Below are 144179 nucleotides of genomic sequence, written 5' to 3' on the forward strand. Positions count from 1 at the left end.
TTGTAAGTAAAGGGTAATCAGCGTTTGATCCTGAGCCCTTCTTCGGGAATAGTAAAAGCACAATGTTGGAGAAACTCAGCAGGTCTACAGTGTACCCTATATAATAAAGATAAAGAATTCAAACAACAACGGTTTGTCCTTGCAAAATTGGTAGATATACCTGAATAAAAATGTTGGGGATGAAGGGGGTGCGAAAGTGAAGGAGCACAGTCTAAAATTTAAATGGACTCAGGTGGAAGGTTGAATACAAAGAAACTGAGAAGTAATAGGAAGAGTGGTCCGAAGGAGTATAACTCTGATAGAATGAAGGGAAGGGGAAGGGGAGTTTGAGGAAAAGAGGGTTCGGGAAATAAAGAGATGGGTTCGGTGGCGTAATTGGAGATTGGAAAATATTTATTGATGCCACCTGATTGGTGATTGCCGAGGTGGATTCTGAAGTGTTGTTCCTCCATTTTCCAGGAGGTCTTGATTTGGGAGTACACGAAGCTATGGTCTGACATAATGGTCTGTTACAATTTGTGTGGAATTGAAATGGTTGTCGACTGGGAAGGTCTTGCTGTCGAAGCACTAAAGCAGTTCAGTTAAACAATTTCTCAGTCTGCTTCATGTCTCCCTGATAAGAGGAGGCTGCATTGGGAGCATCGGATAGAATAAATGACACTTTCAACTTTACTGTAAGTGCTGTTTGAGGTCCCGGATAGTCGTGGAGATGGAGGTTTAAGCGCAAGGTGGCATGTCTTGCAATCACAAGGATGGCACCCAAGGAGGCAATTGTGAAGTGAGGACTGGATGAATGAATCACGTGTCTGTCTTTTAATATGTTGGTAGTTGATCCAAGACAGAGGTAAATATAGATGAAATCAATGGAGAACAGTGCTTTTGTGCAATGGTCTGAGCGGTATTCATAGCACTTTGAAGTTTCTTGCGGTTTTGAACGCCGTGGTTCCAGAGCACACAGTAATGCATCCTGATACATACTGACAACTGCACATATGTAGACGTTATTGGGGGATGAAAGGCACATCCCAAATTTCTTCATGCCTCTGAAGAAGTGGCGGTGCTGCTGTGCTTTCTTATTCAAGTTTAGAGAATATAGAGGTGACTATAATCTGCACAGGTTATGAGAAGCATTTAGAAGCAAAATATAAAGATTCATATTCATATAGAGATACAGCACAGCAGTGCCATTCACGAACTACGTGCAGTAATCTAACGGTAATCCCATATTTTATTCTCCTCACTTTCTCAACAATATCACTTCCTTACCCGTCCAAATTCTCCTGCTCACTTGCTCACTCGGGGCAATTTGTAGTAGAATATTAGTAATCCAATATGAATTGAGTTTACAACCTTCTGCAGCTTCATTCAATCGTGGGCAGAGTATTTCCTTTTCCATGCAGTTATGTGCCCTGACATTATAATTTCAATAGTGCAACTGTAGAAGTTGGTAAGTGGGGCAGGTGATATGCCAAATTTCCTCATGCTATTTAAGAAATGGAGGTGCGGATGTATCAGCAAACTTCAGAGGAATTATTTACTCCAATGGGTTTACCGATGTCTATTATTCAGTGGATGATCGTGTAATGCAGACTGAAGTGTCTTCAAACCCTTCTATCGACGTCTTTTGATCAGCTATTTAATTTTATTGACATCATACTAGAGGTGGTTTTGCTCGTACCAAGTCAGTTGTACATCTATCTCCGGTATGTTTCCCGACCCGTCAGTGTTAGACGTTTGCAATTTGCTATTGTAAGTATATTAGACTGATTCTTTGGCGTTGCATCGCAAATACAGCACATGTTTGATCGTGACAAGACAATTTGTGATTGAAACAATTGGACATCTTCTCTTTTCATACGACGTTTATGTCCAGCCTTATCTTTATATCATCCAAACTCTTCCTCTCCTGCTCAGGCTCTCAAAACATGCCAACAGTGTGCACACTCATCTATGTTGTATTTAATTCTTATTTCATTCATTTTAACATATTCAGATGGTTAAAATCGTTCAATTGCTTGAACCATTTTCTATTAATTTCACTACCTCCAGCCCGAAAATATATGGGTGCTCTTACTTTTACTTGGAGTAAAACATTAAAGGTTCCAGACGCTGTGATCGTAGAACAAAAACAAATAAATGCTGGAGTGAAACAATAGGTCTTGCACTTCCATCGGATATCAAACCGAATTTTCGGGCCTGAGTTGAGTTCCTCCAGTATTTTTGTCTTTTTTTTTGTTATGCTTCATTTTTCCTTTGTAAACCTCACTGCAGTACGTCTGATTCCACTTGAATTATTTTGCCTGCTGCCACGCTGGTTTTATGAACACTTACTGTATATAACTCAATAGGCAAGTGAAATTATTGTAAAACTTATTTATTTTTTTCTATCTGAGGTGGCTGTCCAATTAGTATCCTGTTATAAATACTTCGTTCCTTTGTTCCATTGTTAGAATTTCCCACCGCCCACCCTTAACCAAATTCTTTTGTTTCACTAGTTCTTATTGTTATCTCAGTTTTTAAACTTATCTCAAACCTGCTTCAATCCTATTGGCCCTTTAGCAACGAAGTGAGCAAGATCCACAGAGGAATTCAGTTTAAGGACGGAGGGATTAGTGAAATTAAAATAGTGGCTAGTGTTCGGATGTGTGTGTGTGTGTGTGTGTGTGTGTGTGTGTGTGTGTGTGTGTGTGCATGTTTTATATGAATATGTATAATTTTATATGACCGTTCTACCATTTCGAGTTTCTTTATGTGGTGTTATTTCAACATAGTATATATCTCCATCTATTGAGTTATCAGGAGCTACTCTTTGGGTCTGCAGCGGAACGTTATATTGAGTTTCTAAATCGCAGGAATTACTGCGTTATTTTGATGATAATTCTTGATCTGCTGCGCTAGTTTGCATTTTCCATGCCCCGTCGGTATGCCATAAAGATTGGAAATGTTTCATGAGTTAAAATTGGTGTATTTTACACGTTAATCACTCATTCTAACGCGTGGCTTCATTGTGAAGACTTTAATGTAATTTTTATTTTTAGATATTTTGTAGGTCTGATTTAATGTTCCATTTAAACGTGTATTGTAATTATGACTCATTGAATTGGTGACCTGCTGCTTTATATTGGGATGATGCTGTAGGATATTTGAATTATATCCTTCTTTAAGGTGCCTTCTAAATCTCAGATAAAATATTGTTCACAACTTCTGCTGGGACTGGCAATTGAGTTTCTCGACTTCGTCAATAGATATTCCAATAATACACCAAACGGTATTAACGTCGTGTTTGTGGCCTTACAAACGTATTATGAGCTCCACCAATTTAGCTACCTTTTTTCGTCGGTACAGCCAAGTTACTTCTCACTTCTATACTATTTTCAGTAACTGTTTGAGTTTCGGTTTGTTTAATGTATCCTTGTGAGGTATGAAACTTTATTTTAATTGCAGGTCCCATGTTCATCGTCATAGATGTACGAATTTGTGTATTTTGAAGTCTGTTTAATTTTGATCATTAGTTCGAGGAACTTTACTCCGAGGTTTCCTTTGGGATTACGCCAATCTCTCTCTGCCTCTGAGGGGTGATATTTTATTTGATCACACCTCGTTGTCAAATTAATTATTTCAATTGCGCTTGACGATAAAAAAAAATAAACCAAACAAATGATTAAGTAACAGGTGCAAGCGGCGCTGTTTTCCAGCAGATTTCGTGACTCCTTGCGTTATTGAGCACATTTCACAACTCGAGAGATGGATGATTTCACTATTTCCTTCAGTTGTTCCCTGAACTTTTTCTGGGTAATGGTGTAAAAGGCCGTGTTTGTACAGCAGCTCAACAGCTGCAACATGAAACCTAGGTCTTGTACAAAAATACGTGGAATTACAAACACAACTCGTACATAATACAACTCTTCTTTGGCTTGGCTTCGCGGACGAAGATTTATGGAGGGGGTAAAAGTCCACGTCAGCTGCAGGCTCGTTTGTGGCTGACAAGTCCGATGCGGGACAGGCAGACACGGTTGCAGCGGTTGCAGGGGAAAATTGGTTGGTTGGGGTTGGGTGTTGGGTTTTTCCCCCTTTGCCTTTTGTCAGTGAGGTGGGCTCTGCGGTCTTCTTCAAAGGAGGTTGCTGCCCGCCAAACTGTGAGGCGCCAAGATGCACGGTTTGAGGCGATATCAGCCCACTGGCGGTGGTCAATGTGGCAGGCACCAAGAGATTTCTTTAGGCAGTCCTTGTACCTCTTCTTTGGTGCACCTCTGTCACGGTGGCCAGTGGAGAGCTCGCCATATAACACGATCTTGGGAAGGCGATGGTCCTCCATTCTGGAGACGTGACCCATCCAGCGCAGCTGGATCTTCAGCAGCGTGGACTCGATGCTGTCGACCTCTGCCATCTCGAGTACTTCGACGTTAGGGATGAAAGCGCTCCAATGAACTGGACCCATATGAAATACCCTGTGAACAGCGACCATAACAGGATGAAATTCGCCGAGATAGCATACAGCAAAGTGACGGATTTCCTGCGGCTCTCCATCTCTGGGTCTCGAAAACTCTCCCGACTGCTGGCACCTCGAAGTCTTCTGCGCACCCTGCTAGTCACCAGAATATGTCTTACAGTTAACCCATTGAGCAGCAAAATGAGGACAAAGGGGATTGCCGATGTGAAGATATGATGAACGAATGTGGCTGTTGCCCAGTTCTCTGATGTCCGAACACCTTCTCTTGTCAAACAAAACCAAGGGATATTATCAATGAAATATTCACCTGTGAACATAAAATACCAGAAAATGTTCTTCGAAAAACTTAGCACGCTCACCGTTCCAAGTACAAACGTCGCCGTTTTCTCGGTGCAATAATTCCTTTTCATCTTCTGGTAACAAATGGCTACAAACCGATCAAAGGTGAATGCGACGGTGTACCAGACAGACCAATCTGTATCTGTATAAACAAGGACGGCGTGAATATTACACAAAGGGATGGACTTGAGGAAACGGAATTTGAAAGTGTAGGCAATTGGTATCTGCCTCATTATCAGATCGAAGATAACGATCAGTAGATCCGCCGCCGCCATTGCAAGGAGGTAGAACGTGACACGTTTAGAGAGACCGCAGTTCCCTCGGAACAGGATTTTAATTGTAACTGATATCACTGTAAAAGAAGGAAAATAAATTATATTTCTGACGGTGAATAGAGTTCAGAAATAAACAGTAAACGACTGGTTACTTTACAAATCCCACGAAAACTAAAGGAAGGTCGAGCCATGTTTACCGAGTGTAACTGTGGGGAGAGGTGATGACCATATACAGCATCCGGCTTAAAAGCAATTTTTAACCATGCATAACGTCAAATGTCGTAGCCAGTGTATCCAGTTCCATCTCTGCTGCGTGAGATACGCATCTTTCTAATTGCCAGGAGAACTTCCCACAAAAATCCATGCTATTGATACCAACTCGGTTGTCATTACAGCCGGAACTACACGGATGTTTCCATGCCCATTTTAGTGTTATTTCCAATCACGTTCCATTAACCTTCATCCAAATGCTGAGCTTTATCCGATATAATAAACCCGTGTAGTGGGAAAGAGTGTTTAGTATCTGGCGATGAACTTTGGGAGGAATCTCATAAATTTATTGTTAGGAACAGTTTTTAGCTCGGTGGGTTTTTTATAGTCGACAAGGAAACTCACTAAAGATGTACTCCGATAAGTTGAAATTCATTTTTGTTCGTCTTTCGGCATGGTGCTTTAATTTTTAGTCGCTCCAATCCACGTCTTCACTATCTAACTAACCACAAAATTCATCTTGTTTGGTTTGAAGGATAAATTATTTCTGTGAATATGAGCCATCGGCCACACAGCGCCTCCACGTGAATCCTTATACATGTCAATATGTTACATCAGAATATTTTCAATTTGATGAGGTCTACATTTTTAAAAATATTTTAAAATTTTTCACACTATGAACCATACCAACCAAAATATGTACAAACGTTTCTCATTAAATTCACACAGTGGTCTTTTCTCCCCCTTTATCCCCTTTCCCTGCCTCCCCTCCATCCAGCCCCTCCAAAATCCATAAATATTCAACATATATAACCATAAAACAATATTTTCTCACAAAGAAAAATAAACAAGAAAAATGTGTCATCTATTTATTACACACTGAATCTATTCGTTTTGTCTTCTTATCATTTTCATTCTCATTTTAGGGGATGGATGTGGTAGGCAAGCTCTCTCTGATATGTTCCATGTACAGTTCCCAAATTTGCTCAAATATTGTGACTTTATTTTTTAATTATATGTTATTTTTTCCAATTGAATACATTTATTCATTTTCATTTCCTGCATTGATTTAACCATAAATTTGACTACTTTGTTCTTTTTGCTTGACTTTTGTCCAGTTTTATCCAACATTGGATCCAAATTAATTTTAAAATCCCCTCCTATCAATATATTTCTTTGTGTGTCTGCAATCTTCAAAAATAAATCCTTCATAAACTTTTGATCCTCCTTGTTAGGTGCATATATATTGAGCAAATGCCAAAATTCTGAGTATATCTGACACTTTATTATTACATACCTCCTTGCCAGATCTATTATTTACTCCTCTGTTTTGATTGGTACATTTTTGTTAACTAATATGGTTACACCTCTTGCTTTTGAGTTATAGGATGCTGCCATTACATGTCCTACCCAGTCTCTCTTTAATTTGTTATGTTCCATTTCAGTTAGATGCATTTACTGCACAAATGCTATATCTATTTTTCCTTCTTCAATAAATTCAGTAGCCTCTTCCTTTTAATTTGGTTCTGTATTCCATTAATGTTTATGGTCATATATTTCAACATGGCCATCTTATATCTTGCATACACCTCTTTTAATCCTCTTCTCCACCTCCTTTCCATTTTTCCCCATTTTCATCTCTTAGTTTTCTCTTATTACAATGAATGTACAACAACACATTTAAGACATAAAGTAACCCCGCAGTTCCCACTTCCACTAATACCTTAACCCCAAAAGATCCCCCCCCCCCTCTGAGTTGCCCCATATCCTCTGCCAGGCAACCACAACTCCCCCTTTCATTTGGATTGTCATCATGTTCACAATGTCAACTGAGTTTGCAGTGACGGTTATTACCTCTCTACCCAGCCCTCTCCAGAAAACACTTTTTTACACATATAACAAAGCTCTCGCTCTTCTTTTCCCCCCTTACTCCCTTTTCTTTTCCTTCTTTAGTTCTTTACATATACATTGTTTTTACATCTTTATATATACTTTATCACCGATCTTCATTCTTGTTACATCTTTTCATCTCTTCTCCTGTCCTGCAAACATTCTCCAAATTCTTGCACTTTCTCTGGATCTGAGAACAGTCTGTTTTGCTCCCCAGTTATAAATATTGTAAGTACTGCTGGATGTCTTAAAATTAATTTATAACCTTTTTTCCATAAAGTTGATTTCGCTGTATTAAATTCCTTCCTCCTGTTTAAGAGTTCAAAATTTATTTCTGGGTAAAAAAATATTTTTGACCCTTGTATTCCAATGGTTTATTATCTTATCTAACTTTATTCCTTGCCCATTCCAGTATATTTTCTCTTGTCATGGTTCTCAAAAATTTACTAAGGCGGATCTTGGTTTTTGTTGTGTCTGTAATTTCATAGCTGATGCTCTGTGTGCCCTTTCTATTGCCATTTCTTCTTGTATTTCTGTCGTTCCCAGGACCTTCAGGATCTATCCTTTTATAAATTCCTTCATGTCTGTGCCTTCTTCACCCTCCTTCAGGCCCACTGTTTTTATGTTGTTTCGCCTACTATAATTTTACAACATATCAATTTTCTGAGATAACAACTCTTGTGTCTCTTTAATTTTTTTGTCACTTTCTTCCAATTTTTCTCTTAAGTAATTTACTTCCATTTCTACAGCTGTTTCCCGCTTTCCACATTTTCTACTCTTTTCCCTATTTCTGCCATTACTAGTTTTAAACTTTGCATTTTATCTTCTGTTCTTTTCATTTTCCTTTTAATTGCATTAAATTCTAATGATAATAATTCTTTTAGCAATGTCATTTGTTCTTCAAAAAACACTTTATCTACATTCTGTTCATCAGTTTTACCTTTTATTTCTGTTTGTCCATCAGTTTTACCTTCTATTTCTCTATGAAGATCTTGGTCTTCTACTTCCTCTTCTGTGACTGTATCTGTGTTTGTATCTTCTTCTTCTCTTTTATGTGTCTGCATCTCTTCTGTTTCTCCTGATGAGCTGCTTGTATCTCTTTGTTGGGCCTCTTCTTGCTGGGCCTCTTGTTGCTGGTCCTCCCCTCCTGTGCTGCACATCTGTTGTTCCTAGCCCTCCAGCTGAGAGCCCTGGTGTCGGGCATCCCTCAGCTACTCGCTCTTCTGCTGAACCCCCCTCCCGCCTGTGCTCTCTTTCTCCTTTGATTTCACATTGCACACTTTTGTTTGGCTCTGAGAGCCATTTTTATGTGCAAAGGCTGGTGGGTCACGACTCCGCAGAGCAGGCACTGACCTCGAGGGTCGGCGCTCCTCATCACCACAGTGTCTTGTTCCTTCCTGCAGGTAAGATCTTCTTTCTTCTCTGGTGAATTTTTATTACTTTTTTTCCATTTGTTTTTACTCTCTCCTTCTTGAAAGCCATCTTCTTTCTCTTCTCTGTATCTTTATCTTCTATTTCTTATATTCTATTTTTGTTATGCTTTGCTTTTTCCTAACTTTTTTCCAATTTTCCTGGAGAGGGCTGCTTTTCCTGATTACTCCATCACATGACTCCTCCATGAGGACTACATTGAGAACATATGTCAGAGTATATTCCAGACTGAGGGCTTCAACCAACCATGCCTGGCAGCTTTGTGTATGTGTGTATCTGACTCAATCATTAGTCAATGGAATGACTAAGTAATGCGAAGACAAAATCATAATTTACTCCAACTTTCAGAGCCTCCGTTAAATATGGAAATGCAATGTTACTGATGCATGATTGGATCTTGCTAGATCTCTAGCAATGAGAACCAAGAATTATGTATATATGTCGATGTTAATTCTGAGCTTTGGGTCTTTTATTCTGATAAAGTATTGTTCATATTGTTTTAATAGGTTCGTTTCAATTATGTGTTATTTTCCTAATCCAGCCCATGTGATGTGCCAAATCCCTCTTTGAGATTGCATCAAAAATTTACTTCCTTGTCCTTTGGATACTTGTCTCCCAATAATGTCGCTACTCATGTGTTGGATAAGGGCGCCAACACTACGGGTACTCAGGTCAAAAATGCCTTTACCCTGACCACGTCATATGTAAGGCATGCTTCCAATTGTACCATGTTTAAAAAAATGTTTTAGGGAATTTGAGCTTAAGTAGGATGAACTGTGGAACATTCTGGAGGCTGAGGACATGCTAGACAAAAGTTACAGAGAAGTAGTCACACCTAGGAGGCACTGACAGGCACTGCCGTTCCCCTCAATAAAATGTATACCGTTTTGGATATGGTTGACAATGACCACCTACCAGGTACAAACCCCGGCGGTAAGGTCTTTGGAACACAGTGTGACCCTGTGGATAAGAAAGAGAGGAAGACAATCCCGTATGCAGTGACATGGAGTTCAATCCTGAGGGGAACGATGAGAGGTTCTGTGGAAGAGATCAGCTATGAGGGATAATATTTTCCTCCTCGATGTCAGGGTCTGGAAATCTTCTCAAGAGTGAGGGAGAATAGACAGATTTCGTGGTACATGTAGGAGCCAATGACGTGGATAGGAAGGGTGATGATGTCCTGCAAAGTGAGTTCAAAGTGTTAGCTATGCAGTTGAAGGCCAAGACCTCCAGGATTATGATCGCAGTATTGCTACCCATGCAACGTACCTGTTAGGTAAGAAATAGGAATGTAACATGGCATAATATGTGGTTAAAGAGATGGTGCAGGAGGGAAGACTTCAGATTTTGAATTAATGAGCTTTCGTTCAAGAACCTTGGGGCCTGTACCTGCAGAACAGTTGGTATCTAAACTGGAGGGGGACAACTATCATTGTGGGAATGCATGCTAATGGTACCAACTCCTGGGAATTGAAACAACATTTACAGGGAGGTTGGGAAACAATGTACCAGAGCGGATAGTGGAGTAGAGGAAGATAAACATGATAGAAGAGAATGGTGGGAGTAGAGAACCAGCTATGAGCTGAAGTGGTGAATGTGGACTCAATTTTAACAGTCAAGTAAATTTTGGAGAGGTCTGTTGGTGAGAAGGGTATGGTGGGATGTAGACTGGGTGCATGTCATTTGGACCAGGCAAAATAAAAGTTCAGCACAGACAAGAAGGACTGAAGAGCCTGTTTTTGTGTTGAGATTTTTTGTTTCCATGACATATGGAGACACTTACACCAGGCATAATTTAAATAAGTAAGAAATCGTAAATTCACCGTTCAGCGTGTGAATTAAACTAAATTGTGTTAAACCATTTTCATTGAACATTGCAATGAATGGTAGTGGCCCTCGTCCAGTGAGCATCTTTGTTTCAGATTTGCAAGGCCTTTGTTGGGTAACCATTGAGGTCAATGAATTGACTCTGCACCATTCCATTGAATGGGGCAAGATACCCATGGAATAGATGCCGTGTTACAAAAGCCTAATGCATGGTCACGGCATGCAAGCACACTTGTACACCCAATGCTGAATGGAATGCTTCAACATCATAAATGACCAAGGATTTTAATCGTTAACTAGCTTCTCCTTCCAAAGTTGTTTCCTGGTCCATTTATTGCTGCAGTGCATTCAGTTTTTATTTCAGATTTCCAGAACTAATTGTTATTATTCCACTTTGTTTTGCATATAATTGTGAGAATAAGAATGAACACCACATGAAAATTTCACGGTGCACCACTGAGAGGGAAAATAAGCTTAATATTCTTATCTTGAAGCACGATAAAGAGTGCTGCTCCACAGCTGGAACACTCCATAGTTACAGCATTAAGTTTTAGTTTAGTGAGACCATCCTTAATTGCTTCAATAATTTGACTCTCGGAGCTAAATGAATCGCTGTGAAAACTAAACTGAAATAATAGCCATTATTTGCTTTTGAATGCGTTCCATTTGTTTTCCATCATTTCCTACAGCTATTTCCAGAAATTTATTGGCAAATTAAATTATTTCATTTTACACAAATATCTTCTGAAAATCCTCGTAAAAATATAAACACCATATGTTCATCTGAGTCTGATCTGCCATTTTTAGTTCAATTGCACAGCAGCAGAATGTTCGAGAAATGCATATTTGCCGATGCTGGAATCTTCGGCATCAATAAATTGACGCTAACCCAATAGTGGGTATTCAGGTTCGCCTGAATGCATATCGTTGACACCCTCCCAGTCTTTGACAGCTCACATGTGCCTAGATGTTTGCAGTTTCTTTCCTCACTTTCCAAAATGTCTTTGCACGCAATTGATCAGGCCCTCGAGATTTCTATATCTTGATGCTTTTGAGCATCTCCAACACCTTTTGGGATTTACTTTCCGGGGGGGGGGGTGTATGGCAAGATGGCGTAGGGTCTAGACATGCAATCTCGACCTCTCTGGCAGATTTTTAAATACCTGTTTTGAACCCTTTGTTTTCAAGTTTAGACTTCTTAAATTTTAGTTTAAAGTATTAAGGAATTATTATGGCCACTAATGGTAAAAAGACTAAACCTCAGAAGAAGTTACATTTTTGAAGTGTTTAAGATTTGGGGCCTAGACGACTTTATACAGCCCCATGCTCAATCTCCTCATTGTCTAAACCCCAAAGATTGCCTGTGAGGAATGAAAAAAAAACTATTGCTCACCAAATGAAGGATGGCATTGGAATTACCCATTTTCCGGAAGTAGGTGCCTGTTCCCAAGAAGTGGACCCTGATTTGGAAAGCCTTTTGATTTCAATGGAGGGAGCACACAGGAAGACAACTCTATTGTTGGAAATGCATCAGGTAGCATTTCAATCTGAACAAATCATTTTTTTTTCATGAATTGATGAAAAAACAACAAGATAAGGGGGGAGTCCAGCGGCGACTCCCTGAGGAAGTCGGAGTTCCATCACTGGGAGTCCAGACCCGCAGTAAAATTTTAAAAATGCTTTCTGTTGAGTTGCAGCAGGAGCTGCAGGTACCTTGTTCTGCCACTATGTCAGAGAGAGCAGAGTTGAGCTTTACTGAATTTCAGTGTATGCAATTAAATGAAGTTATTCAGGCTGTTATAAAACCTTTGTTGACATCTCAAATGAATGAAATGTTTCAGATGAATGCTGGTATAAGTTCAGAAGTAAATATGGTTAAGACACGTGTGGATGCATCTTATGAAGAATTTTTAAAAATTCAGACTGCTTTTTTGGACTGTAAACAACAAGTGATTTCCAACAGAAAAAGTGTTAAAGGTGGAAATATCAATCATAGAATTTGGAGAACGTGAGAAGGAGCTAGAAAGAAAAATAGATTATTTGGAGAATCAAAGCAGAATGAATAATGTGAAAATTGTTGGTTTGTCAGAAGGTATAGAAGGACAAGATCCTCTTCATTTCTTTAAAGACTGGATTCCGCAAATATTAGGGCAAGAATTTTTCTCTGGGGGATGGTATTGGAAAGAGCCCATAGAGCTTTAAGAACACCCTCAGCTGGTCAACCACCAAGACCGGTAATAATTCGATGTTTGAGTTATTTGGATGGAGAAGCAATACTTGGACTTGCAGTACAAAATGCGAGACAATGACAAATCCCATTATTGATTCAGAATAGCAGAGTCATTTTTTATCCTGATCTGAGTCAAGATGTCATTCAACGTCAACGTCGATTCAATCCAGTTAAAGAGGTTTTGTGGCGTAAAGGTTATAAGGCTACTTTTCGTTACCCTGCTGTATTGATGGTGTTTTATGGAGACTATCAATTTCGGTTTTTTGAAACTGATCATGAAGCAATAATTAATTTCCAGATATAAGAGGTCAAAGACATAGTCCACCACTATCTCCTAAAGAAAAATCTGGTTGCTCTGGAAATGGAAGAAATGGCAGAAATTGGTAAAACGGGAATGAAAAGAGTCTACTTCCATCTGAAATGGGATCTTCGAGATTGGAATCTTCTGGATGAAAAGAAGAATTTTCTTATTCTATTTTTTCTTGTTATTATGATATTTTGATGTTATTGACTGTTTGGGTGGGGAGGGAGAGATCTCCACTAACTTCTTTACTAGTCATCAGCCACTGGTGGGTGACCCAGACCCAATTTTTGTTTAGGGGATTACTACCTTTTGGTAGTTTTTTTTGGGGGGCGGGGTGATTTTCTTTATTTTTATTTAGTTTTTAATTTGTGATTTATTTTCTATTGGAGGGCCTATATACATTGATTTGAGTTTTTATATAAAGATATTATTGGTATTTAGTAATAATAGTAGATATGTCAAAGTTGAGGTTTTCTACTTTTAATGTTCAAGGATTAAATAGCCGATTAAGCGTAAGAAAATAGCGATTAAATAGCGATTAAGCGATTAAGAAAATGAAAATTGATAATGTCTTTTTACAAGAAACACATTTGAAAGTGAAGGAAAGCGTGAAATTAAAAAGGGTTTTGATACATAAAAATTTATCTTTTGTATTACAATCAATGGAGGAAAAGGCAGGATTTATTTATTTATTTCAAATGCATTTTTATGTTTGGGTCAGGTTAATGATAATATTTTAGTTGGTTGTGATTTTAATTGTGTTTTGGAACCTTTATTAGATAAATCTCCGAAGAAAGTTAAAAAATCCAAGATGGCAATTCAGGACCAAGCATTGATGAAAGATCTTAATTAAGTAGATATTTGGAGATGTCTTAATCTGACAGAGAAAGATTTTTCCTTTTATTCATCTAGGCATGAATAGTTTTCAAGGAATGACTTCTTTTTAGTATCGGCACATTTACAAGGGAAAATACACCAAGCAGAATATAAAAGTAGGGTGATTTCAGATCATTCTCTGTTATATTTTACATATGAAACTTCTGAGAAAACTCAAATAGCTTATCATTGGAGACTTAATGTTGTTAAAAAATATGGAATTTAATGATTTTTTGTAAAAACAAATTAATTTTTTAAAAAGAAATTTCTAATTCTGTTCAAAGTAAGTTTGTATTATGGGATGCTATGAAAGCCTATTTGAGAGAATAAACAATTAGTTATATTTCTAAAATAAAAAAGAATCGATTAAATCAGTGCCTTGAATTAGAGAAACAGATCAATGAGTTAGAAAAGTAATTTCAGAAAAATGCTACAGAAGATCCAAAAATAGAATTATCTAGGCTGAAATTGAAATATAATACTTTGCAATCTTATCAAAATGAATGTGTGATTAATAGGACTAAACAATGGTATTACGAATGGGGAGAGAAAGCACATAAGGTATTGGTGTGGCAATTAAAGAAAGAACAGATATTGAGGACTATTAATGCTGTTAGATGGAATTCTCTTATTACTTATAAATCTCGTGAGATTAATGATGAATTTTATTCATTTTATATAAAGTTATATACATCTGAAGGAAAACAAGAAACTGGATCGATTGATCTTTTTTTTATCACAGTTGAATTTACCGATATTAGAGGATGGAGATATACAGGAGTTAGAAGCACCATTTACTGATTCAGAAATTAAAATGGCTATGCTGGAAATGCCGAACGGTAAATCGCCTGGTGATGATGGATTTTTGGTTGAATTTTATAAAAAAAATTTATGATGATTTATCTACAGTGTTTGGGGATGTATTACGTCAAGTTGGAGAACATTATGAATTACCTGAGTCTTGTTCTGGTGCTTTAATTACAGTAATTCCAAAAAAAGATAGAGATCCTTTGAAAGTATCTTCATATTGACCAATTTCATTGTTAAATGTAGATTATAAAATAATAGCTAAAATATTAGCGAATAGATTGGCTAAATTTTTACCAAAGCTGATTCATATTGATCATACAGGTTTTTATAAAGAATAGATATGCTTCAGATAACATTTTGTGCGTTATTAGTTTGATCACCCGATGGTGATATCCTTAGATGCAAAAAAAAAGCATTTGATAGAGTTGAATGGAATTTTTTGTTTAAAGTTTTGGAGAAAATTAAGTTTGGCCCTTCTTTTATTGGTTGGATTAGTGTAGCTAGAGTATTGACAAATGGTTTGATTTTGGAATCTTTTAAGTTAACTCGATCAACGTGTCAAGGTTGTCCTTTATCACCAGCTTTGTTTGCGTTAGTGATTGAACCTTTAGCACAGTTGATAAGACAAAATAAACAAATACAAGGCATGAAAGTTTTAGATGAGGAGTATAAAATTAATTTATTTGCTGATGATGTATTGGTGTATTTAACAAACACAGCTCAGTCACTTTTGGATTTGAAGGAATGTTTAATACAATATGGATGTCTTTCTGGATATAAAGTTAATTGGGAAAAAAGTGAAATATTACTGGTAAGTGAAGGATATTATTCAGTTTATCAGAATATTATTAATTTGAAGTGGACTGATTGAATTAAATATCTGGGTATAATTTTGAATGTTAATTATCAATCTTTATATAAATTAACTTATGCTCCGTTAATGAAAAAAATTAAAACTGATTTGATTAAATGGAAAGATTTACCTATTAATTTAATGGGAAGGATAAATACAATTAAGATCAATATCTTTCCACATACACAATATTTGTTTCAATATATTATGTATTTACTTGATAATTTTTTAAAGAGATTTGAATAAAATGGTTATAGAGTTTTTATGGAGGGGTAAATTTTTGAGAGTAGCTTTGAATAAATTAACTTGGAAATATGAGTTAGGGGGACTACGTTTACCACATTTTCAAAATTATTATGAAGCAGCCCAACTTAAATTTATTAGTTCATTGATGGATTTGGTGTGGCCTCCTAGTTGGGCTAAAATTGAGGTGGCAAGTATTTCTGAATTTGAAATACATCAATTTTTGTTTAGGTGGAATATAAATTTGTTTCAACAATGTAATGTGCCTATACTAAAACATTTAATGAAGCTATGGATAAAGAAAAATAAAATGACACACTCTAGGGGTAAATTATTGGCTTTGACTCCATTGTATAATAATCAACTTATTTCTTTTTCAATACATAATCAAAGTTTATTACATTGGAGATTTAAAGGTGTGGAAAATTTAGGAGATTGTTTTAAAGAGGGTAAGTTTTTATCTTTTAATCAGATGAGGAAAGATTTAGGTATTGATAAGAACTTTTTATTTCTTTATTATCAAATTGGATCTTTGGTAAAAATGTATGTTTGGTAGAGGTAAGATTTTACCTAAAATGACTAAATTTGAGACTTTTCTTATGAAGGTACCAGAGAAGGGTTATATTTCATCTATGTATCAAATATTACAGGATGGTATGGATAAAAAGGGTTGGGATAGATCTAAAATTAAATGGGAAGCGGATATTGGTTTTATTTTTTCTGAAGATGATTGGTTAGATATTTGTTATGATAATGTAACTAGATTGATAAATGCACGTTATGCAATGATTAATTACAATTTTTTACATCAATTATATTTGACATCAGAAAAATTAAAAAAAATATGATTTTAATGAATCTGATTTGTGTTTTAGATGTGGTGATACAGTTGGAACTATTTTTCATGCTGTTTCGTTATGTATACATATACAATCTTTTTGGAAGAAAATTCAATTGTATTTAGAATATCTGTATAAGATTAAAATAGATTTAAATGCAACAGTATCTTTATTGGGTAGTTTGCAACCTCTGAAAGGTTTGGGATTAGATAAAAACCAGCTTGCTTTTGCATATTTAACTTTATCCGTAGTGAAAAAATGTGTTGCTAGTACGTGGAAGGATACAAATATGATTGATATTAATAGATGGTATAATGAGATGAAATATTGTTTAATGATGGAAAAAATTACATTTTTTCATGTTTCATGTTTCGCATGATAGTTATTTTTTTATTAATAAGTGGCTGTTATACCTGGAATATTTACATTTCAATTTATATTAACTAGATTTCAATATGTATATTTAACCTTTTCTTTAATATTCTTTCTTTTTTTATGCCTCTCCTTAGGAGAGTTGGCTGAAGGGGGGGGGGGGGGGGGGTGTCCTTTTCTTTTTTTTCTATATATAAAAAAACGTTCATGTTCATGTTTAATTGCTGCATATGTCATATATTATTTGTTTTTTGAACGAATAAATAAAGTTTAAACAAAAAGGATTTACTTTCCCGAGTTTCCTCATAGCCTTGACTTTCTCCCGGTAAATACATTATAATTTTCCGCACCGCATAACGCTCCAAAGATAAATAATATTGGTAATGTTTAAACGCCCTATTTCTCTCCCAAGTTAAGATATTTGTGCTATGTTATCGTCTTCCCTTTCAAACGATATTCCAGAGCCACCTTGTGGCACTTTTTGCCTTCCTGATCTCATTTTAAGTGAATTCCGAATTTAACGGATTCGCATGATTCCTTCTATTTCGATATATTTTCTTTGACCAGAGTCTCAATAGGTTTTGTTATCGGCTGTTTCACAATCCTATCAGCCATGTCCTTTCCCCTCACTGGATCACGCTGACAATGTCTATCTACCAAACACCCCCGATCTTCCTTTGAAAGCCTTCCACTTGTCGGATGCCCTGATAACTAATTTAGAACTTTAATCTGTGGGCCAGTCCTGTCTTTTCCAGATATTTCAACACTGAAGGGTTTCCCGTAACTGGTCACGAAGTGATCTCCTATGGACATACCAAGTATTTTCCCTGCTATGTTTCCCAACAGGTCGTCCAGTATCAGGCCCTCTCAGGTAGGGACGTATATATTTTTATTGTTGAATACAATTTAATTGCCTACGTGAAATTATTGAGGCAAATGGAAATGCGACGTTGCCAAGCAATTCATTCTGTCTTGAATGTTGTTTGTGGCGCAACAATAAAAGTTCTACTTTTGGAGGAATGGATAACTGAATGGATGTATCAACGTACCAGGAACAAAAAGCACTGCTAGTATGTGATCGTAAATTAGAAACAATATTGCTGTTAGCTGTAATTTGGCAAGTTAATACACAGGGATTCAAGAAAGCAGAAACAACAAAAGTTATAAAATGAAAATCGTTTTTGGATCAATATCGTGCACAGAAAAGCTTACCAGGAACAGCAGTCATAGCCAAGATGGGATAGTGGATAAATTGAATCGCCCGGACCAGATAATATATTCGCCGGTGCAATGGGAGTTCATCCTGTGTCAAAAAATCTTCGAAAGCCCAGAAGATATTAGTCCTTGTGGTTGAAACATTCTGATCCATGGTTCCTATATTCCTATCAGTGAACATTTGTGCACTTGTTTTCAGATGTAAATCCTTATAGAAACTGGCAAAGCGGGGGCTGATTCTGTCACTTTCGTGACGAAAGCACGAAATCAGTCACTGGAGGATGTCACGTTAACGGCAACTACGAAATGAATACCATATTAATAGAGGAGGCGAATCTCTTGTGACATATTCAGATCCACTGAGGCTGCCCTTAATTATGCGCCCCAAAGCAAACATGTTTGTTCTGAACCTTTCCGCTCAAGTTTGTATCACAAAAAGTAGAATAGTTATCAATCTGGACGTGCGTAAGAAATGTCCATCTTTTCGGTGATCCATGAATTCGCCGTTGATGTGGGAGAACCAGTGGACATGGGGAAGGAAATGAGGCTGTCAATGTTGTAGATCGTCTTTTCAAAATCTTAATAAGGTGCAAGACAATAGACAAATAGCAATGTTTTCGCATCCCAATGTCAAAATGCAGAAGGACTCTTTAATTAAATTCCAATATTTAATCAATGATATAAATAATAACAATTATAAAGTAGTTATTTCTAGAACGATATAAATGTTTGTGATATAGGATGATCAATTTTGACGCTGTGCAAATTTAGTTTCTGGCATGTTGAATTCAACATGTTGCTATGAGAATAAACCATCAAGGTACCCGCTTGAGAGTAAACCATCAAGGTATCAAGGTTACATGATGCTATTCTGAGAACATTTGTAGCTGGCAGTCTGCCAGTGGAAAGCATTGTGGTCTGACCGCTGGAGATCTTGCAGCTGTCCGTGATCTGAGTTAAATTCATGCTGTGCACAAATAAAGCCGGACATAGAGTTAAAAAGGGGAACATTTATTATTTCTACATTCTAGTATCTGCAGAACATATTTTCGTATAATGACGATATGTGCTTCTGTCCCAGTATTTCGAAATATGCATTTTTTCTAGATTTCCGGACTTTCTTGTATTTGAAACATTGCCACACTTTGAACGTGACAACTCAGCAATAATCGACAAAAATAATATAGTTGGAAAGCCCAATAGCAGACAAGACACATGGAGAATTCAATGGGTAGAAGTATGTGTGTAGTACAGATTCTATCACCAATGTGTATATGTACAGATTTGTAGTGTAGGATGACTGTGATTGGCTGAGAGCGCAGCCACACCAACTGGCAGGTCTTAAAGGATTGCTCCTTCCCAGATCAGGTCGTCCTATATGTGATATGCTCCACTCTTTTAGTTAATAAAAGCCTTGGTTTCGATCAACAAGTCTTTGATTCTTTCAACGTGCTCTACAATATGAATTGTTGCATTTTGACTCAATGGACAGGAGGATACGAGGTAAACACCTTGACATATTGATAAAGAAACCCGCCGCTCGTTTTATGAAGCGAGCAATACATAGTGTGAACTTTTGCATACATGGATATGAAGCACATGAGAAAATTATACTGAAATGTTATGAACTAAACGATAAGCCACTAATAAAATATGTCTACAGATTAAAACCTCCATGATTTCAGAAAGAGCTTGAGGATATTCATAATGTGCAGATATTAAACAAAATTCTGTTGGCCACGAGAAAAATAAATAAAGCCTGTGATTGTTTTTCTTGGACGAAATGTTAAGGGGCTTTTCAGTCCAGTTTTGCAAATAGATTCACATGTTAACAGGCAATGTCAATAAACTACTACAGGCATTTTTCATGTCAGACTTTGAATGTGAATGGATGCCAGCACAGGACTTGTGAGATTGTGAACAAAACGTATTTCGCTATGATCTGGAATTCGATCCCTCTGAATGCAATCGAAGTAGAGAAAATTAGCAATTTCAAATGATATTGTGACCAGTTTGGGAGGTAGGAATGAATTTCATGGGCTAGGATGTTGGGCAGGAAGGCAGGGAAAATAATCTGCTCTCTAGCAACAGCATGACGTCGAAGGGTTACATCACTCTGAATGTTCTACACAATAATGCAGAAGGTAACAATATCCCTGACACTGATGAGGTCACGCAGCACCCTCTCAAAAAGAGGTAACCCGAACAGTTGAAGTGGAAGACACAATCGATCAGAGGAAAGTGTTGGAGACAATTCTATTCTTCCCACAGATGCCTGACCTCTACTTATTCTGCGATTACACCTGAAGTACTAGGTGCAGTTCTGACGCCATTCTTGGAAGAATATAGATATTGGACAGACTTCGAGCGTCCGAGTCTGTGGGACAACTCAAAATTTCAATATAAATTGATGAGGAATAAATACGGGAGAGAGATAATCAATTCCCTGGGTGGAAATGTCAAATCCAATATGGTACTTTCAATGGTGACCCAACGTTAAATGCGATGGGGGGGGGGGGGGGGGGGACATGTTATTTTACAAGGAGAGCATGGAAAGTGTTGCAAATTAGAAGATTAAATAGAAGCAGATGCCACAGCGAAATTTAAGGGTCATATAACTAGATATATTATCAGGAAAGGAACAAAGAGACGCACACAATGCGCAGGTAAATTGAATTACTCAAGATTGATATAATGCAAATTGAGCGAGCCTGTTCATGTGCTAAAGTTTATAATTTTATTTTATTATTTCAAGATTTATTGCATCTTGGTCTTTTGTTTGGTAATTAGTAATGCTCCTAGGACTTTGGCTAAGGCACAAAATTCCTTTATGTTGGCCATTTTGTGCCTAAAGAGCTCGCTAAACTGGGCGATAGGATGATTTTCATAATTGAAGCAACGTTTATGGACGCACCTCAGCCGGTAGAAAACCGACTGACTGCTCGAAAATGCACAGCTGATGGCATCTTCGTGGGTGGGATATGGCGCACCATCTCGGGTTGGGTAAAGTTTGCGCTTTTTGCTATCTAAAAGGCTAAAACGGATATCCACCTTTTTATCCAAAATTCTTGGCCCTGCGCACCTACACAGCCTCATTCGCGATCCCCATCTTGGGCTAATGATTTTGTACTGTTCTGGTTTTATAGTTAAGTTTGAACTGTGTCTGGGAATATTTGTACTGGGAAACTAAAGGCATATGCATTTCCAGGAACGAGTTGTTCCGTTATTTTTGTTGGAAACATAAAATAGTTAAGTTACCCGATTCTTATTTGCCAAAATAAATTATTTGCATGAGTATTATATGCATGCTACATTCGGGTTTTATTTTGAAATTAAGCGGCTTGATATTTTGCGAAGAATTAAGAAATAAAAAGTATTTGGGGAAATAGAAAGTGCATAGCGAATTGAGGGGAAAATTTATGCTGAGACAAATGATCGGCCATGAATTGCATAATTAACATAGGCTTCTGAGCGGCTTGATCATTTGATCTCACCTCCTTCAGTGTCAGATTTTTTTTAATGTACACGTTTCTCTGCATAGCTGTCAATTATTTTACTCTTTACAATGCTTAGCATTATTATGACCGTGAATAATGTAAAATATTTGGTAACTAGTTTTCAATCTCAATTAAGTAGTTTATAACATCAGATGCTCCATCTCAGAACGCACTCTACAGTATTTGGTTAAATATTGGGAAAGTATCAATTCTTAATTGCGATCCATCGCATTCCAGAGAGGCTCCGTCAACTCTGCTGATCTCCGAAGACCCCGCTGGTCAATAGCTGTCATTGCAATAAGTAAGAAGTGATATTAACATTTGTTTTAACAATTGGTTATGGTGAAGTCTCGGTGGATCTGCGTTGTACACAAACGGTCTAGTAATAGGCAACACGAATGACCTGTCAAGGCAAAAAATTGTCAACAGCCCCAAAGAATCGGCGGTGCAGCTGAACAATTTCACAAGATGGCAAAGGTCAGATCATCTCAGATTTATTTCATTCTTTCACTTTGTTGCACATTTTCTCACTAATGACGAGGGGGATTGAGTTGCTGAAAGGGGAAACAGCTGGCGAGAGTGCAAAGAAAAACATTAGAAATAGGTACAGGCGCCCCGTGGCCAAACTGCCTGGCTGCACCGCTGCAAAAGAATCCAATATATTGTTTACCCGAAATATCACCTTTCAATAATATACCATAATCATCCTATTCCCTTCTTTTTCTTTGGCTTGGCTTCGCGGACGAAGATTTATGGAGGAGGTAAAAAGTCCACGTCAGCTGCAGGCTCGTTTGTGGCTGACAAGTCCGATGCGGGACAGGCAGACACGATTGCAGCGGTTGCAGGGGAAAATTGGTTGGTTGGGGTTGGGAGTTGGGTTTTTCCTCCTTTGCCTTTTGTCAGTGAGGTGGGCTCTGCGGTCTTCTTCAAAGGAGGTTGCTGCCCACCAAACTGTGAGGCGCCAAGATGCACGGTTTGAGGCGTTATCAGCCCACTGGCGGTGGTCAATGTGGCAGGCACCAAGAGATTTCTTTAGGCAGTCCTTGTACCTTTTCTTTGGTGCACCTCTGTCACGGTGGCCAGTGGAGAGCTCGCCATATAACACGATCTTGGGAAGGCGATGGTCCTCCATTCTGGAGATGTGACCCATCCAGCGCAGCTGGATCTTCAGCAGCGTGGACTCGATGCTGTCGACCTCTGCCATCTCGAGTACTTCGACGTTAGGGATGTAAGCGCTCCAATGGATGTTGAAGATGGAGCGGAGACAATGCTGGTGGAAGCGTTCTAGGAGCCGTAGGTGGTGCCGGTAGAGGACCCATGATTCGGAGCCGAACAGGAGTGTGGGTATGACAACGGCTCTGTATATGCTCTGTATATGCTTATCTTTGTGAGGTTTTTCAGTTGGTTGTTTTTCCAGACTCTTTTGTGTAGTCTTCCAAAGGCGCTATTTGCCTTGGCGAGTCTGTTGTCTATCTCATTGTCGATCCTTGCATCTGATGAAATGGTGCAGCCGAGATAGGTAAACTGGTTGACCGTTTTGAGTTTTGTGTGCCCGATGGAGATGTGGGGGGGCTGGTAATCATGGTGGGGAGCTGGCTGATGGAGGACCTCAGTTTTCTTCAGGCTGACTTCCAGGCCAAACATTTTGGCAGTTTCCGCAAAGCAGGACGTCAAGCGCTGAAGAGCTGGCTCTGAATGGGCTGAAGAGCCAGCTCTTCAGCGCTTGACTCCTATTCCCTTAACGTTTAAGCTATTCCCATTAAAAGGATACGAATGAAAAAGAGGAGATGACAATTTAGAAAAATACATCGATATATTTAATTTAAAACCATGATTGTTATAACGTAGTGAGTCAGGAAAACGAACCTTATCACATTCCTTCTTCAGAAGAACGAATGAAAAATACCTTTTGTTTAGCAACTCTGAATACTGAATCTTCACAATCACATTCGCCATATTTCTCTGCTGCTATATTGCTTTCTAATCCACTCGTGATTAAATGTATCCTAGTTTGCACTTTCAGTGCGATTCTGAAGGAGTTATACTTTGTCCGAGGTTCCACCTTTCGAACGATTTACTCTCGAGGCTATTTTTCCCGTGTGAGTAGGGTAAATCATTTCCATCGTTTTCTGAGATGAGTAAGAGGCTGCAAAACGCCTGCCATAATCAGCAGAGAAGGGTAAGGTGAATGCTCGTGGCACACTTTAGCGGAAGAAATGAGTTGGTGTGACATGGTTCAAAAGGCCTTGAACATAAGAATTTCACATATATTTTTCAAGCGAGGCGATGATGAAAATGAAGGGCATAGTTTTAAGGTGAGAAAGAAATTATTTAGGAGAAATCAGAGGGCCATGTTTTTAACATGCATGACATATGGACGCGTGGAAACATGATCTGATGGGAATATATGAAACCAAAATAACATAATAGGAGAGGAAGTGCTTTGTTTATTTTTAATGGGGGCTTTCGAAGATTGTGATGTGAAAGAGGTGACTGTGTTAACAAAATACGGAGCTGTAGAAGGAAGACATCCTTTTCGATTTGTTACAAAGCCACATGGTTAGATGTGAGTCGAGTAGAAACAGACAATAAAGAGGAGGTTCATAAAATTGGTTCCGTAAATGGCATTATCTTATGGAAGTGATTGAGTTGTCTGGGACTGATTGGAGTTTTGAAGCATGAAAATGTACGATATTATGAAACGAATAGAAAAGAGGGATTTGTCCCAGTAGCATATGAGACTATAACGAGAGGACATAGTCTCAAGATTCTGGCCAATATATTTAACACGAAGATCAGGAGATATTGTTTCTCCCAGAATGTAGAGAAAATGCAGAACGCTGCCCATGGAAGCAGTAGAGGTTGTTTCGTTGGATGTACCTGAAATGAATAACTAGATAGATCAATCTTTGAAGAATATGTCATTAAATATTGTGGGGGGAAGATCATTAAGGGGAGGCGAGTCCTTGGACGGTTTATCCATGATTTTATTCAACATGGAGCAAGTTCTATGGTCCATTTAGTATGTTTGTAGTCCTATTTCTTACGTCTTCTCTTTCGTATGCTTATCTTACCTAAACCATATTTATTATTGGTATTCTAACATAGTGAGAACACTTTACTGTATTGAAATTGTTACGAGCCCAAAGGACTCCAAAGCCCAGCAGCAATAGACATTCACCAATACAAGTAGTTACTTAAACTAGTTATCTTTAAACATGAAAACAGAATCAAACTAACTTATCTCTATTAACTTAATTAATCCAAATTAATCCCCTAAGCACACGTGTATGATGTGTGTGTAAATTTAAGAAAAGTTCTGTGGTTCACAGTTCAATCTCATTTCTCATTCATCCAAGTTCACTGGTTGCAAGCAATTCTTATACTCTGCACACAATTTAACATGTATGAAGTTTACACCATTGGGTGTCTGTAACAACAACCATCTGTAAATAGGGTTTCGTCTGGTTCTCTCAAGGGTGTAGCCTGTAAATCAGGTCTTATTTTAATATCCTTTAGTACCTTCTTTTCACAACAGTGTGGCTCTCCCTCTCCCATATTGTCTGCCATGTTCATGCCTTCATGGTTAAACGTAATATTTGGAGCATTCAAAATCTTTTCCAGTCTTGTCTGCCTCAGTGATGTCATTGTAAATGCTGTTGAGCTCACAAATGTTACGATACGGTGTGTTGTTAATACCGTCAGGGCATGTCCCATCACTATGTGTGCCACCTTTTGTAAAATTTTTGCTACCCCTGCTGCATGTCTCGTACATGGTGGGTGTCTGTCTTCAGTCGGATCCAGTGTGATACTCACATACATGAGCACACATCTTCCGCCCATTTTTTTTCTGAAAAAGGACACCATTAATTGTGTGTGCTTTTTCAGAAACATCCAAAAAGAAAGGGTCTCTATAATTTGGAATCGTTAAATCTATAGCGGTTGTAAGAGCTTGCTTAAGTAGAATAAAATTCATCTCAGCCTGTGCAATCCAATCAAGTGTAGCCCCCAGATTCCTCATCCCCTGCTCATTCACCAAAGTTCGCAGTGGATGTGTCAACTCACCATACGATGGGATAAACTGCCTAATATAACCCGTCAAGCCCAAAAATGAAAGCATTTCCTTAACTGTCTTTGGTTTTGGATGATGTAGTGTCGCTGTTCGATGCACAGAGGATATTCCTGTACCTTTCGCTGAGACCATTCTTCCTAAAAATGAGACCACTTGTCTTCAACATTGCAACTTTAAACGAGAGACTTTAAAACCTGCCTTGAACAGCTGCATTAGCAGGAGACTTGTGGCCTCCAAACAGGAGACATGATCAGGTGCTGCCAATAAGATGTCATCTACATACTGGATCAGAACTACCCCCCCAGCTGTTCTTTCAAAACCTGATTAGTTTGCAAGGGTCCTGTGGCAGGGTATACTCCGGCTTTATCTGTCCAAGTCTCTTTACACTGATTCCTCGTCCTCCTTAATGGAAAATGTCAGGGGTGAACAGGAAACTTATCCCACATTGCACCTCCTAGTGCCGTAACATGTTTTGCAAATGGTTCAGCATCAGGGCACATAGTGGTTCCTGCGACCATTTCTACCTGCTGTATTTCCCACAGCCCAAGCTGTTTGCCTCATAATGCTCCCCAGTCTCCCATGGCTATCTTATGTCCCATCGTATGTTGGCAGAACTTTCCCATCCACGCTCCACCTCCCTCAGTAGGAGGTGGCATTTTATCCAAAACAATTCATTTCGGTGAATGAGAAGGGTTGATACCTTTCCCCAACTTGCGGTCCCTTATAAATTAGCGGCATCTGTCTATACCTTTCTGGAGGACGTAATTCCTCCCGGTCTCGCAACCCATATCCTGAAGGGGAGCGAGCTCTTCCCTGACCCTGTCCTTTATGTGTAGTTATTTTCATTTGATGCTCAATATCTTCATCCTCACTTTCCACACTGTCACTTGCACTTTCACTTTCCTCATCCCGAACTCTTTCTCGCTGCCATCTTACACTCACTGGGTCCCCTCCCCTCCTTGTCTCCTCGACTCCCTGTTGTTTGTTGTAAGGAGTGGGGGTGGAGTGATCCTCTGACATTCCTAATGAGAAGGCATTCTCAAGTGTTTGTTCTTGCTCTCTCTCATTTGTTTTTTTTTCCAATCGCATACTAGTTTCCCTTACTTTACATACATCGTCTTATATTCCCTTCATCAATTCCTTTATTGTCTCCACACTTTCCTGCACAACTACTTTAAGTCTCTCTTTCACGTCCTGGAGTTCTTGTCCTGCTACTTCAGTGACATTCACTATTCCCTCATTTATCTGCATCACTGGCAACTGGGGAATTGGATAAGGTGGTGGCAACGTCTCTGGTAACTTTGGATAGAGTGGGGCTGATGGCTTAACCTCCCCTGTCATCTCCTCCCGCGTTTTCTCCTTTTGGATAGGGGATGTCTTTTTAGTAGAATGCTGAAGGTGTTTCCACAGCCATGCAAGCCAATGTAATGTTATGTAAATATGTCCTCCTCTGCTCCTTCGCTTCCTTCTGTTGTTTAATTTTTATTCTATTCAAGATAGACCCTTGTCCCTTTTTCTCATATTCCTGTACCTCCTTTACCGCTGTCCCGCATCGGACTGGTCAGCCACAAACGAGCCTGCAGCTGACGTGGACTTTTTACCCCCTCCATAAATCTTCGTCCGCGAAGCCAAGCCAAAGAAAAGAAGATACAATACAGGCCTGATTTTTTTCTAAACCTAGCGGCACCTTCCCCTGACTCTACATCTCTTTCCATATCTTATCATACTGTTTCATAACCTTTCCTTCCTCCCCCTTTTGCAGTCCTCCCACCAATTGACTCTGTTTTTTTCCTCACTGCTGGTTCACAGATGGAGGAATCCATTCACATCCCCCATACTCCTGACATTCATCCCCAAATTTTCCTTCCATCTTATGTTCCTATCTTTTTTCCCTTCAGACCTCATAATTCAATGAGTCTCTCACCTGGTAGACTTTCGCCACCTGTCAACCTACTTTGAACCTTCACACTTTCTTATAAACACAAAAGGAAAACTTAGCACAATACTAAAACAAATAACTATTAATTAATATGTTAACTAAATTTTATTTGGCCAAAAATTTTAACTTTTATGTCTATGCTCCACTAGGGGACGCTAACCCCTATTCCTCTCGGGGGACTCTAACTCCCGTTTTATTTTTCCAGGGGACTCTAACCCCTGTTTTCTTTAAGCTTTATTCATTGACTTCTACTAGAACTTTTGCAGAGTAGTGACCACACACAATTTTATCATTGCCAATAGCAGAACTTCGTTTAAACAGGCATCTGCTTACCTCCTTTTGTTGAGTGTCCACTTGTTATCACCACACCACAATCGACCGTTGTTTCGTCTCTTTCTCTTCCATCACTTCTCCATCTTCATCACGTCGGGGTCACCAAATTGTCGGACTCTGGCCTTACCCTATCCTCAATTTGGTCTATGTGTCATCTGAGTCCAGCGTGCTCATTGAATGAAGTGATAGGAGAAGGTATTCGGTTTCACAATCGGTTTATTACATAGTACAAGAATAAAGCATAACAGAGCTCTGGGTCAGTCGTTAGTTCATAGATCACCTTCCCGGTGAGCTATTCCCCAAGACTCACACCTACTGTCCAGTCTCTTCTGTTTATATAGATCAACATTGTTACACTGAACAAAAGTTGGCTTTCTTTGATAGGCTCCTTGCCTAAGATTTATCTCAAGCAATTTCCTCCTCTGCAATTATCTATGGTGTAGCCCTCCCATCTTAATCTCCCAGGCCAGAACATTCTGTTGTTTTAATCAACACCTCCCGTGTACCCTTATGACTCCTCATTCCTACACAAGTGGTTTATTCATTTTGTTTTACTCTGACATTCTCAATCATGGTACTCTTATCACTTATCTTTGCAATACACTCATCTTCCTGTGACTGGCCTGTTTCAGAATAAGTCACTGTCCCTATGTGTCCTCCAACCTCATCCTGTCTAACTTCTCCTATCTGCTATCCTGTCACTCCCATGTGTGTTTGATGTTTTCTCTCGGGTCTTGTGCTTTACAATTAGCACTGTAACCTTGGGGATGAAAGTATTTTCTCTCTTTGTATTTGGAGGCAGCAAATTCTACACATACTATAATCAGCCAACTTTTCCACATACTGTGGCTGTTACTTAATTGCATTAACATTTCCCTTAAACAGTATAATTGAAGTAAATAGTAAATTGTTACATTGTCATGGATTAATGAATACATAATGAATAGTACATAGGTATATTTTCCATGATTACTTAACCCCTTGGTTCCAGCAATTACTTCTGTTTTATTACATTGTGGCGGCATGCCATTATGTTCAGGCATGCGAACTGGCCTGCTTGTAATCCACGTGGCAGGGAAACCAAACAAAATGATGCCATTGGGGGTTTTCCCTTCTTCTCAGCACCAGACCCAAATGACGTCAGCGCCTCCAGCTCGGTTCTCAGCCAGGTCCGGCCTGGCAGCCACCAATAATCAGTTTTCTGCTCACTGAGCTCATTCAGTACCAGAGTAGCTGCTGCTACAATTGGTGACCCTGACTGGTTCAAACGTCTTTGAACCCAACATGAGCGAACCCAGGATCAGTTCTATAGCCGTCAAGCTGCCTGACTTCTGGGTTCAGGAGCTGGAGACCTGGTTCGGCCATGCAGGGGCTCAGTTTAACCTCCACCAGATTTCATCCCACACGATCAAATTCTACTATGTGATCACCACCTTGGACAAGGCCACCACCAAATGTGCGCTGCACCTCATTCACCACCCACCCACTGAAGACAAATATGGGACCATCACACAATTGCTCACCGGGTCCCTCAGACTATCCAGGTGTCAGCGTGCCACTCGGACGCTGCACCTCGATGCCTTGGGTGACAGGCCCCCAGTGGAGCTGATGGATGAGATGTTCACACTCATGGGTGATCACTCTAAATGTCCACTTTTTGAGCGAACTTTCTTTGACAATCTGCCCAACAACATCTGGCCATTACTGGCCAAAGAGATCTTTACTGACCCAAGGAAGATTGCTCAGAAGTCCCAAGTGCTATGACTTGAGCGATTCCTGGAGAGCGCAGTGGTCCAGCAGGTCACGAGGCACAGGCATGAGCATGTAGAACACCCGACCCCTGCAGGAGCCACCAAGAGCATAACCAGAGGCATGGAATCATCTCCAGGCCTCTCCTTCTACCACCTGTGCTGGGGAACCAAAGCTCGGAAGTATCATCAGCCCTGCTCATTCCACGGAAATGAGCAGGCCAGCCGTTGTTAATGGCTGTGGCTGCTGGCCAAGGATACAGCCTCCTCTACCTGCAGGACTCAGTCAGCGGTCGGTGCTTCCTTGTCGACACGGGCCCAGATCAGTATCATCCTGACCACAGCCATTGAGTCCAGGAACCGATCTCGAGGACCTCCCCTCCATGCAGCCAATGCAAGAGAGATCTGGATGTATGGGAACAAGACCTGGTGGATATTTGAGGTAGGCACCTTGATGCCTCCCGCACAGAGCAACCGCAGATGGCCATGATCAGCATGCCCAGAGATGAATTCCAGCGAATCCTGGATGAGTTCCCGGCCCTCCTCAGACCACAGTTCTCTGGTGCCTCACTGTGCCATGGGGTGTTCCTCCACATCCACACCCAGGATCCACCAGTTCACACCAAGGCACGCCGGACCTGCCTGACAAGCTCCAGGTGGCGAAGGAAGAGATTTCACATCTGCTGGGGCTGGGGATCATTTAAAGCTCCAACAGCTCGTGGGCCTCACTGCTCCACCTGTTCTCAAAAGCCTCCGGCAGCTGGCACCCCTACGGAGACTATCAATGGCTCAACAAGCCAACAGTTCCTGACCATTACCCAATCCCTTACATCCAGGACTTTAAGGCCAACCTGCATGGTGCGAGGGTTTTCTCCAAGGTTGACCTGGTGTGCAGGTATCACCAAATCCCAGTGCACCCTCAGGATATACCCAAGACAGCCATCATCACCCCCTTTGGCTTATTTGAATTCCTTCACAAGCCATTCTGGCTAAAGAACGCTGCTCAGACCTTCCAACACCTCATGGACTCAGTGGGCAGGGACCTGGATTTTGTCTTAATTTACTTGGATGACATCCTCATTGCCAGCAGGAATCAAACGCAACACACCTGCGTGCCCTGTTCTCCCAGTTGGCCGACTTCGGACTCAACATCAACCCAGCCAAGTGCCAGTTCGGGAAAGAGTCCATGCAGTTCCTGGGCCATACCATCATGACCAAAAGAGCCATGTCCGCCGCTATGAAGGTCGCCGCTATCAAGGATTTCCCACACCCAGACAACCTCAAGAGGCTGCAGATGTTCGCAGGTATGGTCAACTTCTATAACCAATTCATCCCAGGAGCCACGCGCATCATGCAGCCGCTATTCGCCCTCAGCACAGCCAAGCACAAAATGCTCACCTGGACCCCAGAAGCCTGCAGTGCATTCGAGGCCACCAAAGATGCCCTTGCGAAGACTACCATGCTCGCCCATCCAGATGCCTCTGCCACAGCCGTCGGCGCCTTCCTGGAGCAGCAGGTGAATGGACAATTGAAGCCGCTGGCATTCTGGATACGAACAATTGAAGGAAAGGTCGATTGATCAAGGGTAGATACAAGATGTTCAGCAGCTTTATTTGGTTTGACAGGTTAGGAGCGGGTTTATAAAAATGTAAACACAGAAATAGATCGTATTGTGATTTTTCATGCTTTTATATGAAAGGTTTTCACAATCAGAGACATGGAATATTTCACCACTTCCTTCATCTGCTGCCGAAACTTTGTCTGAGTGACTGCATAAAGGCCAGTGTTTGTACAACAGCTTGGCAGCTGCAGCATGAAACCCAGATCTTGCAGAAAATAATGTGGAATCGCACATAATACAGCTGAACCCAGACAAAATACACCACGAACAGTGACCATAACAGGATAAAATTCGCTGAGATAACTAATAGTAAAGTGATAGATTTCCTCCCGCTCTCCATTTCTGAGTCTCTGGGACTCCCCCCCCCCCCTTACCCCCCCCCGCCCCCACCACCCCCACCGACTGCTACCCCGCAGTCTCTTGCGTATCCTGCTGGCCACTAGAATGTGTCTAACAGTTAAAATATTGAGCAGGAAAATCAAGACAAAGGGGATTGCCGGCGTGAGGAGATGGTGAAGGGGTGTGGTGATTGAATACCTTCTCTTGCAATACAAAACCAAGGTGAGTTATCAATGATATTCATTTGTGAACATAAAATACCAGAAAATGTTCATTAAACAACCAAGCACCGTCACGGTTCCAAGAACAACAGCTGCTGTTTTCTCGGTGTAATACTTTTTTTTCAAATTCTGGCAGCAAATGGCTACAAACTGATCAAAAGTGAATGTGACGGTGTACCACACAGAATAGTCCCTCACTGCGTAAATCAGGATAGCGTGAATATTGCACACAGGAATGATCTTGAGGAAAATGAACTGGTACCTGTAGGCAATTGGAATTTGCCTCATTATGAGGTCGAAAATAATGACCAGTGGATCCGCCGCAGCCATGGCCACCAAGTAGAGAGTGACACCTTTGGAGAGCCCGCATTTTCCCCGAGTCAGAATCATAATCGTCAGTAGGTTCACTGTGGGGAAACAAATGTGGGGCACACTTGGATCAAAGTTAACTAGAAAATTAGTAACATTTGAGGTTACTTCTCTAACAACAACCCGGATTTCAACAAAAGACCTCGTGACTGCATGACAATTTAGCGATTGTCGAACGTGAGAAAATGAAATAAAGAATGCCTAATAGCTTGGAACAGCCGCCTAAAATTATTATATTTTATTTTGGATTTGCATCCCATGGGCCAAAATATAAGATCCTGCGATGTAATGAAATTAATGTAAACAAATGGAGGTTTCCCTATAGTACCATCAACTCAGCCCTTACCTCCTCTGGCCCCCTTTACCCCATGACCAAACAAGGACAGGATTTCAATGTCCTCACCAATTAATCCACCAACATCCCCTCCAGCATGATATCCTCCGCAAATTCCGTCACCTGCACCGTGATACCACCACTATATACACGGTACATTCTCCTCCCCTGTCCGCTTTCCACAAGGACTGTTCCCTCATCCACTAATGATTCGCACGAATCGAACCTTCGGTACCTAGCCCTGTGACTGCAGGCAGTGCTACGCCTGCGCCCACAACTCAGCCCTCACTACCATCGGGGCCCCAAGCAGTCCTTCTAAGTGAAGCTATGTTTACTGGTCGAATCTTCATGGGTAATGTACTGTCCTCGTCGAGGCCTCTTCTACATCAAGCAACTGGACGCAGCCTGAGTTTTCGATTCGTTCAACACCTTCTCTCCTTCCACTGCAATACCAGGGACTTCTGAGTGACCAACCATTCTAATTGCACACACCATTCCCACAGCGACATGTTTATCCATTATTCCATGTACTAACAAACCAAGGACACAGATAATTTGAGGAACTACATCTGATATTCCGTCTGGGAATTCTCCATTCAGATGGCATAAATCCACTTCTCCAATTCCCGTTCGACCCTTCTCACTCCCCCCCCCCTCTCTCTCTCTCTCTCTCTCACTCTCTCTCGCATCCTTCTGTCTTTTCGTCCAGCTCCGAACCTCTTCCCTCCCATCCACACCCAACATTGACCACTTAACTGTTGGCCTGTGGTGCTCCCCCGCCCCTTCTTACCTCCTCCCTACATTTTGTTTTATTCAGGCGTCTGTCTGCTTTCTGATCGTACCTTGGTGAAATGCTCAGGTGCGCAACGTTGGTTATATTATTTTGCTTCCCATGTTCTACAGGATTTCCTCAGCACTTTGATGTGTTGTAAATAATTCAGACATTGATTGGAGAAACAGTCTGATGAAGCAAGTTTGGCCATGCTGTTTTTTTTCCCATTGGGGGGATGAAGCATTTGACGTGACTGCACGGATGTATTTAAGATTGTGAGGGAAAGATAGTGTGGAGGGTCGTCACAATCTTTCCAGGGCGACAACAGCAATTAGCAGAAGACGTCTGTTTACGGTAAACAGAGGAATGCTTAGGGGAGATCTTAGAGGGAAGTGAGTTGTGAATGCCTGGGAGGCAATACCAGATGCAGAGGTGGAGGTTACTACAATAGCGACATTTACATTACTCTTGGATAGGCACATGGGTGTAAAGATGAGTCTGGGAGCGAGGTATGGGATGATTAGATTGAGGTGGAGTATGTTTATATTGGTCGGCAGAGCTGCTGCATGCTGTATGTTTTATGATCGAATTAATTTTTATCTCTTGGATTTTTGGGGTGCTGAGCTAATCTCGTTAACAGAAGTAAAATTACGTGGAGATTAGCTCTTGCCTTTCCAAATCATGTACGTTCTCTTCAGAACCATAGTGTCAAAATGAGTTTTTCCCCTTCAATTCTTTGCTCACTTTCATTTTGTCATTGGATTAGTGTGAGCTGCCTCAACTATCGCCCAGTAGCATTAATTTCTACTGTGATTAAATGTTTTGAGTGGCTGGCCATGACCAGAATTAGCACGTCCCGAAACAAAGATCTGGACACTGCAATTCGCCAATGTCACAATCGCTCCACAGCATATTCAATATTGTTGGCTCTCTACTCGGCTCAGGAAAACCTCGAAAGCCGCAACTCATACATAAGGTTACTCTGTGTTGACTACAGCACAGCCTACAATACCATTATTCCCTCCGTTCTAGTCAAAAATCTACAAACACTGGGCTTCTGACCTCCCCTCTGCAACTGGATCCTTGACCTTTTCATCGAAAGACCACAGTCAGCACAAATTGGAAACAACTGCTCTGCTAGTTATTCACCCATGACTGTGTGGCCTGCAAAATTCCGATGGTATCTACAAGTTTGCTGATTGTTGTCGGCAGAATCACAAGTAGCAAAGAGGAAGCTAGATCAGTTCTTTGAATGGGGTCACATTAACACCCTTGCGTTCAACATGAGCAAAATCAAGGAGATGATTTTGGACTTGAGGAGGGAGTCAAGGGAATACGGCCCAGTCCTCTTCAAGGACTCAGTAGTGGAGAGTGTCAAGAACTTCATCTTCCTAGGTTAAAATGACCGAGGATCTGTCCTGGGGCCTCCATGTTGATGCAATTATCAAGAATACTCTCCAGCAGCTATACTTTGCGAGGTGCTTCAGGAGATTTTGTATGTCACCTAAAAATCACAAAAACATCTACAGGTGAAATGTGGAGAGCATTCTGGCTGGTTGCATCATTGTCTGACATGGAGGCGCCAAATCTCAGGACAAGAAAAAATCCAGAGGGTTGTTGACATCACAGGCACCAGACTTCACTCCATCGAGGATTATGTACATGAGACTGTGTCTTTAACAAGTAGCCTTTATACTCAAAGACCCCATCACTCTGATAACATCGGGAAGGGGGTACAGGAGTCAAATGACAAGCCCTCGGCGGCACAATGACAACTTCTTCCCCGCTGCCATTAGATTTATGAATGATCAATGAACCAAAGGCATTGCATTACTACTTGTTTATTTATTAGTGTTGTCAGATGATTCATAATATGAACGTTTGCTCTGTGATGGTGCCGCAAAACACCGAATTTCGTGACTTGTTCATGACAATAAAATTTGGTTCTGATTCTGATTCTGACCTTTATCCTGATATTTAGGGCAAGTACGTGAGTCAGCGATTTATCTAATGACAGTTAAGTTGTCTTCTATCTGAACTAAAGGGCGCGGTATCGATTTCCAATGTCCATCTCATTTAAACTTCTTTCCCTTCGATTACCAAATTATTTGTGCATCACGCAAGCTTCAACTTTTGAAACATAATATTAACTCCCTGTTGTTCATAAAAGGACGGAACAAAACTCTCTGCCTCGGTGTTCTCTTCTTCTCTATGATTTTCCTCATAATATTGGGCACTAATTCAGTCTCTAATTAAAGACGAGAATTGTGCACTGCTTTCCTCAATTTGTTTCAACAGATGACAGCTGACCGGACGAGGTATTTCAGCATTTCCGATTTTATTTCATGGTTACAGCTCTTAACGTGTTTCTCTTCAACTTTTAATTATTTCGCTGCGTCAATAATTTTCACAGCAGTCACTCGCAGTTAAATCCAGGAAAAAAAATGCTATCATCGTTTGAAATAATTGAGCACTGCTTCGAACTACACGCAGTGAAGAATCAGACGAGGAATGTAAGAGGTTAATTTCACAGTGAGCATTCGAGATTTTTTTCAATAATTGTGATAATATTTGAAAATTAAATGCCAACTGTATGAAACCAGAGTACCTTTAAGGACACAGACCGTTCAATGGGTCACCTGGAATGATAAAAGAGCCATTCTATTCTCTAATTATATAATTTCCTCATTCCAAGAGGGAGATAACAACACACACCACAGACAGACAAGCAGGCGTTTAAATAAATTCACAAAAAATGACATTGCAACAAAACACCATGAGGGATGGAAGTAGATATTTAAACGTCGGATTCTTCTTTGAAGGAAGGAGTCAACAAGAGTGGCAGAACAGTTGCGGGAACGTGAGATTACACTTCGAAAGTCAAATTTGGAGTGAATTGGAAAAAAATAATTAAAGGAAATGGGGAATAGAATTAAAAGCCATCGTCGTTTATTTCCAGGAATAAAAGAACACAAGGATTACAAAATTGAATTTGAAATGGGTCTCAACCCAAAGTGATCGAGTAAACAGAAATGAAGCGAGATGGATTTGTCGAATTGGCAGAATACTTAGTTGTCCTTTTTTTCTTGCACTCTAAATCAGATCGTTAGAAAACTGGATTAAGTTACATTGGATTAAACAAAAGCAAGGTAAAGGTTTCTGCAGCAGAATCCCTTTGAGAGGAAGAAATGGATAATGCCATAATATTGTCAGTCAGCAGGATTTACGACGGACAGAGAACGTTCATGGCAAAGAGAAAGGCAAGATTGACGATAGTTTGGGCGGTGTCGAGCACTGTTCAAAGATGAGAAAGGTTCTATGGTATTCAGAAAATTCGTAAACTAACATAAGTAAATTAAAATCAGTCGTCGCAATACTGAAAGAGAACAGAGTAACATCTGGGAAAAGATGTTCACAAGGGGCACTAGCAAAAATCGGATGAGAACATGAATCAGAACCTTTTTTTTAACCGATACATAAATTTGACAATATGGTACGAAGAACAACAGTGGAAATATGAAGGATACAGTAAAATGAGCAGAAATGTCAATAAACGTGGATTATAATGCCGATAGTTCTGCATAAAAGCTGACCAGGAATAGCAAGTACGGCAAGGATTGGATAGTAGTAAGTTGAATTGTCCGAAGCAGAAAGTATAGCCCCCAGTGCAATGATAACTCGTCATGGGTGTAAAGAAAGTCGAAAGCCCAGAAGACGTTTCTCTTTGTCCATGTCACGTTCATAACCACAGATCCTACACTCTGACCAACTGCCAAGTATAAAAATCTATTTTCAGTCTTTAATCTCTCCCGTTTATCGCGACTATTGGAGACGACGCTTCAAATTACGTCCTAAGCAATCTGCGAAATGAATCGGGTATTAATAGAGGAGAAGATCTATTCAAAGGCAAGAGAGACTTTTGTTAATTACCGAAAGCAGAGAAACTTCAAATGGGAAATACCTACAATTTTAGAAACATATGCCATGATCGCTCTCCACTTAAATGTCATTAGCTGGTGATTGAATGCAAGTAAATATTCCAAACCCCCCCGATAGGATAGGATAAGCATCTGTCTTGGTCACTGCATTAACTTTAACCCTTTAATCACTGTTGAACCTAACTGTCCCATTTGGTTGAGGTGCCGGTACACAAGGTGAACTCCAAACTGAGGTAGAATGTCTCATAATACTCGTGAGTATCACTTACTTCGTGTCTCCTGTGCCAAAGAAGAGGGGAATTTTAGTTTGCACTCGTCTACAAAGAACACTTCGTTGAAGCAAGTCAACGAGGGTTTCATCTAATTTACATTCTACCAACCTGGTCTCTTTCACCCACTCCATGAACTGTTCATTTCATCTAAGGCCTATGTCTGATTTATCTAAAGCTTCCTTCACACACACACACACACACACACACACACACACACACACACACACACACACACACACACACACACACACACACACACACACACCAATATTTGCATTATTGGGTTTGTTAGACAAGTAGAGATAAATTTAGTTGTGTTTAGATAAGTGTAAATAAATGAGGTGCTATATCGTTGTTCATTATTAATTAAAATATTATTTTAAATATAATACCGACTGGCCTATATTTCATCGTTGCTGTCTCGAATGTAATATATTGCCCATGGATGAAAGTTGCCTCTCAGCCTGGTGATTCTGGCTCTGTAACTCCTGTAGCCCTTTCCCGGTGGGAGTAGCTGAAATATGTTGTATTTGGGATGGTAGGGGTCCTCAATTATTTTTCAAGCCCTCTACAAATAATGATATGGAAGGTCACATCTATAAATTTGGGGGTGGGTAAGGGAGACCCCCGTGATCACAAGAGAAAGGAACAGAAGCAGGCCTTTTGGCCCATCATGTCTTCTCCATTAAACCTCTCTAAGCTAAACTGTTCTCGCATCGAGTTTCAAGTTCAGCCTTGACCCCATATTCCATGATATTCTGACTAATTAGATACCTATCTATTTCCCATTTAAATTCCCCCAATGATGCCTCCTCCATAGCTGCAAGTGACAACTAATTCCACAAATCTACTACTCTCTAGTTAAGAAATTTCTCCTCATCTCTGCTGTAAATTGTTTTTTTTTAAATTCTAAGACTGTGTCCTTTTGTCCTGGAATCACCTAACAGGGGAAACATCTTATTTACATCTACTCTGTCCAATCCATTCATTATTCGAAATGTTTCTATGAGATCACCTCTCATTCTTCTCTAAGAAATAGAGTCCAAGTGCCGCTAAGCATTTCTCATATGTTAGCCTTCTCATTCCTGGAATCATTCTGGTAAACCCCCTCTGAACCCTCTCCAACATTGCTTTCTAAGATATAGTGCCCATAGAGTCTCATCCATATAGATTGACCTCCGATCCAATGCAATGCAGCCATTAGAATATTCTCGATGGAGCTCCTGTATGGGCCTTGCCCGCTTCAGTCCACTGAGGAAATGCAGTCGCTGTTGCGCTATGCTGAACAGGTGAGGAGATGTTGCATATCCAGGATAGGTGGAATCGGAGGAACTTGGTGCACTCTATTCTCTGCACTACTGAACTTTAATGTGCAATGGAGGGTTGTCGTCACTCGTCCTCCTGAAGCACACCAAACACTACATCACGATATTTTCCATCTCTTCTCAATAGTGGAAATCATCGTCGTTGCTGATGAGGCCAACTCTGACCTCTCATCTGAAGAACTGATGACTCTATTTGAGCTGAATCTGGCGTTGCAGTCATGGATCAGAAGCGAGCTGAGCACACAGTCCTGTGGTGCGCCAGTGCTCAGGGTGACGGGTGTTCAACTTCTGCTGCCGATAAAGATAGACTGTGGTATTATCAATTAGGAAGTCTACAATCCAGTTACAGATAGGCGTGTCGAGACACGGTGAGGAATGAATTTCCACCAGACTCTAAGGAATGATTGTATTAAACGTCGAGCTGAATTCAATGAACAGCAGCCTGGCGTATGAGGCATCGTTCTCCAGCTGGGTCAGGACAGAATGAAGGAATAAGGCTATTTCATCTTCAGTGGAAATGTTCCATCTTAGGCGAATTGAAATAAACCATGTATCTACGTGTAGTGCACTTTAATACTTTCCATCACGAGGAGCTGGAAGCATTTCATAATCATGGAGATCATTGCCACGGTGAGGTAGGGAGACAGTTAATGTCGCCCTCTTTCGTACCTGATGTTGGCGTCCGTCTTGAAACCCGTGGGGATGCTAGACTTGCTGCAGTGGCATATTGAAGATGTCGATATGAACCTCTATCAAATGGTCTGCACAGTCCTTCAGAACCCAGCCTAGGATGTTGCCTGGTCCCACTGGGTTGTATGGGTTCACCTTGGATAGGGTTCTCCTCCTCCACGACGGCGATGGGGGTGGGGGTGGGGGAGGGGGTATCATGAAGGGATACAGGGCTTTCTTCAGCACTAGCCTGTCCTTCTAGTTCAACCATGCATAGAAGATAATCAATCTGTCCAGAAGGGAGGCATCCATTGCCATCTGCGCCTAGTATCTCCAGTGTCATACAGCTGTCCATTGATCTTTTTTGTATACCCATACTTTGCTTCTCGTTTGCACAGCGGAGTTCAGCTCTGGCTGCTCTTAGTGCCATCTTGTCTCCTATCCTGAATGCAGCATCATAAGCTCTGAGAATTGCCAAGATCACTGCATCCAACCATTGTTTCTGTGTCATAGCATGACACTCTTTAAACTTCCCTCAATCCATAAGAAAACTCAACACGGATAAATAAGATACACCTTTGCTTGTCGTTTTGCGTAAGAGAGAGAGAGCTACGGACCAGCAGTCCTTTCCCCAAGTAAGCGAGCTCAGCACATAGGCTGAGCCCAACCTTTTTGAGATACTCCAGGTGCAGAGCAGAACCCATAAAACACATAACAAAGCATGAATTATATCTCAACCAACCTGCACTTTCATCATAAAAGTTCTTCTTTTAAATTCCCACCTGCCACCAATGTCTCATTTTCTTATCATACCCATTTCTTAGTCATCCTCAATTTGTTGTATTGCATAGTCGACCAACGTTCCATTCCCCCAGTCCTTGTAAAACTTGGAAAATCAGGAATAAAAGTATAGACATTTCCACATTCATGATAAACTTACAGATGGCCAAGTTGATGTCAAACGCATTTAGAGACAAAGAATTATTATAAAGAATAAAGTAAGAACAAAATTTAAAGGAATGAATCCCTTAGCTACCCATGTTAAAATGTCATGCCCAGTAGACCTATTTATATAGAAGTGGGAAGAAAACATGAAGAGATCCCATATGTTGGCGTCGTTACTGCAGGTGTCTGGAATAAAGGTACAACATTCAACTTTATTTTCTGACAACTGCACATCTACCTTCTTGTTGGGTCAGTAGGAAATTGTGCAGTGCCACTGTACAGATCGCCATCAACTGTAATAACGCCAATGCTAGCTCATAAAATGCTTGAATTGTTATGTTATTCAGCCACTCGATAGTGGAGGCAAGTAATGTCGGATCTTGAGATGCACGCACCGTTTCAAACGAGGAGAAGAGCCCCATAAAAGAACTGTTTTACCGAAGTTGTGTCTCTCCCCAATTCAGGTAACAGGATCCTCTTCAGCCCTTAGGTAACTACGACTAAGCTCGACGGCCACAAAGTGTGACCCATTATATGGTGTCAGAACCAGGGTATGTGCGGTGAAATTGTGCTGTTAGGAAGAATCTAGTAGTTTCAATTTCCTCGGCAATCTTGGCTCATGTATATGTGGAAAGTGTGTGTGTGTGTGTGTGTGTGTGTGTGTGTGTGTGTGTGTGTGTGTGTGTGTGTGTGTGTGTGTGTGTGTGTGTGTGTGTGTGTGTGTGTGTGTGTGTGTGTGTGTGTGTATTTCCCCTGCTTGCTTACATTGCCAGCAGACCTCCCCTTGTAGTGAAATTCCTTCCGTACAGGCTTCGGGATGTCTCTCTTGGATACATTCAAGCCACCTGCATACAAAAAACACAAGTTCAGAAATCAATTCACATATATGGGATGGCCCTTACTGTCCATATTCAGAGTACGGCTACCAGGGTTCCTCTTCCAAGCACAATCGTAAAGTTCATTTCTCTACAGTAAGTTCATTAATCAGTTTCTTGCAATTTGTGCAATGAATTCACTGCGGCCATATTTCCAATTTCACTGCTCTAAGCGTGATTAACAGAACTGGTAAGGGCCCTTTCCTCCGGCTGAAGTTTTCTTTGGTTCCAGTTCTGCATTAGGCTACAATTCAGAATAATCAATTGTTGATGATACAGTGTCGTCCTCTTTTAAGAGGACTTGTCATATCTGCGAATCCAAAACTTGCAAAGACTTAGTCATTCGTCCCATATGCATACCCATTTCATCTCCCAACTCGTGCAAGTCCAACCGAAGGGGTGGATTTCTGCACTCTGTTCCCAGGCATCCGCTCGGATCGGACAAAGATTTTGTAAATATAGATTCAGCAAGCCCTTTAATAAGTTCCCGCATGGCAGGTAAGCATTTAATTTTAAATCGCATGGGATTCAAGGTGAACTGCCCATTGGATTTAAACTGCAGTAGTGGAAGGAGGCAGAGGATAGCAGAGATAAACGTATTTTTTCCTTATTGGAAGCCTCTGTCCAGTGAATTACTGCAGGGATCATTGCTGTGTCTACCTATGTTTGTCATCATTATTAAGGAATTATACAGCAATGGAGTAACTTTGCCAGTGACACCAAACTAGGTGGTGTTATGGACAGAGAGAAGGATATAATTTTTTTCAAATGAATCTATATTGGTTGGATAGGTTCGTCAAAGAGTCACAAAAGCAATTTTACTCTGAGGTGTCACAATTTGGTAGTCATAGTTTCACGGTGAATGGTAGCACTGGAGAGTGGAGCATAAGAGAGAGACCGATGGGTTGATTTGAAATTGGTAGTTCAGGTGGTTAAGTTTGTGAAGAAGCCATTTGGTACAGCTGGTACAGCTGAATGGTACAGCTGTACAAGGCGTCCGTGAAACGATACATAATACTGTGTGCCCAGCTGTCGGAATTATTTCCATATATTGGAAGTGTGCACAGAAAACGCATCAGGTTGTTGCTGAAACGGTATGGTTTCAGTTATAAGGAGAGGATGGGTAGTCTGGGTCTTTATTACCGAGAGTGAAGGAGGTTTACAAAATCATTTGGGTAAAAGATAAATACAGTGTTTAGTTGTTTTGTTCCTAAGGTAGATAATTCTAGAAGAGGAGGGCATAGATTTAAGGATTTAAGGTGAGAGGAGTAAGGTTAAGAAGGGACCTGAGACCACTCACCGAGATGGATGTCCCTATCTGGAATGAGCTACCAGGTGAAAACATGAAAGTGGGGAATATGTCAATACTCCAAAGACATTTTGATTGGTTTATATATGGATGGGCACAAGAGGGATATGGATCAACACATGCAAATAGGATTTTGCCCAGAATGCTGAGCTGGTTGAAGTAATTGGCCTGAATAATCGGTTCTATACTGTACGACTCTCTGAATATAGATGTTCGGATTCAGTCGTCCTGTGAGAATTATGTTCGAAATATTATCTTAGTTTGTTGGACGGTTTCAAATGAGAATGTTGCACTGTCTCTTTAGAGAAGTATTGATTTAAGAAGCTTTTTCTGCTTTTGGCTCCTTGTCCTCGTTGAAGTTTTGTAACATTTTTATTGTCTCTATCCATTTTCCTATTTTCCAGTTAATTATCCAAAAAAGTGGTTGTAAATAAAGTTCTTCATTTTATTTTTGAATTGGTCCGGTCGATCAATGAGCAAAGCCGCTTTCCATTGTGTTAGTTGAAATGGTGGGTGAACACCAATCTATTTGAAATTCACTTGCATGATCAGAAGACTGAAGTCATCACTGAAATGCATAGGAACAAGTATGAGGCATAACGGGGAGAGGGGGGGGGTGAGGAAACAAAACTCTAATTGCTGAGTGACTATTGCTTTTAACCCTTGGACTCCCGCCATTTTAAACTTTCATAAGATAAACACCAATACGAACCAGTTATCGGTTGGATATAAAACCAGTCCCTGAAAACAGTGTCCAAAGGGTTAATGTTCAGTGAATAATGCAAACAGACGTGTCTAACTTTGAATCTTCCAATTCGGTCTCAAGGTTAAATATGCTCTATGACAATGGGGATTGAATAAATTATCGTAAACACTTTGCTCAACCCCTAAAATTAGATCTTGCTAAATGTGGCAACACCCTTTAGGGATATCGCAAGCTTTAAAGTTACCTCTGGAACATTGCATCAAGTAGAGGTTTGGCTAATATATCTCCCCTTCACCACTGAGGACAATGCTCGAAATATTCAACCGTTTCAAGAAAATATACTATTTGATGCTTTTCATGATTGGTGTGCCTGGTAAGTGATTATGATATTTCGAGATAATGCACATTTATTTTGACCAATACTTTGATTTTTTTTCTGTGACAAAATGATACCTGATCTCCTAAATATCACTTAAAGTCACAAAGAATGCGATCATTCAACCTTGAATGTCCTGAATTGCTTCTTCAATCACTTACGCCACCATGTTTGAGAATAAACTTTGATTTCAGCTGGTAGATTCGATGAGTTATCTGTCAATTAACTCCCCTTCTGAGGTAGTAGCCAAACGCCTGGCTGAGCCTTAGGCAGTGTGTATAACTTAAGTGTTGTAACGATCAATTGCACCTGACCATCGTGATGCATTTTTATAGAAAATGGACATACTTGAATATAATTGAGGAGCAAAAAATGAAACAGCTGACAACCGTGCCGATATCATTGTGTGAGCTAAAGTAAAAATGCTGCATTTGTCTGAAATTGTAACAATAACCGTGAATGAAATCATTGATGAGAGAATTTGAAACTACACAGTTTGAAAAATTATTAACTTTTTTTTAATGCATCTCACCTGTCTTCATGAGAAACACTAATTTAGCGTGCATTTGTCCGAGGGATACAAGGCGGAAAGGGCATGGAAAATAACAAAGTAAGTTATGTTAGCTCCTGTAAATTAATAAAACCTGGGTAAAACGTTTTGGACAGTGCAGGAAAGTGTGCTATTTATGGCTGGAACGACAGTTTCCATGTTATTTTGGGGGTGGGGGTGGGGGATTAGGATTGTTCCACTACCACTACCATTCCCGTCAACACTCTTCTGTCTCGCCTCATTTTAATCACGATTTCCAGCCCAATCGCAATTTCTTCGTTTTGGGACCCTCTCGCGCCTAATTCCATTTGCCTTTCTCCACTCAGATATTTTGTCCATTTATCAAGTTTAAACCTCTTAATACACCATTCCATCCCCATCCACTCGGTTCCGTTTGAAAAATGTTTCCTACCTTCCCTTTGCATGCTCATCTCCGATACATAGTTTTGACCTGAAATGTCAGCCACTTCTTTGCCCCACAGTACCTTCTTAATGTTCTTCTAGCAGTTTGCTTTAACACAGATTCCAGCATCTGGAGCCTTCTGTATTCGATTGTATGAACATGGTTGCGTTTGCCGTTGTGTCATGAAAAATGTCAAATTACGCATCGGACGATATAACATTTTGTGCTTTAGTCCTCTTCAACATCTTTTGTCAAAATTAGGTAAGGACAAGAACATCCATCCCAATTGCCAAAGGTCTCTGTACCCACTGAGGATATCAAAAATTATATGGCCAATTGACGAATAGGCAATGAGTTCAGTGTCTCACATCATATTTAGAATGTTGACATCTAAGAATAAGTACATAATGAAGTAAAATGTAGCAATGGTGATGAAGCAGGTCAGCAAGGCACTGCTAATATGGACTTAATTTCAAACCCAAAATTTTAAAAAAAAAGCTTATTTAGAGACATTTCCAAAATGTAAATATTCTTTTGCCCAAATATAAAAATCATTGGCAAGTTAGTTTTCAGCAACCAATTTTCTGACCAGGATGTCACAGAAGATTTTCAATAATGTTGGTTATTTTTAAAATTCTTTCTAAACAAGAATTCCCAGGTTAGATAATGAAAGATTATCAACGTGGAAATTGTTAGAACCGACACACTTATGATTGGTTACAGTTGACCACCTTATGTGGTAACTTGTCATTATGTTTTGAGCACTGTATTTTTCCACACAAAAGTGCCACTGTTGTGTCCAGCATTTTTCAGAACATTTGCTCATTGTCTGTGTACGACTTTAAACACACATAACAATAACTGCATTGTGGTTTAGCTTCACCTGGTTCTCAACGCAAATAAAACACTGTAAAAATTGGACAAGGGTCCAGTGTCACAAAAAGACAAGACATGAAGTGAAACTTCTGTTACTATTGTCCCAGGATAGTTAAAACTAAAACACTGTTAACTTGAGATACACACACACACCAAAATTAACTCTGTTGAATAGTACTGTATTAGACTTGCTAGCTGATGAAAAACGTAATAAACGCGGAGAAATGGATATTGCCAGTTATATTAAGGACATTTCATTTGGTTTTAACAGTGATTTGTTGTCTTAATTTCATCTTCTGAAAGACTTATCGTTCACATGTATGCCAGCTACACTTAAAATAAAACTGTACATTAAGTATCTTTAGTGATGATGGAGATCCCTTTCTAGGCCACATTGCAGCTCTATAAGAAGAATTTCAGGAAATCCAAGTGAGGGAATATGTTACCTGTGGCTATTGGTGACGAACAGATAAGGAGTGAAAGATTAGATCACACGGAACAAGATGAACGGCAAAGGATTTATTAACGACTAAAATATCTCCATTCGTCGTTGGTAAAACCAAGACGTCGGAGATAGGGTTCTGGGAATTATTTGTATTTCTTTCAAGGTGGATTTATAATGAGCACGTCGTCGTTGGACAGGACTCTATATTGACGAGACTGAATTTCATGTTTTGGGCAATCGATTGACTGTCTTTCGTACAACGCAAACAATCAGGGCTTCCGATTTTCAATGTGGCTAACGCGACTTCACATTTCTCAAACAAAATTTGACTTTAAATTTTTTTGAACTGAAAGAAATCGGGGAAGACTTGCTCTGATGCTGTTCACACCAAATGAAAAAAAAAAGAATGAGTAACAAATATTGTCGAACTTCTGTTGAACATATTACAGGGACGTGGAAAATTTAGAGGCTATTTGTGTCCTGCAAGTTAAATTAGCCCAAGGTGCCCAGATTGTAAAATAAACCCAAATATCATATTGAAATGGGATTGGTAATTATCTGAAGAGGTAAAATAAATTAATTAGGTCAAGCACAGCCAGCTGAAGGATAAGAATCCTTACCCGCAAATATTGTTCCATCGATTAAATGTAATGACTTGACAAGCAAACGAATTGAGTGGGTAAGATAAATGCCACTGTGCAATGTTCAAAGGTTTAGAGAAAGCGCCTCATCAGGTACCATTAAAGTGGCTGGACTGAGAACAGAACATTTGGCTTGAAAACAAAGATAGAAAGTTTTCTAAACTTGATACGGAAAACTGATGTAAACCCTGTAGAAGATGAGTAGTGGTGTTCGCTGGGGATTTGTTTCGGGGGTGTTCTATTGTTTTCTGTTATTCATAATGTGCAAATGACACAGGGCTTCGTTGCCTTATGCACTGTGTTTGAGATAACAACAGAATGCTGCGGGTGAGAGCAGGCAGGAACACGAGAAATAAGTTTTAATTGAGTAATACAAGGAATTGTTTATTTCAAAAGCAGTGATCTGTAGAGTGATCGATCGCTGAATGTAATGTAGGAAGAGACTGGGTGGTGTCCTTTCTTTGTGCCTCAACACAATTAATTCATCGGCCTTCTAAATATTCGGTGATTGCACGGTTTAATAATTCTCTGGATCAACTTGCTCCCTATATTCTACTCCCAATCACATTTCTTCTAAAACATTTTTAGAGTCTGAATGTCGCAGATGAAATCACCACTTCTAATTGTCGCAGAAAAATTACAGAGTGCGGACTGTTTGTACCCTCTGATGAAGATAACCTGCTAGTTCTGCTGGGCAACACTTTTTGAAATTCAACTCAGTAATGGAGAAAGACTGTTGATTAAATTTGAACAAAGGGTAGTGCGCGACTTAGAAGGAATGGTTTAGATATTCGTGTTGTGTTTGTCTGCTGCTCTTAGACATCCTGCGGGAAGTGAATTGAGTTCAAGAGTTGGACTTCTCTTAAAATTTTCAAGTCGCTGGTGAGATCACAACTGCAGTATTCCCTGTATATGTGATCTTTTAACCATGGGACTGATATAATTAACACTTTTTAAAAAAAATTAAAGATAAATTTCACAAGGATGTTGGGTGATAGAAAAGAGAAGTTCGAAAGTCTCAGTGTTTCGGGTAGGGAGATTACATCGCGAAAGCGAAAGGGGAATATCAAGCCCAGAAAAGGGGCAAGGGGAAGGGCTGGGAAAGCCCATGAAGTGACAGAATACTGGACAGAAGAGGTTGGGAGATGGAGAACGGCTGCGGGCAGGGATACTTTGCGAAAGGAGAGATTTGAGGAAATACTCGGAACAGGAGGTGGGGCAGTAAATTAGAGAGAGGACCTTCGGAACTGGTTGTGAGTGGGGTGACTTAAAACGAGAAACCCCAATGTACATCCCATTGGATTTCATGCTATTTATTAGGAATATAATATATATATTCCTCGAATTTACGTGTACATTGGCAATGCACGAGCCAAGGACTGAGATATCTCCGTTGCAATGTTGAGCGAAATCAGATGGCTAGCAGCCGGAACCCAAGCTTGAACCGACAACATAGCGCAACTGTTCGGCCTTCCATCTCTGCTCACGTTCTCGATTCCAGCATCTGGTGTATTTGTGATTTTCTTTTTTCGTGGATGTTGCCGGACTGGGGGCCCGACTTATTAGGAGAGCTCTGGGTTGTTTCCCCTGGACTGCAAGAGGCTGCGTGAACATTGGAGATGGATATAAAATCATGAGTAGCACAGATAAGGCCGAAATTGGAGATTATGTCCACAGTTTCCTGCACTCTTGCATTTTAGCTTTAGATTTCGCCTCATAGCTTGTGTAGGAGATAAATTAATCTACTCTCATTCCGTTTTATTGTAGCTCCGACCGTCAAATATTTAATTCTCTACTAAAATATTAAGTATAGATTAATGCAGCATCAGGGAGCATCCGCGTGGTTTTAAGTGCTTGAACAATCAGTTGGGGTGGATTACATCTTCTTAATTTGCTCACATTCATCACACTTCCATGAACACTCCTTTCCACCTCGTTTTAGATTTCCAACTGCTGATATTTCTCCGCGTAAGAGGATGCAAGTGAAAGTTTGAAGTTTAAATTTATCGTCACGTATATCAATATTCAGTGACAGATGTCATTAAGCGAGCACATCAGTTGACATTTTATATATAGGACAACAAATAAGACACCGTATAACAGTAGGAAAGTGCAGAGTTGCAGAGAGAAATCAGTTGATTGGGAGCAAAGGAAACATTTTTTTACAATTTTAGGAATCTTTCGGAATTCTAATAATGTTGGGAAAAAGGCATTTTGAATCTGGTGGCACGTGATCTTGTTGTCATGATCCTTCTTCTAGGCGGGAGAGGAGTGAAGAAATTGTGGCGGGGCGGGATGGGTCTTTCAATATTTTGGCTGCTTTTCCCAAGGCGGCAGGGGCTACAGATGAAGCGTGTGGTGAAAGTGGATTTGTGTGATGGGCTGAGCCACGCTCACAACCGCCTGCATTTTCTTGCTGCCTTGGAGGGAGCAGTAATGCAACCTGACGGAATGCTTTCAATGGTGCATTTGTAGAAGTAGTTAATTGGATGCTGGTTTTTGCCTGGCTCCTTCTGATTTTTGGTTTCTGCTCTATTGGCCATTGCATCAACGTGGGTCAAGTCATTTGAGATGTGTACCCGTGGAACTTCGAGCCGTCTGCTATTTCAACCTCAGCACATTTGATGCGGACCGGGAGGTAACCTCTGCCATTCCTCTGGAATTCTATAACCATTCCTTTGATCAGGTTGTCACTCTATCTTATTTTTCAGCTCCATTTCGTCACTAGAGATCCTCCTCACCACAGAGGTGTAATCAGTGAATTTATGGATGGGTACACGGTTTTATTCACCGAGTTATCGAAAAGGATATCATGACGATGAAAGGCGTCCAGAAAAGATACACAGAAACATTACTGACACTTGCAGGCTACTGTTTTTGATAGAGACTGGACAGATTAGAACTTGTATCCCTGAATAATAGGAGGTTGAGAGGGTAACTTCATAAAGGGAAGAGTTAAATTAAATAGTAATAAACTTTCTTACGTTAATCTAAAACGTGAAGAGATGCATTGAAAGTGAAGGGATAAATCCGTAAAGGATTCTGAAGGGCACTTTGTCGTACTGTGTACTGGATATATCGAAATAAATATCACAGGAAATGGTGCAGGCAGTTATAATTGTAAAATTCTAAAAAGCAGTAGACAGTTTTATCTATGAGTAACATTTTGACAGATTTGCACTGAACGCAAGCAAATGGGACTACTTTAGGGAGACAACTTGGTCGGCATGAACAAACTGTACTGCAAAACTGTGGCGCTGTGATTCTTTATGCCTTTATTTAGAAAACATTTGCTGTTAATAACAATGTATTTTACCAGTTCAATGATTATTTTTTTTTATTTTCAAGTGAATCTAGTAGCGATTGTGATCCTGTCCCGAGGTAAATGCGGTCTCTCGTCGGGCACCACACACTATCTGGTGGCTATGGCAGCATCGGATCTATTGTCCATAATCACTGAGGTCTTTCTCTGGAGGATCAGTTATTATTACTTCCCGGGGAGTTTCTTGGATATCACCCCAGTGTGCAGTGTTATCCTTGTCCTGAGTCGCGCAAGTACCAATTCTTCTGTTTGGTTCACTGTAGCCTTCACCTTTGATCGATTTGTAGCCATTTGTTGTCAGAAACTTAAAGTGAAGTATTGCACAAAGAGAACTGCGATTGTCGTACTTGGGACCACAGGATGTCTCCTCTTCGTAAAAAACATTCCCTGGTATTTTACACTGAAATCTTGGACAATCATCGATAACGTGCCGTGGGGCTGTTACAATAAGCCAGGTTATTATTCTGAGCCGGGGTGGGTGGGATTTGATTGGTTTGATACCGTTTTAACGCCATTACTCCCATTTGCCTTAATATTATTATTCAACGCACTGACAGTCAGGCACATTATAGTGGCCAGTCGAGTGCGCGAAGGGCTAAAGAAAAAAGGAAATACAGATAATCGCAATGACCCGGAAATGGAGAGCAGAAGAAGGTCTATCATTTTGCTCTTTGCCTTATCCGGGAGCTTCATACTATTGTGGATGGTATATGTCCTTTATTTCATCTATTATACAATTACAGGAAAAGATCGTAGTGATTTTAACGAATCCGAGAATATATTCCGTCAAGCTGGAACTTTACTCCTGAATTTAAACTGTTGCATAAACACATTCGTCTATGTGGTGACTCAATCTAAGTTCAGAGATCAACTCAGGGATGCGGTGAAATATCCAATCGTTTCATTTGTTCAATGGTGTAATAGTAGCTGCGAGAGGATGATACAGAAACCATGAAGGAGAGAGTTCCATCATCTCTAAGCGAAAGATTCGAACGTGCAGCGTCAGTGTTCTGGGACCTGTTGAAAGAACTGCAGAGAATTATCCCACGACAAAAGGGTATGGGCATAGTACTGCTGAATGGGATTACCATAAATACGTAATTGTGTATCAGTGTGGAGGTGGGGCGGCAAATTGCCTGCTTTATTATATTGGATTGTATTACTATAATTATCAAAACAAAGATCTAGTGTAATGTTGAACTGAACCGGTCAAATTAATGAAGCTGTTCTCATAAAAATTATAATGCTTATTGAACACCTTCCACAAATGAAATGTCTCAAATTAACTCACAATGTTAAAACCCTTCAAAATTAACAACACGGTCTCAAATTTCAACTCTCAATTTTAAAAAGGGTTTTGGTCGCGAAAAACAGTATAACGAGGACAGCCCGTCAATGCATCTTGTTCGTTCTTTTCGGAGCTTATTTTCACACCATTTAAGATCAATAATAATCGTCATCGTTCCTGAAGTAACTCTCAAAAGCACCACAGCTCACTTGTCAAGTGTCTCAAAACATAAAGTACGTCAACCCCAAGTAGAACGGGCAAAAGGAAAAACTTCAATATTGCATTGGAAATTAAAAATACAGAAAAAAAACCAGATCGCTGATATGTAAAGCTCTACGAACCAATACTACAAAGAACGTTTAAATATCAGAAATTGATTCAAATTTTAGTCGACCAATTTAGAGCATTAGCATAGTAAATATTTAAAACGAATGCAACAAATGGGACCAAGAAAAAAAATCTCAGTGTGAGAGCAGCTTGTAGTCACCCAACAATAATTCAGAACATCAGGCTAAAACAATTATCCTCACTTCCCTCACCCAGAAAGACAATGAAACCAGAGAGAAAAGCAGTATATATTTATTGAAATTAATATGTCATGGCACATCTGCCGAACCACCTCAAAATAACAGATATCAATAAAAAAAAACAATTTTTAAAATTATTCATTAACTATTGATGATGTAGTGGAACATATGCCAGAGCCATCGAATCATAGAGCACCTTACATAGCTGCAGCACATCCAAATGACGATGTAACTCAAAATAATTCAGCAACTCAGAATTCAAATATCACAGCAGATGCTTAATTTCAGCCACATTAAATGTCAAATATCCATCAAACATCCCAAAATAAGATATCAGCTGGAGAAATGAAACATCTGAAGTTGCACATCTTGGCACAGTTTAAAAAAAAACAGCCCAGCTCAGTTTCATTCAGGTAACACTAATTAGTTAGATCATCCTTTGTGCAAGCGACCTGGACATGTAAGAAGGTGAGGTCCTTCTGGACAGAACTAGGCAAAGTCTCAGGGAAAATTATAGGTAAAGAATTCCCACAGGACCCTGTGGAGTCACGTGATGGAGTAGAGGTTAGTAGGGTAAAACCAGCCCTCTCCATAAAAAAGAAAAAATGTCAGAAAAGAGAAAGTTCAACAAATATAAGAAATAGAAGATAAAGTTGCAGAGAAGAGAAAGAAGATGGCACCTAAGAAGGAAAAGGTAAAAACAACGAGAAAAAAAGAAGAAAAGTCACTCGAAAAGAAAGAAGACCTTACCTGCACGAAGGAACAGGGAGTCATGGTGGCAAAGAATGTCCGTTCTCCAAGGTTAGTGCCAGCCCTGTGGAGTCACAACCCCCAGACCCGTGGACTGCAAACAAAACTGCGCAATCAAAGGTAAAAGAACACCAACGGGAGGGGGGCTCAGCCGAGGAGTGGGCAACATTGGGGTGACCAGCTGAGGGACGCCCGACATCAGGGCTCTCAGTTGGAAAATAAGGAAGGCAGCAGGAGAGGGAGTGAGGTACCAGGTGAGAAAGAAAGTCGAAGGGGTGTATGGCAAAAGGAGCAGCAGCAGGAGGCCCGAAAGATGAGCAGACCAGAAGGGGAGGATCAGCAGCAAGAAGCCTAGCAAAGTGATACAAGCAACTCATCCAGAAAATCAGAAGAGATACAATACAAAGAGGAGAGAAGAAGATACAAATACAGGTACAAACACAGAAGAAGAGGAAGAAGAAGACCAAGGACTTCACAGAGAAATAGAAGGTAAAACAGCTTTTTTTGAAGAATAAATGACTGCATTAAAAGAATAGTTTTCATTAGAATGTAGTGCAATTAAAAGAATAATGAAAAGAACAGAAGATAAAATGCAAAGATTAGAACCAGTCATGACAAAAATAGGGAAAAGAGTAGAAAATATGGAAGAATGAGAAATGGCTGTAGAAATGGAAGTAAACAGCAAGAGGAAAATTTGAAGAAAGTGACAAAAAAAATTTAAAGAGACACAAGATTTGTTATCTCAGAAAATTGATATGTTGGAAAATTATAGTAGGCAAAAAAACATAAAAATAGTGGGCCTGAAGGAAGATGAAGAAGGCACAGACATGAAGGAATTTATAAAAGGATGGGTCTTGAAGGTCCTGGAAAAGACAGAAATGCAGGAAGAAATGGAAATAGAAAGGGCACACAGAGCACTAGCTCCGAAACCGCAGACACATCAAAAATCAAGATCCATCTTAGTAAAATTTTTTAGATATATAACAAGAGAAAATATACTGGAGTGGGCAAGGAATAAAATTAGAGAAGATAATAAATCATTTGAATACAAGGGTCAAAAAATATTCTTTTTACCCAAACATAAGTTTTGAACACTTAAAGAAGAGGAAGAATTTAATACAGCTAAAAAGATTTTATGGAAAAAAGGTTATAAATTCATGTTAAGACATCTAGGGGTGCTTAAAATATTTATACCCGGGATGCAAAACAGGCTGATCTCAGATCTGGAGGTCGAACAAGAATTCGCAGAGCATTTGCAAGAAAGAAGGAGAGATGAAGGGATGTAATAAGAATGAAGAACGGCAATAAAATATATATAAAGATGTAAAAACAATGTATATATAAAGAAATAAAGAGGGAAAAAAGGGAAGGAAGGAAGTAAAGGGATGAAAAGGAGAGAGCTTTTTACATGTGTAAAAAAGTATTTTCTGGGGTGGGGTTCGGGGGAAGAGAATAACTGTCACTGCAAAATTAGTTGACGCTTGTGAGCAAGATCACAATCCAAATGGAAAGAGGAGTTGTGGTTGCCCGGCAAGGGATAAGGGGCAACTCAGATAAGGGGGGACTTGGGGTTAAGGTAATATTGTGTGTAGGAATTGTTGGAGTATTTATGTTTTAAATGTGTTGTCATGCATTGAGTTTAAAGAGAGAAAACTGAGAGATTAAAATGGGGAAAAGGTGGATGGCAGTGGTGAGGAAGCTGAAATTAGATGTAAACAAGTTATAAGATGAGCACGTTGGACTATATGACTATAAACATTAATGGATTGCATAAGCAAATTAAAAGGAAGAGGCTATTAAATTTGCTGAAAAAATAAAAAAATAGATATAGCATTTCTACAGGAAATGCATCTAACTGAAGTGGAACATAACAAATAAAAGAGAAACTGGGTAGGACACTCAGCGGCAGACCTGTAGCTATATTAATTAATAAAAATGTACCAATCAAAATAGAGGAGGAAATAATAGATCCAGCAGCGAGGTATGTAATGATAAAGTGTCAGATATACTCAGAAGTTTGGAATTTGTTCAATATATATTCACCTAATCAGAAGGATCAAAAATTTATGCAGGATATCTTTTTGAAGATTGTGGATACACAAGAAAATATATTGATAGGAGGGATTTTAACCTTAATTTGGATCCAATGTTGGATAACACTGGACAAAAGACAAGCAAAAAGAATAAAGTAGCCAAATTTATGGTTAAATCAATGCAGGAAATGAAACTTATGGATATATGGAGGAGGAAGCACCCAAGAGAGAAGGAATATTCATATGATTCCAGTAGGCATAAAACATACTCAAGGATTGATACATTTTTGTTGTTAGCCCATATTCAAGGGAGAGGTAGGAAAACTGAGTATAAAGCTAGACTACTATTAGATTATTCACCTCTAATATCAGCAATAGAACTGGAGGACATCCCACCAAGAACATATAGATGGAGGTTAAACTCCATGCTACTTAAAATGCAGGAATATAGAGAGTTTATTGAATGTCAAATTAAAACATATTTTGAAATAAACACTGAATCAGTGAAAGACAAATTTATATTACAAGATGCAATGAAAATCTTCATTAGAGGACAGATAATAAGTTATGTAACTAAGATGAAAAAGGACAACAATCGGGAAATAGAACAGTTGGAAACGGAGATAGTAAGTACAGGAATGGAACTAGTAAAAAGGGATGATATAACGAAAAAGAGAGAATTGGCGGACAAAAAAATAAAATACGAAACATTACAAATGTAGAAGGTGAAGAAGAACATAATGAAAATAGAGCAAAACTATTATGAACTGGGAGAAAAAAACACATACAATATTAGCCTGGCAACTTAAAACTGAACAAGATAAAAGAACTGTACTCTCATCAAGGAAAAAGGACAAACAAATTATATTTCACCCAATAGAGTTAATGAAAACATTAAGGAATTTTATGAACAATTATACCAAATTGAGAACGAGGGGAAAGATGATAAAATAGAAGAATTTTAGCAAAAATTGAACTGCCGAAATTGCAAGAACAAGACCAAAACAAACTGATAAAGCCATTTGAGATAGAGGAAGTACAGGATATATTAAAAAAAAGCTGCCGAACAATAAAACACCAAGAGAGGATGGATTCCCAATAGAATTCTATAAAACATTTAAATTGCTATTAATTCCTCCTCTCCTGGAAGTAATGAACCAGGTAGAAGAAACAAAAAACTTGCCAGATTCATGTAAGACAGCAATAATTAGAGTAATACCAAAGACGGGGAAGGATCCATTAACACCAGCATCATATAGACCAATATCTCTACTTAACTCAGATTATAAAATAATAGTGAAATTATTAGCAAACACATTGGCTGATTGTGTACCAAAAATAGTAAAACAAGATCAAACTGGATTTATTAAAAGAAGGACAGTGGATTATGACTGTAAACGTTTAATCTAATTCATGCAGTTCAAAGAAATAAGAAGCCAACAGTGGCTGTTGCTTTAGAAGCAGAAAAAGCCTTTGACAGAGTAGAGTGGAACTATCTATTTAAAGTATTACGGAGGTTCAATCTACCATAAAAATATATTAATTGGATTAAAGCATTGTATAATGGACCATTGGTGAATGGATATGTATCAAGCCAATTTAAATTAAGTAGGTCAACTAGAAAGGGGTGTCCATTATCCCCCTCATTGTTTGCCTTAGCAATAGAACCATTGGAGAACTGATAAGAACAGAAAAATAAAATAAAAGGGATAAAAATAAAGGAGAAGGAGCATAAAATCAGTTTATTTGCAGATGATATCATAGTATTCCTAACAGAACCAGAAATATCAATAAAAGAAAATGAAGGTGTATGGAGAAATATCAGGGTACAAGATCAATGGAAATAAAAGTGAAGTGATGCAAATGAGTAACGTGGATAATACAGAATTTAAAAAAGAATCACCATTTAAATGGCAAGCACAAGCAATCCGATATCTCAGTATCAGGTTGGATAATAACTTAAGCCACTTGTACAAACTAAATTATCAGCCACTAATAAAGAAATTGCAGGAAGACTTTGAAATAAGTATTGTATCCCTTTTAATGTAATTTGCCCTCCCTATTAACGTGAGTAGTAATTCTTTCCAATGTTCTATCATTACCAATGCCCTTAACAGTGAAATTCTTCAATGAACTAAAGAGAATAATAAGGAAATTCTTGTGGAAAGGAGGGAAACCAGGGTAGTGTTAGATAAATTAACAAGGTGGTTTGCAGTTACCAAACTTTAAAATTATTATAGAGCCGCACATTTAAGGTATTTATCAGATTCTTACCAGACTGGACTAAGATAGAATTAGATAAAATAGGGGAGAAGGTACCGGAACATATACTTTATAAATGGGATGAGAATCTGGTGCAATAAAACAGCTCACCAGTATTGCATCATTTACTTAATATATGGAAGAAGATCCACTTAGAAAGGAACAAAAAATGAATGACCAAATATCAAAATTGTTATTGACACAGAACCTACTAATTCCTTTTACGATAGATAACATTTCCTTTTGAGAATGGGAGAGAAAAGGAATCAAAAGAATAGAAAATTGTTTTTTGGGAAATAATTTATTAACATTTGAATAATTGAAGTAGAAATATGGAATAACTCATGGTACAATGTTTGAATATCATCAACTGAAAGCTTATTTAAAAGATACATTGGGAAACAGATTGAGATTACCAGAAGGAAGCAGTTTTAAATATGTGCTTACAGACACAGTAATAATTAAAAGATTTATAACAAACATGTACATTAAGCTGCAACATAAGGAAAATGATGAAATAAACTATAAATCTTAACAGAAGTGGGAAAAGGATTTAAACATAAAGATAAAAAATGAAGTATGGGAAATGTTATGTTCTGGAACTATGAAGAATACAATAAACACAAGGTTATGCATGATACAGTATAATTGGTTGCACAATATCACTCCTCAAAAATGAAAAGAATGGGATTCAACATTATCAGATAGATGTTTTCACTGTAAGAAGGAAATGGGAACAACCGCACATGCAATTTGGGCATTTACGAAAATGAATATGTTTTGGGAGGAATTAAATCAGATATTAAATAAAATCACAAAAAATAACACACCAAAAAATCCAGAGATCTTTCTTTTAAGTAACGTAAGAAGTAAAGAATTAGGCCTCAAATTGGATAAATCGCAATAAAGATTCATTATGATAGCCTTAGCAATAGCAAAAAAATGTATAATGTCAACTTGGAAAATGGAAGAGAGCTGGAGAATACAGCAATGGTACATAGAAATTAATAAATGTATTCCATTGAAAAAATAATCTATAATTTAAAAAATAAAGTCACATTGTTTGAACAAATTTGGGAACCATACATGGAACATAACAGAGAGAGCTTGCCTCGGACCTCCATCCCCTAAAATGATAAGAAGACAAAACGACTAGATTCAGTGTGTAACAAATTGATCATGCATTTTTCTTGTTTATTTTCCTTTGTGTGAAGATATTGTTTAATGGTTTTATTGTATTGTATATGTTGAATATTTATGGGTTTTGGAGGGGATGGGAAGTGGGGAGGGAGGGAAAGGGGGGAAAAAGGGAGAAAATGACACTGTGTATATTTATTGAGAAATATTTGTACATATTTTGGTTGATATGGTTAACAGTGTGAAAAATTTAAAAAATAAAAAAAATACATCCAACATGTCTCAGTGAAAAAGCTACTAGGATGGAGCAAACTTGAAGGAGAGAATTTAAAAAAATACTGATCATCCTAAATATAAATCTAACAGCAAGAATCAGTATAACAAATACAGTGAGGAGGAGTGAGGAAGAGAGATACTAACAAAGGAACAAATAGCATTTGTTATAATGGGATTGTAATTTGATAGCTACCACTGAGTAAAAGGAAATACTTTTGACAAAATATTTCACTTGCACATTAAGTAATACATGTGCCTATAAATTGGACTGCATGGTTGGTATAGCGATTAGCACAACACTTTTACAGCTTTTAGTGATCGAGACCTGTGTTTGAATCCTGTGCTGTCAGGAGTTTGTACTTTCTCCCTGTGCCTCAGTAGTTTACCCTGGAGGCCCAGGTTTCCTCCAACTGTTTGAAATGTACTGGGGGGGGGGGGGGGATGGTGGTGGGGAAGTAGGTTAATTGTGTGGAAATTGGGAGACGTACTAGTGGGACGAAATTGGCAGTTAATTTGTTGTGTTTAAATTTAAAAAAAACACAGCATGACCACAGGCAAAGTAATTTTGGTGGCAGGTTACTGAAGGGAAAATGAACCATAGTAAACAAGTAGAAGTAGAAAAAATATACAGAAATGCTGGAGGAAATCAGCTGGTCTTGCAATGTCCAGAGGAGGTAAAGATATATAACATTTTGTGCTTCAGCCCTTCATCAAGGTAAAAAGGGCACAGGCCCGAAATGTCAGTTATATATCTTTACCTCCTGTGGGTGCTGCGAGAACCACTGAGATCCTATAGCTTTTCTTTATTTTTACTACAATCACAGTGTCTGCAGGTTTTCATGTTTTACTCCATGTTTAATAATGACAGTAGTGGGTCTGTGGCCATTTGATCGACCTCTCAGTGAAGAATATCAAAAAGACAACATCTTAAAATTAAGATTTTTTCTCTAAAAAATGGACAAAATAAGTATTAAGAAACCAAGGCAGCCAATAACAAAAATGGAAGAAGCTTCTACTCAGCCAGGAACATGGAGCAAAAGCCAAAAAGAGAGTGGTGCAAAAGTGACTTTGGGCCCAGGGGACCCTGGCAGAGCTGGGGAGTCAGGACAATAATCAAATATTATCCTGGAGAAAATGGAAAATCGAAAATGTAATGAGAGACATGACTGAAAGGATAACTGAAATTAAAGAAATCGATGAAGACTTAATGTAAAGAATGAACCAAGCAAAAGAAGACTTGGTAAAAACACAGGATAAATTAAAAGCTTTGGAGAAAGATGCAAAGCAATGGGTGTCAGACAGACAAGGTCTGTTGGACAAGATTGACCATATGGAGAATTTTAGCAGACAAAATAATATTTAAATTATTGGACTGAAAGAAGGAATCAAGGGAAGAGATCTGGTGAACTTCTTCAAAACATGGATCCCACAAGTGCTGAGAGAAGACAAATTCAGAGAAAAATTGCATATTGAAAGGGCTCACCTGACCTTCGGTCCCCGAAGATCTGGTGATCAGTGACCACAACTGGTCCTGGTAAGACTTTTGAATTACTGGGAATGGGAAACAATTCTGGGAGCAGCATATGAATACTCTAAGTAAAATAATGGCATGCTGGAAATTGACCATGAAAAAGTGCTATTCTTCCAAGATTTTAGTCCTGGTTTGATTAAGCAAAAGAAGGAATGTGATGATGTAAAAAGGCAATTGCGTTTCAAAAACTAGAAATATCCAATGATATACACTGTGACTGTGAGAGGCGAAGCAGCAGAAGGTAATCTATAATTTTTCAAGACTAAGAAAGTGGTGGAAGACTTCCTGCGAGGTTTATGAAAAGACTAAGGTTGCCAAAGAAGACCATGAAGAATGTTTACAATGGGACTAAGTAAAAGTTGTATTTAAAATAAAATATTTTGTATTTATTGTTGAAAAGTAAATTTTATTGAAATGTTTTCAGAGAGTTCAGAAAATTGGGAAAAGTAGTAGCAAAGTGAAGACTTGGTCCAAGGGGGAGAATGGTGCCCAGAGAAGTGTATCTATAAAAGATGGAGTTCTTCATCCTTGAGAGATTCCTTGGGCTTGTTTCATGGCTTTTGGGATTTCCTGTTTACGTCACAAGTCAGGGCAAGGACACTATGTTTTTTTGAAAGGGGAATGATCACTATTATTTAAACAATCAAAAAGGCTTTTATTGTTCAACAATATTTGTTTAAAAAATCAATATGGATGGAATGTTAAAATTTATTAGTCTTAATGTTAATAGGATAACTGGAATAGTGGAAAGGAGGTGGGTTTCGGCATACATAAAAAATTAAAGACAGATATAGTCTTTCTATAAGAAACACCTCATTAAATCAGAACATTCTAAATTAAAAAGAGGATGGGTGTGATAAGTAACATCATCTACATTTGGCTCAAAAGCAAAATAAAGTAGCGTTCCTAATTAAAAATAAATACCAATAATAATAGAAGATACACTGACTGATCAAGCCAGAAGATTTGTATGACATATTGTAAAATTTATGCAGAATTATGGACATTTATGAATATAATGCATCAAATTATGATGATGAATCCTTTATGAAGAATATCTTTGTAAAAACAGCAGATGGAAGACAAAATATACTGGTTGGAGGAGACTTCATTTTCTGTCCAGATGCAATATTGGATAAATCAGCCAGAACAGTGACAAGGGCAAAAGATGCAAAAATGACACTATCATTTATGAAGGATTTAAATTTGATTCAATATATAGAGGCAGCTTAATCCCTTAGAAAGAGACTATTTGTTCTACTGAAGGATATATAATTCACAAGGATTGAATTGTTTTTAATGTCTGCGCAGTTAAAAAGTAGAGTGTGTATAGATGGCGTCCCAATACCACACTTTTGTGAATTTATTAAGAGACAGATAGAAATATTTTGTGAATCTAATCTCCTTTCTACTGATAATTGCTTTTTAATATGGGATAGTCTTAAAGCCTAAGAGGACAAATTATTTGTTATACAAAAAAAAATCTTAAGAAAGAAGCTACAGAGCTGGATGGTCTAGAGAAAGATAGATGGAATCAAATATTTAGGAATAATGACAGATAATAATTTATAGAACTTACATAAATTTAATTACACTCTTAGGAAAAATAGAGAAATATTTACAGAAATGGAAAACCCTGCTGATTAGTGGGAAGAATAAATGGTATTAAAATGAAGATAATGCCAAGATTACAGCATCTTTTCAATTGTTGCCTAGTGCCCGACCAAAACAATTATTTAAATTATTGAATAATTACATAAAGCAATTCCTATGGAATAACAAAGTGCCGAGAATTTCATTGGAAAAGTTAACATGGGATTATAAACTGGAAGGACATCGGACTTTAAGAAATACTATTTATCAGCACAAGCAAGATTTTTATCATACCTTTTTAAAAAAGACAGTCCCCTTTCTTGGATCTAAATGGGATCGAATGCAATAAGAAACAACAAAGGATTTTATTTATAAACATAAAAGACAGATGACCCTATATTATTACATATGATTAGAATATGGCACAAAATAAATGAGTATACTGGGGGACAACAAGCAGGTGTATCATTAAGAACACCCTTGAGTAAAACTATTACTGCCTCTGAATCTGGGTAACAAAATACTGAATTCATTGTATGATAAAGGATTAAGATATATTGATGATTGTTATGTGGTGGGATCATTCATATCTTTTAAACAATTATGAAATAAATATGGAGTAGCTAATGGGACTTTCTTTTGTTTTCTCCAGCTAAGGTCATTCCTAAGAGAAGTGAAGTGGAACGAATTGAAATTAGTGAAGTGGAACGAATGATTTGGCAGGGGAATACACTTAAATGTATAACCAAGATGCACTACACTCTCCAAAATAAAAGTGCGAAACTAGGTTTACAGAGATCGAGAGAGATGGGAGTTGTATCTAGGTGTTGCAATAATGGAAAGATGGTGGTTTGATTGATGTTTGGATAGCATGACGTCAATTATAAGTTTATGATGCACATAAAAAAAGTATTAAAGGAGGGCATATACAAGTGCTTCCACCACAGGTGGTCTGATTAGGATCAGACATAAGCTATATTTGTGATGCAGTGCCAAAATGCTAGTCTGATAAATTTATGAACAGCTAATTGGAGATCTCTAACAATAATAATTTGGAATATATAAGGGTGATAGAGAGATTAGTGACTTGGAGCTTGAAGTCAAAAACTTCCAGAAGATGGTGGAGATCACTCTCCAGTCTGAATTGAAAGACACTGAGCCTCCAGTAGTAAATATCTCCAGTGAAATATGCTAGTCCACAAATATTGATGCACCAGCACCTCTACTTCTTGAAAAGCCTGAGAAAATTTGGCAAGTCACCTGCCTTCCTCACAAATTTCTACAGTTGCCCCATTGAAAGTATTCTGTCAGGGTGCATCACCACATTGAACAAGAAATGCTTTGCCAAAGATCACAGGAATGCGTAGAAGGTTGTGAACTCAATTCAGTCCAACATACAACTCCTGCCCCTTCAATGACTTCATCTATTCTTTCTGCTGCTTCAGAGAAGCAATGAACATACCAAGTCTCATTGCATCCATCATATACTCTCCACCTTCTATTGGAAGGGAGATTCACAAGTGTGATATTGCACACCAAAAAGTTGAAGGAGAGTTTCTTTCCTGCTGTTATTATACTCTTGAACAACCTCCAAAACAATGAAATTAATTAACCTTTGCTCTGTAACACTGATACCTGTCACTCTACTGCCCCACATTGTGATTTCTTGCTGTACTAGTCTGGGATGTGTAATTACTCTGCTCACACCCTTGGTATAAAGGGACAATAAACTTAAACTTAGAGTAATTCAGAAATAGTGCATGTAGCTTAGGAGAAGTAGTTGTGGGGTGAGGGAATGAGACTCCTTAGACGTAAAAAGTGACATTAACTGCTTTATTTAATCACTTTTAAATTAATCAATGATTTTTTTTCATCCTTCTTCAGTATAAAAATTAAAATAAATGCAGTTAGGATTTAATGACAAATTTCAAACAAACACCATTGTGGTGTCATATTAGTTGCAGAGAAGCAGCTTGTAAAAGTTTGGTTATGCATTGATTTAACTGCACATGCGTAATTGAAGTTGCAATCCATTTTTCCAAATAAAAGTGCCAAGATAGGCAGTTGCTTCTATCTCAAGAAGCTCCCATGTGATGAAGCTTTTTAATTCTGTGTGGCTTTTGGATAAATGTCCCTCTTTGGGCCACCTGCAGTGGCTCAGTAAGTAGAGCTGCCTCATAGAGCCAAGGACCAGCTGTCTGACATTTGCAGGTTCTCCATGAGTCTGTATGTGGTTTGTCTGGGTATCCCGAGGATATGCAGATTGGATGACTGATTCGCTGCTCTAAATTGCCCCTCACAAAGGTGAGCAGTAGACTTTGGGAGGGCGAGAAAAGAATATTGCTGAGCATGGGAGGAAAATATGGGATTTATGTCAGATTAATGTAACTAGTTGGTCGATGGATGACTTTTCTGTGCTATATCTCTATGAAACGCCATTTGAAATGTCTTTGCTGGCGGAGCTACTATAAAGGCAATGATGTAACGGCAGCATTACTGCTGGTGCGGCTCTGCAGAGAATCGCCGCAGGGTTGAACTGCCCAGTCTGACTGCCGTCAACTCTATACAGGTTTTAAACAGCCTGTTAAAGGAACCAATGGTGGTATTATTTAAAATCCTGCCATCGCGGGGTCTAGACGCAAGATGGCGCACACCTATGATCGGCAGCTGTCACGACAGGTTCCATACTCCAGGTAAGCAGAGGACTGCATAGGGCACCAGAAAGTGGGAAGAACACCCCACTTGAGAAGCAGAGGAGATGACCCATGGCACGGTGACCATGGCGCCGGACCAGTGAGGGGGCTCTCTCTGCAGCTGAGGACACAGGTGGCGGGGCTGTTGCTGACTCAAGGTGAGGAACCCATGGAGGCTGCGGACTGGTGGAAGCTGTGGTCAAAGGATTCACAGAAGGCTGCGAATTGCTCATGGCTGGTTGAAGGGGTACCAGGTATTGGAACTGGGATGTGAGAGGGTGCTGAGAGCGCTGAAAATTTCCTAGTCATGTTGGAGGTTTGGATCTGGAGCTCGGGTTGCTGGTGGTTCAGACTGAAGTTTATGGGGCTATGGAGGATGCATGGGGACAATTCACAGACACTCAGTTTCGGGGGGGTGGGAAAAGCCTCTTTTGCTTCTCTTTCTCTGACGAAGAGGTGCCCGGGGTTGTGGTGTTATTTCAATAATTTCAAGATAGTATATAACTCTAACTATTGAATTATCAAGAGCTACTCTGTGGATCTACAGCGGAATGTTATATTGAGTTTCTAAATAGCAGGAGTTACTGCATTATTTTGAAGCTAATTCTTGATCTGCTCCACTGGTTTACATTTTCCATGCCCCGTCAGCTTTCCATAAAGATGGGAAGTGTTTCATGAGTTAAAATAGTTGTACTTTTACACGTTAATCACACATTCTAACGTGTACCTTCATTGTAAAGACTTTAATGTTATTTTTATTTTGATATTTTGTAGGTCTGATTTGACGTTTCATTTAAAAGTGTATGGTAATTATGACTCGGTGAATTGGTAACATTTTACTTTATATTGGATACATGCCTTAGGATATTTGAATTATATGCTTCTTTAATGTGCCTTCTAACTCTCAGATAAAATATTGTTTACAACTTCTGCCTGGGACTGGCTTTGGACGTGTTCAATTAGTTTCATCGACTTCGTCAGTAGATGTTCCAATAGTACACCAAACGGTATTAACGTCGTATTTGTTTAGGTAAGAACCGATGCATAACTTTGTGGCCTAACAAATGTATTATTTAGCTACCCTGCTACGTCGGCACAGCCACGGTATTTCTGAGCTCTATACTGTTTTCAGTAACTGCATGAGGTTCTGTTTGTTTAATGTATCGGGAATGCAAGAATAGATTGAAATCCTTGTGAGGTACGAAGCTTTATTTTGATTGCAGGTCCCATGGTCTTCGTCGTAGATGAACTAGTTTGTGTCATTTGAAGTCTGTTTAATTTTAATCATTAGTTCGAGGGACTTTACTTCAAGGTTTCCTTTGGGATTACGTCAATCTCTCTTTCCCTCTGAGGGCTGATATTTTATTTGATCACACCTCGTTGTCAAATTAATTATTTAAATTGCGCCTGACGATAAAGATTTCATGGCTCCTCGCGTCATTGAGCACATTTCACAACTCGAGAGATGGAAGATTTCACTAGTTCCTTCAGTTCTTCCCTGAGCTTTTTCTGGGTAATGGTGTAAAGGGCCGTGTTTGTACAGCAGCTCAACAGCTGCAGCATGAAACCTAGGTCTTGCAGAAAAATAGGTGGACCGGTAAGCACAACGCGTACATAATACAACTGGACCCATAGGAAATACCCTGTGAACAGCGACCATAACAGGATGAAATTCGCCGAGATAGCATACAGCAAAGTGACGGATTTCCTGCGGCTCTCCATCTCTGGGTCTCGAAAACTCTCCCGACTGCTGGCACCTCGAAGTCTTCTGCGCACCCTGCTAGTCACCAGAATATGTCTTACAGTTAACCCATTGAGCAGCAAAATGAGGACAAATGGGATTGCCGGTGTGAAGATATGATGAACGAATGTGGCTGTTGCCCAGTTCTCTGATGTCAGAACACCTTCTCTTGTCAAACAAAACCAAGGGGAATTATCAACGAAATATTCACCTGTGAACATAAAATACCAGAAAATGTTCTTCGAAAAACTTAGCACGCTCACCGTTCCAAGTACAAACGTCGCCGTTTTCTCGGTGCAATAATTCCTTTTCATCTTCTGGTAACAAATGGCTACAAACCGATCAAAGGTGAATGCGACGGTGTACCAGACAGACCAATCTGTCACTGTATAAACAAGGACGGCGTGAATATTACACAAAGGGATGGACTTGAGGAAAGGGAAGTTGTACCTGAAGGCAGTTGGTATCTGCCTCATTATCAGATAGAAGAATAACGACTAGTAAATCCGCCGCTGCCATTGCAACGAGGTAAAGCGTGACACTCTTAGAGAGACCGCAGTTCCCTCAGGACAGGATCTTAATAGTCACTGATATCACTGTAAAAGAAGGAAAATAAATTATATTTCTGACGGTGAATAGAGTTCAGAAATAAACAGTAAACGACTGGTTACTTTACGAATACCCAAAATCTAAAGGAAGTTCGAGCCATTTTTATGGAGTGTAACTGTGGGGAGAGTTGGTAACCAGAAACGAGCATTCTGCATAAAAGCATTTTCTAGCCATGCACAATGTCAAATGTCGTAGCCAGTGTATCCGGTTCCATCTCAACCGCGTTAGATACGCATCTTTCTAATAGCCAGGACTATGCACTGTGGAGTACTTCCAAAACAAATCCATGCGATTGATACCAACTCGATTGCCATAACTGCGGGAACTACAAGGATGTTTCCGTGTCCATTTTACTGTTATTTTAGAACACGTTCCATTAACCTTCATCCAAATGCTGAGCTTTATTCCATATAATTAACCAGTGCAGAGAGAAAGACATTTAAAATCTGGCGATGAATTTTGGGAGGAATCTGGGAAATTTATTGTTGGGAACAGACTGAGCTCTGTGGCATTTTTTGGGGTGTTGTTGACAAGTAAACTCACTAAAGATGTTCTCTGCTAGGTTGAAATTCATTTCTGTTCTTCTTTCGACATGGAGCATTAAGCTTTAGTAGCTCCAATCCACTTCTTCGCTATCTAACTAACCTCAAAATTCATCTTGTTTGGTTTGAGGGATTTTTTCTGTGAATATGAGCCATCGGCCACACAGCGCCTCCTCGTGAATCCTTATGCATGTCCATATGTAACATCAGAGTATTTGAAATTTGGTGAGGTCTTCATTGAGAAAATATGTCAGAATATATTCCAGATTGATGGCTTCAAACCACCATGCCCGGCAGATTTGTGTATGTGTGTAACTGACTCAATCGTTAGTCATTAGAATAACTAAATAATGCGAAGACGAAAACTTAATTTACTCCAACTTTCAGAGCTTCAGTTAAATATGGAAAAGCAATGTTACTGATGTATGATTGGATCTTGCTAGATGGCTAACAAAGAGAACCAATAATTATGTATACATTCAGAGCTTTGGGTCGTTTATTCTAATAAAGTATTTTTCATACTGTTTTAATTGGTTCGTTTCAATTATGTATTATTTTCCTAATCCAGCCCATGTGATCTGCCGAACCCCTCTTTGAGATTGCATGGAAAATTTACTTCCTTGTCCTTTGATACTTGTCTCCCAATAATGTCACTCCTCATTTGTTGGATAAGGGTGCCCACACTACGGGTGCTCAGGCGGTCAAAAATGCCTTTACCCGGTCCACGTCATAGGTAAGCCATGCTTACAATTGCAGCTCGTTAAAAAATTGTATTAAGGTATTAGAGCTTTGGTAGGATGAACGGAACGTTCGGGAGGCTGAGGAGGTGCTAAACATAAATTACAAGGAAGGAGTCACACCCAGGAGACAGAAGGGAAAGGGTAAGGGAACAGTCAGTGGACGTAACCCTCAATAAAACGTATACCGTTTTACATACGATTGAAGATGACCACATACCAGATACAAACACCGAAGGTAAGGCTTCTGGAACAGAGTGTGATCCTGTGGATAAGAAAGAGAGGGAGTCGAGGCCATATGCAGTGGTAAAGAGTTCATTCATGAGGGGAACGATGAGAAGTTCTGTGGATGAGATGACGAAACCGGATGATATTTTTCTCTTAGTGCCAGAGTCCGGGAGATCTTCTAAAGAGTTAGGGTGAAAGCCAGAATTCGTGGTAAATGTAGGGTCCAACGGCTTGGATAGTCACTCGTAAGTGACTTCAAACAGTGACCTGTGCAGTTGAAGGCTAGGACCTCCAGGATTATGATCCCAGTATTGTTACCTGTGCAACTTACCGATAAGGTAAGAAATAGAAGGATAATGCAGCATAATATGTGTTTTTTTTTGTTTTTTTTTTAATTTTTTATTTTTCACACCATAAATCACATTAGCCATGATATACACTTTTTCTTTTTCACACATATACAGTGACTTTTTCTCCCCCCCTCCTCCCTCCTCCCAGGCCACCCCCCCCCCCCCCTCTCATCCATTTTATCTAGGTTGACAATGTTGTCATTCAACAAAAATACACCAGAAATTCTACTGAGTCCATTCTTTTCTTTCCTTCTCCTTCCATCAACTTAGGTAATGTTTGTCCCCGGTAGGTTTTCGCTATTGTATTTAATGTAAGGCTCCCATACTTGTTCGAATATTTCAATATTATTTCTTAAACTATATGTTATTTTTTCTAATGGAATACATTTATTCATTTCTATATACCATTGTTGTATTTTCAAATTATTTTCCAATTTCCAAGTTGACATAATACATTTTTTTGCTACGGCTAGGGCTATCTTAACAAATCTTTTTTGTGCATCCTCCAAATCAATTCCAAATTCTTTGTTTTTTATGTTACTTAGGAGAAAGATCTCTGGATTCTTTGGTATATTGTTTTCTGTTATTTTATTTAATATCTGATTGAGATCATCCCAAAATTTTTCTACTCTCTCACATGTCCAGATTGCATGAATTGTTGTTCCATTTCTTTTCTACATCGAAAACATCTATCAGATACTGTTGGGTCCCATTTATTTAACTTTTGCGGTGTAATGTATAGTCTGTGTAACCAATTATATTGTATCATACGTAGCCTCGTATTTATTGTATTTCTCATCGTTCCAGAACATAATTTCTCCCATGTTTCCTTTTTTATCTTTATATTTAAATCTTGTTCCCATTTTTGTTTAGTTTTACCATTTGTTTACTCATTCTCCTTTTCTTGCAGTTTAATATACATATTTGTTATAAATCTTTTGATTAACATTGTATCTGTAATCACATATTCAAGGTTACTTCCCTCTGGTAAACTCAAATTGCTTCCTAATTTATCCTTCAAGTAGGATCTCAGTTGGTAATATGCCAGCGCTGTATCTCCAGTTATATTGTACTTATCTCTCATTTGTTCAAAGGATAAGAATCTACTTCCTGAAAAACAATTTTCTATTCTTTTAATCCCTTTTTTTCCCATTCTCTAAAGGAAAGGTTATCTATTGTAAAAGGGAGTAGCTTATTTTGCCTCAATATTAGTTTTGGTAATTGATAATTTGTTTTATTTCTTTCTACATGAATCTTCTTCCAAATATTGAGGAGATGATGTAATACTGGAGAAGTTCTATGTTGTACCAATTTTTTGTCCCATTTATATAATATGTGTTCAGGTATCTTTTCCCCTATTTTATCTAATTCTAATCTCGTCCAGTCTGGTTTTTCCCTTGTTTGATAAAAATCTGATAGGTATCTTAATTGTGCGGCTCTATAATAATTTTTGAAGTTTGGCAATTGTAAGCATCCTTGTTCATACCATTCTGTTAATTTATCTAGTGCTATCCTCGGTTTCCCCCCTCTCCATAAAAATTTCCTTATTATTTCCTTTAACTCTTTGAAGAATTTCTCTGTCAGTTGTATTGGCAATGCCTGAAATAAGTATAATATCCTTGGAAAAATGTTCATTTTAATACAGTTTATCCTTCCTATCAGTGTTAGTGGTAGATCTTTCCAATGCTCTAAATCGTCCTGTAATTTTTTCATTAGTGGATTGTAATTGAGTTTATATAATTGGCCTAGATTTTTGTTTATTTGTACACCTAGGTATATTATTGCCTGCATTTGCCATCTGAATGGAGATTCCTTCTTAAATTTTGAGAAATCTGCATTATTCATAGGCATTGCTTCACTTTTATTTACATTTATCTTGTAACCCGACACTTCTCCATATTCCTTCAATTTCTTATATAATTCTTTTATTGATAGTTCTGGTTCTGTTAAGTACACTATAACATCATCCGCAAATAGACTGATTTTATATTCCCTGTCTTTTATTTTTATTCCTTTTATATTATTATCTATTCTTATCAATGCTGCTAGTCGTTCTATAGCTAGCGCAAACAATAACGGTGATAGTGGGCATCCCTGCCGCGTTGACCTGCTTAAGTTAAATTGCTTTGATACATGTCCATTTACTGTCACTTTCGCTAACGGTCCCTTATATAATGCTTTAATCCAATTAATATACTTCTCTGGTAAACTGAATTTTTGCAATATATTGAACAAATAATTCCATTCTACTCTGTCGAAGGCCTTCTCTGCGTCTAAAGCAACTGCTACTGTAGGTGCTTTATTTCCTTCTACTGCATGAATTAAGTTAATAAATTTATAAATATTGTCTGTTGTGCGTCTTTTTTTGATAAATCCAGTTTGGTCTAAATTTACCATTTTCGGTATCTGTTCTGCTAATCTGTTTGCTAATAGTTTAGCTATTATCTTATAATCTGTGTTTAGCAAAGATATTGGTCTATATGACGCTGGTGAGAGTGGATCTTTCCCTTGTTTTAGTATTACTGTAATTATTGCTGTTTTACATGAATCTGGTAAGTTTTGTGTCTCATCAATCTGGTTGATTACATCCAGGAGGGGCGGTATTAATAAGTCTTTAAATGTTTTGTAGAATTCTATTGGAAATCCATCCTCTCCTGGTGTCTTATTATTTGGTATTTTTTTTTTATTATCTCTTGTATTTCTACTGTTCCAAATGGTTCTGTTAATTTATTTTGTTCCTCTATTTGTAGTTTTGGTAGTTCAATTTTAGTCAAAAATTCATCCATTTTCCCTTCTTTCACTTCGTTTTCAGTTCGGTATAATTGTTCATAGAATTCTCTAAAGTTTTCCTTAATTTCTTTTGGATTATATGTAATTTGTTTGTCTTTTTTCCTTGTTGCCAATACCATTTTCTTAGTTTGCTCTGTCTTAATCTGCCATGCTAGGATTTTGTGCGTTTTTTCACCTAGTTCATAATATTTCTGTTTTGTCTTCATTATATTCTTCTCTACCTTATATGTTTGTAATGTTTCATATTTTATTTTTTTATCCGCCAATTCTCTTCTTTTAGTTGTATCTTCCTTCATTGCTAATTTTTTTTCTATGTTTACTATTTCCCTTTCCAACTGCTCTGTTTCCTGATTATAGTCCTTCTTCATCTTGGTTACATAACTTATTATTTGCCCTCTAATGAATGCTTTCATTGCGTCCCATAGTATAAACTTATCTTCCACTGATTCCGTATTTACATCAAAATACATTTTTAATTGTTTTTCAATAAATTCTCTAAAATCCGGTCTTTTAAATAGCATGGGGTTTAATCTCCATCTATACATTCTTGGAGGGATGTCCTCTAGCTTTACTGTCAGTATTAAGGGTGAATGGTCCGATAGCATTCTCGCTTTATATTCTGTTTTTCTTACTCTATCCTGCATACTAGCTGATAACAAAAATAGGTCTATTCTTGAGTATGTTTTATGTCTAGTCGAGTAGTATGAGTATTCCTTTTCTTTTCGGTTTTGTTTCCTCCATATATCCAAAAGTTTAATTTCTTGCATTGATTTAATTATAAATTTGGTTACTTTGTTCTTCCTGTTAATTTTTTTATCCGTTTTATCCATATTTGGATCCAAATTCAGATTGAAATCCCCTCCTATTAGTATGTTCCCTTGTGTATTAGCTACCTTCAAAAAGATATCTTGCATAAACTTTTGATCTTCTTCTTTAGGTGAATATATATTAAGTAGATTCCAAAACTCCGAATATATCTGACATTTTATCATAACATATCTCCCTGCTGGATCTATTATTTCCTCTTCTATTTTAAATGGCACATTTTTGCTAATTAATATAGCCACTCCTCTTGCTTTTCAATTATACGATGCTGCTATTACATGTCCTACCCAATCTCTCTTTAATTTCTTGTGCTCCAATTCAGTTAAGTGTGTTTCTTGGACAAATGCTATATCAATTTTTTCCTTTTTCAGTAAATTTAGTAGTTTCTTCCTTTTAATTTGGTTATGTATTCCATTAATATTTGAAGTCATATAGTTCAGCGTAGCCATTTTATATTTTGTTTATCTTTTCTTTCCGTTTTTCCATCATTACCTTTCCTCCTTTTACATTTCTGTTTTCTTATTTTCAACTCTATATAAGACAACATTCCTACAACATCAAACATTTTCCTTATTCTCCTATTTCTATCTTCTTTATCCCCAATCTCCCCTTCCCCTCCTGAGTTGTCCTTTATCCCTTGTCGGACAACCACATCTCCCCTCTCCATTTCGATTTGCGAATCCACTCGCAAGCGTCAACTGATTTTGCAGTGACCGCTATTTCCCCCCACCCAGCCCCCCGCAGAAAAGATTTCACTTTTCATATGTCACAAAGGTCACTCTTTTAATTCCCTCCTTATTCTCTCTATTTCATTACCTTCCCTTATTAATTCTTGTCTATACTATCTATATTTTCCTCTAATTACAGCTACATTCACGTATGCACCTTGTCTCTATTCACTCTTATACCTCTTTACCCGCATACTTATCAATCGTGATCATTTTTACTCTCATTACCCGTCTTCATCCCTCAGTCTATTTTTGTCTTTACCCACATACATATCCATCGTGATCATTTTTACTCTCATTACCCGTCTTCATCCCTCAGTCTATTTTTGTAATTGTTCTGCAAATTTTCGTGCTTCTTCTGGATCCGAGAATAGTCTGTTTTGTTGTCCTGGAATAAATATTTTCAATACCGCTGGATGCTTTAGTATAAATTTATACCCTTTCTTCCGTAAAATCGCCTTTGCTGTATTGAACTCTTCTCTTCTTTAGGAGTTCATAACTTATATCTGGATAAATGAAGATTTTCTGCCCTTTATACTCCAGTGGTTTGTTGCCCTCTCTTACTTTTTCCATTGTCTTCTCCAGTACCTTTTCTCTTGTAGTATATCTTAGGAATTTTACTACAATAGATCTTGGTTTTTGTTGTGGTTGTGGTTTAGAGGCCAATGCTCTATGTGCCCTTTCTATTTCCATTTCTTGCTGTAGTTCTGGACATCCTAGGGTCTTAGGGATCCACTCTTTTATAAACTCCCTCATATTCTTGCCTTCTTCATCTTCCTTAAGGCCCACTATCTTTATGTTATTTCTTCTGTTATTTTCCATTATATCTATTTTTTGGGCTAGTAGTTCTTGTGTCTCTTAGGTTTTTTATTAGTTTCCTCCAATTTCTTTTTTAAGTCTTCTACCTCCATTTCTGCTGCTACTGCCCGCTCTTCCATCTTGTCCATTTTCTTTCCCATTTCTGTTAAGGTCATATCTATTTTATTCACTTTCTCTTCTGTGTTGTTTATTCTTCTTCTTAAATCATTGAATTCCTGTGTTTGCCATTCTTTAAATGACTCCATGTATCCTCTAACAAGAGAAAGTATATCCTTTATCTTGCCTTTCCCTTCTTCTTCTATTTCACTGTACTCTTCCTCTTCTTCTTCCTCTGGGTTGGCCATCTGTTGTTTCTTTGTTGTCCTTTTCTTCTCTTCTTTCTTGTTTCCATTGTCTTCTGTGGTCTCTTCTTGCTGCAGGTGTTCTGCAGCTGTCGTTGCCGGCTGTGGAGATCGACTCCCCAGCTGGTCCCCCCTCCCGTCGGTGTGTTTTTTTTCATGTGCGGTTGCGCACTTTTACTCGGATCTGCGAGTCATTTTTGTAGTCCTATTTCTACCGACCTGAGGGAGCGGGTTTCTCTCTCCACCGTGGGCCTCTTCGAACAGGTAAGGCCTTCTCTCTCTTCCTCCGTTGTCCTCTCTTCCTCTCTTCTTACCGTTGATTTTGATTTTTCTTTTTTTGTCGCCATCTTCTTTCCACCTTTGTACTCACTTTTCTTTAACTTTTATTTCTGTGCCTTTGTATTTTCTCTTGTTTTTCCCGACTTTTCTGGAGAGGGCTGGAGTTCACTGTCCGTCCACTACTCCATCACGTGACTCCCCCTTATATTCTTATCTTGAAGCACGATAAAGAGTGCTGCTCCACAGCTGGAACAATCTATAGTTACAGTATCAAGCTTTAGTTTAGTGAAACCATCCTTAATTGCTTCAATAATTTGCCTCCAGGAGTCAAATGAATCCTGTGACAACTAAACTGAAATAATAGCCATTGTTCGTTTTTGAATGGGTTCCCTTTGCTTTCCATCATTTCCTGAAGATATTTGCAGACATTTATTGCATACTAAATTATTTCATGATCACGCTGACCATTTACATCTACCAAACTCCCCCGATCTTCCTTTGAAAGCCTTCCACTTGTCAGATGCCCTGATAACTAGTTTAGAACTTTCAACTTTGGGCCAATCCTGTCTTTTCCAGTAATTTCAACACTGAAGGGGTTACCGTAACTGGTCACGAAGTGATCTCCGATGGACATTTCAGGTAGTTTCCCTGCTACGTTTCCCAACATGTCGTCCAGTATCAGGCCCTCTCGGGTAGGGACGAATATATTTTTATTGTTGAAGACAATTTAATTGCCGACGTGAAATTATTGGGACAAATGGAAATGCAGGTTGCCAAGCAATTCATTCTGTCTTGAATGTTGTTTGTGGCGCAACAATAAAAGTTCTACTTTTGGAAGGATGGATTACTGAATGGATGTATCAACGTACCAGGAACACAAAGCACTGCGAGTCTGTGATCGTAAATTAGAAACAATATTGCTGTTAGCTGTAATTTGGCAAGTTAATACACAGGGATTCAAGAAAGCAGAATCAACAAAAGTTGGAAAGAATAAAATGAGAATCGTTTCGGATCAATATCGTGCGCAGAAAAGCTTACCAGGAAGAGCAGTCATAGCCAAGATGGGATAGTAGATAACTTGAATTGCCCGGACGAGAAAATATATTCGCCAATGCAATGGGCGTTCATCCCATTTCAAAAACACTTCGAACGCCCCGAAAATATTCTTCCTCGTGGTTGGATCATTCTGATCCACGGTTCCTATATCCATATTAGTGAACATTTGTGCACTTCTGTTTTCAGATGTAAATCCTTCCCGAGACTGGAAAAGCGGGGGACGATACCCTCACTTTCAACTAACTGCAACTGCAATATAAATACCACATTAAAAAAGGAAGCGAATCACTTGTGACATATTCAGATCCACTGAGGCTGTCGTTAATTATGCGCGCCAATACAAACATGTTGGTTCAACTCCTTTCCGCTCAACGTTTGTATCACAAAAAGTAGAACAGTTATCAGTTGCATGTGTGTAAGAAATGGTCATCTTTTCGGTGATCCATGATTTCGTCGTTGATGTGGGAGAACCAGTGGACATGGGGAGGGAAATGAGGCTATCAATGTTGCAGATCGTCTTTTCAAAACCTTAATAAGGTGCAAGACAGTAGACAAATAGCAATGTTTTCGCATCCCAATGTCAAACTGCAGAAGGACTGTTGAATAATTTGCAATATTTAATCAATGATATACAATAATAACGATTATAAATTAGTTATTTCTGGAACGTTATAAATGTTTGTCATACACGACGGTCAATTTTGACTCTGTACAAATTTAGTTTCTGACATGTTCAATTCAACATGTTGCTATGAGAATAAACCATCAAGGTACCCGCTTGAGAGTAAACCATCAAGGTATCTGATCTGCAACATGATGCTATACTGGGAACATTTGTGGCTGGCAGTATGCCAGTGGAAGGCATTGTGATGTGACCGCTGGAGATCTTGCAGCTATCCGTGATCTGAGTTAAATTCATGCTGTGCACGAATACAGCCGGTCATATCGTTAAAAGGGGGAACATTTATTATTTCTACATTCTAGTATCTGCAGAACGTGTTTTCGTATAATGAAGATATGTGTTTCTGTCCCAGTATTTCGAAATATACATTTTTGCTAGAATTCCGGACTTTCTTGTATTTGAAACATTGCCACACTTTCAACGTGACAACTCAGCAATTATCGACAGAAGTAATATAGTTGGCAAGCCCAATGGCAGGCAAGACACTTGAGGAATTTAATGGGTAGAAGTATGAATTTTTCTATTATGACAAAATGGACAGGAGGATACGAGAAAAACACCATGACATACTGGTAAATTAAATCGCAGGTCGTTGTATGAAGCGGGCAATGCAAAGTAAGAAGGGAGTTAACAAACCTTGTGGACGTTTGGCATACATGGATAGGTTATGAACTAAACGACAAGCCGCTACTAAACTATGGCAACAGATTTAAAACTCCATGATTTCAGAAATAGCTAGAGGATATTCATAATGTGAAGATGTTAAACGAAACGGTGTTGAACATGAGAAAAATAAATTAATGAAAGGTCTGTGATTGTTCTTCTTATAAGAAATAATTTAAGAGGCTTTTCGGTCCGGTTTTGCCATAGATTTAAGTTATCGGGAAAAGTAAATAAACTACAGGCATTATGTCAACCTTCCATTGGAGCTCTATAGAGAGCGTCCTGGCAGTCTGCAGCACGGTGAGGTACGGTTGCTGCAGAGAAATGGATCAGAAGACAGTTCACAGGACCATAAGAGCAGCAGAGAGGATCAATGGGGTCTACATCCTACCCCCTACCCAACCCCCCATCCCCACCCCTACTGCAATCGATGTGATTATTGTCTGAAGTGGACACGTAAAATCATTGAGGATCCCTTTTCCCCTGCAAGCAGCATCTTTCAGCTGCTCCCACTTGAAGGATGTACAGGAGTATTAGAGCTAGCAGCTCATGGGTGAGGAATAGCTTCCCCCCACAGCCAGTGAGAAGGCTGAAGCACAAATGGAAATGCTCAGACTAACCATCCGAATGTCTCAAATGCATAAAATAATATCTATTTGTGTATTGGTACAGTTGAATTACTTGTCATGCATATGTATTGTTTCTATGCAAGTATGTTATGTCTGGTTGAGTTTCTGCATGTTTTGCACCAAGGACCAGTGAACGCTCTTTCGGCAGGTTGTGCTTGTACAATCAGATGACAATAAACTTGATTTGAAAATATCGGAAGGACGGAGCAAATTCTGCACTTTTAAAGGCAATTAAAGAGACTTTATTGAGGGGAGATCCTATCTGAAAAATCAGAATTGACTTCAATTGGCTGCTGAGAATGACACACTTGGGAGAATGTTCCAATATATCAGAATCCATAAGATATGAGACAACCAAGCAAGCTAGATCTAAAATTCACAGTGATTATAATGCAAAGACAATGGTCTAGGGTTTTTGTTCCTCGAGTAGTTTTCTCTTACACAATGCCATAGCCGGGTTAGCAGGATGTACAAAGCAATAACAGAGTGAATTCAATCGGAATTGAGAGATGATGCGTTTTGACAATAACGCTGAATATACATAGTTGAACTCTGACAAACAGAGAGAAACCAAAGCATTTTTATTCCTAAGGAAATGAGCACAAGTCGATTTGGTGTTCGGAAAGTAGATTAGATATTTGCGCTCACTAGCCAAGTAAAGTATATCAGTGCAAGGAGGTTGTTGTACAATTGAGTAAGATAACAGTCAGGCTATAATTGATCTATAGTGTACAGTTCTGGTCACCATGCAGCGAGACTGGAAACCGCATGGAAAAGATTCACTGAGATGTTACCAATGTATATGAGAAGTAAATGGGAAGATACGACAGGGGTTTCAACATTCTTTTTTTTAAATAACTTTTTATTTTTCACACCATAAATCACATTAACCATGATACACATTTTTTCCTTTTCACACATCTACAATGTCATTTTCTCGCCCCCCCCTCCTCCCCTCCCGCTCTCCCCACCTCCCCCCTCCCGTCCATTTAAGGTATAAATCTAGGATACATTAAACCAGTCAGACAATGTTGTCATTCAATAAAAATACACCAGAAATTCCACTGAGTCCATTCTTTTCATTTCCTTTTCCTTCCGTTAACTTAGGTAGTGATTGTCCCCGGTAGGTTTTCGCTGTTGTGTTTCATGTAACGCTCCCATATTTGTTTGAATATTTCAATATTATTTCTTAAACTATATGTTATTTTTTCTAATGGAATACATTTAATCATTTCTATATACCATTGTTGTATTTTCAAATTATCTTCCAATTTCCAAGTTGACATAATACATTTTTTTGCTATGGCTAAAGCTATCTTAACAAATCTTTTTTGTGCATCCTCCAAATCAATTCCAAATTCTTTGTTTTTTATGTTACTTAGGAGAAAGATCTCTGGATTCTTTGGTATATTGTTTTCTGTTATTTTATTTAATATCTGATTGAGATCTTCCCAAAATTTTTCTACTTTCTCACATTTCCAGATTGCATGAATTGTTGTTTCCATTTCTTTTTTACATCAAAAACATCTATCAGATACTGTTGGGTCCCATTTATTTAACTTTTGAGGTGTGATGTATAGCCTGTGTATCCAGTTATATTGTATCATAACGTAACCTCGTATTTATTGTATTTCTCATCGTTCCAGAGCATAACTTCTCCCATGTTTCCTTTTTTATCTTTATATTTAAATCCTGTTCCCATTTTTGTTTAGTTTTACCATTTGTTTCCTCATTCTCCTTTTCTTGCAGTTTAATATACATATTTGTTATAAATCTTTTGATTAACATTGTATCTGTAATCACATATTCAAAGTTACTTCCCTCTGGCAAACTCAAACTGCTTCCTAATTTATCCTTCAAGTAGGATCTCAATTGGTAATATGCCAGCGCTGTATCTTGAGTTATATTGTATTTATCTTTCATTTGTTCAAAGGATAATAATCTATTTCCTGAAAAACAATTTTCTATTCTTTTGATCCCTTTTTTCTCCCATTCTCTAAAGGAAAGGTTATCTATTGTAAAAGTGAGTAACTTATTTTGCGTCAATATTAGTTTTGGTCATTGATAATTTGTTTTATTTCTTTCTACATGAACCTTCTTCCAAATATTGAGTAGATGATGTAATACTGGAGAACTTCTATGTTGTACCAATTTTTCATCCCATTTATATAATATGTGTTCAGGTATCTTTTCCCCTATTTTATCTAATTCTAATCTAGTCCAATCTGGCTTTTCCCTTGTTTGATAAAAATCTGATAGGTATCTTAATTGTGCGGCTCTATAATAATTTTTAAAGTTTGGCAGTTGTAAGCCTCCTTGTTTATACCATTCTGTTAATTTATCTAGTGCTAACCTCGGTTTCCCCCCTTTCCATAAAAATTTCCTTATTATTTTCTTTAACTCCTTGAAGAATTTCTCAGTCAAGTGTATTGGCAATGCCTGAAATAGGTATAATATCCTTGGAAAAATGTTCATTTTAATACAGTTTATCCTTCCCATTAGTGTTAGTGGTAAATCTTTCCAATGCTCTAAATCGTCCTGTAATTTTTTCATTAGTAGATAATAATTGAGTTTATATAGTTGGCCGAGGTTTTTATTTATTTGTATACCAAGTATCTTATTGCTTGCATTTGCCATCTGAATGGTGATTCCTTCTTAAATTTTGAGAAATCCGGATTATTCATAGGCATTGCTTCACTTTTATTTACGTAAATTTTGTAACCCGACACTTCTCCATATTCCTTCAATTTCTTATATAATTCTTTTATTGATAGTTCTGGTTCTGTTAAGTATACTATAACATCATCCGCAAATAAACTGATTTTATATTCCTTGTCTTTTATTTTTATCCCTTTTGTATTATGTTCTGTTCTTATCAATTATGCTAGTGGTTCTATAGCTAACGCGAATAATAAAGGTGATAGTGTTGACCTGCTTAAGTTAAATTGCTTTGATATATATCCATTTACTGTCACTTTCGCCATTGGTTCCTTATATAATGCTTTAATCCAATTAATATACTTCTCTGGTAAACTGAATTTTTGCAATACTTTGAATAAATAATTCCATTCTACTCTGTCAAAGGCCTTCTTTGTGTCTAAAGCAACTGCTACTGTTGGCGCTTTACTCCCTTCTACTGCATGAATTAAGTTAATAAATTTACAAATATTATCTGTTGTGCGTCTTTTTTTAATAAATCCAGTTTTGTCTAGATTTACCATTTTCGGTACATACTCTTCTAATCTGTTTGCTAATAGTTTAGCTATTATCTTATAATCGGTGTTAAGTAAAGATATTAGTCTATATGACGCTGGTGCGAGTGGATCTTTCCCTTGCTTTAGTATTACTGTAATTATTGCTGTTTTACATGAATCTGGTAAGCTTTGTGTTTTGTCAATCTGGTTGATTACTTCCAGGAGGGGAGGAATTAATAAATCTTTAAATGTTTTATAGAATTCTATTGGGAATCCATCCTCTCCTGTTGTTTTATTATTTGGTAATTTTTTTATTATCTCTTGTATTTCTACTATTCCAAATGATTCTGTTAATTTATTTTGTTCCTCTATTTGTAGTTTTGGTAGTTCAATTTTAGTTAGAAATTCATCTATTTTGCCTTCTTTCCCTTCGTTTTCAGTTTGATATAATTGTTCATAGAATTCTCTAAAGTTTTCCTTGATCTCCTTTGGATTATATGTGATTTGTTTGTCTTTTTTCCTTGATGCCAATACCATTTTCTTAGCTTGTTCTGTCTTAAGCTGCCATGCTAGAATTTTGTGCATTTTTCCCCTAGTTCATAATATTTCTGTTTTGTCTTCATTATATTCTTCTCCACCTTATATGTTTGTAGTGTTTCATATTTTATTTTTTTATCTGCCAATTCTCTTCTTTTAGTTGTATCTTCCTTCATTGCTAAATCTTTTTCTATATTTACTATTTCCCTTTCCAACTGCTCTGTTTCCTGATTATAGTCCTTCTTCATCTTGGTTACATAACTTATTATTTGCCCTCTAATGAATGCTTTCACTGATCTTTCACTGATTCCGTGTTTATTTCAAAATACATTTTAATTTGTCTTTCAATGAATTCTCTAAAATCCTGCCTTTTGAATAACATGGAGTTTAATCTCCATCTATACATTCTTGGAGGGATGTCCTCTAACTTTATTGTCAATATTAAGGGTGAATGGTCCGATAATATTCTAGCTTTATATTCTGTTTTTCTTACTCTATCTTGCATACGAGCTGATAACAAAAATAGGTCTATTCTTGAGTATGTTTTATGTCTAGCCGAGTAATATGAATATTCCTTTTCCTTTGGGTGTTGTTTCCTCCATATATCCAAAAGTTGCATTTCTTCCATTGATTTAATTATAAATTTGGTTACTTTGTTCTTTCTGTTAATTTTTTTCCCAGTTTTGTCCATGTTTGAATCCAAATTCAGGTTGAAATCCCCTCCTATTAATATGTTCCCTTGCGTATCTGCTATCTTCAAAAAAATATCTTGCATAAACTTTTGAGTTTCTTCGTTAGGTGAATATACATTGAGTAGATTCCAAAACTCCGAATATATCTGACATTTTATCATTACATATCTCCCTGCTGGATCTATTATTTCCTTTTCTATTTTAATTGGCACATTTTTACTAATTAATACAGCTGCTCCTCTTGCTTTTGAATTATATGATGCTGCTGTTACATGTCCTACCCAATCTCTCTTTAATTTCTTGTGTCCAATTCAGTTAAATGTGTTTCTTGCACAAATGCTATATCAATTTTTTTCTTTTTTCAGTAAATTTAGCAGTTTCTTCCTTTTAATTTGGTTATGTATTCCGTTAATATTTAAAGTCATATAGTTCAGCGTAGCCATTTTATACTTTGTTTATCTTCCCTTTCCGTTTCTCCATCATTACCTTTCCTTCTTATCCATTTCTGCTTTCTTGTTTTGAACACTTTATAAGACAACATTTCTAAAACATCAAACATTTTCCCTATTCTCCTATTTAAAACTTCTTTAACCCCATTCTCCCCTCCCCCGCCTGAGTTGTCCTTTATCCCTTGTCAGACAACCACATCTCCCCTCTCCATTTGGATTTGCGAATTCTCTCGCAAACGTCAGCTGATTTTGCAGTGACCATAACTCCTCCCCACCCAGCCCCCCCCAGAAAAGATTTCAATTTTCATATGTAACAAAGGTCACTCTTTTAATTCCTTCCTTATTCCCTCTATTCCATTTCCCTCCCTTATTAATTCTTGTCTATACTCTATATATTTTCCTCTAAATACAGATACATTCATGTATGCACACTATATATATACACACATATACCCCTTTACACACATACATATAGATCGTGGTCATTTTTACTCTTATTACATGTCTTCATCTCTCTGCTTGTTTTGTAGTTGTTCTGCAAATTTCCTTGCTTCCTCTGGATCTGAGTAAAGTCTGTTTTGCTGCCCTGGAATAATTATTTTAAGTACCGCTGGGTACCTTAACATAAATTTATATCCTTTTTTCCATAAGATTGTTTTCGCTGTATTGAACTCCTTCCTCTTCTTCAGGAGTTCAAAACTTATGTCTGGATAGAAAAAAAATTTTTGACCTTTATATTCCAGTGGCTTTTTGTCCTCTCTTACTTTCTTCATTGCTTTCTCCAATATATTTTCTCTTGTTGTATATCTTAAGAATTTTACTAAAATGGATCTTGGTTTTTGCTGCGGTTGTGGTTTCGGGGCTAAAGTTCTATGTGCCCTCTCTATTTCCATTTCTTCCTGTAATTCTGGTTTTCCCAGGACCCTGGGGATCCAATCTTTTATAAATTCTCTCATATTCTTGCCTTCTTCATCTTCCTTAAGGCCCACTATCTTTATATTATTTCTTCTTTTATAGTTTTCTATTATATCTATCTTCTGAGCTAACAGCTCCTGTGCCTCTTTAGCTTTTTTATTAGATTCTTCTAATTTCTCTTTTAAGTCTTTTACTTCCATATCTACAAATGTTTCTCTTTTTTCCATATTTTCCACTCTTTTTGCCAATTCTGATATGGCCACTTCCATTTTATTCATTCTTTCTTCTGCATTCTTAATTCTTCTTTTTATCTCATCAAATTCTTGTAATTGCCATTCTTTCACTGATTCCATATATTGTTTAAAAAAAGTTACATCCATTGTCTTGCTTTTCTCTTCTTCTTCCACTTCTTTCTGTTCTTCATCTTCTTCTTCCTCTGGGTTGACCATCTGTTGTTTCCTTGTTTTCTTTTTACCCTCTTTCTTGTTGTCGTTATTGTCTGTGTTCTGCACCTGCTGCTGTGCTGCAGGTGTCTCTCTCAGCTGTGGAGATCGACTCCGCAGCTGCTCCCCCCTCCCGTCAGTGTGTTTTTTTTCATGCGCATGCGCGGTTGCGCACTTATACTCGGCTCTGCGAGCCATTTTTTTAGTCCCAGTCTGGGACCTCCACTGACCTGTGGGAGCGGGCCTCTTCGGACAGGTAAGGCCTTCACCTTCTTCTTCCGATGTCTTTCCTTCTTCTTCTCTTCCCGTTGTTTTTGGTTTTTCTTTCTTCGCTGCCATTTTCTTCACACTTTTACTTTCACTTTGTTTTGGTTTTTAAGTTTGTGCCTTTGCTTTTTCTCTATCTTTTTTTAACTTTTCTGGAGAGGGCTGGAGTTTCCCTACCGGCCACTACTCCATCACGTGACTCCTCCCTGGTTCCAAATGCTTGAGGGAAACAGTAGGATATCAAACCGACTTTACGGGCCAGAGCCCTTCATTAAGGTAAGAAGGACGCTGAGACACCCGCTGAGTTCCTCCAGTAATTCTGTCTTTTTCATCTACTGTTTTTGTTATGCTTCATTTTTTTCCTTTATAAATCTCACTGCAGTAGGTCTGATTCCACTTAAAATATTTTGCCTGCATCCACGCTGGTTTTCTGGGCACTTACTATATTGCACTCAATAGGCAAGTGAAATTATTGTTAAACTTATTTCATTTTTTATCTGTTATAGAAACTAAGTCTGCACATTTGTTAACATTTCCCACCGCCCACCCTTAACCAGCTTCTTTTGTTTTTCTAATTCTTACTGATATCTTTACATTTAGCTTTCTCAGTTCTTAAACATTTCTCACCTTCCAACAATTGGACTTGCTTCAAAATTATTGGCCCTTAAAGTAGACATGGGCAAGATGCAAGAGGAATGCATTGTAGGGACGGAAGGATTAGTGAAATTAAAACAATGGCTCGTGTCAGGATGAGAGAGAGAGAGAGAGAGAGAGAAAGAGAGGGAGGGAGAAAGAGAGGGAGGGAGAGAGAGAGAGTGTGTGTGTGTGTGTGTGTTTATGAGTGACAGAGTTCGTGTGTAAGGTATTGAGGATAGTGTTGGTGAGCTATATATAATTTCTGAATGTGTGTGTGTGTGTGTTTATGTGTGAGAGAGTGATCAAGAGCTACTCTGTGGCTCTACAGCGGAACGTTATATTGAGTTTCTAAATCGCAGGAGTTACTGAGTTATTTTTATGCTAATTCTTGATCTGCTCCGCTGGTTTACATTTTCCATGCCCCGTCGGTAATGCATAAAGATTGGAATTGTTTTATGAATTTAAATAGTTGTAGTTTTACACGTTAATCGCTCATTCTAACGTCTAACTTCATTATGAAGATTTTAATGTTATTTTTATTTTAAGATATTTTGTAGGTCTGATTTGACGTTCCACTTAAAAGTGTATCGTAATTATGACTCGTTGAATTGGTAACCTTCTGCTTTATATTGGGTACATGCCTTAGGATATTTGAACTAATGTGACTTCTAACTCTCAGATAAAATATTGTTTACAACTTCTTCCTGGGACTGGCTTTGGACGTGTTCAATTAGATTCCTCGACTTCGTCAGTGCATGTTCCAATGGTACACCAAACGGTATTAACGTCGTATTTGTTTAAGTAAGAACCGATGCATAACTTTGTGGCCTAACAAATGTATTATGAGCTCCACCAATTTAGCTACCTTTTTACGTCGGCACAGCCACGGTATTTCTGAGCTCTATACTATTTTCAGTAACTGCATGAGGTTCGGTTTGTTTAATGTATCGGGAATGCAAGAACAGATTGAATTCCTTGTGAGGTACGAAGCATTATTTCAATTGCAGGTCCCATGGTCATCGTCGTAGATGAACTAGTTTGTGTCATTTGAAGTCTGTTTAATTTTGGTCATTATTTCGAGGGACTTTACTCCGAGGTTTCCTTTAGGATTACGTCAATCTCTCTTTCCCTCTGAGGGGTGATATTTTATTTGATCACACCTCGTTGTCAAATTAATTATTTAAATTGCGCCTGACGATAAAATAAAAACAAACAAGATTTCGTGGCTCCTCGCGTCATTGAGCACATTTCACAACTCGAGCAATGGAAGATTTCACAAGTTCCTTCAGTTCTTCCCTGAGCTTTTTCTGGGTAATGGTGTAAAGGGCCGTGTTTGTACAGCAGCTCAACAGCTGCAGCATGAAACCTAGGTCTTGCACAAAAATAGGTGGACCGGTAAACACAACGAGCACATAATACAACTGGACCCATATGAAATACCCTGTGAACAGCGACCATAACAGGATGAAATTCGCCGAGATAGCATACAGCAAAGTGACGGATTTCCTGCGGCTCTCCATCTCTGGGTCTCGAAAACTCTCCCGACTGCTGGCACCTCGAAGTCTTCTGCGCACCCTGCTATTCACCAGAATATGTCTTACAGTTAACACATTGAGCAGCAAAATGAGGACAAAGGGGATTGCCGGTGTGAAGATATGATGAACGAATGTGGCTGTTGCCCAGTTCTCTGATGTCCGAGCACCTTCTCTTGTCAAACAAAACCAAGGGGTATTATCAATGAAATATTCACCTGTGAACATAAAATACCAGAAAATGTTCTTCGAAAAACTTAGCACGCTCACCGTTCCAAGTACAAACGTCGCCGTTTTCTCGGTGCAATAATTCCTTTTCATCTTCTGGTAACAAATGGCTACAAACCGATCGAAGGTGAATGCGACGGTGTACCAGACAGACCAATCTGTCACTGTATAAAGAAGGACGGCGTGAATATTACACAAAGGGATGGACTTGAGGAAACGGAATTTGAAAGTGTAGGCAATTGGTATCTGCCTCATTATCAGATCGAAGATAACGATCAGTAGATCCGCCGCCGCCATTGCAAGGAGGTAAAGCGTGACATTTTTGGACAGACAGCAGTTCCCTCGGGACAGGATCTTAATAGTCACTGATATTACTGTTTAAAAAAAAGGAAAATAAATTATATTTCTGACGCTGAATAAAGTTCAGAAATAAACAGTAAACGACTGGTTACTTTACAAATCCCCCGAAAACTAAAGGAATGTCGAGCCATGTTTATGGAGTGTAACTGTGGGGAGAGTTGATGACCAGAAACGAGCATCCTGCGTAAAAGCAATTCCTTGCCATGCATCTCTGCCGGGTTACATACGCATCTTACTCATAGCCAGGACTATGCACTGTGGGGTACTTCCAAAATAAATCCATGTGATTGATACCAGCTCGATTACCATAACTGCCGGCACTACAAGGGTGTTTCCGTGTCCATTTTACTGTAATTTTAGAACACGTTCCATTAACCTTCATCCAAATTCTGAGCTTTATTCCATATAATTAACCGGTGCAGAGAGAAAGACATTTAAAATCTGGTGATGTATGTTGGGAGGAATCTGGCAAATTTATTGTTGGGAACAGATTGAGCACGGTGGCATTTTTTGGGGGGTTGTTGACAAGTCAACTCAATAAAGATCTTCTCCGGTAGGTTGAAATTCATTTCTGTTCGTGTTTTGACATGGTTAGTAGCTCCAATCCACTTCTTCGCGATCTGATTAACCTCTTTGACATTGCATCGAAAATTTACTTCCTTGTCCTTTGATAATTGTCTCCCAATAATGTCGCTACTCATGTGTTGGATCAGGGCGCCCACACTACGGGTGCTCAGCCGGTCAAACATGCATTTATCTTGACCACGTCATAGGTAAGACATGCTTCCAATTGCAGCTCGTTAAAAATTGTATTAAGATATTAGAGGTAGGGTAGGATGAACTACGGAATGTTCGGGAGGCTGATGAGGTGCTAAATATAAATTACAGGGAAGGAGTCACACCCAGGAGACAGAAGGGAAAGGGTAAGGGAACAGAGAGTGGAAGTAACCCTCAATAAAACGTATACCGTTTTAGATACGCTTGAAGATGACCACATACCAAGTACAAACACCGAAAGTAAGGCCTCTGGAACAGAGTGTGACCCTGTCGATAAGAAAGAGAGGGAGTCGAGGCCATATGCAGTGACAAAGAGTTCACTCATGAGGGGAACAATGATGAGATGAGATGATGTGGATGAGATCACGAAACCGGATGATATTTTCCTCTTAGTACCAGAGTCCCGGAGATCTTCTAAAGAGTTAGGGTGAAAGCCAGAATTCGTGGAACATGTAGGGTCCAACGACGTGGATAGGAAGAGTGATGAGCTCCTACTAAGTGAGTTCAAAGAGTTACCTGTGCAGTTGAAGGCCAGGACCTCCAGGATTATGATCCCAGTATTGTTACCTGTGCAACATACCGATTAGGTAAGAAATAGGAGGATAATGCAGCATAATATATGGTTAATGAGATGGTGCAGGAGGGAGGATTTTGAATTATTGAGCTCTCTTTCAAGAAATGAGTGGTCTGTACCTGAAAGCCATTTTGCATCGAATCTGGAGTGGGACAAAGATCCTTGTTGGAATACATCCTAGTGGTACCAAATCCTGGGCATTCAAACAACATTTGGTTGGGAACCAAAGCACCAGGGCAGATAGTGGAGTAGAAGACGATATAAACCATAGAAGTGAGTGGTGGAGCAAGGAACCAGCAACCAGCTGAAGCAGTGAATGTGTCGCTTTTGCAGAGATATGTTGATGAGAAGGATATGGTCAGTTGGACCAGGCAAAATAATAGTTCGGCACAGACTAGAAGAACTGAAGCGCCCATTTCTATGCTGATATTTTCTGTTTCCATGATATATGGAGACAATTACACCGGGATAATTTAGGTAAGTACAAAAATCATAGATTCAGCGTTTAACATGTAAATTAAACTAAATTGCGTTGAACCGTTTTCGTGGAACATTGCAATGAATGCAAGTGTCTCTTGTTACGAGCCTAAAAGGACCCCAAAACCCAGCGGTAATATACAATCACCAAGACAAATAGTTACCTAACCAAATATTGTTTTTAATTATCTTTAAACATGAAAACAGAATCAAACTTTCACTTAACTCTATTAACTTAACTAAACCCAATTTAACTCCCTTCTAATTCCATGCGCATGTGTATGTGATGTGTGTGTAAATGTAAATGTCATTCTTCCAAGTTCTCTGGTTTCAGGCCATTCTTATACTGTGCACAGAATTTAACATGTATCAAGTTCCGTAGGCTTTGGTGCTTGAAAAGTAAATGTTTACCACCCAGAAGGTTCTTGTAGGGTTTGCAGAGAGTGATTTGCTGTTCCAGGATTTCCACAACTGAGGTGCCTCCATTAGGCACATTAGTGCCTTGCTGATGAAACTTGCCCCATCAGGGATGTCCATCTTTCTTTCAGGCTATTACAGAGTGCATTTCTGTTTCAATTATTCAAAGAGAAATATCAGACAGATAGTACTTCCAGCCATCCACCACTCTAGAGCTTCTGTTTCAGATCCAACAAGCTTCTTGACTTACAATATACAGCTCTCTTTCTCTCTCTCTCTCTCTGTTTCTCTCTCTCTCTCTCTGTATCATCCTGACCTTCTCCAGCAAAAAAATAAGAGTTATTTTTCTTGATCAAGCTTTTGTCTTTCTGTGCACTCGGTCAAAATCCTTGCAAAGAGCTTTTTCACAATCAAAGCGGCTCTTTTCAATAACGTCATTTCAATTAGTACTAACCTCAAATGTCCACAGCATTGTCCATAGTTTCAGCAAATTCTTCAATATGAATTCCTCAATATTTCAAATAAGATCATATTCTATCACACCCTTTGCAGTGAACAAATTTGTTCCAGATGTGCAAGACCTTTCTTGGGTGACCATTTCGTTCAATGAAGTGGCTCTGTACCGTTCCATTGAATGGGATAAGATACCAATGCAAAAGATGCTGCATTACAAAAGCCTAATGCATGGTCACGGCACGCAAGCATACACGCTTGTACACGCAGTGCTGACTGCGACACATCGCATGCTTCAACGTCTTAAATGTCAAAGGACTTTAATCATCAACTTAGCATCTCCACCCACTGTTGTTCTATGATTTGGTTTTTTTTTTGCTGCAGTGCATTCGGCCTGTTTTTTCAGATTTCCCGCACTAATTGTTATTATTCCACTTTGTTTTGCATATAATTGTGAGAATAATAATGAACACCACGTGAAAATTGCATGGTGCGCCACGAAAGGGGAAAATAAGCTGTATATTCTTAACTTGAAGCGCGATAAAGAGTGCCGCTCCACCGCTGGAACAATCCAGTTATAGTATCATGCTTTAGTTTAGTGAGACTATCCTGAATTGCTTCAATAGTTTGACTCCCGCAGCCAAATGAATCGCTGTGAAAACTAAACTGAAATAACCGCTATCGTTCGCTTTTGAATGGGTTCCCTTTGTTTTCCATCATTTCCTGCAGCTATTTCCAGACGTTTATTGCATACTAAATTATTTCATTTCACGCAAATAGCTTCTGAATATCCTCGTAAAAATCTAAACACCATATGACCATCTAAGTCTGATCTGCCATATTTAATGCAATTGAACAGCAGCACAATGTTCGAGAAACGCATATTTGCCGATGCTGGAATCTTCGGCATCAATAAATTGACGCTGTCCCAATAAGGGGTATTCAGGTTCGCCTGAATGCATATCGTTGACACCCTCCCAGTCTTTGACAGCTCACATGTGCCTAGATGTTTGCAGTTTCTTTCTTCGCTTTGCAAAATTTCTTTGCACGCAATTGATAAGGCCCTCGAGATTTCTATATCTTGATGCTATTGAGCATCTGCAGCATCTCTTCTTCTCTTGTGTGGATTCTCTTCAGGTTTTACTTTCCCGAGTTTCCTCATAGTCATGGCTTTCATCCGGTAAATACTATATACATTTCCGCACCTCCTCAGGTTCCATAGCTAAATAATATTGGTGATGTTTAAACGCCCCATTTCTCTCCCAAGTTAATATATTTGTAGCATGTTATAGGCCACCCCCCCCCATACAAACGATATCGCAGAGCTACCTTGTGGCCCTTTTTGCCTTCCTGATCTCATTATAAGTGCATTCTTAATTTTTCTATTCTCCTTAACGGATCGCATGATCCCTTCTATATCGATATAATTTCCTTGACCAGAGTCTCCATAACATAACATATATAACATATATAACAATTACAGCACGGAAACAGGCCATTAGGCCCTTCTAGTCCGCACCGACCAAACACTCCTCTCTAGTCCCACCTACCTGCACAATGACCATAACCCTCCACCTTCTTCTCATCCATATACCTGTCCAACTTTTTCTTAAATAATAAAATTGACTCTGCCGCCACTATTTCTCCTGGAAGCTCATTCCACACGGCTACCACTCTGAGTAAAGAAGTTCCCTCTCATGTTACCTCTAAATCCCCGCCCCTTAACTCTTAACTCATGTCCTCTTGTTTCAATTTCTCCTACCCTTAAGGGAAATAGTCTATCCACATCCATTCTGTCTATCCCTTTCATAATCTTAAATACCTCTATCAGATCTTGTTATGGGCTGTTTCACAATCCTATCAGCAATGTCGTTTCCCCTCACTGGATCACACTGACCATTTCCATCTACCAAACAACCCCTATCTTCCTTTGAAAGCCTTCCACTTGTCAGATGCCCTGATAACTAGTTTAGAACTTTCAACTTTGGGCCTATCCTGTCTTTTCCAGTAATTTCAACACTGAAGGGGTTACCGTAACTGGTCACGAAGTGATCTCCGATGGACATTTCAGGTACTTTCCCTGCTACGTTCCCCAACATGTCGTCCAGTATCAGGCCCTCTCGGGTAGGGACAAATATATTTTTATTGTTGAAGACAAATTAATTGCCGACGTGAAATTATTGAGGGAAATGGAAATGCGAGGTTGCCAAGCAATTCATTTTATCTTGAATGTTGTTTATGGCGCAACAATAAAAGTTCTACTTTTGGAAGGATGGATTACTAAATGGATGTATCAACGTACCAGGAACACAAAGCACTGCTAGTATGTGATCGTAAATTAGAAACAATATTACTGTTAGCTGTAATTTGCCAAGTTAATACACATGGATTCAAGAAAGCAGAATCAACAAAAGTTGGAAAGTATAAATGAGAATCGTTTCGGATCAATATCGTGCGCAGAAAAGCTTACCAGGAAGAGCAGTCATAGCCAAGATGGGATAGTAGATAACTTGAATTGCCCGGACGAGAAAATATATTCGCCAATGCAATGGGCGTTCATCCAGTGTCAAAAACAGTTCGAACGCCCAGAAAATATTCTTCCTCGTGGTTGGATCATTCTGATCCACGGTTCCTATATCTCTATCAGTGAACATTTGTGCACTTCTGTTTTCAGATGTAAATCCTTCTAGAGACTGGCAAAGCGGGAGCTGATACCCTCACTTTCAACTAACGGCAACTGCAAAATAAATACCACATTAATAGAGGAAGCGAATCTCTTGTGACATATTCAGATCCACTGAGGCTGTCGTTAATTATGTGCGCCAAAACAAACATGTTGATTCGACTCCTCTCCGCTCAACGTTTGTATCACAAAAAGTAGAACAGTTATCAGTCTGCACGTGTGTAAGAAATGGTCATCTTTTCGGTGATCCATCATTTCGCCGTTGATGCGAGAGAACCAGTAGACATAGGGAGGGAAATGAGGCTGTCAATGTTGTAGATCGTCTTTTCAAAACCTTAATAAGGTGCAAGACAGAAGACAAATAGCAATGTTTTCGCATCCCAATGTCAAACTGCAGAAGGACTGTTTAATAAATTGCAATATTTAATCAATGATGTACAATAACAACGATTATAAAGTAGTTGTTTCTGGAACGATGTCAATGTTTGTGATACACGACGGTCAATTTTGACTCTGTACAAATTTAGTTTCTGACATGTTCAATTCAACATGTTGCTATGAGAATAAACATCAAGGTACCCACTTGAGAGTAAACCATCAAGGTATCTGATCAGTTACATGATGCTATACTGAGAACATTTGTAGCTGGCAGTCTGCCAGTGGAAAGCATTGTGGTCTGACCGCTGGAGATCTTGCAGCTGTCCATGATCTGAGTTAAATTCATGCTGTGCACAAATAAAGCCGGACAGAGAGTTAAAAAGGGGAACATTTATTATTTCTACATTCTAGTATCTGCAGAACATATTTTCGTATAATGAAGATATGTGCTTCTGTCCCAGTATTTCCAAATATGCATTTTTGCTAGAATTCCAGGCTTTCTTGTATTTGAAACATTGCCACACATTAACAACTCAGTAATTATCGACAGAAGTAATATAGTTGGCAAGCCCAATTGCAATCAAGACACAAGAGGAACTTAATGGGTAGAAGTATGAATTGTTCTATTATGACAAAATGGACAGGAGGATACGAGGAAAACAACATGACATACTGGTAAATTAAATCGCAGGTCGTTGTATGAAGCGGGCAATACAAAGTAAGAAGGGAGTTAACAAACCTTGTGGACGTTTGGCATACAGGGATAGGTTATGAACTAAACAATAAGTCACTACTAAACTATGGCAACAGATTTAAAACTCCATGATTTCAGAAAGAGCTAGAGGATATTCATAATGTGAAGATGTTAAACAAAAAGCTGTTGAACATGAGAAAAATAAATTAATTAAAGGCCTGTGATTATTCTTCTTATAAAAAATAATTTAAGGGGCTTTTCGGTCCGGTTTTGCAATAGATTTAAGTTATCAGGAAAAGTAAATAAACTACAGGCATTATGTCAACCTTCCATAGGAGCTCTATAGAGAGCGTCCTGGCAGTCTGCATCACGGTGAGGTACGGTTGCTGCAGAGAAATGGATCAGAAGACAGTCCACAGGACCATAAGAGCAGCAGAGAGGATCAATGGGGTCTACACCCTACCCCCTACCCAACACCCCAACCCCACCCCCACTGCAATCAATGTGATTAATGTCTGAAGTGGACACGCAAAATCATTGAGGATCCCTTTTCCCCTGCAAGCAGCATCTTTCAGTTGCTCCCATTTGAAGGATGTACAGGAGTATTAGAGCAGCAGCACAAGGGTGAGGAATAGCTTCCTCCCACAGCCAGTGAGAAGGCTGAACCACAAAAGGAACTGCTCACACTAACCATCCGAGACTCTCACATGCATAAGATAATATCTATTTGTGTATTTGTAAAGTTGAATTGCTTGTCATGAATATGTATTGTTTCTATGCAAGTATGTTATGTCTGGTTGTGTTTCTGCATGCTTTGCACCAAGGACCAGTGAACGCTCTTCCGTCAGGTTGTACTGGTACAACCAGTTGACAATAAACTTGATTTGAAAATATCGGAAGGACGGAGCAAATTCTGCACTTTTAGAGGCAATTAAAGAGACTTTATTGAGGGGAGATCCTATCTGAAAAATCAGAATTGACTTCAATTGGCTGCTGAGAATGACTCACTTGGGAGAATGTTCCAATATATCAGAATCCATAAGATATGAGAGAACCTAGCAAGCTAGATCTAAAATTCACAGTGATTATAATGCAAAGACAATGGTCTAGGGTTTTTGTTCCTCGAGTAGTTTTCTCTTACACAATGCCATTGCCGGGTTAGCAGGATGTACAAAGCAATAACAGAATGAATTCAATCGGAATTGAGAGATGATGCGTTTTGACAATGACGCTGAATCTTCATAGTTGAACTCTGACAAACAGAGAGAAACCAAAGCATTTTTATTCCTAAGGAAATGAGCACAAGTCGATTTGGTGTTCGGAAAGTAGATTAGATATTTGCGCTCACTAGCCAAGTAAAGTATATCAGAGCAAGGAGGTCGTTGTACAATTGAGTAAGATAACAGTCAGGCTATAATTGATCTATAGTGTACAGTTCTGGTCACCATGCAGCGAGACTGTATACCGCATGGAAAAGATTCACCGAGATGTTACCAATGTATATGAGAAGTAAATGGAAAGATACGACTGTTTTGCTTGCGGTATAGAAGTCGGAGGGGGCCCTCACGTTATTGCACAAAATTACATGGGGGATAGATTTAGAAGCTCGTGAGGAACTCTACGCCTTGCGTGAAGAATTCTTCGGAGAGATGGGAGAATTAGATTGATACCAAGTACTCCGTATGCTCTAATCAGAAACAAAAGAAAATTTGTTTGCTGGAGGAACTCAGCGAATGGAGCGACATCAGTCGCGAAAATTAATAGGTATGCCTCAATATGAAGGGGTAGTTTAAAATTTGAATGCGCTACCTCATCGATTGGTGTTCCGTCGAACATTGAAATGAGCACTTGATGGCACAATATGCCACAGGTCGAATACTGGAAATGCGTTTGGGTAGTAAATGCTCTTCCTGCCCGAAACAAACAGGGAGGCTGCAAGGACTGGTTCAGTGTTGTATGGCACTACAACTCTGCTGGATCCTATCTGGCTTGCTGAGTACGTCCAGTGTTATTGTTAAAATAATAATATGCTACTCGAGATACTGCAATACTGACCAGAACAAAAGGAGAATAAAACCTGAATTTTCTAAAAGCATTTAATGATTTAAAATTCTAATATTTACATCCATGAAATTATAACATTACACACCCTTGTTACTTCCCCTGATTGAGAATTCCGATGGTCTTTTTCAAGCTTTACACGATTAAATGTCAATACCTATTTCTATCATGTAGAACAGACCACAGATATCCAAATGGTTTTCAAAGCTATTTTTTTTCCTCTCCATTAGCTACACAGGAACAAACTGGAGTTTGAAGAAGAGAACTGGCGCCTTAGAGATGAATGCTTTTAGATGGTTTCATTTATCATTTCAGAAAACTATAATTTGCACAGGATATGTGAGCAAAACAAAGTGAAAATCTGGAGAAAAAAAAGGTTTACATTTTGACAGGCGTTTCGACATTCTTAACAGAGATTGTTAATTTTTTATAGGTTAGAAGTTGACTGGAAAAGAATCAAAACCTGGTGACTATAATTAGCTGAGACTTCGTTGAAAAGTGGAATCGAGTTGAGGGGTTGATTTATTCTGCTATCAAGCATGCTTACATGATACTTTTCTGACGCTCATTCCACTGCTGCATGATCGTATTCACGTTTAAGTAATTTAAAGCGTTGTAGTTCTGCCCATTCGCACAACTAAGGCTTTCTGTGAAGTGAAATTAACGCACAAGCTGCAGATGCTGGAACATTGAGCAAGTTAAGAAGTGCCGGAGAAGCTCAACAGGTCAGATAGCATCCATGGGTAGGGTAAAAATAGTCAGTCAGCCTTTGGGGTCTAAATCCTTTATCATGACCAGAGGGAAGGGGTAAAATTAATTATCTAAGGGAGGAATAAAATTTCAGGGGCTCATAGTTGATGTGCATAGGGCAGAGGGTTTTAAAGATGAAGAGGTAGGCAGAGGGAGACACGACTAGGAAGGAAGAAAATATAGAGAGGGGTAAATAAGTACAGGAGTGGGGAAAGAAATGTTGGAAAGTGTTTGCGGTATCTAACATAAGGAAAATCGATGTTTAATGCTATTAAGTTTAAACTGTCCATGAAGAATATGATGTATTGTTCCATAAATTTACATTCAACAAACGATAAGGACACGAAGCAACGCGTCATTGTAGGAAGAGTTGGGGTCGTTCAAATGATTGTCTACAGCAAGCTTAGGTTAAGAACTACAGACACAGATTTTGTGTTCAGTAAAGCAGCCAGCTAATCTGCTTTTGGTCTGACCAATGTAGAAGATTCCACAGCGAGTTCATCTCATGTAGTGGATGAGGCTGGACGATGTCCATGTAAAGTTTTATCTCACTTAGGACGACCGTTTGTGTTCCTGATGAGCGAGGAGATGCAGCGACAAGTTTTGAACTTTCTACAATTAGAGCAAGCTGTGGCTGATGGGATGGAAATGTGAGTGAGAATGGAAGAGTGAGCCAGAGGATTTAGGACAGAAAGATCCCGGCGAAAATGAAGAAGAATTGAGAGGGGACCATATGGTTGTTAGTGGTATCACATCGAATTTGACTGAAGTGTCAAATAATATGTCGGATGTGGATGATGGAGAAGAAGAAAGTGAGGACCAGAGATACTCGGTCCTTCTTCTTCCTGGGGTAGGTAGTCAAAGACTGAATTAGGAAAATAAGAGGAGATACAAACGTGGGCTTTATCATCCCCAGGATGGAGCGATCCAAGTTTATCAGAGAAAGGGGTTATTTCAGATGTCACGGATTGGAAGTCATTATCCAGGGAACAGATAGAGTGGAGGCAGAGAAATAGTGAGAAATGGATAAAATCCTTCCAAGGGACGATATATAATCCCAGTAGCTGTTAGATTAAGTGAGTTGAGTCTCACAGTTAACCCTCACAGCTAAATGAATTACCCACCAACCAAGAGAGGAAATAGATGTGTCCGTTTTGCTGTTCTATACTAAAGCTCGTTCTCACCAATTCATGAAGGAACTCTTGCCGGCCTAATGGTTTTCCATGAGCATCACTATAATCTTTTGTCTTGGAGCCAAGAGACTGGGGCCCAGCTGTCGGGCGATGCTCACTAGCCCTGTAAAAGAAGAATAATGCATGATACGTAATTTAAAATCAATTCAACAAACGGTGATTGACAGACGAGAAAAGATGCAGAGGCCGAGAAATCTGAAACATAAATAAAACTCTGGCAATATTCAGAACATCAAATAGCAACAACAAAGAGAGAAAGTGAAAATGTCAGTTATTCTCATATTTCCTCAACGTTGGCTATTTCCTGCTTCTCCACTTGTTAAGGTGCATTTCTCTCACAGTCCGACTCTGTAGTTGTAACTAGCATTCTCGATGATGCAATGGCTTGAAAACAACCTTCCTCGTCCCCACTTGAATCTTACCGTCAGTTTCATTCCGATAAACTCCGTCTGAAAATCTCTTTGAAACTTTTTAGCACCCTGAATGTTACACTTATTTTGTAACGTTGCTTTGTTATCAACTCTCCCATTCTATTTTCACATTCAAAATCCCATACATATTTTCTCATACTCAATCGCACTTCCATTTTTACTCAAGGAATTTCCATTGAATTCTCTCAATATTAAAATTAATTGCTTTCACTCTGAGAATATAATTGCAGTTCCATCACAGAGTTAAATTCAATGGCATGTTTTCATTTTTGAATCTCACTCCTGCTACGTCGCTCTGACTCTGATATTACTCTTTCCCCTTTCTGAACTGAACTCATAGAATCTCCATCCCATGTGCAGTATTTGAACTGCATATTGGAACTTGATTCCCTCTCTCTTGACATTTGACACCAACTCCTACATGCTTATAACTTCACTCCCTCCCTTCATTTTACAGATATGGTTCCCTGAGGGAATTTCGTCTTTGTTCAATCTTCTACAAGACCATCTATTTCCTTTCTCCGAGAAAATCTCTCCACTAACAACTCTATTCATATTGTCTATGACGGTGGAGATCAAGCCTATTTTCAAATTATAAACGTTATTTCAATTCCTAAAATCATGGCTTACTGTCATTACTGTGCGTGTGTGTATGTGTGTGTGTGTGTTTGTGCGCGTTTGCGTGTGTGTGTTTGTGTGTGTGTGTCTGTGTGTGTGTGTTTATGTGTGTGTGTGTATGTGTGTGTGAGAGAGAGAGAGAGTTCATGTGTAAGTTATTGAGGATAGTGTTGGTGAGCTATGCATCATTTCTGTTTGTGTGTGTGTGCGCGCGCGCGTGTGTGTATGTGTGTATGTGTGTGTGTGCGTGTGTGTGTGTGTGTGTGTTTGTGCGTGTTTGTGTGTGTGTGTTTGTGTGTGTGTGTTTGTGTGTGTGTGTCTGTGTGTGTGTGTGTTTATGTATGTGTGTATGTGTGTGTGTGAGAGAGAGAGAGAGTTCGTGTGTAAGTTATTGAGGATAGTGTTGGTGAGCTATGCATCATTTCTGTTTGTGTGTGTGTGTGTGTGTGTGTGTGTGTGTTTATGTGTGAGGAGTTCGTGTGTAAGGTAGTGAGGATAGTGTTGGTGAGCTATGCATCATTTCTGTCTGTGTGGTAGATCTTACCTGTAAGTGACAAGTAATCTCCCCTTCCCTTCTCTTCCCCTCTCTCTCCCCATCCCCCTGCTCTCCTACCTCTCCCTCACCCTCCAGCCTCCCCTGCCCTCCTCGTCAGCTTCCACGTTGCCCTCCCTGCGTCCCACCCTCCTTCCCCTACTCCTCTCTCCCAGTTCACTGAACTCTTGGCAAATTTATAAAAAATCATAATCTCTTCAAATTGACACAATTCTAGCGGGACTGGTTCGAAGAGGCAATTGAAGAAGAGGTGAAATAAATCAGCTCTGTTTTGAAAGAGAATCAGCATTTCCTTTGCGACAGAGTATATAAATATCTCTTTGGCTTGGCTTCGCGGACGAAGATTTATGGAGGGGGTAAAAAGTCCACGTCAGCTGCAGGCTCGTTTGTGGCTGACAAGTCCGATGCGGGACAGGCAGACACGATTGCAGCGGTTGCAGGGGAAAATTGGTTGGTTGGGGTTGGGTGTTGGGTTTTTCCTCCTTTGCCTTTTGTCAGTGAGGTGGGCTCTGCGGTCTTCTTCAAAGGAGGTTGCTGCCCGCCAAACTGTGAGGCGCCAAGATGCACGGTTTGAGGCGATATCAGCCCACTGGCGGTGGTCAATGTGGCAGGCACCAAGAGATTTCTTTAGGCAGTCCTTGTACCTTTTCTTTGGTGCACCTCTGTCACGGTGGCCAGTGGAGAGCTCGCCATATAACACGATCTTGGGAAGGCGATGGTCCTCCATTCTGGAGACGTGACCCATCCAGCGCAGCTGGATCTTCAGCAGCGTGGACTCGATGCTGTCGACTTCTGCCATCTCGAGTACTTCAACGTTAGGGATGTAAGCGCTCCAATGGATGTTGAGGATGGAGCGGAGACATATATAGATATGTTATTGAAAGTTAAATTGGGAAAGGTTTGTTAGAGTAGGTCACATAAACACTGTAAAACAGATCTTTTTTTTAACTTTATTTAAAATTTTATGACATGAATAAAATAAAAATTACATTTAAAGAAATAATAAAAAATAAGATAATAAAAATTAGAATACTACATCATTAAACTCCACAAATTAACCCCCCAATAATTATAACACCTTAATCGTCTAATTTAAAATTAGTCCAACCCTCCCCCCCAAAATAAAGAGTGAAGAATTAATTAACAATGTTGTAAATAAAATAGAAAAAACCCCACTAACAAAAAAGGATAAAACTTAACAACAACAAAAATTACTAACAACAAAAAAAATCAATACTAAAATAATACCCTTAAACATATATTTAAATCAAACATAATACATGTATTTAACAAATGAAATCGACTTTAAAACTAAGTTCAAATATTTAAATCATATATCAACCACATATCTGTTATACAAAAAAATCATAATTAATAATACATAACTACAGAATTTCCATTAATACCAAGTTTCCTTTATAATTCATCGAGAGAACAAAAACATCCCTTAGAAAAACAATCAGATAAACTTTTTATTCCCTTCCCCTCTCCTTATATAAAAAAAGAAAAAAAGAACAAAAAAGTTCAAACTCATATCAAATTCTCCATATTCTTCATTTATAACATCTTCAAAATTCTCTATCGAAATTAACTTAATTTTATTAAACTCTTCTCCCTCAATGTATTTGTACTTGATTTTCTTCTTTTTCTTCTTGTCACCTTTCCCCTCATCTTCCTCTTCATCTAATTCAATATCCTCAATTTTTGACTTATTATCTTCTGTGACATCATTCTCTCAAAAAAGAGAGAAAATAGAGAAAAAAAACCCAAAAAAAGAGAAAAAAGGAGAGAAAAAAATCCTCCTAATTCCCTCTCAATTACATTCAGAACACAAAAAGAATTTTAAAAAATTATTTATTTTTAAAAAATAATTTAAAAAAACCTTAACTTCTTAACCCAAAAATTATAAAGAAAAAAAAAACAGGTCGGAGGTCACGACTACCTCCTCCTGTTTAAACCGCCCAGAGCGGTAACTCCCCCAAAATATTGGGTGTGAGATAACTCACAGGTAGCTGATGACTTCTGGAAACTAGTGCCCATCCACTTCCCTCTCCAAACTCCCATTTCATTAAACTATCATCATTATTTAAACTATTTAAACTCTTCTCAATAAAAAAAGATAAAAGGTTTATTTTTTTAAATCAACGTTACCACTTCGGTCACCATTGCTTCCATTTCTTTTAAAAATCTGGATCCCACCTTACATCTCTACTATCTTTGGAGACCTTAAAGGACTACATCGTTCCTGAAACTGCATGATTGGTAGAGACTAAGCAAAGTCCATAACCTCTTTAGGATTGTCAAAAAACTTTGGCTGATTTCCATCCTGAAAAATCTTCAGTACCGCAGAATGTTCCCTATGTCATCTTGCCATTCCCCCCAAACAGATCTTGTTTGAAATGCTGGAGCTCTGCTCCATGATAGATATATCAGCTAATCACACCATTTGCAAGAAATATGAAGTGTTCAAGAGTTTTAATTAATGGATTGTTGATTACCAAAGGCAACCGATGAAAGAGTATGCTAGAGCCGCTGCTGTCTGGAAGAGAGCTTATTGTTGTAAGAGAGTTGTGTAGTTTTGCAAGAAGAGAGGGTCAAATAGGCTTTCTCTCAGAGAGAGGGAGAGAGAGAGAGAGAGAGAGAGAGAGAGAGAGAGAGAGACAGAGAGATAGAGAGACAGAGAGACAGAGATTATTTGACAGTGTTACAGCCAGCAGAAATAGCTGGGCTAGAACATGACAAGCTGGCAAATCCATATGGAAGACAGCCTGATCTTAGAATTAAAAGAAGACGCAACCACGTATCCAAACCAATTTCTCTTCAATTTTAGATGTTCTTTTTATGAAAAATGTGTTTCTTGTAAATAAGCAATATCAACTTTCTTTTTTTAAAATTTAAGCCAATACATATTTATGCTTAATCAAATTATTCAATCCCTGTACATTAAGAGTTGCAAAATTTAAATTACACATTTCTTTACCTTAAAAATATACACACTTGACACTACTGCAAACTATTGCTCCCCTTGCTAAAAAAAAAACACACTTCTAAATAAAATACAACCCCAACCCCATATATATACAAAACTGGTGTAGCCATTTTGATTCATAAGAAAATACCATTTGAGTTGGAATCGTTTATGGAGATTGCTGGTAGGGTTTTATGGTGAATTGTAAATTTTTTGCAGAAATATGGTCATTATTGAATGTCTATGCACCTAATGTGGATGATGATCGATTTATATCTGAGGCTTTTCTAACATTAAATCAGGCTAATGAAAATATCTTGATTGGAGGGGATTTTAATTGTGTTTTGGATCCATTATTGGATAAATCTCTGAAAAGTATAAGGAAAATCAAAGATGACGGTACAAATGGGATCTTTGATGAAAGATTTGAATTTAGTTGAAATTTGGAGGACACTAAATCTGACAGAAAAGGGCTTTTCTTTTAATTCATCCAGGCATGATTCATTTTCTAGAATAGATTTGTTTTTGATTTTGCCACATTTACAGGCTAGAGTTGTTCAGGCTGAATATAAGAGTAGGATTATATCTGATCATTCTATGTTGTTTATATCTTGTGTTGTTTCGGAGGTGATGCAATCAACTTATTGGTGGAGATTTAATGTAATGTAATTGAAGAAACCGCAGTTTATTACTTTTGTTAAAAAACAGATTGCTTTACTTTTGGCTGAAAATATTAATTCAGAAAGTAGTAATTTTGTTATGGGGATGCTTTAAAAGCATATTTACGTGTTCAAATTATTAGTTATTCTACGAAAGTTAAAAAAAAAAGCTGTATTTCGTGGAAAGTTTAACTTTGGAGAAGCAAATTGCTGAGCTGGAAAAGGAATTTCGGAAGAAGGTTAAAGATGATAAGAAAGATGCATTAGCTAAGTTGAAATTATGTTATAATACTTTACAAACAAATCAGTATGAGCGATTAATTCAAAGATCAAAACAACATTATTATGTGTTAGGTGAGAGGGCTCGTAAGGTATTAGCTTGGCAATTAAAATGGAACAGGTATTGAGAACTATTAATGATGGAAAAAATAATTCAATAGTTACTTATAAACCTCAGAAAATCAATGATCAATGTTATTCATTTTGCCAGAAATTATATAAATTATATTGAATCCTTTATATCTGAGTTACATTTACTGGTTTTGGGAGAGGAAGAAGTAAAATAATTGGAAGCTCCGTTTACAGATTTTGAGATTAAAGAAGCTATACAGGAGATGCCAAATGGAAAGTCGCCAGGTGATGATAGATTTTCAGTAGAATTTTATAAGGTGTTTCATGAAGATTTGTCTCCTACATTTATGGATGTGCTTCAACAAATAATTGATGATCAGTCATTACCAGAATCTTTTTCAAGTGCGATAATTACTGTCATTCCAATGAAAGATAGAGATTCATTCAATGTAGCCTCGTATCGACCAATTTCTTTATTAAATGTGAACTATAAAATAATAGCTTCGGTATTGGAAAATAGATTTGCCTCAGTTAGTGCATACAGATCAAACAGGTTTTATTAAGAATTGAGGTGCATCTGATAATATTCTTAGATTGATAACCTTTATCAATGCATCAAGACAGCATCCCAACCAATGGTGGTTGCACTTGATGCAGAAAAAGCATTTGATTGGGTTGAATGGAATTTTTTATTTAAGGTGCTGGAGAAGTTTAATTTCGGTCCTCTTTTTACTGGTTGGGTTAAAGCATTGTGTAAAACTCCAATCGCTAGGGTGGTGACGAATGGCCAGACTTCGTTGCCATTTAAATTAATGTGATCAACACATCAAGGTTGTCCAATGTCACCAGCCTTGTATGCATTGGTCATTGAACCATTAGTTCAGGCAACTCGACAGAAATATAACATTAAAGGGATAAGATTTGCAAATGATGAATATAAGATTAATCTATTTGCTGATGATGTATTGATTCATTTGACATATCCAGAACAATCTTTGAAATATTTACAAGAATGTTTAGTTCAATTTGGGGAGTAATCTGAGTACAAGGTGAATTGGGACATGAGTGAAATACTGCCAATTTTGGAGGGGAATTATGAAGCTTGTAAACATATTAAAAAATTAAGTTGCTCTGATAAAATTAAATATTTAAGAGTGATTGTGAATGTGAATTATCAGTCTTTATATAAATTTAATTATGTACCTTTATTGAAAAAGATCAAAACAGATTTGATTAAATGGAAGGATCTTCCATTAACATTAATAGGTTAAGTAAATTGTATTAAAATGAATATTTTCCCTGTATTCAGTCTTTATTTCAGTCAATTCCATGTTTACTTCCAAAGGGCTTTTTTCAAGATTTGCATCGGTTGGGGAGGAATTTTTATGGAAGGGAACATTAGCTCGAGTAGCTTTACAAAAGTTGATGTGGATGTATGCATTAGGTGGACTTCAGCTGCCTCCTTTTCAAATTTATTATTAGGCTGCTCAGTTAAAGTTTGTTAGTAGAATGATAGATATTAATCAGCTTCCTAGTTGGGCTAAGGTGAAATTAACTTGTATTTTTGAATTTGATGGTCATCAATTTATGTATAATTGGACTTTGCATTTATTGCAGGGATTTGATATGCCGGTATTTAATAAAGATATGGGTTAATAGAAATGATGTTATAGGTACGAAGGGTAAATTGTCAATTCAAACTATGTTATATCAAAATTTGTTTATTTATTTTTCAATGTTTAACAGGTATTTACAAATATGACATTCCCAGGTATAAAAGTGATCCACGATTGTTTTGAAGAGGGACAGTTCCTTTTTTTTAATCTATTGAAGGAGAAATTTGGAATACTAGTAAATTATTTATTTGTGTATTATCAACTTAGACCTTTGATAAGGGATAATTATGGAAAGGATATGAAATTACCAGAGTTAACTAAGTCTGAAACTTTCATTTCCTCTATACCAAGGAGGGGCTTTATTTCAGGTATATATCGTTTTTTTCTTTTTACAAGTGACCGTGGATAAAATAAATTTGGAGAAATCTAGGAATAAATTGGAAAGTGATTTAACTTATACCTCAGGAGGACTGGGAGGTTATGTGTCATGAAGGGGTAACTAAATTGACGAATGTAAGGTATGGTTTGGTTAATTATAATTTTTGTATCAGCTATATTTGACTCCTGAGAAACGGAAAAAATATGGATGTAGTAATCTGGATTTGTGTTTTAGCTGTGGCTTAAATACTGGAAATTTTTTCCATGCAGTTGGGACTTGTGATAGGGTACAGCCATTTTGGGAAAGAATTAGGGTAATTTTGGATAAATTATTTAAAATTGAATTACCTTTAGACCCAGAGATTTTTTTGTTGGGTTATATGGTATCTTTGACTGGTTTGGGATTGGATAAGTTTCAGTTAGGTTTTGTTCATTTAGCGTTATCAATGGCACTGAAATGTACAGCAATTACTTGGAAAGATAATGGAGAGATTAATATAGCACATTGGCATAATGAATTAAGATCTTGTATTTATATGGAAAAAAAGCATATAATTTACATGATAGTTATTCTTTTTCTTAAAAAATGTGGTCGCCTTATTGGAAATACATGGGTTTAAAAATATCTTACAATGTTATGTATATTTTATGGGTTTTTTTGCTGCACTTGCGGGGCCTGGATGAGTAGGGGGAGGGGGAAGGGGGGTAATTTATTGATAATTTTTTAATGGTTTTACATCCTTTTCAAAAGTTTTAAATAAAGTTTAAAAAAAAGCAGCCTGATCAAAGTCCTTGTGGTTCATGCAAGAGGAGAGGACTGGCTGTCTAATGTTTCAGTTGGAATAAGTGAAACAAAAGGGAACTCTGTGGTGACCTGAAAGAAAGAGGTTCTCACCTGGAGAACTCTGAAGGGGAAAATTTCTTCAGCAAGACACTGGAGTGGCTGATGGAAGTACATCACTTGTGGATGTCCTGGAACATCTCTCTCTCTATCTCTCGCTCTCTCTCTCTCTCTCTCTCTGTCTCTCGCTCTCTCTCAGAAACTTCATGAGCAGCAACCATTAACCTTTCAAGCACCAGCACCTGGTGAACATTATAAATGTTAAATTCTGTGCACTGTATAAGAACTTTTCTGAACTTACACACACATGCACTTTGAATTAAAAGTGGGTTTAATTTAGGTTAAATAAGTTAGTGATTAGTTAAAATTTGATTCTAATTTCATGTTTCAAGATCATTAAAAAGCAACTTTTGTATAAGTAACCATTTGTCTTGATGGCTATCTATTGCTTCTTTGTTTGGGGGCCTCTTGGCTCATAACACCATGAGCAAATTCAATTAGTAAGTGGCACAAATATCAAATGAATTTTATTTCTCTGATCTTCGCAAAACTGAGATTGCATTATCTGCATTAGCTGCGAGGATACAAATGTATATTGAAACAAAGCAAAAATAACTTGATAAACTTGAAAACCATTTTCAACTGTTTCTGTTCAGGAGGTGGCAATGATTTTACTTCCTCTGAGGACAGAATGATATATTAGCATGAAGATGAGCAGATATCAAATTCAGGTTCAACAACATGCCTGTAAATTACCTTAAAATGAGTTCAAGTTTATTGTTACATGAACCATGTGAGAGTGAAAATGTTTGTTTTTCAAACAGTCGAGCAGGTCAACCCATTCAGCAGCAAATACAAAACAAAGTTACAGAGCGATCACTTGTCTTGGGTAAACATGTACCTCTCACTTTGTTCATTTTAGATTGGTCACAGTGTTCGAGCTACCAAAAGAAAATAGACACTCACACACCGAAAGCAGTTCAGTTTATACAAGTCTTTATTACTAAATCTAAAGCTGAATTCACACTATAATATGCAAGCCCTTGCCAATTATACTTATCAATGCCTGGACTGGTCCCAACTGCCAAAGCAAGGCAATGACTGCACACTTGTAGTTGCTTGACCGGAACTTTAGCTGGACTCTTGAAATTCTTCTTCTTGCTGAGAGATGTTGTCACCTCTTGGAGAGTCTCTAACTTCAGCAGTGGGACCATGGCTTTTATTACCCAAAACTTGTTTCCTTCAGATCTTATCACTTTGAACCAATGATTTAATTATCTTCAAGATCTCCTGACAGTCTGCGACCAACAAAAGAAATCTGCATCTCTTCGCCTCATGGTGGAAGTTGGATAATGTCTACTGATTCATATGCATCCCTGGGCCCCATAGTGTAAATTAGATAATGTCTTCTGATTGAACTGCATCCTGGGTCCCATGGTGGAATTTAGGTGTGTCTACTAAATATGCATCCTGGGCCTCATGGTGTAAATTAGATTTCGCCTGCTGATTTTAAAAAAAACAAGCAGGTTCTCAGCCTTGCAGCTGCAGAAGTAAAACACTCAGTTTAAATCTTCCATTACATCACTTAGAGAAGGTCAAATCCAAATTTATTTTATTCATGGAGATATGTGCGTTCTGATAAAGATTATTCTATCTGGTGATGTGGGAACTCACTCCCTTGAATCTTCCTGACAGGATAAGGACAAAGTGAATTTGTCTGTTGTGAAGTGAAACAAAAGCATCTACAGATGCTGGGGTCTAGGGCAGTACATAGAAGTGCTGATCAAACTCAACAGGTCAGGCAGCAGCCATTGTAAGTAAAGGGTAATCAGCATTAGATTCTAAGCCCTTCTTCAGGAATAGTAAAAACAAAATTCTGGAGAAACTCAGCAGGCCTACAGTGTACTTTATATAACTAATATAATTGTTTTTTAAAGAAACATCAGTTTGGCCTTGCAAAATTGGTAGATATACCTGAATAAAATTTCGGGGATGAAGGACATGCAAATGTGGAGGACCACAGGCTAAAATTTAAATGGACTCGGGTGGAAGGTAGAATACAAAGAAACTAAGAAGTGATAGCAGAGTACCGAAGGAGTATCACTCTGATAGAATGAAGGGGAGGGGAAGGGGAGTTTGAGGAAAAGAGGGCTCCGGAAATAAAAAGACGGGTGTGGTGGCTTAACGAAAATTGGAGAATATTTATTGATGCCACCTGGTTGGTGATTGCCGAGATGGATTCTGAGGTGTTGTTCCTCCAATGTCCAGGTGGTCTTGATTTGGGAGTATACGAAGCTATGGTCTGACATGTCGGTGTTACAATTTGTGTGGAATTGAAATGGTTGCCGACTGGGAAGGCCTTTCTGTCGAAGCACTAAAGCAGTTCAGTTAAACAATTTCTCAGTCTGCTTCGTATCTCCCTGATGAAGAGGAGGCTGTATTGGGAATACCGGAGAGAATAAATGACAATTTCAACTTTACAGTAAGTGCTGTTTGTGGCCCGGGATAGTCATGGGGGAGGACGTGTAAGCGCAAGGGTGGCATGTCTTGCAATCACAGCGTGGCCGCAAAGGAGGTCATTGTTAAGGGAGGACTGGATGAGGGAATCAATGGTCTGTCTTTTAATATTTTGGCAGTTGATCCAAGACAGAGCTAAATATAGATGAAATCAGTGGAGATCAGTGTTCTTGTGCAATAGTCTGAGCTGTATTCACAGCACTTCAGAGTTTCTTGCAGTGTTGAACGTGATGGTTCCAGAGCACACAGTAATGCATCCTGATGGATACTTACAACTGTATATATGTAGACGTTATTGGGGGATGAAAGGCACATGCCAAATTTTTTTCAGGCCGCTGACGAAGCGGCGGTGCTTTTGTGCTTTCTTATCAAAGTTTAGAGAACATGGAGGTACTAAAATCTGCACAGATAATGAGAAGCATTTAGAAGCAAAATACAAAAGACTCATATTCATATAGAGTCATAGCAAAGCAGAGTCATCCACGAATTACGTGCAATAATCTGACAGTAATCCTATATTTACTTCTCCTCACTTTCTCAACAATATCACTTCCTCACCCTTCCAAATTCTCCTTCTCTCTTGGGACAATTTATAGTAGAATATTAGTAATCCAATCTGAATTTAGTTCACAACCTTCTGCAGTTTCATTCAATCGTGGGCAGAGTATTTCCCTTTCCATGCAGTTATGTGCCCTGACATTATAATTTCAATAGTGCAACTGTAGAAATTAGTAAATGGGGCAGGTGACATGCCAAATTTCCTCATGCTATTCAAGTAGTAGAGCTGATGGATCAGTAAAGTTCACGGGAATTATTTACTTCAATGGGTTTACCGATGTCTATCATTCAGTGGATGATCTTGGAATGCAGACTGAAGTCTCTTCAACCCCTTCTTATGGACGGCTTTTCATCAGCTATTTAATTTTATTGACATCATACTAGAGGTTGTTTTGCTTGTACCAAGTCACTTGTACATCTATCTCCGTTATGTTTCCCGACCCGTCAGTGTTAGACATTTGCAATTTGCTATTGTAAGTATATTAGACTGATGCATTGGCATTGCATCGCAAATACAGCACATGTTTGATTGTGACAAGACAATTTGTGATTGAAACAATTGGACATGCCCTCTTTTCATACGATGTTTATGTCCAGCATAACGTTCATATCATCCAAACTCTTCCTCTCCTGCTCAGTCTCTCAAAACAATACAACACTCATCTATGTTGTATTTAATTCTCATTTCATTCATTTTAACATATTCAGATGGTTAAAATCGTTCAATTGCTTGAACCATTTTCTATTACTTTCACTACCCCCAGACCGAATATCCACTTAATTCTGGACCGAAAACTCTTGAATATGATTGTGCACTGTTATTCCTTTCAGATGAATATAAGTCTCCCACATTTATTATAAAATATGGGTGCTCTTCTACTTCTACTTGGAGTACAACATGAAAGGTTCCAAATGCTTGAGGGAAACAGTAGGATATCAAACCGACTTTACGGGCCAGAGCCCTTCATTAAGGTAAGAAGGACACTGAGACACCCGCTGAGTTCCTCCAGTAATTCTGTCTTTTTCATCTACTGTTTTTGCTATTCTGCATTTTTATCCTTTATAAACTTCACTGCAGTAGGTCTGATTCCACTTAAATTATTTTCCCTGCATCCACGCTGGTTTTCTGGGCACTTACTATATTTCACTCAATAGGCAAGTGAAATTATTGTTGAACTTAATTCATTTTTTATCTGTTATAGAAACTAAGTCTGTACATTTGTTAAAATTAACCACCGCCCATCCTTAACCAGCTTCTTTTGTTTTTCTAATTCTTACTGATATCTTTACATATAGCTTTCTCAGTTCTTAAACATTTCTCACCTTCCAACAATTGGACTTGCTTCAAAATTATTGGCCCTTTAACGTAGACATGGGCAAGATGCAAGAGGAATGCATTGTAGGACGGAGAGATTAGTGAAATTAAAACAATAGCTCGTGTCAGGATGAGAGAGAGAGAGAGAGAGAGAGAGGGAGGGAGGGAGAAAGAGAGGGAGGGTGAGAGAGAGAGAGAGAGAGAGGGTGTGTGTCTGCGTGTGTGTGTGTGTGTGTGTGTGTGTTTATGAGTGACAGAGTTCGTGTGTAAGGTATTGAGGATAGTGTTGGTGAGTCATGCATCATTTCTGAATGTGTGTGTGTGTGTGTGTGTGTGTTTATGTGTGAGAGAGTTATCAAGAGCTACTCTGTGGCTCTACAGCGGAACGTTATATTGAGTTTCTAAATCGCAGGAGTTACTGAGTTATTTTGATGCTAATTCTTCATCTGCTCCGCTGGTTTACATTTTCCATGCCCCGTCGGTATTCCATAAAGATTGGAATTGTTTTATGAATTTAAATAGTTGTACTTTTACACGTTAATTGCTAATTCTAACATCTAATTTCATTGTGAAGATTTTAATGTTATTTTTATTTTAAGATATTTTGTAGGTCTGATTTGACGTTCCACTTAAAAGTGTATCGTAATTATGACTCGTTGAATTGGTAACCTTCTGCTTTATATTGGGTACATGCCTTAGGATATTTGAACTAATGTGACTTCTCACTCTCAGATAAAATATTGTTTACAACTTCTGCCTGGGTCTGGCTTTGGACGTGTTCAATTAGATTCCTCGACTTCGTCAGTGCATGTTCCAATGGTACACCAAACGGTATGAACGTCGTATTTGTTTAAGTAAGAACCGATGCATAACTTTGTGGCCTAACAAATGTATTATGAGCTCCACCAATTTAGCTACCTTTCTACGTCGGCACAGCCACGGTATTTCTGAGCTCTATACTATTTTCAGTAACTGCATGAGGTTCGGTTTGTTTAATGTATCGGGAATGCAAGAACAGATTGAATTCCTTGTGAGGTACGAAGCATTATTTTAATTGCAGGTCCCATGGTCATCGTCGTAGATGAACTAGTTTGTGTCATTTGAAGTCTGTTTAATTTTGGTCATTATTTCGAGGGACTTTACTCCGAGGTTTCCTTTGGGATTACGTCAATCTCTCTTTCCCTCTGAGGGGTGATATTTTATTTGATCACACCTCGTTGTCAAATTAATTATTTAAATTGCGCCTGACGATAAAGATTTCTTGGCTCCTCGCGTCATTGAGCACATTTCACAACTCGAGCGATGGAAGATTTCACAAGTTCCTTCAGTTGTTCCCTGAGCTTTTTCTGGGTAATGGTGTAAAGGGCCGTGTTTGTACAGCAGCTCAACAGCTGCAGCATGAAACCTAGGTCTTGCACAAAAATAGGTGGACCGGTAAGCACAACGAGCACATAATACAACTGGACCCATATGAAATACCCTGTGAACAGCGACCATAACAGGATGAAATTCGCCGAGATAGCATACAGCAAAGTGACGGATTTCCTGCGGCTCTCCATCTCTGGGTCTCGAAAACTCTCCCGACTGCTGGCACCTCGAAGTCTTCTGCGCACCCTGCTAGTCACCAGAATATGTCTTACAGTTAACCCATTGAGCAGCAAAATGAGGACAAAGGGGATTGCCGGTGTGAAGATATGATGAACAAATGTGGCTGTTGCCCAGTTCTCTGATCCCAGAACACCGTCTCTTGTCAAACAAAACCAAGGGGTATTATCAATGAAATATTCACCTGTGAACATAAAATACCAGAAAATGTTCTTCGAAAAACTTAGCACGCTCGCCGTTCCAAGCACAAACGTCGCTGTTTTCTCGGTGCAATAATTCCTTTTCATCTTCTGGTAACAAATGGCTACAAACCGATCAAAGGTGAATGCGACGGTGTACCAGACAGACCAATCTGTCACTGTATAAAGAAGGACGACGTGAATATTACACAAAGGGATGGACTTGAGGAAACGGAATTTGGAAGTGTAGGCAATTGGTATCTGCCTCATTATCAGATCGAAGATAACGATCAGTAGATCCGCCGCCGCCATTGCAAGGAGGTAAAGCGTGACATATTTGGACAGACCGCAGTTCCCTCAGGACAGGATCTTAATAGTCACTGATATTACTGTAAAAAAAAGGAAAATAAATTATATTTCTGACGCTGAATAAAGTTCAGAAATAAACAGTAAACGACTGGTTGCTTTACAAATCCCCCGAAAACTAAAGGAATGTCGAGCCATGTTTATGGAGTGTAACTGTGGGGAGAGTTGGTGACCAGAAACGAGCATCCTGCGTAAAAGCAATTCCTTGCCATGCATCTCTGCCGGGTTACATACGCATCTTACTCATAGCCAGGACTATGCACTGTGGGGTACTTCCAAAATAAATCCATGTGATTGATACCAGCTCGATTACCATAACTGCCGGCACTACAAGGGTGTTTACGTGTCTATTTTACTGTAATTTTAGAACACGTTCCATTAACCTTCATCCAAATTCTGAGCTTTATTCCATATAATTAACCGGTGCAGAGAGAAAGACATTTAAAATCTGGTGATGTATGTTGGGAGGAATCTGGCAAATTTATTGTTGGGAACAGATTGAGCACGGTGGCATTTTTTGGGAGGGTTGTTGACAAGTAAGCTCAATAAAGATCTTCTCCGGTAGGTTGAAATTCATTTCTGTTCGTGTTTTGACATGGTTAGTAGCTCCAATCCACTTCTTCGCGATCTGATTAACCTCTTTGACATTGCATCGAAAATTTACTTCCTTGTCCTTTGATAATTGTCTCCCTATAATGTCGCTACTCATGTGTTGGATCAGGGCGCCCACACTACGGGTGCTCAGCCGGTCAAACATGCATTTATCCTGACCACGTCATAGGTAAGACATGCTTCCAATTGCAGCTCGTAAAAAATTGTATTAAGATATTAGAGGTAGGGTAGTGTGAGAGATGGGAAAATTGATCTAAAATTATGAACATGGAAGAAACTAAAATTCATCAGTTAATGGCTGTAACCAGTACAAACAGGATAAGCTTGGGGGTTAGGATGCAGGAAAGCAGAGTCAGCACGATTAACATAAGAATCTTCTAGTCTTAGTGACAAGAGCCAACACCATAAGATAAGGAGTGGTAAGGTACAATAGAATGTAGGAAGTTGAGGTAGTCTGGATCAGATAAAGGTCTCCTAGCCCTGGATAGAAGTACCAAGTCCTACATATCTAATTAGCTAACCATAAACAGATTTATACATATGAAATTAGCCAACCCTAGATAGAATGAGTCAACTCCGCATACCAAGAGATTGTAGCCCCGAGAATCAGGAAGGTGTGAATAAGGACAATGACATGATGGGACACCCACAGGATACCCCCTGGTCCTCCAAGTGTACTGAAACTGCACGTAGGCAGGAAGGATTACCTATGCCAAACCCATCCAGGGGGCAGAAGAATGTAAGGGGGAGGGCACTCTGATACTGAAATTGACTGTATAAAAGTTGGGTGAGCCCCAGTATGTGTGTGTATTCCCAGGGTAAGGGGAAGCACCTAACTTTGCATTGTTGTTGTAATAAATGTTCTTTGTTCTCAATTTTTGTCTCGAGCAATTTCTTTAAAGGTACTTTAATTTCTAACAGTAGGATGAACTACGGAACGTTCGGGCGGCTGATGAGGTGCTAAATATAAATTACAGGGAAGGAGTCACACCCAGGAGACAGAAGGGAAAGGGTAAGGGAACAGACAGTGGACGTAACCCTCAATAAAACGTATACCGTTTTAGATACGCTTGAAGATGACCACATACCAAGTACAAACACCGAAGCTAAGGCCTCTGGAACAGAGTGTGACCCTGTGGATAAGAAAGAGAGGGAGTCGAGGCCATATGCAGTGACAAAGAGTTCACTCATGAGGGGAACAATGATGAGATGAGATGATGTGGATGAGATCACGAAACCGGATGATATTTTCCTCTTAGTACCAGAGTCCCGGAGATCTTCTAAAGAGTTAGGGTGAAAGCCAGAATTCGTGGAACATGTAGGGTCCAACGACGTGGATAGGAAGAGTGATGAGCTCCTACTAAGTGAGTTCAAAGAGTTACCTGTGCAGTTGAAGGCCAGGACCTCCAGGATTATGATCCCAGTATTGTTACCTGTGCAACGTACCGATTAGGTAAGAAATAGGAGGATAATGCAGCATAATATATGGTTAATGAGATGGTGCAGGAGGGAGGATTTTGAATTATTGAGCTCTCTTTCAAGAAATGAGTGGTCTGTACCTGAAAGCCATTTTGCAGAGAGTGATTTGCTGTTCCAGGATTTCCACAACTGAGGTACCACCATTAGGCACATCAGTGCCTTGCTGATGAAACTTGCCCCATCAGGGATGTCCATCTTTCTTTCAGGCTATCACAGAGTGCATTTCTGTTTCATTTATTCAAAGAGAAATATCAGACAGCTAGTACTTCCAGCCATCCACCACTTTGGAGCTTCTGTTTCAGTTCTAATAAGCTTCTTAGCTTACAATGTACAGCTCTATCTCTCTCTCAATTTATCTCTCTCTCTCTCTCTCTCTCTCTCTCTTTTCTTTCTGTGCACTCGGTCAAAACCCTTGCAAAGAGCTTTTTCACAACTAGAGCTGCCCCTCCTTCTAGATTTAATGACGTCATTTCAATTAGCACTAAATTGTCAAATGTCCACAGCATTGTCCATAGTTTCAGCAAAGTATCTGAATATGAATTCTTCAATATTTCAAATAAGATCATATTCTATCACACCGTTTGCTGTGAACATATATGTTCCAGATGTGCAAGACCTTTCTTGGGTGACCATTTCGGTCAATGAAATGGCTCTGCACCGTTCCATTGAATGGGACAAGATACCAATGCAAAAGATGCTGCATTACAAAAGCCTAATGCATGGTCACGGCACGCAAGCATACACGCTTGTACACGCAGTGCTGACTGCGACGCATCGCATGCTTCAACGTCATAAATGACAAAGGACTTTAATCATTAACTTAGCATCTCTTTCCACTATTGTTCCATGATCTGGTTTTTTTTGCTGCAGTGCATTCGGCCTGTTTTTCAGATTTCCAGCACTAATTGTTATTATTCCTCTTTGTTTTGCATATAATTGTGAGAATAAGAATGAACACCACGTGAAAATTGCACGTTCCCAACGGAAGGGGAAAATAAGCTGTATATTCTTATATTGAAGCGCGATAAAGAGTGCCGCACCACAGCTGCAACAATCTATAGTTACAATATCAAGCTTTAGTTTAGTGAGACCATTCTTAATTGCTTCAATAATTTGCTCCCGGAACCAAATGAATCCTGTGAAAACTAAACTGAAATAATAGCCATTCTTCGTTTTTGAATGGGTTCCCTTTGCTTTCCATAATTTCCTGAAGATATTTTGCAGACATTTATTGCATACTAAATTATTTCATGATCACGCTGACCATTTCCATCTACCAAACTCCCCCGATCTTCCTTTGAAAGCCTTCCACTTGTCAGATGCCCTGATAACTAGTTTAGAACTTTCAACTTTGGGCCAATCCTGTCTTTTCCAGTAATTTCAACACTGAAGGGGTTACCGTAACTGGTCACGAAGTGATCTCCGATGGACATTTCAGGTAGTTTCCCTGCTACGTTTCCCAACATGTCGTCCAGTATCAAGCCCTCTCGGGTAGGGACGAATATATTTTTTATTGTTGAAGACAATTTAATTGCCTACGTGAAATTATTGGGACAAATGGAAATGCAATTCATTCTGTCTTGAATGTTGTTTGTGACGCAACAATAAAAGTTCTACTTTTGGAAGGATGGATTACTGAATGGGTGTATCAACGTACCAGGAACACAAAGCACTGCTAGTATGTGATCGTAAATTAGAAACAATATTGCTGTTAGCTGTAATTTGGCAAGTTAATACACAGGGATTCAAGAAAGCAGAATCAACAAAAGTTAGAAAGAATAAAATGAGAATTGTTTCGGATCAATATCGTGCGCAGAAAAGCTTACCAGGAAGAGCAGTCATAGCCAAGATGGGATAATAGATAACTTGAATTCCTCGGACCAGATAATATATTCGCCAATGCAATGGGCGTTTATGCGATGTCAAAAACAGTTCGAACGCCCAGAAAATATTCTTGCTCGTGGTAGGATCATTCTGATCCACGGTTCCTATATCCCTATCAGTGAACATTTGTGCACTTCTGTTTTCAGATGTAAATCCTTCTAGAGACTGGCAAAGCGGGAGCTGGTACCCTCACTTTCAACTAACGGCAACTGCAAAATAAATACCACATTAATAGAGGAAGTGAATCCCTTGTGACATATTCAGATCCACTGAGGCTGTCGTTAATTATGTGCGCCAAAACAAACATGTTGATTCAACTCCTCTCCGCTCAACGTTTGTATCACAAAACGTAGAACAGTTATCAGTCTGCACGTGTGTAAGAAATGGTCATCTTTTCGGTGATCCATGATTTCGCCGTTGATGCGTGAGAACCAGTAGACATAGGGAGGGAAATGAGGCTGTCAATGTTGTAGATCGTCTTTTCAAAACCTTAATAAGGTGCAAGACAGAAGACAAATAGCAATGTTTTCGCATCCCAATGTCAAACTGCAGAAGGACTGTTGAATAAATTGCAATATTTAATCAATGATGTACAATAATAACGATTATAAAGTAGTTATTTCTGGAACGATATAAATGTTTGTGATACACGACGGTCAATTTTGACTCTGTACGAATTTAGTTTCTGACATGTTCAATTCAACATGTTGCTATGGGAATAAACCATCAAGGTACCCGCTTGAGAGTAAACCGTCAAGGTATCTGATCTGCAACATGATGCTATACTGGGACCATTTGTGGCTGGCAGTATGCCAGTGGAAAGCATTGTGATGTGACCGCTGGAGATCTTGCAGCTGTCCGTGATCTGAGTTAAATTCATGCTGTGCACGAATAAAGCCGGACATATCGTTAAAAAGGGCAACATTTATTATTTCTACATTCTAGTATCTGCAGAACATGTTTTCGTATAATGAAGATATGTGTTTCTGTCCCAGTATTTCGATGTATGCATTTTTGCTAGAATTCCGGACTTTCTTGTATTTGAAACATTGCCACACTTTCAACGTGACAACTCAGCAATTATCGACAGAAGTAATATAGTTGGCAAGACCAATGGCAGGCAAGACACATGAGGAATTTAATGGGTAGAAGTTTGAATTGTGCTATTATGACAAAATGGACAGGAGGATACGAGGAAAACACCATGACATACTGGTAAATTAAATCGCAGGTCGTTGTATGAAGCAGGCAATACAAAGTAAGAAGGGAGTTAACAAACCTTGTGGACGTTTGGCATACATGGATAGGTTATGAACTAAGCGATAAGTCACCACTAACCTATGGCAACAGATTTAAAACTCCATGATTTCAGAAAGAGCTAGAGGATATTCATAATGTGAAGATGTTAAACAAAACGCTGTTGAACATGAGAAAAATAAATTAATTAAAGGCCTGTGATTGTTCTTCTTATTAAAAAAAATTAAGGGGCTTTTCGGTCCGGTTTTGCAATAGATTTAAGTTATCAGGAAAAGTAAATAAACTACAGGCATTATGTCAACCTTCCATAGGAGCTCTATAGAGAGCGTCCTGGCAGTCTGCATCACGGTGAGGTACGGTTGCTGCAGAGAAATGGATCAGAAGACAGTTCACAGGACCATAAGAGCGGCAGAGAGGATCAATGGGGTCTACATCCTACCCCCTACCCAACCCCCCATCCCCACCCCTACCGCAATCGATGTGATTATTGTCTGAAGTGGACACGCAAAATCATTGAGGATCCCTTTTCCCCTGCAAGCAGCATCTTTCAGTTGATCCCATTTGAAGGATGTACAGGAGTATTAGAGCAGCAGCACAAGGGTGAGGAATAGCTTCCTCCCACAGCCAGTGAGAAGGCTGAACCACAAAAGGAACTGCTCACACTAACCATCCGAGACTCTCACATGCATAAAATAATATCTCTTTGTGTATTTGTACAGTTGAATTACTTGTCATGCATATGTATTGTTTCTATGCAAGTATGTTATGTCTGGCTGTGTTTCTGCATGTTTTGCACCAAGGACCAGTGAACTCTCTTCCGTAAGTTTGTACTTGTACAATCAGATGACAATAAACTTGATTTGAAAATATCGGAAGGACGGAGCAAATTCTGCACTTTTAGAGGCAATTAAAGAGACTTTATTGAGGGCGGATCCTATCTGAAAAATCAGAATTGACTTCAATTGGCTGCTGAGAATGACTCACTTGGGAGAATGTTCCAATATATCAGAATCCATAAGATATGAGACAACCTAGCAAGCTAGATCTAAAATTCACAGTGATTATAATGCAATGACAATGGTCTAGGGTTTTTGTTCCTCGAGTAGTTTTCTCTTACACAATGCCATTGCTGGGTTAGCAGGATGTAGAAAGCAATAACAGAATGAATTCAATTGCAATTGAGAGATGATGCGTTTTGACAATGACGCTGAATCTTCATAGTTGAACTCTGACAAACAGAGAGAAACCAAAGCATTTTATTCCTAAGGAAATGAGCACAAGTCGATTTGGTGTTCGGAAAGTAGATTAGATATTTGCGCCCACTAGCCAAGTAAAGTATATCAGAGCAAGGAGGTTATTGTACAATTGAGTAAGATAACAGTGAGGCTATAATTGATCTAAAGTGTACAGTTCTGGTGACCATGCAGCGAGACTGTATACCGCATGGAAAAGATTCACTGAGATGTTGCCAATGTATATGAGAAGTAAATGGAAAGATATGACTGTTTTGCTTGTGGTATAGAAGTCGTAGGGGGCCCTAACATTATTGCACAAAATTTTTTGGGGAATACATTTAGAAGCTCGTGAGGAACTCTACGCCTTGCGTGTAGAATCCTTCGGAGAGATGGGAGAATTAGATTGACACCAAGTACTCCGTATGCTGGAATCAGAAACAAAAGAAAATTTGTTTGCTGGAGGAACTCAGCGAATGGAGCGACATCAGTCGCGAAAATGAATAGGTATGCCTCGCGTTGGAATATGAAGGGGTGGTTTAAAATTTGAATGCGCTACCTCATCGATTGGTGTTCCGTCGAACATTGAAATGAGGACTTGAAGCACCCCGGCACAATATGCCACAGATCGAAAACTGGAAATGTGTTTGGGTAGTAAATGCTCTTCTTGCCCGAAACAAACAGGGAGGCTGCAAGGACCAGTTCAGTGTTGTATGGCACTACAACTCTGCTGGATCTTATCTGGCTTGCTGTACATCCAGTGTTATTGTTAAAATAATAATATGCTACTCGAGATACTGCAATACTGACCAGAACAAAGGGAACATAAAATCTGAATTTTGCTAAAAGCATTTAACGATTTAAAATTCTAATATTTACATTTATTAAAAGAAAATCTCCACTCAGTAACATTATCCATGAAATTATAACATTACACACCCTTGTTACTTGCCCTGATTGAGAATTCCTATGGTATATTTTAAGCTTTCCATTATTAAATGTCAATACCTATTTCTGTCATGTCGAACAGACCATAGATATCCAAGTGGGTTTCAAAGCTATTTTATCCTCTCCATTAGCCACACAGGAACAAACTGGAGCTTGAAGAAGGGAACTGGCACCTTAGAGATGAATGCCTTTAGATGGTTTCATATATAATTTCAGAAAAGTTTAATTGCACAGGATGTGTGAGACAAACAAAATGAAAATCTGGAAAAACTGTTTAAATTTCGACAGGGGTTTTGACATTCTTAAGAGAGATTGGTTACTGTTTATAGGTTACCAGTTCACTTGAAAAGAATCAAATCCTGCTGACTATAATTAGCTGAGACTTCATTAAATAGCGGAATGAGTCGGAGGGGGGGGGGGGGGTTGCTTTATTCTGCTATCAAGCATGCTGACATGAAAATTTTCTTTTTTTTTCGAAACTTTATTTATTAATTTTAACATATGAAGAAAGTAAGTAATTCACGTACAGAAAAAATACAAAATAAAGTAATACAAGTACAAAGTAACATAGTTAATACAATACCAATCTCGGCATCTCCCTAACAACTAAAAACTAGGACTAAAAAAAACTATTTTAACCCCTAAAACCCCCTCCCCACCCCCACGATAAAGAGTGAAGAATTAATACTATTAGTATAATAAAAAAAGATAAAAAATATATATCTTAAAAAAAGATCGATATATATTTTTAAAAAAATAATTAATTATTAATCCAAAATTTTTTTATTATATCAGAATATATATGAAAAAAACCAAAAAGAACTTAATCGAAAAAAACAGCTAATAATAAAGAAAACTTTAAAAAGGAAAAAAAAGAGAAGGAAAAAAGAAAAAAAGAAAACATATATAGAAAAAATATATAATAAAAAAAAAATTTTTAAATAAAAAAAATGATTTATTCAAACTTATTTAAATTTTATATAATCATAAATGGGGTCGACTTTAACTCATAAAAAGACATCTTTTTTACATTTTCATTGATTTAGAATTAGATAATTACCAGATCTCTTTTATTTACTTAGCGCTGGCAGTGGCCAAGAAATGTATAGCGATTACTTGGAAGAATAGAAATGTATTGTCTTTAGATAGGTGGTATTCAGAGATGCAGTTTTGTTTGGTTATGGAAAGAATATCTTTTTCTATACAAGATAAGATGTCTGACATGATAATTTTCTGACGCTCATTCCACTGCTGCATGATCGTATTCTCGTTTAAATAATTTAAAGCATTGTACCTCTGCCCATTCGCATAACTAAGGCTTTCTGTGAAGTGAAATTAACGTGCAAGCTGCAGATGCTGGAACATTAAGCAAATGAAGAAGTGCCGGAGGAGCTCAACAGGTCTTATAGCATCCATGGGTACAAATAGTCAGTCAGCCTTTGGGGTCTAAATCCTTTATCATGACCAGAGGGAAGGGGTAAAATTAATTATCTAAGGGAGGAATAAAATTTCTGGGGCTCATAGTTGTTGTGTATAGGGCAGAGGGTTCTAAAGATGAAGAGGTAGGCAGAGGGAGACACGACTAGGAAGGAAGAAAATATAGAGAGGGGTAAATAAGTACAGGAGTGGGGAAAGAAATGTTGGAAAGTGTTTGCGGTATCTAACATAAGGAAAATCGATGTTTAATGCTATTAAGTTTAAACTGTCCATGAAGAATATGATGTATTGTTCCAGAAATTTACATTTAGCGTCACTCAACAAACGATGAGGACACGAACTAACGCGTCATTGTAGGAAGAGTTGGGGTAGTTCAAATGATTGTCTACAGCAAGCTTAGGTTAAGAACTACAAACACAGATATTGTGTTCAGTAAAGCAGCCAGCTAATCTGAGATTGGTCTCACCAATCAAGATGATTCCACAGCGAGTTCAAATCATGTAGTGGATGAGGCTGGAAAGTGTCCATGTAAAGTTTTATCTCACTTAGGACGACAGTTTATGTTCCTGATGAGCGAGAAAATGCAGCGACAAGTTTAGAACTTTCTACAATTAGAGCGAGCTGTGGTGGATGGGATGGAAATGTGAGTGAGAATGGAAGAGTGAACCAGAGGGTTTAGGACAGAAAGATCCCGGCGAAAATGAAGAAGAATTGAGAGGGGACGATATGGTTGTTAGTGGTATCACATCGAAGTTGACGGAAGTGTCAAATAATATCTCGGATGTGGATGATGAAGAAGAAGAAAGTGAGGACCAGAGATACTCGGTCCTTTTTCTTCCTGTGGTAGGTGGTCAAAGACTGAATTAGGAAAATAAGAGGAGATACAAACGTGGGCTTTATCATCGCCAGTAAGGAGCGATCCGAGTTTGTCAGAGAAAGGGGTTATTTCGGATGTCACGGATTGGAAGTCATTATCCAGGGAACAGATAGAGTGGAGGCAGACAAATAGTGAGAAATGGATAAAATCCTTCCAATGGACGATATATAATCCCAGTAGCTGTTAGATTAAGTGAGTTGAGTCTCACAGTTAACCCTCACAGCTAAATGAATTACCCACCAACCAAGAGAGGAAATAGATGTGTCCGTTTTGCTGTTCTATACTAAAGCTCGTTCTCACCAATTCATGAAGGAACTCTTGCCGGCCTAATGGTTTTCCATGAGCATCACTATAATCTTTTGTCTTGGAGCCAAGAGACTGGGGCCCAGCTGTCGGGCGATGCTCACTAGCCCTGTAAAAGAAGAATAATGCATGATACGTAATTTAAAATCAATTCAACAAACGGTGATTGACAGACGAGAAAAGATGCAGAGGCCGAGAAATCTGAAACATAAATAAAACTCTGGCAATATTCAGAACATCAAATAGCAACAACAAAGAGAGAAAGTGAAAATGTCAGTTATTCTCATATTTCCGCAACGTTGGCTATTTCCTGCTTCTCCACTTGTTAAAGTGCATTTCTCTCACAGTCTGACTCTGTAGTTGTAACTAGCATTCTCGATGATGCAATGGCTTGAAAACAACCTTCCTCGTCCCCACTTGAATCTTACCGTCAGTTTCATTCCGATAAACTCCGTCTGAAAATCTCTTTGAAACTTTTTAGCACCCTGAATGTTACACTTATTTTGTAACGTTGCTTTGTTATCATCTCTCCCATTCTATTTTCACATTCAAAATCCCATACATATTTTCTCATACTCAATCGCACTTCCATTTTTACTCAAGGAATTTCCATTGAATTCTCTCAATATTAAAATTAATTGCTTTCACTCTGAGAATATAATTGCAGTTCCATCACAGAGTTAAATTCAATGGCATGTTTTCATTTTTTAATCTCATTCCTCCTACGTCGCTCTGAGTCTGATATTACACTTTCCTCTTTCTGAACTGATCTCATAGAATCTCCATCCCATGTGCAGTATTTGAACTGCATATTGGAACTTGATTCCCTCTCTCTCGACATTTGACACCAACTCTTACATGCTTATAATTTCACTCCCTCTCTTCGTTTTACAGATATGGTTCCCTGAGGGAATTTCGTCTTTGTTCATTCTTCGAGAAGACCATCTATTTCCTTTCTCGGAGAAAATCTCTCCACTAACACCTCTATTCATATTTTTTATGACTGTGGAGATCAAGCCTATTTTCAAATTATAAACGTTATTTCAATTCCTAAAATCATGGCTTATTGTCATTTTGTCACTCAATGTTTCGCACTTCATTCCCAGATTCTGTTCCCTGATTCTGAGAATCTCCATCAATTCGCTTATTTCTTGAACCGGATTTCTGTTCCCCAAGTGTCCGAATTTCACATTCGTCCAGTCATTTGAAAGCTCATTCCTATTCCTTTTGCTCTCATCCTCTCAACCGTGTTCTTCTGGTTGAATGTTCCATCCTAGTTCGAATTCTCTCACTCGCTTACGATCATATTTTATCCTTTTACCACTGACATAAGACGAAACAGAAATATCCATTCCTATATCCTGCCACTTTCGCGTTCCACTTTCACCAGAAGTTTTCATATTCCTCCAAGCATAAAGCTTTGATGGGTTCTTTCACACTTTTAGTCTCATTCCCTTTGCCGCAGTCTGGGAATGTCATTCCAATTTCGTCATTTTGGGAATCTTCTTCCGATTTCCTTAAACTTAAAAATGATGACTCCATTCTCGATCTCTGCCTCATTCCCGCTGTTTGAAAATTTACATGCTCTGGTGTCCAAGAGTGAATCATAAAGGCTACATCTATTGCATATTTGTGATTAAACATACTATCGAATATTCAACAGCGGTCAAATTTAGGTTTGCCTAGATGTGGAAGGAGCATGTTTACTCTTTGTGTTGGAATGGGGAAGAGAGATTGAGGAGGAGAGAGCGTGATGGTAAGAGGAAGAGAGGGAGGGAGAAGGAGGGAAAGACTCATAGATGGAAATATACAAAGATGAATTGCTGCCATTTCAGACGACTTGAACCCCGAGATCCACCTCACAGATACAAAAATATAGTCGTTGGTATCTGAAACATGTTTGTGTCATACAAACATGCACTGCAGTAGGATTGAGCTGTTGCCTATAAATATACTGAATTTATATGTTCAATAGCACATTTACCGCACTCGGAGTCCATGTACAACAAATGACATTCTCTCAGGATCTTCTCATTCACTGAGAGAGACACGTTTTCCGAAGTCTTAGAGGAGGGACGCTGTTTTGAGCTTCCTGACATTGCTTGAAGTTAAGTGCCATCGACTGGTTCGGTCTGTCCTTGGATGAAAATGCGAACAGCTGACTTGGCCAGTGGAATGGAACATGAGTTGCACCAGGTGCGGTTATAGGTCACGCGTGAGCTTCTGAGTGAAATACCCAAAGGTACTGAGGTTTGTGAGAGATGGTTGTGTGGATCCCGATTCCGCAGGGTGCTCACACGAAATGACTGAATTCAACTACAGTCTTGGTTGGATCATTCTTTAATCTGCAGATTGGGTTAATTTCATTCACCGCTACTACTGAACTGTCATTCAGGAATCAGTGACAAAAGTCCCCCCGAGCAGCTCCAATACATTCTTTTTTTTCCTGATCGGTAGCATTCTGAATAATGTAACACCAATCATAATCGACCTCATCTTTTAACAACCAATAATTAGTTCCTCTCATATACAAAGTATCTCTAAGTTAGTACGCTTGCTGTGTTATATTTTACCAATCCTAAGACCACAGCTTATCAATACTAAAGCTAGTTTCTCACATCTGCGAAGTCTCAGGGTGCTAATCGGTGCAGGTGCATATCAACAAATGCTCTATTGTTCTCTCAGATGCTGCTGCGACCTTCATTGTTCTGACATATTTTGTGTGTCAGCTTTTAGCTAATTTCTATCTTCTGAGCATCATGTTGCTGAGCACGACTACACTAAACTAGCACCTAGTTCTACCTACAGTTTAGCCAACGTCCTCTGTTGCTAACGTTGTGTGTGACTAGCAGGCCCGATGCACGAGTGGCAGAACATGAGACAGCGGTTGACATGAGTGAACAGTGGACAATGCGAGCGACTGGCAGACTCCATTGTGAAGCAAGAGACATAGACATGGATGTGGCCGGTCAGCCTTGTGTGTGTGTGTGTGTGTCTGTGTGTCTGAGTGTCTCTGTGTGTGTGCGCGTGTGTGTGTGTGTGTCCGTCCGTGTGTGTGTATTTGTGTGTGTGTGTGTGTGCGTGTGTGTGTGTGTGTGTGTGTGTGTGTGTCTGTGTGTGTGTTTGTGTGTGTGTTCATGTGTGAGAGAGTTATCAAGAGCTACTCTGTGGCTCTACAGCGGAACGTTATATTGAGTTTCTAAATCGCAGGAGTTACTGAGTTATTTTGATGCTAATTCTTGATCTGCTCCGCTGGTTTGCATTTTCCATGCCCCGTCGGTATTCCATAAAGATTGGAATTGTTTTATGAATTTAAATAGTTGTACTTTTACACGTTAATCGCTCATTCTAACGTCTAATTTCATTGTGAAGATTTTAATGTTATTTTTATTTTAAGATATTTTGTAGGTCTGATTTGACGTTCCACTTAAAAGTTTATCGTAATTATGATTCGTTGAATTGGTACCTGCTGCTTTATATTGGGTGCATGCCTTAGGGTATTTGAACTAATGATAAAATAATGTTTACAACTTCTGCCTGGCACTGGCTTTGGACGTGTTCAATTAGATTCATCGACTTCGTCAGTCGATGTTCCAATGGTACACCAAACGGTATTATCGTCTTATTTGTTTAGGTAAGAACCAATGCATAACTTTGTAACCTAATAAATGTATTATGAGCTCTACCAATTTAGCTACCTTTCTACCTCGGCACAGCCACGGTATTTCTGAGCTCTATACTATTTTCAGTTACTGCATGAGGTTCGGTTTGTTTAATGTATCGGGAATGCAAGAACAGATTGAATTCCTTGTGAGGTACGAAGCATTATTTTAATTGCAGGTCCCATGGTCATCGTCGTAGATGAACTAGTTTGTGTCATTTGAAGTCTGTTTAATTTTGATCATTACTTCGAGGGACTTTACTCCGAGGTTTCCTTTGGGATTACGTCAATCTCTCTTTGCCTCTGAGGGGTGATATTTTATTTGATCACACCTCGTTGTCAAATTAATTATTTAAATTGCGCCTGACGATAAAATAAAAACAAACAAGATTTCGTGGCTCCTCGCGTCATTGAGCACATTTCACAACTCGAGAGATGGAAGATTTCACTAGTTCCTTCAGTTGTTCCCTGAGCTTTTTCTGGGTAATGGTGTAAAGGGCCGTGTTTGTACAGCAGCTCAACAGCTGCAGCATGAAACTTAGGTCTTGCACAAAAATAGCTGGACCGGTAAACACAACGCGAACATAATACAACTGGACCCATATGAAATACCCTGTGAACAGCGACCATAACAGGATGAAATTCGCCGAGATAGCATACAGCAAAGTGACGGATTTCCTGCGGCTCTCCATCTCCGGGTCTCGAAAACTCTCCCGACTGCTGGCACCTCGAAGTCTTCTGCGCACCCTGCTAGTCACCAGAATATGTCTTACAGTTAACCCATTGAGCAGCAAAATGAGGACAAATGGGATTGCCGGTGTGAAGATATGATGAACAAATGTGGCTGTTGCCCAGTTCTCTGATGTCCGAGCACCTTCTCTTGTCAAACAAAACCAAGGGGAATTATCAATAAAATATTCACCTGTGAACATAAAATACCAGAAAATGTTCTTCGAAAAACTTAGCACGCTCGCCGTTCCAAGTACAAACGTCGCCGTTTTCTCGGTGCAATAATTCCTTTTCATCTTCTGGTAACAAATGGCTACAAACCGATCAAAGGTGAATGCGACGGTGTACCAGACAGACCAATCTGTCACTGTATAAACAAGGACGGCGTGAATATTACACAAAGGGATGGACTTGAGGAAACGGAAGTAGTACCTGTAGGCAATTGGTATCTGCCTCATTATCAGATCGAAGATAACGATCAGTAGATACGCCGCCGCCATTGCAAGGAGGTAAAGCGTGACATTTTTGGACAGACCGCAGTTCCCTCGGGACAGGATCTTAATAGTCACTGATATTACTGTAAAAAAAGGAAAATAAATTATATTTCTGACGCTGAATAGAGTTCAGAAATAAACAGTAAACGACTGGTTACTTTACAAATCCCCCGAAACCTAAAGGAAGGTCGAGCCATGTTTATGGATTGAAACTGTGGGGAGAGTTGGTGACCAGAAACGAGCATCCTGCGTAAAAGCAATTCCTTGCCAGGCATCTCTGCCGGGTTACATACGCATCTTACTCATAGCCAGGACTATGCACTGTGGGGTACTTCCAAAATAAATCCATGTGATTGATACCAGCTCGATTACCATAACTGCCGGCACTACAAGGGTGTTTCCGTGTCCATTTTACCGTAATTTTAGAACACGTTCCATTCTCTTTGGCTTGGCTTCGCGGACGAAGATTTATGGAGGGGGTAAATGTCCACGTCAACTGCAGGCTCTTTTGTGGCTGACAAGTCCGATGCGGGACAGGCAGACACGGTTGCAGGGGAAAATTGGTTGGTTGGGGTTGGGTGTTGGGTTTTTCCTCCTTTGTCTTTTGTCAGTGAGGTGGGCTCTGCGGTCTTCTTCAAAGGAGGTTGCTGCCCACCAAACTGTGAGGCGCCAAGATGCACGGTTTGAGGCGATATCAGCCCACTGGCGGTGGTCAATGTGGCAGGCACCAAGAGATTTCTTTAGGCAGTCCTTGTACCTCTTCTTTGGTGCACCTCTGTCACGTGGCCAGTGGAGAGCTCGCCATATAACATGATCTTGGGAAGGTGATGATCCTCCATTCTGGAGACGTGACCTACCCAGCGCAGTTGTATCTTCAGCAGCGTGGATTCGATGCTGTCAGCCTCTGCCATCTCGAGTACTTTGATGTTAGGGATGAAGTCGCTCCAATGAATGTTGAGGATGGAGCGGAGACAACGTTGGTGGAAGCATTCTAGGAGCCGTAGGTGATGCCGGTAGAGGACCCATGATTCGGAGCCAAACAGGAGTGTGGGTATGACAACGGCTCTGTATACGCTTATCTTTGTGAGGTTTTTCAGTTGGTTGTTTTTCCAGACTCTTTTGTGTAGTCTTCCAAAGGCGCTATTTGCCTTGGCGAGTCTGTTGTCTATCTCGTTGTTGATCATTGCATCTGATGAAATGGTGCAGCCGAGATAGGTAAACTGGTTGACCGTTTTGAATTTTGTGTGCCCGATGGAGATGTGGGGTGGCTGGTAGTCATGGTGGGGAGCTGGCTGATGGAGGACCTCAATTTTCTTCAGGCTGACTTCCAGGCCAAACATTTTGGCAGTTTCCGCAAAACAGCATGTCAAGCGCTGAAGATCTGGCTCTGAATGGGCAACTAAAGCGGCATCGTCTGCAAAGAGTAGTTCACGGACAAGTTGCTCTTGCGTCTTGGTGTGAGCTTGCAGGCGCCTCAGATTGAAGAGTCTGCCATCCGTGCCGTACCGGATGTAAACAGCATCTTCATTGTTGAGGTCTTTCATGGCTTGGTTCAGCATCTTGCTGAAGAAGATTGAAAAGAGGGTTGATGCGAGAACGCAGCCTTGCTTCACGCCATTGTTATTGGAGAAGGGTTCATCCAAATGCTGAGCTTTATTCCATATAATTAACCGGTGCAGAGAGAAAGACATTTAAAATCTGGAGATGTATGTTGGGAGGAATCTGGGTAATTTATTGTTGGGAACAGATTGAGCACGGTGGCATTTTTTGGGGGGTTGTTGACCAGTAAACTCAATAAAGATCTTCTCCGGTAGGTTGAAATTCATTTCTGTTCGTGTTTTGACATGGTTAGTAGCTCCAATCCACTTCTTCGCAATCTGATTAACCTCTTTGAGATTGCATCGAAAATTTACTTCCTTCCAGGTCTCCAGGTGGCGCTCATGGAGTGAACACGTTTTGGTTTTTGCTCCATAAAATATACTATTTTTAACCTGTATCCACCTTTGAACTAACTTCACAGAAGTCAGAAAGATCTTTATTATTGCTCTAATTATACTTGAGTCTGAAAATTTTGAAGAAATGACTGAAGGAAAAGCTACACGAGCTGAAACCCGGGCAGAAGAAGGTAACGGCCGAGAGAAGAAACAACCAGACATTAAACTAAGTGAGATGACCTTCGCTGACTTTTTAAAATTCTTTCATGATGAATTCAAAGATGTTTGTCGCAAAAAAGACCTAGCTGAACTTCGTACAGCTTTAATTGCCTCAGAAGCTGAAACCAAAAAACAACATACCTTAATTGCAGCTCTTCAAACTGAAGTTCAACAAAAAGAGATTAGACTGACTGAGGTCGAACAGAAACTTTCCAAAGCAATTAAACAACTAGAAGTGCTCCAGCTGAAAAGCATTCATTCAGAGAACCGTTCCAGAAGACAAAATATTCGTTTGGTTGGAATTCCTGAAGGCATTGAGAAAGGAGATCTCCTGACGTTTTTTGTCGAGCTTTTAAAAGAAGCATACCCATCCGAATTCCCTGCTGATCCACCGTTACTTGATAGAGTACATCGTATCTGGAACCGAAATGCTGAAGCTTCCAAACCCAGAGTGGTGATGGTCCGTATGCATTACGTGAGTACAAAGGATAGATTGATTCGTACAGCCAGAAGACTTGGAAATGTGACTGTTCGTGGCTTTAGTCTAAGAGCCTATGAAGATTTTAGTCCGGAGGTAGTACGCGCTCGAAGACTGTTTAAAGATCTGATGTCCGAATGTTTTGAGAAGAAACTGAAACCTGCGCTGCTGTATCCTGCGAGGCTCAGGATTTCTCTGGAGAACCAAGCTCGTCAAATATTCGACTCCGTGTCTGCAGCACGGAACTAGCTGTCGGCTAATTTCCCGTCTAGCGTGACCTCTCAGCCCGAGTGACCGATAAAAAATGCGGTAGATATCGGTCTTTTTCAGGTTAATAGTCAGATTCTGATTTCTGACCATTCGAAAAGTAATAGATCATTATAGCTCTAATTATCCTGTTCATCTTTAACACATTTTTATATATTTTCTTTCTCCTCTGTGAGAATTTTTTTTTAAATATATAAGTGTATGTTTAATTTTATATTAATCTATTTTATTTCTGAATTACTGAAAATGGCGATTTTTTATTTTTTGTTTATTAAAACTTTTCATGGTTTTTTTTACATTCGCCATTTTCTCTTTGTCTTTCTTCATAAACTAATTTTAAAATGATTTAACTCTTTATGACTTTGTTTTATCAGTAGGTACTACACAATTACGATTTTTCTTTTATTTCTTTTTAAATATTTTTCTTTCAATATTTAGTATTTGATTTTAGCTTGAGTTCTCCTTTTTATAAGTTTAGGTGGTGGATCTTAACTTAATATTAGGAGCTGCCGTCTGAAGACATGGGGGTAGGTTTAGTATTATCTCTTCTTTTCTCTCTGATCACTCTCTGGTCAGATGGGGGGTGGGTTTTGTTTTTCCTTCAGGGGTTTTTATGTTTCATTTTCTTTTGTTTTTTCTTGATTTTTCTTTTAGAACTACAGATATGGCTGACACGTCGTCATTTCCGGTCCTTCCTTATATCTTAATTCTTCTTCCGGGCGCATGGGTCCCTGCTTTGATTAACCCTTTATATACTGGAGGGTTGACCTAAGTAATGGATCAAAACATTAATTTTGTCTCTTGGAATGCTAATGGTCTAAACAACATGTTTAAAAGGAGGAAGGTCTTTAAAGTATTCCAGAGACTGAAAGCACAGATTATTTTTTTACAGGAGACTCATGTGAGGAAGGAGGATAATCTGCGTTTTTTTAAATCTTGGAAAGGCCCACAATTTCATGCCAACTCATGCTCTAAGACTCGAGGTGCATCTATTTTTATTGATCCCTCTATTACATTTGTTCAACATGACATCACTGTAGACCCTATGGCAGATTTTTATTGGTTACTGGGTTATTATTCAATATTAAGGTTGTCATGGTTAATGTTTATGCCCCGAATGTAGATCACCCTGAGTTTTTTAGATCTTTGTTTACTATTTTACCCAATTTAAATAAATATCATTTAATAATGGGTGGGGATTCTAACTGTTGTCTGAATCCCCTGCTAGATAGGTCGAAACCTTCACAGCTCCTACCGAATAAATCGGCTACATATATTAACTCTTTCCTTACTAACTCTGGAGCTGTTGATATTTGGAGATTTCTTCACCCGACAGATAAAGAGTTTTCCTTTTTTTCTCATGTATACCATTCATACTCGAGAATTGATCACTTTTTTATTGATTCACGTTTTATTCCACTTGTAACTGCTTGTAAGTATGACATTATAGCCATTTCGGATCACTCTCCATTACAACTCTCTCTTAAATTCAAAGACTCTGTTTCTACTATTAAGCACTGGTGTTTTGATGTTACATTATTGCAAGATTTAGACTTTGTAAAATTTATGAAAGAACAAATTAACTTTTTCTTTTCAACAAATTACACTACGGAAATTTCTTATGGAATATTGTGGGATACATTCAAGGCTTATATTCGTGGTCAAATTATTTCTTACTCAGTAGCTTTGAAGAAATGCATCAAAAACAAGATTCATCTATTGGTTGAGAAGATTAAAGACATTGATAAGAAATATGTGACTGATCCTACTGAAGAACTTTAGAAAGAATTGAACTGCAGATGGAATATAATTTGTTACTTATATCTTCGATTGAAAACCAGCTAATTAGATCTAAATCTGATTTTTATGTGCATAGTGAGAAATCGGGTAAACTGTTAGCTAATCATCTGAAGAATATTTCAGCTAGACGCCAAATTGTGGAGATTCGCAAACAGAATGGAGAACTGACTGTTAACCAGGAAGAGATAAATCAATCTTTCCAAAATTTTTATACATCCTTATATAGTATAGAATCCCCTCAAGACCTTAGTAATATGTTTAATTTTTTAGAACATTTGAAATTCCCAAAAGTATTACCTCAAGATAACTTAGAATTAAGTAAACCCATTACAGATTCGGAGATCAATAATACTATTTTCTCACTGAACTCGGGGAAAGCACCAGGTCCCGATGGATATTCTGTGGAATTTTATAAAGCTTTTTCTTCTACTCTCTCTCCCTGGCTGATTAAGATGTTTGATGAATCTATCACATTGGGTAAACTACCACAATCATTTTACAGAGCTACGATTTCTCTAATCTTGAAAAAAAATAAAGACCCGACCGAATGTTCTTCTTATAGACCTATTTCTTTGTTGAATGTTGATTCTAAGATCTTCTCTAAAATTCTAGCGACAAGGCTAGAGAAAATATTACCATATATTATCTCTGAAGACCAGACTGGATTCATTAAAAATCGTTATTCCTCCTTTAATATTAGAAGATTGATGAATATTATTTACACTCCTTCACATAAGTCTTCAGAATGTGTTATTTCACTAGATGCTGAGAAGGCCTTTGATAGAGTAGAATGGCCTTATTTATTTACAGTTCTTGAAAAATTTAATTTTAGTCCGATATTTATATCTTGGATTAAACTTCTTTATAATTCCCCAGTTGCCTCGGTTTTTACTAATACCCAAAGATCGCCATATTTTCGATTATTTCGGGGCACCAGGCAAGGGTGCCCCCTTAGCCCTTTATTATTTAACTTAGCTTTAGAACCTTTGGCAATTGCTATCAGAGAAGCACCCAATATTACTGGTATTATTCATTGCAGGGATATTCATAAATTATCACTATATGCAGATGATTTATTGTTATATATTTCCAATCCTGAAAATTCTATTCCTGCTGTTTTACCTTTATTAGCCCAATTTAGTAATTTTTTGGGATATAAACTGAATTTAAATAAAAGTGAATTATTCCCTTTTAATGGATGGGTCCCTATTTATGATAGTTTACCTTTTAAAATAGCTAGAGACCATTTTATATATTTAGGGATTAAGATTACTAAAAAACATAAAGATTTGTTTAGGACTAATTTTTTCCCTCTATTGGACCTGATCGGCAGTTTACTTACCAATTGGTCACCATTATCCCTATCCATGATAGGCTGAATTAATGCTATTAAGATGATGATCTTACCTAAATTTTTATATATATTCCAAGCTATACCTATTTTTGTTCCTAAATCTTTTTTTGATAAGGTCGATTCTAAACTGTCCTCGTATATCTGGCAAAACAAGAATCCTAGATTGGGGAAAAAGTATTTACAGAAATCTAAACTAGAGGGAGGGTTGGCATTACCCAACTTTAGAATTTATTACTGGGCAATTAATATTAGTTACTTAAGGTATTGGTTGAATTATTCAGAATTATCTCTAAATCCCCATTGGGTAAATTTAGAAATTAAACCGATACAAAATTTTTCAATTAGCTCTATTTTGGGAGCTGCTCTCCCTTTTACTCTTAATAAATTATATAAACAAATTGATAATCCAATGGCTAAACATACACTACGTATATGGTTTCAATTCCGGAGATTTTTTGGCCTAAGTCATTTTATCTTGGAAACTCCTATTGTACTAAATTTCCTTTTTCATCCCTCTCTAATTGATCAAGCTTATTTACTCTGGAAAGTTAAAGGTATAACATGCTTTTCGGATTTATTCTTGGATAACTCTTTCATGTCATTTGAACAATTATCCATGAAATATGATTTACCTCGATCTCATTTCTTTCGATATTTGCAGATTAGGAGTTTCTTAGTTTCGACTTTACCCTCTTTTCCCAATCGGGAGACTACGACTGTTTTAGAGGATATACTATATTCAAAATTCCCTCCAAAAGGTGTGATATCTAAATTATATAATATAATTACAAAAATAAATTCTGGGACTTTTGAAAAGTTTAAAAATGATTGGGAAAGAGAACTCAACCTTCATATTTCTAATGAAAATTGGAATAAAATTCTGCAACTAGTAAACTCTTCTTCTCTATGTGCAAAACATTCACTAATACAGTTTAAAGTTGTTCATAGAGCTCATATGTCTAAAGATAAACTCCATCGCTTTTATTCTCTTATCGATCCTATATGTGATAAATGTCAATTGGAAATAGCTTCCCTTACACATATGTTTTGGTCCTGTCCCTCTTTACAGAATTATTGGAAGGGAATTTTTTCCATTATATCTACTGTTTTGAATATTGATTTACAACCACATCCCATTACTGCAATTTTCGGATTATCTATGATAGATTTGACTTATTTATCTCTTCCTGGGGATCGTATGATTGCTTTTCTTACACTAATGGCTAGAAGATCTATACTATTAAATTGGAAAGAGGTAAATCCTCCCACTGTTTTCCAATGGTTTACCCAAACTATATTATGTATAAATTTAGAGAAAATTAGAAACTCTGTCTATGAATCCCCTTCTAAGTTTGAGTTAACCTGGCGACCATTTATTCAATATTTTCATTTGTGGTGAGTTGATCTGGCTCTGTTTTCTTTCTATGATTATGTATGATAATTGGGCTGTAAGATGAGATCGGAGTGATCGGCGTGGTTTAGCTATATCTGTAGGTGTTTTTTTAAGTTTTTTTTAAATTCAGATTTGTTTTTTCTTCTTTTTTGGGGTTCTTTTTTCCTCTTTTTTCATATATTGTTATTAATTATATCTTTTTTTTTAGAGATAGTTCACACCCTAAACTGATCAAAAATTTTGTAATATTATTGTTTAATATCTCTGTATTAATTCATTACTTACTATGTATATTTTATATCTCTTTGAACTGTATGTGTTTATAAATTATAATAATAATAAAAAGATTGAAAGACAAAAAATTACTTCCTTGTCCTTTGATACTTGTCTCCCAATAATGTCGCTACACATGTGTTGGATTAGGGCGCCCACACTACGGGTGCTCAGCCGGTCAAAAATGCATTTACCCTGACCACGTCATAGGTAAGACATGCTTCCAATTGTAGCTCGTTAAAAAATTGTATTAAGGTATTAGAGCTTGGGTAGGATGAAATACGGAACGTTTGGGAGGCTGATGAGCTGCTAAACATAAATTACAGGGAAGGAGTCACACCCAGGAGACAGAAGGGAAAGGATAAGGGAACAGACAGTGGACGTAACCCTCAATAAAACGTATACCGTTTTAGATACGCTTGAAGATGACCACATACCAGGTACAAACACCGAAGGTAAGGCCTCTGGAACAGAGTGTGACCCTGTGGATAAGAAAGAGAGGGAGTCGAGGCCATATGCAGTGACAAGGAGTTCACTCATGAGGGGAACAATGATGAGATGAGATGATGTGGATGAGATCACGAAACCGGATGATATTTTCCTCTTAGTACCAGAGTCCCGGAGATCTTCTAAAGAGTTAGGGTGAAAGCCAGAATTCGTGGAACATGTAGGGTCCAACGGCGTGGACAGGAAGAGTGATGAGCTCCTACTAAGTGAGTTCAAAGAGTTACCTGTGCAGTTGAAGGCCAGGACCTCCAGGATTATGATCCCTGTATTGTTACCTGTGCAACGTACCGATTAGGTAAGAAATAGGAGGATAATGCAGCATAATATATGGTTAATGAGATGGTGCAGGAGGGAGGATTTTGAATTATTGAGCTCTCTTTCAAGAAATGAGTGGTCTGTACCTGAAAGCCATTTTGCATCGAATCTGGAGTGGGACAAATATCCTTGTGGGAATACATGCTAGTGGTACCAACTCCTGGGTATTCAAACAACATTTGTAGGGAGGTTGGGAACCAAAGCACCAGGGCAGATAGTGGAGTAGAGGACGATATAAACCATAGAAGTGAGTGGTGGAGCAAGGAACCAGCAACCAGCTGAAGCAGTGAATGTGTCACTTTTGCAGAGATATGTTGATGGGAAGGATATGGTCAGTTGGACCAGGCAAAATAATAGTTCGGCACAGACTAGAAGAAATTGGGGGCCCATTTCTATGCTGATATTTTCTGTTTCTATGATATATGGAGACAATTACACCGGGATAATTTAGGTAAGTACAAATATCATAGATTCAGCGTTTAACATGTAAATTAAACTAAATTGCGTTGAACCGTTTTCGTGGAACATTGCAATGAATGCAAGTGTCCTTTGTTATGAGCCTAAAAGGACCCCAAAACCCAGCAGTAATATACAATCACCAAGACAAATAGATACCTAACCAAATATTGTTTTTAATTATCTTTAAACATGAAAATAGAATCAAACTTTTACTTAACTCTATTAACTTAACTAAACCCAATTTAACTCCCTTCTAATTCCATGCACATGTGTATGTGATGTGTGTGTAAATGTAAATGTCATTCTTCCAAGTTCTCTGGTTGCAGGCCATTCTTGTACTGTGCACAGAATTTAACATGTATCAAGTTCCGTAGGCTTTGGTGTTTGAAAAGTAAATGTTTACCACGCAGAAGGTACTTGTAAAATTTGCAGAGAGTGATTTGCAGTTCCAGGATTTCCACAACTGAGATACCACCATTAGGCACATCAGTGCCTTGCTGATGAAACTTGTCCCATCAGGGATGTCCATCTTTCTTTCAGGCTATCACAGAGTGCATTTCTGTTTCATTTATTCAAGGAGAAATATCAGACAGATAGTCCTTCCAGCCATCCACCACTCTGGAGCTTCTGTTTCAGTTCTAACAAGCTTCTTGGCTTACAATGTACAGCTCGCTCTCTCTCTCTCTCTCTCTCTCTCTCTCTCTCTCTCTCTCTTCCTCTCTCTCTCTCTCTGTATCATCCTGACCTTCTCCAGCAAAAAATAGGAGTTATTTTTCTTGATCAAGCTTTTGCCTTTCTGTGCACTCGGTCAAAACCCTTTGCCAGCGAACATCTTTGTTCCAGATGTGCAAGACCTTTCTTGGGTGACCATTTCGGTCAATGAAGTGGCTCTGCACCGTTCCATTGAATGGGACAAGATACCAATGCAAAAGATGCTGCATTACAAAAGCCTAATGCATGGTCACGGCACGCAAGCATACACACTTGTACACGCAGTGCTGACTGCGACGCATCGCATGCTTCAACGTCATAAATGACAAAGGACTTTAATCATCAACTTAGCATTTCCATCCACTGTTCTATGATCTGGTTTTATTTGCTGCAGTGCATTCGGCCTGTTTTTTCAGATTTCCCGCACTAATTGTTATTATTCCACTTTGTTTTGCATATTCCCTGAGAATAAGAATGAACACCACGTGAAAATTGTACCGTGCGCCACGAAAGGGGAAAATAAGCTGTAAATTCTTATCTTGAAGCGCGATAAAGAGTGCCGCACCACCGCTGGAACAATCCAGTTATAGTATCATGCTTTAGTTTAGTGAGACTATCCTGAATTGCTTCAATAATTTGACTCCCGGAGCCAAATGAATCGCTGTGAAAACTAAACTGAAATAATCGCCATTGTTCGCTTTTGAATGGGTTCCCTTTGTTTTCCATAATTTCCTGAAGATATTTGCAGACGTTTATTGCATACTAAATTATTTCATTTCACGCAAATAGCTTCTGAATATCCTCGTAAAAATCTAAACACCATATGTCCATCTGCGTCTGATCTGCCAGTTTTAGTGCAATTGAACAGTAGCACAATGTTCGAGAAACGCATATTTGCCGATGCTGGAATCTTCGGCATCAATAAATTGACGCTGTCCCAATAAGGGGTATTCAGGTTCGCCTGAATGCATATCGTTGACACCTTCCCAGTCTTTGACAGCTCACACATGTGCCTAGATGTTTGCTGTTTCTTTCTTCGCTTTGCAAAATATCTTTGCACGCAATTGATAAGGCCCTCGAGATTTCTATATCTTGATGCTATTGAGCATCTGCAGCATCTCTTCTCTTGTGTGGATTCTCTTCAGGATTTACTTTCCCGAGTTTCCTCATAGTCATGGCTTTCACCCGGTAAAGACTATATACATTTCCGCACCTCCTAAGGTTCCATAGCTAAATAATATTGGTGATGTTTAAACGCCCCATTTCTCTCCCAAGTTAATATATTTGTAGCATGTTATAGGCCCCCCCCCCAACCCATTCAAACGATATCGCAGAGCCACCTTGTGGCCCTTTTTGCCTTCCTGATCTCATTTTAAGTGCATTCTTAATTTTTCTACTCTCCTTAACGGATCGCATGATCCCTTCTATATCGATATATTTTCCTTCACCAGAGTCTCCATAGATCTTGTTATCGGCTGTTTCACAATCCTATCAGCCATGTCGTTTCCCCTCACTGGATCACGCTGACCATTTCCATCTACCAAACACCCCCGATCTTCCTTTGAAAGCCTTCCACTTGTCAGATGCCCTGATAACTAGTTTAGAACTTTCAACTTTGGGCCAATCCTGTCTTTTCCAGTAATTTCAACACTGAAGGGGTTACCGTAACTGGTCACGAACTGATCTCCGATGGACATTTCAGGTACTTTCCCTGCTACGTTCCCCAACATGTCGTCCAGTATCAGGCCCTCTCGGGTAGGGACGAATATATTTTTATTGTTGAAGATAATTTAATTGCCGACGTGAAATTATTATTTTTTTTATAATTTTTTATTTTTCACCCCATAAATCACATTAACCATGATACACATTTTTTCCTTTTCACACATATACAATGTCATTTTCTCCCCCCCACCTCCCTCCTCCCCTCCCACCCTCCCCACCTCCCCCCTCCCGTCCATTTAAGGTATAAAATCTAGGATACATTAAACCAGTCAGACAATGTTGTCATTCAATAAAAATACACCAAAAATTCCACTGAGTCCAGTCTTTTCATTTCCTTTTCCTTCCGTTAACTTAGGTAGTGATTGTCCCCGGTAGGTTTTCGCTATTGTGTTTAATATAAGGCTCCCATATTTGTTCGAATATTTCAATATTATTTCTTAAACTATATGTTATTTTTTCTAATGGAATACATTTATTCATTTCTATATACCATTGTTGTATTTTCAAATTATCTTCCAATTTCCAGGTTGACATAATACATTTTTTTGCTACGGCTAGAGCTATCTTAACAAATCTTTTTTTGTGCATCCTCCAAATCAATTCCAAATTCTTTGTTTTTTATTTTACTTAGGAGAAAGATCTCTGGATTCTTTGGTATATTGTTTTCTGTTATTTTATTTAATATCTGATTGAGATCTTCCCAAAATTTTTCTACTTTTTCACATGTCCAGATTGCAGGAATTGTTGTTTCCATTTCTTTTTTACATCGAAAACATCTATCAGATACTGTTGGGTCCCATTTATTTAACTTTTGAGGTGTAATGTATAGCCTGTGTATCCAATTATATTGTATCATACGTAACCTCGTATTTATTGTATTTCTCATCGTTCCAGAGCATAACTTCTCCCATGTTTCCTTTTTTATCTTTATATTTAAATCCTGTTCCCATTTTTGTTTAGTTTTACCATTTGTTTCCTCATTCTCCTTTTCTTGCAGTTTTATATACATATTTGTTATAAATCTTTTGATTATCATTGTATCTGTAATCACATATTCAAAGTTACTTCCCTCTGGCAAACTCAAACTGCTGCCTAATTTTTCCTTCAAGTAGGATCTCAATTGGTAATATGCCAGTGCTGTATCTTGAGTTATATTGTATTTATCTTTCATTTGTTCAAAGGATAATAATCTATTTCCTGAAAAACAATTTTCTATTCTTTTAATCCCTTTTTTCTCCCATTCTCTAAAGGAAAGGTTATCTATTGTAAAAGGGAGTAACTTGTTTTGCGTCAATATTAGTTTTGGTAATTGATCATTTGTTTTATTTCTTTCTACATGAATCTTCTTCCAAATATTGAGTAGATGATGTAATACTGGAGAAGTTCTATGTTGTACCAATTTTTCATCCCAGTTATATAATATGTGTTCAGGTGTCTTTTCCCCTATTTTATCTAATTCGACGTGAAATTATTGAGGCAAATGGAAATGCGAGGTTGCCAAGCAATTCATTCCTTCTTGAATGTTGTTTGTGGTGCAACAATAAAAGTTCTACTTTTGGAAGGATGGATTAATGAATGGTTGTATCACGTACCAGGAACACAAAGCACTGCTAGTATGTGATCGTAAATTAGAAACAATATTGCTGTTAGCTGTAATTTGGCAAGTTAATACACAGGGATTCAAGAAAGCAGAATCAACAAAAGTTGGAAAGAATAAAATGAGAATCGTTTTGGATCAATATCGTGCGCAGAAAAGCTTACCAGGAAGAGCAGTCATAGCCAAGATGGGATAGTAGATAACTTGAATTCCTCGGACCAGATAATATATTCGCCATTGAAATGGGCGTTTATCCAGTGTCAAAAACAGTTCGAACGCCCAGAAAATATTCTTCCTTGTGGTAGGATAATTCTGATCCACGGTTCCTATATCCCATTCAGTGAACATTTGTGCAGATGTAAATCCTTCTAGAGACTGGCAAAGCGGGAGCTGATACCCTCACTTTCAACTAACGGCAACTGCAAAATAAATACCACATTAATAGAGGAAGCGAATCTCTTGTGACATATTCAGATCCACTGAGGCTGTCGTTAATTATGTGCGCCAAAACAAACATGTTGATTCAACTCCTTTCCGCTCAACGTTTGTATCACAAAAAGTAGAACAGTTATCAGTCTGCACGTGTGTAAGGAATGGTCATCTTTTCGGTGATCCATCATGTCGCCGTTGATGCGAGAGAACCAGTAGACATAGGGAGGGAAATGAGGCTGTCAATGTTGTAGATCGTCTTTTCAAAACCTTAATAAGGTGCAAGACAGTAGACAAATAGCAATGTTTTCGCATCCCAATGTCAAATTGCAGAAAGACTGTTTAATAAATTGCAATATTTAATCAATGATGTACAATAACAACGATTATAAAGTAGTTGTTTCTGGAACGATGTCAATGTTTGTGATACCCGACGGTCAATTTTGACTCTGTACAAATTTAGTTTCTGACATGTTCAATTCAACATGCTGCTATGAGAATAAACCATCAAGGTACCCGCTTGAGAGTAAACCATCAAGGTATCTGATCTGTTACATTATGCTATACTGAGAACATTTGTAGCTGGCAGTCTGCCAGTGGAAAGCATTGTGGTCTGACCGCTGGAGATCTTGCAGCTGTCCGTGATCTGAGTTAAATTCATGCTGTGCACAAATAAAGCAGGACATATCGTTAAAAAGGGGAACATTTATTATTTCTACATTCTAGTATCTGCAGAACATATTTTCGTATAATGAAGATATGTGCTTCTGTCCCAGTATTTCCAAATATGCATTTTTTCTAGAATTCCGGGCTTTCTTGTATTTGAAACATTGCCACACATTAACAACTCAGTAATTATCGACAGAAGTAATATAGTTGGCAAGCCCAATGGCAAGCAAGACACATGAGGAATTTAATGGGTAGAAGTATGAATTGTGCTATTATGACAAAATGGACAGGAGGATACGAGGAAAACACCATGACATACTGGTAAATTAAATCGCAGGTCGTTGTATGAAGCAGGCAATACAAAGTAAGAAGGGAGTTAACAAACCTTGTGGACGTTTGGCATACATGGATAGGTTATGAACTAAGCGATAAGTCACCACTAAACTGTGGCAACAGATTTAAAACTCCATGATTTCAGAAAGAGCTAGAGGATATTCATAATGTGAAGATGTTAAACAAAGCGCTGTTGAACATGAGAAAAATAAATTAATTAAAGGCCTGTGATTGTTCTTCTTATTAAAAAAAATTAAGGGGCTTTTCGGTCCGGTTTTGCAATAGATTTAAGTTATCAGGAAAAGTAAATAAACTACAGGCATTATGTCAACCTTCCATAGGAGCTCTATAGAGAGCGTCCTGGCAGTCTGCAGCACGGTGAGGTACGGTTGCTGCAGAGAAATGGATCAGAAGACAGTTCACAGGACCATAAGAGCAGCAGAGAGGATCAATGGGGTCTACATCCTACCCCCTACCCAACCCCCCATCCCCACCCCTACTGCAATCGATGTGATTATTGTCTGAAGTGGACACGCAAAATCATTGAGGATCCCTTTTCCCCTGCAAGCAGCATCTTTCAGTTGCTCCCATTTGAAGGATGTACAGGAGTATTAGAGCAGCAGCACAAGGGTGAGGAATAGCTTCCTCCCACAGCCAGTGAGAAGGCTGAACCACAAAAGGAACTGCTCACACTAACCATCCGAGACTCTCACATGCATAAAATAATATCTATTTGTGTATTTGTACAGTTGAATTACTTGTCATGAATATGTATTGTTTCTATGCAAGTATGTTATGTCTGGTTGTGTTTCTGCATGTTTTGCACCAAGGACCAGTGAACGCTCTTTCGTCGGGTTGTACTTGTACAATCAGATGACAATAAACTTGATTTGAAAATATCAGAAGGACGGAGCAAATTCTGCACTTTTAGAGGCAATTAAAGAGACTTTATTGAGGGGAGATCCTATCTGAAAAATCAGAATTGACTTCAATTGGCTGCTGAGAATGACTCACTTGGGAGAATGTTCCAATATATCAGAATCCATAAGATATGAGACAACCTAGCAAGTTAGATCTAAAATTCACAGTGATTATAATGCAATGACAATGGTCTAGGGTTTTTGTTCCTCGAGTAGTTTTCTCTTACACAATGCCATTGCTGGGTTAGCAGGATGTACAAAGCAATAATAGAATGAATTCAATTGCAATTGAGAGATGATGCGTTTTGACAATGACGCTGAATCTTCATAGTTGAACTCTGACAAACAGAGAGAAACCAAAGCATTTTTATTCCTAAGGAAATGAGCACAAGTCGATTTGGTGTTCGGAAAGTAGATTAGATATTTGCGCTCACTAGCCAAGTAAAGTATATCAGAGCAAGGAGGTTATTGTACAATTGAGTAAGTTAACTGTGAGGCTATAATTGATCTAAAGTGTACAGTTCTGGTGACCATGCAGCGAGACTGCGTAATTACCCTGTACACCGCATGGAAAAGATTCACCGTGATGTTGCCAATGTATATGAGAAGTAAATGAAAAGATACGACTGTTTTGCTTGCGGTATAGAAGTCGGAGGGGGCCCTAACATTATTGCACAAAATTACGTGGGGGATAGATTTAGAAGCTCGTGAGGAACTCTACGCCTTGCGTGTAGAATCCTTCGGAGAGATGAGAATTAGATTGACACCATACTCCGTATGCTCTAATCAGAAACAAAAGAAAATTTCTTTGCTGGAGGAACTCAGCGAATGGAGCGACATCAGTCGCGAAAATTAATAGGTATGCCTCAATATGAAGGGGTGGTTTAAAATTTGAATGCGCTACCTCATCGATTGGTGTTCCGTCGAACATTCAAATGAGCACTTGATGGCACAATATGCCACATGTCGAATACTGGAAATGCGTTTGGGTAGTAAATACTCTTCCTGCCCGAAACAAACAGGGAGGCTGCAAGGACTGGTTCAGTGTTGTATGGCCCTACAACTCTGCTGGATCCTATCTGGCTTGCTGAGTACGTCCAGCGATATTTGTAAAATAATAATATGCTACTCGAGATACTGCAATACTGACCAGAACAAAAGGAGAATAAAGCCTGAATTTTCTAAAAGCATTTAACGATTTAAAATTCTAATATTTACATGTATTATGTTGGAATCTAGGGGTTAAAACATTATGAAAGGAATGATTAATTAATAATTTTATATTTACTGCATGGTTCAGGGAAAAAGAGGAATGTGATTAACTGGCAATCACAGCATGGAGCAAAGTTGGCTGAGCAAAATTGTCTGCTCCCAAATACAGGGAGAGGAAATGCATAAAACGATTTAGGAGGAATGCTCAAACTGAAGGAGGTGGTGAGTAGCACAGGAGACACAGGCCAGACCAGACCAGAAAGAATGTCCTGCAAGAAACAAAGGGAATGGAAAACCAGTCTAGGAGGAAGATTAAGGCATGAGGAGGTGTTAAAGAGAACAGCAGAAATTGGCCAGACAGCTACAGAATCAGAATGGTGATTAGAAATATCTGGGGATGAATTAATTTCTGATCAAAACAACAGGATAGTCTGGCCTGGAGGATTAAGATGGGAGTGCTACACCCCAGATATCTCAAAACAGGAGATGACTTGTGATAACCCTTATGCAAAAAGTTCTAGCAAAGGAAGACAACTTTTTTTCTGGATGATAAGGTTGATCTATATAAACTGAGCCAACTGGACAATAGGGGTCAGTCTTGGGGAATAGCTCACTGTGCAGGTGACCTATGAACTAACGACTGACCCAGAGCTCTGTTAAGTTTTATTCTTGTGCTGTGTAATAAATTGACTGTTGAACCGAATACCTTCTCCTATCACTTAATTCAAAGAACACGCTGGACTCAGACCACACATAGACTAAATTAAGAGTAAGGTAAAGCCAGAGTCTGACAATTTGGTGACCCCGACGTGATGAAGATGGAGAAGTGACGGAAG

General features: G+C 38.7%; 2 protein-coding genes and 3 long non-coding RNA genes across 6 annotated transcripts in view; 2 read left to right on the forward strand and 3 right to left on the reverse strand.

Moving 5' to 3' along the window:
- Window positions 1–18356, reverse strand: part of LOC138765528 (uncharacterized) — a 23019-nt gene extending 4663 nt beyond the window's left edge. Inside the window, exons 1-2 of the mRNA XM_069942558.1 lie at window positions 18162–18356; window positions 4397–4931 (exon numbers count right to left, since the gene is read on the reverse strand). Coding sequence (XP_069798659.1) covers window positions 4397–4931; window positions 18162–18345 — 719 coding nt within the window. The 5' untranslated portion in view covers window positions 18346–18356. The remainder of the gene's footprint in view (window positions 1–4396; window positions 4932–18161) is intronic.
- A 25398-nt stretch (window positions 18357–43754) lies between these two features.
- Window positions 43755–51016, forward strand: LOC138765530 (probable G-protein coupled receptor 139). Its single transcript, XM_069942559.1, has 2 exons — window positions 43755–43821; window positions 50088–51016. Exons 1-2 carry the CDS (start codon window positions 43755–43757, stop codon window positions 51014–51016), a joined length of 996 nt encoding a protein of 331 aa, XP_069798660.1.
- Window positions 51017–64240: 13224 nt separating this feature from the next.
- On the reverse strand, window positions 64241–116597 carry LOC138764891 (uncharacterized). Of its 2 annotated transcripts, none has more exons than XR_011358343.1 (3): window positions 115753–116597; window positions 96872–96983; window positions 64241–66488 (listed from the first exon to the last, which is right to left on the reverse strand). It is a non-coding gene; the product is annotated as an uncharacterized lncRNA (long non-coding RNA). The 2 variants fall into 2 exon arrangements; XR_011358344.1 differs by lacking the exon at window positions 115753–116597 and adding an exon at window positions 105350–105525.
- On the reverse strand, window positions 110714–115489 carry LOC138764890 (uncharacterized). Its single transcript, XR_011358342.1, has 2 exons — window positions 115332–115489; window positions 110714–111858 (listed from the first exon to the last, which is right to left on the reverse strand). It is a non-coding gene; the product is annotated as an uncharacterized lncRNA (long non-coding RNA).
- On the forward strand, window positions 115428–117263 carry LOC138764892 (uncharacterized). The gene is made up of 2 exons (XR_011358345.1): window positions 115428–115604; window positions 115957–117263. It is a non-coding gene; the product is annotated as an uncharacterized lncRNA (long non-coding RNA).
- Window positions 117264–144179: the final 26916 nt, after the last annotated feature.

This window comes from Narcine bancroftii, chromosome 5 (assembly GCF_036971445.1).
Source record: "Narcine bancroftii isolate sNarBan1 chromosome 5, sNarBan1.hap1, whole genome shotgun sequence".
NCBI classification, from domain to species: Eukaryota; Metazoa; Chordata; class Chondrichthyes; order Torpediniformes; family Narcinidae; genus Narcine; species Narcine bancroftii.

Bases quoted from the DNA above. Each gene is read 5' to 3' on its own strand.
- LOC138765530 (XM_069942559.1), top strand. From the start codon at position 43,755: ATGCTCGAAATATTCAACCGTTTCAAGAAAATATACTATTTGATGCTT. The intron at 43,822-50,087 runs GTAAGTGATTAT...TTTATTTTCAAG, and splicing joins TTTCATGATTGGTGTGCCTG to TGAATCTAGTAGCGATTGTG.